Source organism: Acartia tonsa, chromosome 14 (genome assembly GCF_053477335.1).
Source record: "Acartia tonsa isolate MP-2025a chromosome 14, ASM5347733v1, whole genome shotgun sequence".
Lineage (NCBI taxonomy): Eukaryota > Metazoa > Arthropoda > Copepoda > Calanoida > Acartiidae > Acartia > Acartia tonsa.
Window position 1 is genome coordinate 37,660,891 of NC_137273.1, and position 144,179 is coordinate 37,805,069.

The 144,179-nt window shown below is 32.6% G+C and overlaps 4 protein-coding genes and 1 long non-coding RNA gene across 5 annotated transcripts; 2 read left to right on the top strand and 3 right to left on the bottom strand.

The window, feature by feature from the left end:
* The first annotated feature begins 27,261 nt into the window (after window positions 1-27,261).
* On the top strand, window positions 27,262-48,226 carry LOC145305455 (uncharacterized). The gene is made up of 29 exons (XM_080147071.1): window positions 27,262-27,283; window positions 27,625-27,672; window positions 28,103-28,188; window positions 28,889-28,946; window positions 34,597-34,873; window positions 35,019-35,129; window positions 35,371-35,478; window positions 35,689-35,768; window positions 36,105-36,147; window positions 36,410-36,443; window positions 36,900-37,005; window positions 37,399-37,443; window positions 37,584-37,788; window positions 37,994-38,044; window positions 38,464-38,614; window positions 38,912-38,974; window positions 39,691-39,751; window positions 40,830-40,891; window positions 41,197-41,289; window positions 42,606-42,699; window positions 43,214-43,294; window positions 43,623-43,691; window positions 43,895-44,024; window positions 45,271-45,337; window positions 45,421-46,221; window positions 46,398-46,533; window positions 46,728-46,813; window positions 47,326-47,394; window positions 47,915-48,226. Exons 1-29 carry the CDS (start codon window positions 27,262-27,264, stop codon window positions 47,978-47,980), a joined length of 3,303 nt encoding a protein of 1,100 aa, XP_080003197.1. The 3' UTR covers window positions 47,981-48,226.
* Window positions 48,227-48,371: 145 nt separating this feature from the next.
* LOC145306659 (uncharacterized) lies at window positions 48,372-53,184 on the bottom strand. Its single transcript, XM_080148955.1, has 8 exons — window positions 53,115-53,184; window positions 52,651-52,766; window positions 52,486-52,548; window positions 52,110-52,348; window positions 50,210-50,533; window positions 49,960-50,135; window positions 48,738-48,777; window positions 48,372-48,482 (listed from the first exon to the last, which is right to left on the bottom strand). Exons 2-7 carry the CDS (start codon window positions 52,723-52,725, stop codon window positions 48,767-48,769), a joined length of 888 nt encoding a protein of 295 aa, XP_080005081.1. The 5' UTR covers window positions 52,726-52,766; window positions 53,115-53,184; the 3' UTR covers window positions 48,372-48,482; window positions 48,738-48,766.
* A 5,834-nt stretch (window positions 53,185-59,018) lies between these two features.
* LOC145305456 (uncharacterized) lies at window positions 59,019-60,847 on the bottom strand. Its single transcript, XM_080147073.1, has 5 exons — window positions 60,698-60,847; window positions 60,099-60,305; window positions 59,937-59,974; window positions 59,223-59,373; window positions 59,019-59,057 (listed from the first exon to the last, which is right to left on the bottom strand). The coding sequence occupies exons 1-5, from the start codon at window positions 60,827-60,829 to the stop codon at window positions 59,019-59,021; spliced, it is 567 nt and encodes a 188-aa protein (XP_080003199.1). The 5' UTR covers window positions 60,830-60,847.
* A 4,277-nt stretch (window positions 60,848-65,124) lies between these two features.
* On the bottom strand, window positions 65,125-71,718 carry LOC145306660 (uncharacterized). The gene is made up of 6 exons (XR_013875107.1): window positions 71,525-71,718; window positions 70,860-70,923; window positions 67,215-68,585; window positions 66,873-66,973; window positions 66,439-66,513; window positions 65,125-65,853 (listed from the first exon to the last, which is right to left on the bottom strand). It is a non-coding gene; the product is annotated as an uncharacterized LOC145306660 (long non-coding RNA).
* An 8,839-nt stretch (window positions 71,719-80,557) lies between these two features.
* On the top strand, window positions 80,558-87,231 carry LOC145306661 (mitotic apparatus protein p62-like). Its single transcript, XM_080148956.1, has 9 exons — window positions 80,558-80,790; window positions 81,860-81,960; window positions 82,897-82,939; window positions 83,638-83,723; window positions 84,447-84,533; window positions 85,099-85,163; window positions 85,944-86,025; window positions 86,586-86,681; window positions 86,957-87,231. The coding sequence occupies exons 1-9, from the start codon at window positions 80,772-80,774 to the stop codon at window positions 87,110-87,112; spliced, it is 735 nt and encodes a 244-aa protein (XP_080005082.1). The 5' UTR covers window positions 80,558-80,771; the 3' UTR covers window positions 87,113-87,231.
* The last annotated feature ends 56,948 nt before the right edge of the window (window positions 87,232-144,179 follow it).

Consider the following 144,179-nt stretch of genomic DNA (forward strand, 5'->3'; position numbering starts at 1 on the left):
AAGAGTTCAAATATGAAGCAATCATAAAAAGTAGGCAGAACCGCCATTCCTGCCGAATAATTTCGAAAAACGTCTAAAAACATTGTTTTATTTAAATTGATAATTTGTGTAAGAAATTGAACTAAAACAGTAGCTATTAGTCTTATGAGAAGAGAAATGATGAAAAACTCTAAAAAATATACATTTTAAAGACATAAAATAGGAAAAAGTGTTTTTAATAAATATCATGGCTTAACAGACATTGTCGCCAATAAAGAGACAATTTACTTAAATAAAAAATTAAATGAAGGTAAAAAAATATGTAATATACTTATTCTCATATTCAACTTTAAAAAAAGCATACTAATAAAAAAATTAATATTGCAAAAAATAATTTGATTGTTTTTTATTAAACCAGGAATAAAGAGTAAGGCTTATCTTTAATTATTTTTCTTCAATAATTTTGTAGTATGAATTAGCTTTCCCAAATTATTGTAATTGTACATAAATAAATTTTTATACTTTCTTTCTTCATATGTTTATTCCTGGTGATTTTAATATTTTATTTCAATGTTTGTAAACAAACAGACAGAAAATTTGATGTTTTGCTTTATATCTGGTGTAAGGCTTTCATTATTTGGGGAATTAAAGGTGAAAATAAATATGCATTTGACGAGATAGCGATAGATTTTTTCTTAAAATCAATTATAGTGCTAAAATCTACAAACAATACATAACCTATTTTTACATAACGCACATTGAAAAGCGATTTAGACCTTCATTTGGGCCACACTAATATTTATTTGTGCTCTTTAAGATTTTATAAACAATAATTTAAAGGGAATGTTGATACTATTAATAGGTAGGTTTTAAACTATTTTCCCCACGTAATACATCTATAATCCTTCACTAAAAAGCAAAAATTACAAATTCACATCTATACTTTGAAAATTCATACCCATAATGCTTTAAGATTTTTTTCAAATACTTTATTTACTCCTCTACAGAAATATTAAATAATTCTACGTCCAAACATATGTAATTTCCAAAGACAATTAGTTACAGCAGTAAACAGTTTAATATCAGATTAGCCCATGCTTATCTTTTACTGTTATAACAACAGTTATAAGTCTTTGAACCCTAGTATTGGGTATTGACCACGCCCCTAGATAGGTTTGTTAGCAGCGGATAATCTATAGACAGCTATTGTGGGTGTGTATTTACTTCCACACATCTATACCATTTTCAAATCATCAAAATACAATACAGAGAGAAAAGTAATTTTCATAGATATTCAAGATAGATTTTTTTGAAGAATATATCCTATTAAATAATTATCAAGTATATAAATTACCTGGGTCGTCAGTCTTTTAGAAACACTACAACAATCATTTGATTTTTGACCAATGAGCATCAATTGGTCCATCAATCTATCCGTAATGTGCTTAAGTTGACTCAAGACAGAAAGACAGAAAGTTAAAATTTGTGTAAAGATTCAAATAACAATTTAGTATCTATACCTTACAACTTATTATGTCAGTCTGTATGTCTTTTATGCTCTTTTTTTCGCTACATTTGCTTGACTGCCCTTCGTTAAGATTTCAAGCCTAAAACCATCACGAGACTTAGATTCATTAATAAGATGTGAGGCTTCCTTAAAACTAAGAACACATTAGGTTCAGAAGTTATCAAAATCTTAAGCTATAGACAAATAGAAAAATATGTTTTAGCGGTTAAAAGGGCAACGTGGATGTGAAGACACACCGCTATAGTTACATACTTTAAAGCAGCATGTAATTGACTTAACTCAAAAGCAGTGGCGTGCACAGTGATTTGTCAGGGGGGTGTGATGGCTTATGGGGATGCAGAAAAGGGGAAGAAAGGTCTTTCCAATGTTAAGGTGGGTGCTAAGAGCTACTCTATAACTATATAGGGTATTCCATTCTTTAAAAAGCCTCCAAGTTAAAGAAAGTTTGGCATAAAAAAAACAATTTAACTTTATTATGTATTGGCCAATTTTAACAATAATAAAAAAAGCTGACAAAAACTATATAATTCTTTAAATAAAAGTAATATGATATCTAGTGTATGTTTTCGTTTTATGCAAAGGTTCTCGAAATGGTTCTATTTTACAGTGAAGCTTCTTATAGGTCCATGAAAGAATTCTTACTTCCACCCCCCCTAAAAAAACGTACCTCAGTGGGGCGTTGACAATAGGACTCAAAAAATGAGAAATCAATATAGATGCTTGCACAGATATTTTCCCTGTGGGGTAAAAAAGACCTCAATTCTTTCATGTGGAAGGTATTAACATTAGAGAGAGTAAAACGCTAGAGGGAGAAAGGGTTAAATAACTGTATCTCCCCATCGCAACCACATTGTACAACCTTTCTATTGAGTCATTGAAAATCAACCAATGGTGTCGCCTATATTAACACAGCAACAGATCTATAGTATAGATGTATATTCAGACAACTACCTCCCTTTATTTTTCAAAGACCTCTTTCGTCTGCTTCTAAATAATTTTCTGCTACTTAGCTGTGTTAATATAAGCGATACCATTGGTTGATTTTCAATGACCTAATAGGAAGGTTGCACAAGACGATTGCGATGGGGAGATACAGTTATTTAACCCTTTCTCCCTCTAGTGTTTTACTCTAATAACACAGCCAAGTAGCAAAAAATAGTTTAAAAGCAGACGAAAGAGGTCTTGAAAGGGAGGAAGGTAGTTGTCTGAAAATCCATCTATACTATAAATCTGTTGTGTTACCACCTCTTTACATCTCTCTAACGCACGCCCTTGGCTGTATATGTTTTAACTATTAAAACTTTAACTGTAGTTTTTAATTATCAGTCATTTATAATCAAATATTTTAAGTTATGTTTATAATACTCATTATAAATCAAATATACATACATTAATCTATCTATCTATTCTTTCTATCTATCTTTTTATCTATTTTCTATCTATCTATCTATCTATCTATTTATCTATCTATCTATCTATCTATCTATCTATCTATCTATCTATCTATCTATCTATCTATCTATCTATCTATCTATCTATCTATCTATCTATCTATCTATCTATCTATCTATCTATCTATCTATCTATCTATCCATCTATCTATCTATCTTTATATCTATCTATACTTCTTTCTGTCTATATCTATTTATTATATCTGTCCATTTGTAAATCTAAGCATGTTTATGGGCTGAGACAAAATTCTAAGAAAGGTCCTGTAGCAGTAGTTTGGACCTTTGGGGTGGGTTTTTAAAATAATTGAATCCTTATAATTACAGTAGAGTTACATTCTGCTATTGAACTGCTATGATATTGTTTCTAACTGACTTTAAAATAATATATATCCAAATACTTTATTATGGTCCTAAAAATATTTAAGACCTTACTGTGACAGTATACTTTAATCTAATGCTAATACTTTATCTAATTGTTACTGTAATGTTTTAGTATTATAACAAAGGGACCTTAGAAGCCGACTCTATTTAAATGTCAATGATAACCCAATAGGAGAAAAATAAGGAACAGTAAACTTTATTTATCAAGAGTCAGAAATATAATTTCGACTAAATACAATCTGGCTATAAATTGTTGTACGGTTAAAGTTAAGGCCTATTATCATAATGGGAATATTATCTTTTGACAGTCCACTACCTTAACTTTAGTTTTGAAAAGAAAAAGTAAAGAATTTTTTTTTGGAGGGGGGGGGGGAAATTGTTTTCTCTTGGGGCGATTTGTCTAGGTTGGTTGATAGTACCCTCCATAAAAATAGTCATAAACCTTCCCAGGACCTTTTACAAGCTACATTGTAAAAGAGAACCAAATCGGTTTAATAGTGTGAGACATACCCTTTAGTGTAGACAGACAGTTTCAAAGACATCCTGTTACTTTTGTAAAAGGATTAGACAAACACTTATTAAATTACACTATTTGGACTCCTAGAAAGAGTGATTGTTATCTGATAAATATAAAAACTAGCCTTTCACTTTAGCCGTGATAGTACAATATGGGTGGGTATAAAAAGTGTTTTTTTTTACCAAACAGCAAAAATTGTTTTTTTTTACGCGAAATTTTTCTATAATTAAGGGTTTGCTCATTGCTAATCAAAATATGCAATCATAATTTGGCATCTTAGATTATTCTGATTAATATATAAATATTGTTAGTTGCATTGATATCAAAACTATTTACTGTTTAATTATGATCTATATTGTCCGATTATCTGATCTTCACCTTTACGGATGTTGTCATCAATATTTAACAAGGATGACAACATCCATAAAAGCGAAGCTCTGAAACGGCAAGACAAACGAACATTAACACTTGTAGAGTGCCATAGCTGAATAAATGTATAAAATTAGAAACAAAATCTATGCAAATTTGTTGAAAAACTGAGCTAATACAGTTTAATATTTAAGTGCATACTTACATTTTATAGAGACGCTTTGCTTATAAGTTGTACTTTGTTGTCCTAGGAATCAGTATTCCAAAAATCAGATCAATCGAATAATTCAATCATATATAAAATGGCTGTTAAAAAAGTTAAAAATCAACATGTTTAAAATGAACGTACGGCCATTCTGGTAACGATTATAGAATTCTACGCTTTTTAAATTGTACCTAACTACTACAGGAATCACCATGCAAAGTTTAAAATCGATAGGACAACATGCCTAAATTAACAAAAAGAGCTAACTGTTACGGACGGACTGGCGGACGGACGGACCGACCCTAATTATAGAAAAGCTTCGCTTTAAAAAATTTTCTTATTGTTTCTTTAAGGTTGGACAAACTTTCAAAATTATTATCAGATTTTTGGCTACCAAATGTTTTTTTGCTGAAATATGCAATAACTGGTAAAAAGACTTCTATTGGTATAATGACAGTTAGTTTAAACTATACTAACCATAAGGAGAAAAGAACAACGCCTATTTTCCCCAAATAAAAAATTAGTTAGACTCTATGGTGTAATTTTATTATCATAAAAAGAGGCAATAATTGTTTTAAAGACGATACCGTCAAATAACAACAAAGTCAAAGAAATCTATTTATTGACTAGTTCGAATTTCAACTATATAGTAGCTTCGTTACTAAAAAATTCTTATAAATCAATTAGTAAAATACAGCGACGACGTCTAGCGCCTTAGGAGAAAATAATTTGGTGTTTTAATTTATATTCATAAGGATTTTGAAAACATATTTTTCTGTTTATCTATCCAGCTATCCATCTATTAATCTATATATTTAAGGTATTCTTTTCTTTTCTTTATATTTATTATTTTATGTTTATCTCTTTATTTATCTATCTATAAGATATCTTTTCATCTTTCAACAAATAAATCTACCTTTCAATCTGTCTATATATCTATCAGACTGTCTTACTTACTAAGTTTCTGTCTAAATAATTCTGTTTGTATGACTAGTTATCTATCATCTTTTTATCTATCTGTTTTTTATTTTTTTAGTCTGACTGTCTACTTCTCTATCTATCTATCTATAAATTCAAAAAATTGAGACACTATAATTAAAAATTTAGGTTTTGAATATTTATGAAATATTCGTAGTAGCGAACCTGCTCTAAAATTATTGATTCCGTTTTGTAGTCTGCTTTGACAAATCTTATTTAGACTTGAAACTATCAAATTTTTATTAAAATCTAATTTATGAGTATTAAAATAAACCTTATAACACTAAAGACTAACCGACAGACAAACAGACATTGTTTTATATAGAGTAGCTTCGCTAAAACCTAGATAACTGAATAAGGGTCATGTACTGCTTGTAAAGTACATGTTAGTACATTTTTTTCATGGCAGAAAGTACAATTATATGAAACCATTTTCAAACGGGATTTCATATAGTTTAAAATGTATCATACACAACAGTTAAACTATAAGTATGCATCAAATGAACATATTTAAGAATGACTGTTTTTTTTTCAAATGCATACCAATCTAGGGGCATGCGATAAGGGGGTGTCAACACCCCCCTAAAACTAGTTATAAGGAAGTTCTTGTCAGTTGGTTTCAACCCTTCTTGTCAGTTGGTTTCAACCCTTCTTGTCAGTTGGTTTCAACCCTTCTTGTCGTCAAGACGTCATTAATAAGCTCCTGCTTTCAAAGTGTGAGATAGAGTTTGACCGCCAGAAAACCTGTTGTGACCAGCGTGAGTTGAGTGTTTCAACAAACCAACAATATCATCAAGTTTTCTAGATAAGTTTTTTTTTATTATTATAATATATTAAACTATCTAGTTACCCTTTATATTCATTTTTAGCATTTGTCCTTGTCTCTTTTTTCAATAAGTCATGGCACAGAACACCTTTGCTGAAATTGTTAATAATGGAACATTTAGGCCTAGGGCTAATTCAAAAAGGATTAGAGAGGGAAGTGATAGTGATTTTCAACCTCCTAGTGACATTGTTGAGAGGGCTATGATAAATTGGCAAAACGTCACGTCTACCATGGAAAGTTTAGAAAAAAAAGCAGATAATATGGGGTCTGACCAAGAAACAGCTAAAAGTTTAGTCAGCAAACTGTCGCCTATTTTGAATGATACAGCAGAACTGCTTATGCTTCTAGCCAGAAAGGTTGGGGGGCTAGAAAAAGCAGCTGACTCTACTAAGGCAACCTTGACCAAAAACGTAGTATGTGGGAATTTAGTAAACTCTGTTGAAACTTCGGTTGCCTATAAAAAGTGCTGTGAAGACCTAAAGGCAACAGCCACTCAATGTAAGATTATTGATTTGGACTTTGGGGCAAACCTAAAAGAGCACGGGGAAATAGTTAAAAAGGCTAAGGAATCCTTGGAAGAAATTGCTGAATTGAAAGATATCATCGCTAGAGCACAGATCATACCACTTGCTAAACAAACAACTTTGCGCAATGGTAAAAACACCATTCCGTTTATTATTAAGACTAAAAGTAAGGAAGATAGGGCAATGGTAGTTAAAGAAGTAAGCAAAATTGGTCTAAAAACCCCTTTTCATTGGCCTAAATCAATTGTTGACGATATTACAAAAATACGCGTTCAACTATCTAACTTTAAGAATGAGAAAATTGACCTGACAGACAAACATATTCTTATTAGACCCAATACTGAAACTGGTAGATCTTTATTTATTTCCTATCGTGAAAAAGATTCTAATAAACCATGGATACATCTCCAAAATGTTAAAGTACCAGCAGATTCTAAACTTGTTTCACAATTTAAGCAACAGCCATGCTATTCTGAATACTTCAAGCTTTAAAAATACCGTTATTTCAATTGAATGTTTTTGTTTTTGCTATGGTTTGCATAGTTCTAGTTAGATTGAACAGAAGTTCTAATAAAATAAAGATTCCTGTTTTTCAAACAATTTATCCCCTCTTTTTCTCTACCCCTCTACTAATTAATATGTATTCAAACCTCTATTTTAAAACATCTTCTAACAATTATACAAGGTTTAGTCTTATCTACAACAGATTAAATTCAGTTAATTTTTATTTAGTTACTTGCTCATCTTTTATTAAGATTTATAAATTTATGTTTAATGAATAGTTTAAGTTTCGTTGAAAAGATTTATATTCAAAATGTTAATTCAACACAAGATGTTTCTTTACTTAAGGATATTAATTTTAGTTCTCTTAATTGCAATTCAATCAACATGAGCACTTACAATGTAGGTAAAGCATCATTAAACAAGTTTAAACTTAAAATTAACGCAATGTTAAAAACTAAACCTGATATACTGTTCATTCAGGATATTAGATTAAATAATAAAGAAAGTATTTTTAGTAAAGAAGCACGTTTTAATATGGCTGGCAGTTATATATCTTATTGCAATAGTTCAAAGGCAGATAGGGGTGTAGCGATTTTAATCAAACAAACACTAAAATATGAAATAATTAAAAGCTTTTGTTCCACTGATGAAAATATTTTGATTCTAGATTTAAAAATTAATGAATGTAGAATTTCATTGATATCGTGCTATGGGCCAATTCAAAATAACAACAAAAATTTCTTTAAACAATTAAGGGAGAAAATAATGAGCATTGGAAATACATTTTACATAATTGCAGGGGATTTAAATGCAATACCTACAACTATACAACCAGAACAAGGTCTCGAACACTTAGACTTGATAAATACAAATTCATTACCAAATTTTGAACATTGTAAAGAACTTTCTTTGTGGATAGAAGAAAATTTTTGTGTGGACTTATTTAGATTGCTTCATCCGACTAAATTAGAATTTAGTTATGTTCCTTTTTCAAATACTAAAACAAACAGAAGTAGAATTGATCAGGTTCTTATTAGTCCACAGCTTTCAACAATTTTTAACTCATGCAAGTATGAGCCATTTAAAGCGTCTATATTTGACCACAAGCAAGTTTTTTTCAACACATATCAAAATACTTCTAAACGTGAATGTACTATTAATTCTTCATTATTAGATATTGATGGTCTTACTGAGTGTGTCCGAATCGATGTTTACGAGCTGGTTCTACAACACTGTGATGTTCCTAACAAGCTACATCTACAAGACATCATTTCTCAGATAAGTTTAGCATTCAGATTAAAGAATGACCTAAGTTTGACAGAATTTAAAAATGATAGGCTAATATTGTTCTGGATTGAACAAAAAGATAAGGCTATTAATTATCTCTTTGATTTACTTCCTCCTTTAAATGACTTGTATGAAATGCCTTTAAATATTAGTCATGATGCTTTCCTTGAAGTTTTGTTAAATTGTGTTAAAAATTCTATAATAAGCTTTCAATCAAACTTTTTTAAGAGCAGTAGAAAAATACAAAAAGATTTGTCAAAGTCATTAAACGCATTGAAGTGTGGAAATGTCACAGATAAAACTGTACTTAATAAAATCATTGATATTGAAAACAGTCTGAGTAAAATGGAAGATGAAGAAAATTATCGTAGGTTAGAGACTTCTGGGTATTTCCACATTTTAAATGCAGAAAAGGCCTCAAAAACATTTAGTAGTCTGCTAAAAAATTCAAAAAAAGCTGACTCTATCTCACAAATTAAGAATGACTTAGGTGAATCTTTTACATGTGAGAATGAAAGGAATGAGTTTTTAACAAACCACTTTAAAAACAAATTTGGCACAGCCTTTATTTCCAATTCTTCTCTCTTTGATTTTTTGGGCAATAATGTAAATCACCCAAAAATATTAGAACATAAATTAAATAACACAGATAGAGAAAAATTAGAGGCAGACATTTCTATTAATGAATTAAAAGAGTCACTTTGTTCAGCTAATTTAAATTCTAGTGTAGGACCAGATGGTATTCCTTATAGAATGTTGGTTAAGTTTTGGGACATTTTAAGCTTACCTTTACTGAGAGGCTTTAAAGAAATGATTAATAAAAAACAGTTAAGAGGCATGCTAAGATGTGGTAAAATTAGACTTATAGCCAAAAAAAATTCTGACCTTTCAAAAATTAAATCTTGGAGAACAATTTTTTGTTTGTCTACTGTGTACAAAATTTTCTCTGGGGTTATTGACAATAGGTTAAAAAAAGTAATTGATAAAATAAATATCAGATCTCAAAAAGCCTATTCTTCTAAATACACTATTCAGGAAAATTTGATTCAAATTTATGAACTAATTTCTAAAACTTTAGCTTCCAACTCGTCTCTAGCAATTGCTTTAATTGACTTTCACTCAGCCTTTGACTGTATTGGACATGGATATTTAAGAGATGTATTGGAATTTATGAATTTTGGCCCAAATATGATAAATATGATTTTAACATGCATGAATGATAGATTTGCCCACATTCTGACCGATACTGGAATAACACCTAACTTTCCCATGAAAGTTGGTTATATGCAAGGTGATAGGCCAAGTCCTAACATTTTTAAAATTGCCCTAACCCCTTTATTACTTATTATATCAATTAACAATGAAATTGTAATACCAAGAGCTATACCTTTTAAATTGACAGACACAGATACACAGCCAGACCCTGAATCAGCATTTGCCGATGATTGTAATGTTGCATTTACTCCAACTGCCATTGCTTTACAAACTATTTTTCAAATTCTTACCTACTTTGCACAAGTTTCTAATTTAAGAACTAATGTAAACAAAACCAAAATTTGTATTATAGGAAGGAAGCCATCAAATGATTTTTTTCTGGAATTGGATTTAATTGGTATTGAATTGGTTGATGATTTTGATATTTTAGGTTTACATTTTGATTCAAAACTGTCTAATATGCAAAATAATTGGAACAAAGTTGTCGCTAAAATGTCAAAAGTTAGAAATTTTTGGGCACTTTTCTACCTTACTACACCTGGAAAAATTGCAATTATAAAGGGATTCATTTTACCTTTACTGAATTATGTAGGGGCAGTTGTCTTTCCATCTGAAGATATAATTTTGCAAATTGAAAATCTCATTATTTCCTTCTTATGTCAAAGTAGACCAATTGCAAAATCTAAAATCTTTTCAAGTGTTGAAAATGGAGGTTTAGGAATACCAAAAGTAATAGATTTTTTACGCTCTTTAGATATTTTAATGTATAAAAAATCCTTATCTATAGTAGATACTTGGGCTTTAGAAATAAAAAATACTAGATGTCAAGCAAATGATCCATTTTATTTCAATGAAAAATTAGATAAGAATATTAATCCTATTTTATCTAGAATTATTGAATCATATATAATATTTTCAAATTCATTTTGGCTAAACCATGATAACATAAAAGATATGAGAATTTTTAAAAATAATTTCTTTTGTAATAGTGAAAAACAAATTGTAAGCAGGGCAATTTTTACAGAAACAACATGGGTACGCTATGAAAATGATATTAAGTCAATTTGTTTTGGAGACCTGTTAAATATTGATAATATATGTCTAGATTATAGAAACTTTAACATCAAATCAAAGGTCAACTTCAATTACATGGAATTTTTAAGACTTCGAGGATTTGTTCAGCACAATATTGCTTTATATAGGTGTAAACTTTCAAAACCCCAAACTAAAATCAGTTCACTTTTTTTAAAGCCAAAAGTAAAGTCAAAACATTTTCGTTACTTCTTATCAAATGATGATCAGAGGATAGAAAAGTGTAAGTCTTACTTAAATAGGTATAACTGGGCGAAAATAAGAGAATTTGACATAGAGAGAGAGCGTAAATGGCAAAAAGTATGGACTTTTTCCTTCTTACCAATTAATATCCGAGAATTTGCATTTAGGTCCATAAACAATTATAACTATTTTAACGCTAATATCTCAAATTTTAGGCTAGAATCTCCAGAATGTACACTTTGTAAGCTTGACCGGAATCTACCCGCACCGAGAGAAACAACACAACACTTTTTTCTGGACTGTCCCGTCACCACAAACTTTACAACAAACTACTTCACAGAATTTCTACAGAATATGGAATTTAATTTCGACTCAAGCTGGCTGTTATTAGGAGTCCCAAAAACGCTCACCAGTAATATTATTAATGTAGTTAATATTGAAATTACACTTGTGTTATTTTTTATCTTTCAGTCAAGACTGAAAAAAAAGCTTCCATTAAATTCAAATCTACTTGAATTTATTTCCTTTCAAAGAAAATTTTTGTTTAAAAACAAAAATTATAAATTAGGATATGAAAAATTAACAACATTTCAATTTGACCCGGGATAAATGTCATGTTTTGAGTATAGAAAGAAAACTACCTGCAAATGAGGGCATTTTTAAAAAGTGTTTGTTTATTTAAATTTGTATGTAATATATATATACTATACTCTACACTTACAACAAACACACCAAATCGTTAGACACACTTAAGTATTTCACCTCAACTTCATCTCACCTGTAAAATCTACAGGTGGGTATTGATAAATAAAGTGTAGTAAAAAAAGAATGATCCCGAGGATAATTATTTCTTGTGATTCTTAACTTTAACCATATGAATTTAAGCCTGTTTTTCATATGGTGACGTTTAGACCTTCAAGAAAAATTACCTCATCCAATAGAGGGTCAGTATACAACCTTAACAATAATCTTGAGGTGGAGCTTTTTGTGATCTGCCCATTAAAGCATTCTGCAGTTTTCATTTAACAGGCCACACTTATTTATCCCTCCTTAGCAATTTTAAGTTCAGCTGTGTATCCATTATACACATTTTTATATTAAGGATTAGTACCTATTGACCTAATATTTTTATCATGAATATTATATTTTACTTCTCGATGACGATTATTTTTCTTTCTGGAACTTACTGAAGTTTTATTTTTTTTGTATAAATTGGACATATTTTGAGAAGATATTATGTTGAATTAGTATTGACCTAATTTAAATGTACACTTTTTATGTTAAACGGCAAAATTTCTTTCTTTGTATTGCTTACTTCTGCTTTACAATGAACTTACACTTTCTATAAGAGAATATCTTGGATTAGTCCTTATTTAATATTGTTATAATAACTCTTATAATTCATATGTTAACTTTTTATGTATATAGTTAAGACAAATAAAGAATCAAATAATAATAATAATAAGGAAGGACTGCAAGCTTTTGCACTTGAGACTAGGGGGGGGGGGGAGTTATCTAACTATCATTGTCCATATACCTATAGTTATATTCCGAGATTTTGTATAAAAAAATGTTATAAATAAGCTATTTATAATAATTAGCAGCTTTATAAAAACTCTAGTTGTGTAAGATTAGATTTTAAAATTTTTATTTTTAGTCAGTCGTGCTTTATTCTTATTATTTCTAAGAAGCGAAGCTACTCTTTATGCATCATATACGCTTTAGTTTGCAGATCGACAATGGATATAATTGTCCTATTTCCTTGGCGAATAGATTTATTGCCAAATAGCCTAGATGGTCAATCATGCCCTATAATCTGTTCAAGGTATAAAGAAATTTTCAGTAGACGATTATTGTAAAATAATACATTCTTATTTTAACAGCAAACTCTAACCTAAGAAATTATTCATAGCCACCTTAATTTACGTATAAAATGAATGCGTAAACTTCTAACCATGTAAAATAATACATTCTTATTTTAACAGCAAACTCTAACCTAAGAAATTATTCATAGCCACCTTAATTTACGTATAAAATGAATGCGTACAATTCTAACCAATAATATGTTCTGATTGCTTCTACACAGTTTTCCTATTTGTTGAAATGAGTGATTGATCATCTAAAACTTTTATATTTATTGCAAGGAGTGTCTTTATATAATGGTCCTAAAATCAGCATTAAGAAATGACATAGATAGGTCAGCTTAGGCTGTTTATGTATTGTAATACCAGGTTTTTAAATTCTAGAAATTTGCCCTTATATGAAGTAATCTATATTATTTTTTGTGAAGCAAAAGTACTTAATAAGAGTTCGTGGTTGTCTGTCCTTCTGTCTGTGCTTCTGTCTGTCCATCTGTCTGTCCATTTGTCTGTCCTTTTGTCTGTCCTTCTGTCTGTCCTTCTGTCTGTCCTTCTGTCTGTCCTTTTGTCTGTCCTTTTGTCTGTCCTTCTGTCTGTCCTTCTGTCTGTCCTTCTGTCTGTCCTTCTGTCTGTGCTTCTGTCTGTCCATCTGTCTGTCCATTTGTCTGTCCTTTTGTCTGTCCTTCTGTCTGTCCTTCTGTCTGTCCTTTTGTCTGTCCTTTTGTCTGTCCTTCTGTCTGTCCTTCTGTCTGTCCTTTTGTCTGTCCTTCTGTCTTGAATAGAATTAAATAGCAAATATGTACCACTTTTGCTGACGAAGCCCAATCTGTACCACTTTTGCTCCTTTTTTGATTCCTGTGACGTAATAAACATGAGGGATTGTCCATCTCTTTTTTAGGGTTTTTTCCCACTTCTCCTCTCATTTCCCTCATTTATATGACGTCACAGGAATCAAAAGGGATGCAAAAGTGGTACAGATTGGGCTTCGTCCCTAATGTCTAGTATCTACCCCCCTCTTGACGAGGTTATACAGTAGTTCAATTTATATTGGGTTGACTGTAGAAAACGTTATAAGGTGTGCTATGATTTAAAATATAATGGCTATTTATATTTTTGGATTATCCATATGATCAATCTAAAAATATAACAAGAATAACTATGTCCCTTAGAATCATAAGAATATTAAGCTAAAAAAATTTTGGCTGTTAATGATTGTTGAAATGGTGATTCGTGGGATAATTAGGCACAATACAATAAGCAAGCCATCTCTATAATCATGTATAAAAAACATACGTTTAACGATTTCAATTTTTATTTTGCAAATGTTCATTTGTTTACCTTCGCTTTATATATGTTGTCATCCTTGTTCTATCAAAATCTCAGTTATGACACCATATTAGCGAAGCTACTCTATGATTCACTTTGTATGTCCGTACGTCACATAATGGGGGAAATGTGTTTTCTAGGATAGACTACTTTCTAAAAGATAGACTTAATTTTTTTTGCTGAAGATATCCCTTAGAAAAAAACATCCAGTAAACAATTGATTTAGTCTGTCAGTCAAAACAGTTCAGCTCAATGTTTCATTTGTTTTTAAGAATAATTTTCCTAATCCAAACTTTTTACAAGACAATGAAACTTAAGAAAATTAGCGAAAACACATTTTCAAAGAGCTTGAGTGGAGATAAAGATTATTAAAATATGTAATAGTTATTTCTCGTATCGTATTATAAACGGCTTTCCGCGGATATAGAAAGTACAATTATAAGATTAAAACTAGTTTTTTTTAGCCCCGCTGTGCCGAAGGCACCGGCTAAAAAAACTGGATTAATTTTTTTTTAGACACTACAATCTGCTTCCTCAAAGATACACTTTTGTCGACTATGTGGCATTAAATAAAAGTGGTTATGACTGATATATTATCGACCTAACAATATTCTATGACTACATACTTGATATGTTGATATAATAACAACACAAAATGTGCCTATTCGAGCTTAGAACCCCCTACAACTCTTAACTGAAATAAAATAATATAAAGGGGAGGGAAGTAGTTTTTCGTTTGTTTTTTAATTATTTAAGTTAGGTAAAGTTAGGTTATATTGGTTACTAGTTAGCCCCGCATAGTTAGGGCACATCAGGTTATTTAAATACTTCAATGTTTTATGCAAATTTTAAACTGCAAAATACTTTTTCTACAGAAACCATATTCATGTCCGTGATCCTTTCTTTGAGACAAAACAAAATTAGCTTTAAAATATCATACCATACCGTTTTGTAGATATATGTTATGCTTGGTATGTATGTGTGACTTGGTTTTCCCGCATTTTCGCTAAATTTAATATTTAGCCCAATGGGTTGGGGTGCCTTTAACCCCATTTTTAGGGAAATACTATTTCAAGAGTTTCTTTCTCTAGATGTTATGTGTTGACCCCCCCTCCCCCCTACCTCTCCTTAAGAACTTTAGAAAAGCCTAAGACCAGCTGTTTAATGATATCTTCTATTCTTGAAAGATTAGAGGAAATACAATGACCTAAAAACGGTGCAACTCATTAAAATACATACAAAGAACTTCCAAACAAAGGTCTTGTAACTAAATGTACTACACTGGCTTCTTTGGTTCTTTCTCGACCTAATCTATACTATAAAATTTAATTTTTTTGCTATTTTGTGAATCAGCTGTTATTTGAAAACACATGTAGCTGTGAAAATGGCAAATTTTTGCGGTTATTCTTTAACAGCTTTTTGTTGTCTTTTTAAACATTTTCCCTTGAAATTGGATTTTAAACTTTGTCAACTTGCGACGTTCGTTTATATGGCAGGCGAACAGTTTTTTTTCCATTTGGATCATAGACGAACGATAGATTGATGACAAACAAAAAAATTTTGGATACTGGATAGTATGTACCACCAAAATAGGATTTAATAAAAGTATCTTAAGTTCTGAGCTAACAAATAAGAGATCGAGTTTAAAAACTCTGGGTACCAGTATCATGAAAAAGTCCATTGTCTTTTCCCCACCTTCTTGCTGTCGAGGAGGCAGGTAACATCAGGCTCAAAATTACACTGGTGTACCCAAAGTATTAGAGCAACGTTTTCTTATCCGTTGGCTCAAACACTTTAGGTACTTTTATTGAATTGTTATTGGATGGATCCAAATTAGTAGTGTATTTATTTTTCAACCAATTATTTTAATCTACACAAGGAGTAATTTCATTTATACATTTATCATAAGAAAAGTATATCTATTTATAGTCCATTTCCTTATTCATTACGACCCTGAAAAATAATATTCAGAGAGTAGTGGTCTTATCAAACTGTTGTGGAAGTTGAATATTTTTTCCATCTTTTATCTTTTGAAAAGATCTTCATTGCTGTAAAGGGCGTGGTTATAATTCAGCATATAACTTAAATAACTGAACAAATTTAACCAAAATCCTTTATTTCAAAAGTTGGGCACCCATACTCCCATACGGAGAGTAGAAATAAATTAAATTTTTTTTGCTTGTTCCTAGGGAATTTATCCAGGAATCTAAAGGGAAAAGACAATGGCCGATGTACAATTTTAGATTTAAAAGAAAAGCCTTTTTTGGTGGAAGGTCATTTTTTTCTATGGGAGGACTTATGAGAAGCTACACCATAAAGGAAAACTATATCAGTTCAGCGATTTGTGAGATCCTTTAGTACACACAGAGAAAGACTCAGATTCTGTTACTTTCATATTTGACTATATATAAATCTACCACCTAACTATTTATCTATCTGCCTATTTACTTATCTGTCTACTTTTTAAAAGCGAAGCTTTTCTATAATTAGGGTCGGTCCGTCCGTCCGTCCGTCCGTAGTCCGTCCGTAACGGATACTTTTTTCATTAATTTAGGAATGTTAGAATTGTCCTATCGATTTTAAATTTTGCATGGTGATTCCTTTAGTAGTTAGGTACGATTTAGAAAGCGTAGCAACTCTATAATCATTACCAAAATATCCGTACGTCCATTTTAAACATGTTGATTTTTTTACTTTTTTAAATAGATTTTTTCGTTAATTTAGGCATGTTAGAATTGTCCTATCGATTTCAAATTTTGCATGGTGATTCTTGTAATAGTTAGGTACAAGTTAGAAAGCGTAGCAACTCTATAATCATTACCAGAATGTCCGTACGTCCATTTTTAACATGTTGATTTTTTTACATTTTTAACAACAAATTTGTATGTGACCTAATTATCCTATTGGTCTGATTTTTGGTATACTGATTCCTGGGACAACAAAGTACAATATTATAAGCGAAGCAACTCTATAATCAAGTCCTAAAAATGTAAGTATGTCCATAATCATTATCCTGTATCAAGCAGTTTTTCAACACATTTACTTACAATTTTGCTTTGACTCTTATACATTTATATTCTGATTATTCAGTTCTGACATTATACAAGTGTTAATGTCCGTTTGTCCTACCGTTTCAGAGCTTCGCTTTTATGGATGTTGTCATCCTTGTTATAATGTACATAAGAATAAGAATACCAAAAAGAATTCATGTCGTTATGTTTAATAAATAAAAAGTGTGCTTACACAACAACAAGTAATATAAAGTAGAATAGACACCGTAAAAGTTCGTAATCTCAAGGAATAAGACAATGGACGATAAATTGATATACTTCCCCAATGATGACAAACAAAATTACCCCTTTTCTAAAGAATAATTGGTTTGAAATCAACAAATCAACATTCAATAAAATTTCCATTGTTTTGTAGATAAATTAAAAAAAATTTTCCTCCTGTCTAACCCATGCAGGGCTATTTGGTTCCAAATATAACCTAACCTAACTTGATCTAAATAAACAAACAAACAAAAAACAAAAGTAGTAGTAGCTGTCATATTAATAACATATATCTAGATTATGTTGATAAATTACAAAAATTTTGCCTGTTTAACCAGACTGTATGGACACCTATGTCATGACCCAAAGCTAGTAAAAGTGTTGACCTTTTCAATACACTAACGTTCATACATTCTTACAACAATCCCTTTAGCATGGCGGCTGCCCAGATTTTGTTGTAAAAAAGTCGGCTAAATTTTATTAGAAATTAACAGCCAACCTTTAGAATTTTGGTGGTATAGTACCCAAATTGATCATTGTTTGGTTATGGGTTTGGGTACAAAAAGTGTTTGTTAAGCTTAAATCTCCCCCCCCCCCTTATTCTTAAACTCAAAATAAGAGAGTAGTTTTATTACTATGTCTAAAGGGATCTCTAACCCTTCAGGACTACCCAATACACAATATAAACTAACCTAACTTAAAGTAATAAACAATTACCCCCCCCCCCCCCATTATAGTTTTTATTTAGACTAGGTTTTTTTATTAATAAGAAAATAAAAAGCTAAAAGTAATTAATGTCCAAAGTAGCGCATTTATCAAAAAATCACTTTTTATATTTAATTTACAGTTTTATATGAAGTTTTGAGTATATTAATGGATAATTTTATGGTTTCCGCATGTATGATCCCTGTTCACTTGCAAACTTTTTGTTGACATTGTTTTGTTATGGTTTATGTCGACTTATTGGTCTTGGCTGACTTATTATCGACATTCCAATATTGACTATTTTTATGTCGACAATATACAGTTTATAAAACTACTGAACCCATTGATTTCAATGGTTTATGTCGACTTATTGGTCTTGGCTGTCATATTATCGACATGCCATTATTGACTATTTTTATGTCAACAATATACAATTTAGAAAACAACTGAACCACTTGTTTTCAATGGTTTATGTCGACTTATTGGTCTTGGCTGACATATTATCGACATTCCACTATTTACTATTTTCATGTCGACTATATACAATTTAGAAAACTACTTAGCCCATTGATTTCAATGGTTTATGTCGACTTATTGGTCTTGGCTGTCATATTATCGACATGCCATTATTGACTATTTTAATGTATACAATTTAGATAACTATTGTACCAGTTAAGTTCTCCGTTATTGGGAAGATATAGGTCCCGAGAATGTTTTAGCCTATTTTACTTTTAGATTTAGGTCTTGGTAGGGTTTAGACTATTTTACTTTTACATAGCATCAAGATTCTAACGCGCAACCGCTGGTATAATATAAAGCAGCATATTTTTTTGAACCTTGTTGAAGTGTCTGACTCTGATTATGACGTAAAAAATGATTAGCCAATGAGAGACCAGTATACACTGTAGTTGACCAACGGTAAAATTTATAGTGGCCTCTCATTGGTTAGTTTTTTTGACGTCTTTATCAGAGTCAGACACTTTTACTAGGTTCTGTTTTTTTTGTCTGCAACCAAAGTTTTAATTTTTTAGGGAAGCTTTTTAAACGGATTGTGTGGTTTTAGGCTATTTAAGAGGTCAGGGTAGAAACAACCATAATGTGAGTCAAGATCTAATTTTGTATTTAATTTCAGAACTAAATGAATGTTTAAAAATGAATTGGACACCTGTCATTCTTCTGTTAGGTATTTATCTTTTTAAAATAGTGAGGCTACTCTATATTTAGGGTAAGAGTTGTGTCCATACGTTGAATTTAGTTCGGTAGCATGTTAAAAGTTAGTTTAAGGTATGCCAGAAGCGCAGCTATTCATTAATTAAGGTAAGTGTCCGTACGTTTAAGTAAATTCAGTATATTATTTAAATCATCAAGTTTATATGAGTAAGTTTGAAGCAATTATGTGAAACTACTCTTTAGTAAGTAAGTGTCCGTATGTTAAAGTTACTTAAGTATCATATACAAGTTTAAGCTATGATTTAACTTGCTTCATGTAGCGCAGCTATTCTTTATCAAGTGTCTGTAAATTAAAATCGGTTCAGTATATTGTAGAAAGTTAGTTTCTATGGGTAGGTTTTAAGCTTTTAGAAAAAACCTAGATGACCTCTAGAGGACATTATACTTTATTAGGTTTTATTTGGGATATATCTGAGCAAAGTCTTACTAATGAATTGCATGATTATGCGGTCCTACAGACAACCTACCCTTTGATTACACGACCTTTGTGTGTAAGTTACAAATGTACATTGATTGTACATAGTGAAGAGGTGCGCCTTTTTTGGGCAAAAGCATTCCTCCTACTCTAACTCTCAATTTAATACACCTGACATTTATTTTCTTTTTAAAACATTCCCATTCTATACTTTTCTACTTCAGGGGCTAAAAGACCCTAAAAGCTATCGGCGAATCCACTCGTTGAATCAAAAACCATCATTATCAAACTTATTTTCTTGAACACAGTAAAAGTGTCAGACTGATTATTACGTAAAAAAAAGTTAGCTAATGAGAGGCCACTATAAATTTTACCATTAGTCAATAACGGCCTCTCTGGCTAATTTTTTTTTACGTCATAATCAGTCCGACACTTTTACTGTGTTCTATTTTCTTTAATCATAATGACCATTCTTGTCATTTGATTACAGGGCGATAAATAAAATGTAGTTGTAATATAGCGAAACCACACCCAAAGAAACTTATTGTGAAAACTCTAAAATGGCTATTTAACAAGGCTGACAACACACATAAAATATACATACAGCGTTACCTTAACATTACATGAATTGTCATGTAATGTTGGAAATTTGGAAAACGACTTTAATATATAATCACTTTAGAGCTAGTCGTTAAAGACGAATGTTCAGACGACGAACATAGCGACAAACACCTAAATATAGAATAGTCTTGAATTTAGGAACAGGTTTATTCTTCTGTCATTTAATTGCTAACGAAATTAATCTCGCTAACTAAAGGATTACTTTCTATTTTTGCCCTATCTATCCATTTATATTTTATTTATTATGTTATCTAACTATCTATCTATCTACTTTTAGCGCTGGGTTCTTGTGGGCTTCAGATCGAACACTTCAAACTATCTATTCGTTTATCTATTTATCTATCTATCTAACTTTCTAACAATCTATAAATCCGTCTATCTATCTATTACTCTATCTATCTATCTTTTTAGTTATACCGCTGTGTTCTAGTGGGCTTCAGTTCGAACACTTCAAACTATTTCTATATATAAAATCTATCTATCTATTTGTCTATATAACTAACTATCTATCAATCTATCTATCTATTACTCTATTTATCTATCTATTTAGTTGTACCGCTGTGTTCTAGTGGGCTTCAGTTCGAACACTTCCCAATCTATTATATCTACCTATATAATTAACTATCAATCTATCTATTACTATATCTATCTATCTATTTAGTTGTACCGCTGTGTTTTAGTGGGCTCCGGTTCCAACACTTCTCAATATATTATATATATCAATTTATCTTCCTATCTAATTATTTATCTATCTATTTATCTACTTTTACCGCTGGGTTCTAGTGGGCTTCAGATCGAACACTTCATAATCTGTTATATCTATTTATCTATCGATCTAAATTTCTAACAATCTATCAACCTATTAATTTTGTTGTACCGCTATGTTACATAGCGGTACAACAAAACTATGTTCTAGTGGACTTTAGTTCGAACACTTCCCAATCTATTTTATCTATCTATCTAACTAACTATCTATCTATCTATTACTATATCTATTTAGTTGTGCCGCTGTGCTTCATTTCGAACACGTCACAATCTCTTATATCTATCTATTTATCTAACACTAACTATCTATCGATCCATCTATCTATCTATTACTCTATTTATCTATCTATTTAGTTGTACCGCTGTGTTCTAGTGGGCTTCAGTTCGAGCACTTCCCAATTTCTTCAGGAAAACATCAATTTTAACTCACTATATGAAATTAACAGAATGTTAGTCTGTCTGTCTGTGTGTACCAAAGGATCTCGCTAACCACTGAACCGATTTGGTTCTCCTTTACAATGTTGGGTTCCACAGGAAGGTTTATAGATATTCTAGGGGAGGGTACCACAACTCTACCAAGAGAAATCGCCCCTAGAAAAAAAACTCAACAATTTTTTTTACTGTTTTCTGTTTATAAGTAATATTGAAAGTGGGTGGAAGGGAACAACTCCTTCCCCACACACTCATGTGCCCCTAGAGGCCTCTAACGGCGTAGCCACTAGTATTATATAATTTGATTCAACCTAATTATTACTTTATCACCTAAACTAGCTACTGCCCCCCAGCATCTAAAGGCATTTACTTAAAGGAGTAGGGAAAGGTGAAAATAGCCTAAAACCTTCCTAGGACCCATGTAAAGCTTTCCTAAAATTGAGAACTTAATCGGTTCAGTAGTTAATGAAATCTTAACTACGGACAAAAAACCTTATTTTTTACATTATAAAAACAAAACACCGAAATGTGTATAATATGTAGTTTAATAATTTGCCGCTAGGAGTCTCAAATTATATTCAAAAAACCTGTAAAAAATTTTAATTGCTTTAAATAAGCCATTTTACTTAAAATGGATACAAAATATACAGTTATATTGTCTGTTTTGGTATAAATTGTCTTTTTAATAAAATTTTATTGGGGTCACTTTGACTAGTAATTAACTTTCTTATCGTAAGTGTAAAAGGCCTTATTTCAGTACAACACATCAATTTATCGGTCATTGTCGCCTGTTGGGACTATAGAGCCCAACAGGCCTTATAATAATGATTTTGTCTAGGGACACACTTGTGTGTCCGTTAATCCATTTATGATTTCTATCGGTGCTTTCCTAGCATTTACGTGCCTTATAAACAAATGCGAAAGCTGAAATAATGGCCTAAAACCATATCCATTCTTATTTAAAAAAAAAATAGGTTTAAAACATCTCAGGACATATATGAAGACACACTGTTAAGGCGCACCATGTCGGTTCTGCGGTTAGCGAGATCTTTTGTTACAGACAAAAAATTTATATAAAAGGATAGCTTGAGGTCTAGTTCATCGCAATGTAGCTTCTCTGTAGGGCCAGGAGAGATAGTAACTATTTTGGGAGAGGGTACCACCAACCTCCCAAGAGAAATCACCACTAAAAAATCTTAAAACAAACATCAAATTTTTTTTAGATACAAGTCTATTTCTTTGATTTTGATTATAAAAGCTCTGGAATATAAAATTAGCAGGGAATAAGAAATAGGACTGCGGACAATAAAATAATCTTCATTTCAATTGCTTCAAATTATTGTGGGGTGGGGGAGAAAGATTGATTTAAAATATATGGTTTGGTCACCCCCAGGGGCGTCCAAGCTTTTCCTGTTCATCAACCTTTGTCAACGGCAAAATTGGATAAATGGGGCAGACGATTAAATCATTCGGATCGTGGACAAAATAGCCTCGGACATAATAGCCTCACGACAAAATTGAATAAGTACAAAATAGCCATAACGGTTAATAATGAGCATAGCCGCAGCGCTCGGCCCCTTAGCAATATAACCTAACCTAACCTAAAAATAAAAAATTAATAAAAAATTGTAAAAATCTCCCAACAACTTTTTGTAAAATCCACAAAATTAGAAATTGTATAGAATAATTGCGGCTATGATCAGTATTATCAGTTGAGGCTATTTTCCTAAAGTAAATGTCCCAAGGCTATTTTGTCCTAGATGCTAATTTGTCTAATATCCAATTATTGTCAAGTAAACTATCCCTGTATCTCTGTGCATAAATAGATATTGAACAGTTAAATCAAAACCTAAATAGGAATAAAGTGTTTTTAGAATATCAACAAAAAATTAAATAGCTAAATTTTAAATTTAGGAATTGAAGTTTTACAAAGTGTCTGAAAAAATGGGTCTATTGACGTCACACGGCTCATTATTTCTGACACTTTGAAGAGCTTCATATAAAATTTAAAGAAATTGCACATTAACTGTAGATTATGTAGATATTGCATATATATGTTAATTGCGTAAAAGATAGACGAATCGACAGCCCTAGTATAATTTGTAGAGTAGTTTCGTTTGGAACAAATATATTTTTTGGGGGTAGGTGGGAGTAAGATACCCTCCCCCAATAAGGTTTTAAATCTTCCTAGGACCTATGAGAAGCTACATTCTAACCATACTTGTTTATCTGTTATACCTATTAGTTTGAAAAGTAACACAAGCACCAACTTATTTAGATTTGATAGCTGTTTTATTAATTTGGATGTTTTGAAATAATATAATATAAAAAAAAAACACAGTAGATAAATTTAAGGCATGAAAATATTGAATGGGGTTGGGTTTCTGAAGTCTCAATGTTACAGTAGAAAAACAGACTGGCTCAGGTTATAATCCTTCTGCAATACTAAGGTAATGGATGATTTAGAATACTCGTATTGAGCTTGCAATATTAAGTTAATGTATGTAAAATGTACTTTGAAATAACGCCTTGTTTTCTTTATACCTCAAGCTAGCATAGCTATAGCACCGCAGCCACATTAATTTTAGCAAGCCGAGTCCGCAGATTCCAAAAATGACGACTTAAATGCATTTGAAGGCCAAAATTTCATCGGAATTAACCTATTTTTTACCATTTGAAGGAAAAACAGCAACATCTGCGAATCTTGAAAAAAAAACTATTCTGAAAGCGAATGTTTTTTTTAACGTACCTGATGCTTTTTGCCAGTTATGGAGTAGATTTGCTACTCTAAAAGTTATGCCCAATGATGTTATTATGACAAGTCTTGATAAAGACTGTGTAGATTGGTCTGATTAAAATATCTGAATAGATTCATACGGTTTTTTTCTCATAGGGGTAGCTATTCTCTATTCTATTATTAAATATTTTATTTTACTTTTCGACATTTCAATGTTTGTTTTATTGAATCATCCTTGTTTATCGACCTATTTGAATATTCTGTATAATATCCTTTGTATTGTTATTGATAGACATGATGCTGTACGTATTGGTGCAAAAAATGGGGACAAATTTCAAATTGTTTTGGCGTGTGACGTCATACCCCCATCTCTTTTCTAGGGGGTTTCTTTCCTCTTTCCCTTTTCTTTCCCCTCTCACTTGTGACGTAAATAAACAGCCCCGTCAAATCAATTTAAAAATTGTCCCCATTTTTTGCACCAATACGTACAGCATCATAGACATATATTTTAATTAGAGACGTGCAGAACGGGGGTGAATCTACCCCTAATTATGTAAATTTTGTAGTTTTGTAGGGGGGGGGGGGGTGAACATCTATGGTTGTGTATTCGACCCTGCACCCCCTGCACCCCCTCCCCCCCGATCATATGATAACACCCCTTTTGTTGTCTGTATTACACCCCGCCTGATTTTGGTTAAAGGGGATGTAAAAATATTTAAGTGCGCCCCTTGGAAAAAAACACTAATTGGAGGAGTTGCTTTGCTCCAAAAGAAAAAGCTCTCTGCATTATCTGTAGGGTTGATTAATTTAAAATATCCATAATATTTTCACCATAAACAGAACAACAATAAAAACAAAGAAAACTAAAATTTTAGATATACATTCATATTAATAAAACAATGATGACAACATCCATAAAAGCGAAGCTCTGAAACGGTAGGACAAACGGACATTAACACTTGTATAGTGTCAGAACCGAATAATCAGAATATAAATGAATAATAGTTAAAGCAAAATTGTGAGTAAATTTGATGAAAACCTTCTTGATACAGGATAATGTTTATGGACATACATTTTTAGGACTTGATTAAAGAGTTGCTTTGCTTATAATATTGTCTTTGTTTTCCCAAGAATCAGTATACCAAAAATCAGACCAATCGGATAATTAGATCACATAATTTTTTTTGTTAAAATAGTAAAAATTCTTAAAATTCTAAACAAAGTCGGTGTAAATCTGGTAAGAAATAGTATATATTTGACAATTTTTAATCTATGACTGCCAGTAATAGATGTATATACTTCAGAATACGTACAATATTTAGAAAATTACTGTATAATTTACGTCTATACAGACAACGTCTATACAGTTGTAGAATTGACAACAAGATGGCAATAATCAGCGCCTGTTTTTTCCACATGGCATTGTCTCTGTTTATAACACAAAAGTACTATTTAACGTCTTTGTTATGACATGTTTTCAGACTAAATTTAAATCCTTCACTTAGCTGACAGATAGCGGAAGTTATCGTCTTTGATTTCTAGAATCAAGATCCATTTTGCTGAAAATTGGTGGTTATTTTTGCTAACATTTTTAAAATGCAAAAAAAGAGAAAAATCTTCACAATGTGCAATTTAGGCAAATTTTTTGTTTGCAAATTTAAAACAATCTTTTTGCAGCAAAGCTACCTTACATGTCGTTGTCTTTGTTAGTCGCCCCTAATGTCATTAAACCTTAAGGCATTTTAAAAGACTTTATTTTTATAGTTTATTCATTATTATTTATAAAGCTTATCTGAAAAGTACAGCACCACCAGACCAGCAATTTCCGAGATTTTGAGCTTCATGTGAAATATATTAAAGGATTAATCTTTGCTAATATTCATTTAAAAGACGCCATAAAAAAGTATTTAACTTCATTTTTTCTCTTATTCCCTATCATCTTCAAAAGTTATGTTCTATGGAACACAATAATTCTTGTTTTTTTTGCTGATAATAGAAAAAGTATACTACTAATTTGGGATAAATGAATATAGGGAAAGGATAAGTTAATGGAAGATAGAATAGTCTTCACTTATTTGCAGAAGATAAACAGGGGGAAGGTTTATTTGTCCTTTATTGTCTTACAATTGTTAAAGTAGTTCATGTGTTAATAAAAATGTAGGATTCTTATTTTGGACAAACTAACCTTTTAAGACGTTATTATAGAGATGGCACGCTTATAACATCTTAAAACATGAAAAATTAGTATGTTTCAAATAATAAACGAGAGTATGATTCTTACCTTCCAGGGCTAGCCGTTAGAACGGATACACCCAAAATGTACAAAAGTTCTTTATAAAAATATATTTATTACTTTGTTAAAATTAGGAATTGAAGAAATAAGCTTTTGTTATATTGTCAATTTTTAATAGCGAAAACTTCTGTGCGTCCACCAGACTACAAAGCCAAAGAGATTTTCAAGGATAAGACAATGGCCTTTATATTGATGTACAGCCCCAATGATGATACACAAAATTATCCTTTCTTTGAATTAAAATTAGTTGTTGAAACGTTTGAACACTCAACATAATGAGTCAACCAATCAAAATTCACTGAAATCCCCAAAGTTGTCAAGCCAACTAATAATAAAACGTTATTTTAAGTCTTTGGGGGCTAGTGTAATAACCAGACTATTGTCCACTTTCATTCTGACAGAGCCTCTTAATATTACTATAACTCTTATTATTATTAGTGCATTTTAAAATATTCTAAACCATTATTGGACTTTATAGACCTTACATCCATCTTTATATCTAAAATGTGAATATCTCTATCTATCTATCCATACAATTGCTATTGTTTCTGTATTCAAAAAGAAGCGATGCAATTCTGTGTAATACATGGTACATGTCATTTAAACTACAAGTATTTACATCTATATAATTTGTTGAGGGTGTCCCACCCCGCCAAGAAGATAGTGTTAAACATTCCCTGGACCTATGAGAAGCTACCCTGTAAAGGAGAACCGGTTCAGCGGTTAGCGTGATCCTTCAGTACAAAGAGATAGACAGACAGACAGACACACATCGTTCTACTTTGTATTATAGATAAAAGACGGAGTGAAGGGAGAATCAGTTTTTAAAAGTATCAAATAAAGTCCCCATTCAGTTTCTTTCATTCACAGTTTTAAAATGAAATATTACTCTTATCCTTGTATACTTAAAAACTGATGTTAAAAAAACAGGATCAACTGTTCCCCAAGTTCGACCAAGCACACATAATCGTCCTACAGGTATACAAATATTTAGATTTACACACAGACAGATATCCTGTTACTCTCGTATAAAAATAAATTTAGTCTTTAGTCTTGCTTTTTTTTTACCTCAATCTATCTATTAATTTATCTATCTCTCTTTCTTTTTATCTATCTCTCTTTCTATTTATCTATCTCTCTTTCTATTTATCTATCTCTCTTTCTATTTATCTATCTCTCTTTCTATTTATCTATCTATCCCCCTTCTGCCCATCTTTCCAATTGTCTATTTTTTTCTATCTATCCATCCATGTTTCTATCCATTTTACAATCTATCCGACTATCTATTGTATTAAATAAACAAAATAATCAGTCAATCTACTTACATATATTATATCTATATTAATGTATCTATTTACTTTTAACAATATATCGAAATAGCTATCTGCCTGTCTATCTACCTATCTAGGACGGCCAGGCCTGAATGAAGCAACTATAGACAAAGAGTCAAATTTCCAGATCCTAGCCCAACATGAAGACCCAGATACTTTTGAGGCAAATATTCAAATGCACAATATTATTTATTACAGAAGCTGTCTTTATTGCCCAAGCAAAATGGGGATATATGTCACCACGCTTGGCTTACGTGTTCTATTGGAGAAAGAGAAAGGGAAGGGGGAAAGAAACCCCCTAGAATAGAGATGGGGTATAGGGTATTTTATGACGTCTATAGAATAGGCACGTCAAAAGTAGTGACATCTATCCCTATTTTGCTAGGGCTCTATATAAAGCTACCAGATAAGGCATTACACTGATAGAGACATAAGAAAATGGTTTAAGTATAAGGATAACCTATGTTAAGTAGATTTATGCCTGTCCGTCTGTCTATCCGAAGCAAAACATGTCACTGATTATTTTTATTAACTTTACTTCCCTGCTTCAGGTCTCTAGGGGCACTTACAATTTCAGTTTTCATTGAAAAAATGGGGGAGGAGGGATTCCAGTTTTTCTTAGGGCGATTTTTCTTGCAATGGTGAATGTTTCCTTTCTCAAAATAGTTAAAAACCTTCACTATTAGAATCTTTACGGTAAATGAAAACCATATCAGTCCAAAAGTTAGCATAAAGAAAAATTATAGTGGTCCAGAAGTTATCAAGATCCTTTAATACAGACAAGAAACTTTAACTTTAGAAAATAGGATATATATTTTTCTTTAATTAATAAAAAGTAACCATCTATAAAATGAATATGAAAGGGTGTTAAGACGGCCACTAGAAGAAATGTTGAAGCTAGAGGACAAAGTAGACATCAAGGTATACAATTTTATATCTATCTATCTATCCATATATCTATCTAATTAGATATATAACTATCTATCTATCAGTCTACAACTGGAAGAAATGTTGAGGCTAGAGGACAAAGTAGACATCAAGGTATACAATTTTATATCTATCTATCTAACCAATTATTCGACTATCCATCAGTCTACATAAAGGTATACAACTTTATATCTATCTATCTAACCAATAATTCGAGTAACTATCTATCAGTCTCCATCGATGTATATAATTTTCGAGTATAGTTCCTTTCGTAACATCGCACCTTATGGGGCGAATCTTCGTTTTTTTCACAGTAGCTTTTCTCCTATTTCTAGCCACTGCGGGGGGCTCTAACCCTGCGGGGCCAATTACCTAACCCTATGGGGGCAATCTCCTAACCAAATATAACCTAACCTAACCTAACCTCAAATAACCTATAAAAAGCCATTTTTAAAATACGACACATCGCTCCTTATGGGGAGATGTTACGAAAGGGACTATTCCCCAATTTTGTATCCATCTGTCCGTATGTATGTATATCTATCTATAAATAACTATAAGAAATGTTAAGATTGGAGAACAAAGTAGACATTAATTTATCAAAATATAATTACATCTTTATTAATATGGATTATAAGGATTACCAGCTGTCTAATTCTGTCTATGTATCCTCATATATAAAACAATGTTATTTTGTATTTTTTTTCTTCTTTTTTACAACATTCTTTCTTTTGTGACAATTTTACTATTCATATTTTCATATTCTTTTGTCTATAAATTATGAACTTTTCGCGTATTCATTCGAATCCGGTGGGTAGGAACCGGTTCTCATCCATACGAAAAAACTATGTCTAGCATCGTATTATATCCAGCTAACTACGAATATAGAAATGTACAATCATAATTGTACTTTCTATATCCGCGGAAAGCCGTTTATAATACGATGCGTGAAATAACTATTATCTATTTGATTTTGAATATAGCTGATTAAATGAGGAAAAAGTTAGAATTATAAATTTTAATTTTCTAAAAGTTAAAGAAAAACAAGGACGATTTCTCCTAATAGTAGCAAACCAAGAGAAAGGGATAAATATGAAAATATCGCGCCGTAATTTAACGGTATTTGGCTCGTCCAATCCCGCTTAATAAACATTACTGGTACTTATATCGGGCCTCCGTTGATACAGTATCCCGATTGATTTTTGTCTTAATAAAAATCGAACAACCCTAGCGTTACAGTTGGACAGACATTCACTATTATAGAGGAGCTACGCTACTAAATCAGCATGACAAAAAAATTGACAGATTAAAAGAAAGTGATTTTAGACGTGACGCCGATTAAAATGAAAATTTATTTAAAGTTTGAAAGACAAGAATGAAAACAAAGCAAACTGGGTTATTTTTAGCGAAGCTATTCTAAATTAAGGGTCATCTCGTTTGTCTGTCTGTAACGGATAGTGCTTATTGCTAATTTAATAACACCTGTAAAAACTCTAGGCCAGGGTGATGTAGTAAATGAGTAGAATTGCGGGTCAGCTTGTAATGTAACATAGAATACACTCAGCTGTGCGTGAAGCTTACCAATCGAAGATTAGCCTAAGGATTCTCACCTCCAATCTCCTTGTGCATCTCAATCCTAACTTCAGGGAATCAAGGCTACGCCTACATACATACACAGGGGACAATAATTTAAGCTAAGCAACTTTATACTCAATTCTAAACAACCCATAATAACTAAACAAATTATGTTGATGAAATAACTACACAAAGCGTTGCTATAATTATTTTAGTATGTTTATTCCTTTCAGTGGGAAATCTACTTTTAACTATTTAACTTTTTCTCATTAAGAAAGTGCAATACCAATTCTTAACAATTGTATAATGACTATACAAATGATGTTGATGAAATAAGTATAAAATGCTTTCCTAATTATTTTAGAATATTTATTCCTTTCAATGTAAAATCTACTTTCAACTATTTCTCATTAAGAAAGTGCAATACCTAATTAACTAAACTAAAAACCAGTACTTAACAATTTATAAATATTCTTTCTTTAAAAAATTGAACTAGTTAAAAAGACAATTCCAATAATGAATTGCACCAAAAATATACAAATTTTATCCCCCCATTCAAAAATAAAAATATTCTAGTTTTATATTCAAAAACTACTGCAATGATTGAGTCTTCTTCTTTAAGAAAAGCTCTACATAGGTCTCATGATGGATTATGCTTTTTTTTTAGTATTATGTTTTTTTCTATTTTACTGCCCTCCGCGCAGTACAAAGAGGTACAACCGCTAGTATAACAATGTATATCCAATGTATTAGGATGAAGCAAAAGATCTCGTAAATTGCTGAATCGATTGGGCTCTGCTTTTTAGGGAATATCACTGTTGTGATCTTTAGTTTAGGCATGTTAGAATCGTCCCGTCACTCCACAAACAATCGGCATCAAATTTTTGTCAAACTTCGAAATTACAATTATCTTTTTCTTTAATTGCTATCACTCTATAATTGGTAATGTTCGTTTGTCTTACTGTTTGATCTGTTCTTATGGATATTATCATTCTTGTTTAAATAGATTATAATGAAAGTGCAATAGCTAATTAGTAACAATGAAACCAGTATTGAAAATAAATAAACTGATTGCTATACTTTCTTAATGTCAAAAACTAAAAAGGATGACCATAAGATAGACATCTGAAATTCTTGGTGAAGATTCCCCGAGCCAATAAGTATTTAGTATCGCTTTGTCAATTTCAACGTGAATATTTATTTCTATAAAGGTTTCGTGATTTTATTCTATATTTTATGGCATATTATCTCTCTTTGTTTTTCTTTTTTAGGGCAACTGAACATCAGAGGTGGATTCTTAATAAAAAAAATTTGGGTCGCTACTCGCTGGCGAGGCAAACTTGTTTTTGTGAAAAATCCTCCAAAATCACAAAAAAATCTACAAAAATGAAATAAAATCTTATGTTCTTATGTTAGTAACTCTTCTGTGATTTTATTTAATTTTTGTAGATTTTTCATGTGATTTTGGAGGATTTTTCACAAAAACAAGTTTGCCTTACTAGCGAGTAGCGACCCAATTTTTAAAAGCGAAGCTCTTCTATAATTAGGGTCGGTCCGTCCGTCCGTACGTCCGTCCGAGACAGATTCCTTTTATTCGTTAATTTAGGCATGTTAGAATTGTCCTATCGATTTCAAACTTTGCTTTGTGATTCCTGTAGTAGTTAGGTGGTACGATTTAGAAAGCGTAGCAAATCTATAATCATTACCAGAATTTTCCTACGTCCATTTTAAACATGTTGATTTTTCTACTTTTTTACCAGACTACCAACAAATTTTTATGTGATCTAATTATCCGTTTGATCTGTTTTTTTGTATATTGATTCCTGGGACAACAAATTATAGTGTTATAAGCGAAGCAACTCTATAATCAAGTCCTAAAAATGTAAGTAAGTCCAAAAACATTATCCTGTATCAAGCAGTTTTTCAACAAATTTACTTACAATTTTGCTTCGACTCTTATACTTTAATATTCTGATTATTCAGTTCTGACACTATACAAGTGTTAATGTCCGTTTGTCCTTCCGTTTCAGTGCTTCGCTTTTATGGATGTTGTCATCCTTGTTTTTTTTAAAGAATCCACCTCTGATCTTTACCTCACTTTGTCTGTTTGTTTGTCCATGATTATTTTATGCTTCGCTACATATGATGTCATCATCCTTGTTATTTTTCTATATCATGAAAGTTGTCAATTTAGAAATATAATTTTCCGCTGTTTAAGCTTTATTATATATATATTGTTTGTAAAATTGGTCAAGAAGAATATTGCCTTGAAAAAGATAAATATTAATTTTTTTACAACAAAAAGTTTGCTTTTGATATTTTTCCTTTAGTAGATAAGATTTTTTGTTGGTATTTTAAGGTTTCTTTACCTACTGAACTAATTAAGCTCGTCGTTTTTAGAGAAGCTTTACTTAAGTACAGAGATGGTCTTTAGCTCTTTAATTTCTAGCTTTAAGCATTGAGATAGTTTTAGGCTATTTTGATGCCCATTCTATACCCCTGAATACAGAGCCACTTGATTCTATGATCGCATTCACAAGTCCTAAAATATAAATTAGCAAGATTTTATTATGAAGCAAAGGTCTCAGAAACTGCTGGTCTGAATTGATTGTACTTTTCAAAGAAGCTTTGAATGTGTCTTTGGGTTGTTTTATGTTATTTTTCTGACTTTCTTCGCCCTTTCTTAAATTAGCAACTTGTATAATATAAATAGTAAGTTTTTTTTGTCTAAAGCTAAAGATATCGGAAAATACTAATCCTTATTGGTTGGGGTACCGCAGCTAGTAATAATATATTTTATTGATAATACCCTATCTTTTGACAATAAAAATATTTTTAAATATTTTTGTGTAATATTGTCACCATCCCTAAGTGATGTAATGTCACATCAAGTACAGAATTAGTGCATTTTAAAGTCACATTGTTCTGGTTCCTACTATAACATAATATCATAGTATAACAGTAGACTTCTGCATATGGAACTGTGCAGTCATACTTGGGCAATGTTAACCTTAGGAATCAGATGACTATTAGTGCATCAAATAGTCACCTTTTGTTGTGAATTCTCATTTCAATTTTTGGATACTGGTTAAAAATAATTGTTATTCATTAATCTTAAAATTTTTATTCAAGATTCAACAAGCTATATTACTACAGGGTCTTAGTATTTATTTAAGTCATATTAATAAACAAAACTCTTTAAAACATTTAAGCTAAAGGCGGGGCCATGATTGAGTAAATTAATTTGAAGTGGGTTGTGGGAAAAATTTCACTTAGAAATGTTTGTCCCTAATGACTCTTATGGGGGTAAAAAATGTTATGATTATTTCTGCTATTTAATCCTAAAACTATTTTAAAAATTAATTTGTTTGGAGGAATTGATCATGCATTTCGTTTAAAAGGTTTCGTGTTTTTAATTGAATTCCTTGGTTTTCTTTAAATCTCTTTTTATTATTTTAAATTCGATAAACACATAAATATTTCATTATATGCATTTATAAAAAAAAAACAATTATTGTTTTTAATATATATTTGTGGATTTGTTTCATGGTTTCAACTACAATAAATGGTGTTTCTTCATTTCCTTCAAAGTTTCAAAAACTACAAAAAATTACACTTAAAATGAGAGCATTTTTTAAAGACGAAATTTGCAAAAATGATATTTTTGTCGAAAAGCTAATTTTCAATGTATCTGTAATTTCAATGTGAAGTATTAAGTGCATAAACTGCATAAAAAAAAACTGAAAACCAAAGCATTTTAATTGCTCTTGCGAACAGGGAGGGGATGATTATTGTGAAAAACATATTTTGGGACATTTCGAGTTTTACTTATAACAATTGTTTTCATCAGAGGGTGGGGGGGGGGGTGTAATTTGTGCCAGCTGCCAAAGACAAAATTCCAAAATGAACATTAAGAGGTGGGGTGGAATATTTATTTCTTGTCCTTTTTTCTATCTCTGTATCTTTGTTTTATGTTTATTTTTAATAAGTATATTTCTTCCTAATAAGGAATGTAATACACAGGCTTAAAAAATAAATTTCAGTTTTCATTATTTTTAATATTTTTTAGGGAGCGTGAGACAAGAAGAACCCCCAACCCTTACAAGGGGCAGACAAGAAGAAATCTCTACTCTATCAAGAGGCAGAGAAGAAGGTAGCACTGCTTTCTCACGAAGCAGACAAGAAGAGACCCCTGCCCTCTCAAGGAGTAGAGTGGAAGATTTCCCCTCCCCTGCAAGAATAAGACAAGAAGAAATCCTCACCCCTTCAAGGGGTAGGCAAGAGAGCAACCCTGCTCCTAGAGTTAACATCCCTAATATTATCAGAGGAGCTCCGCTTCCCCAAAGGTTAATATTCTTGTTATGTAATACAGTAATTTTACACTAGTGTCCTATGTCAGTCTGATTGTCCACTGTAAAATCATATACTTTTTTTCTCATTCTCTTTTTACTATTCCAAAGTTTCTTACTGACTCTATATTTTTATATTAAGAAGAGTTGATCCTGTAGAAGAAGTAGAAAGAATACCTTTGCCATCTGCAATTAGTTCAGCAAGACAGTCAGTAGTTAACTCTAGAGTACCTTTGACTCCTGATACATCAAGGTATTTTATGAGCAACTTACATCAACTGTTAGGTCAGCAAGTGAGTCATTTGAATGGTACCTTTGTCTCCTGAGTCATCCAGGTGTTCTATTAGCCATTCATCTGTCAACCAAAGTAAACCTATCTATCTATTTACTGGCCCATCTATTTATTGCTCAAACTAATTATTGATCAATCAATCTAGTTACTACAAACTCTTCTCCTAATAATTGGTTTACATCTTTATATTATAACTGTTAAGGACACCAATTGCAGCAAGCAGATTCAGAAACAGAATACCTAACAGTTCTAATGATGATTTTGATGTTACTGATGATGAAAATAATGATATTGAAGAAGAAGATTACAGGTAATTCTTAATTCATGAGATATCCATGTGTGTATTTTACCCTTTTTAACCATGCCAATCTACATCCATTTTTGTCATAGGTCCATCTATTCATGTTTAACATTTCAATTTATCTATTATTCCATCTATTGATCTATTGATTTAAATTTCAAATGCTTTATCAATTACTCTATCTTTCAATTCATCTATTGATTCAATATATTTATTTAGTGATGATGCAGACAGCAGATCCCAGTTACCTAGCTCCAGAGTGCCTTTCAGAAGACAACGTCCATCTGGCAACCTACCAGGCAGTTCCTTTACCAATTATTTTATGAAATAAAGCTGATACTTAAAAAAAAACTTTACAAAATATGATAGTGTATTGATATGTTTCTTTCTTTGATTTAGAGAAATCTTTATAAATTTTTTAATTCATGAAAGCAAGGATGTTTCTTTTGATATCTTTTATATGCCTTTTGAGTTTAGAGTTTTAATCCATTACCTTTTTTCAATAACAAATTATTATTTAATTATAGAAAAGAGCAACAATTAATTTTTAAGGGGTTTTTCTAATTGTGTTAATCTTTATTGGGTGTGAGATTAAATTATATGAAAACATAAAATTAAAGGAGATGAGATTACAGATGAAGAAAGGAAAGCAAATACCATCAGAAAATCTATTTCAAGGTACACAATTACATTGCAAGATAAAGATAGATAGATAAATAAATACAGTGTGTTTTTTTTTATGAGAACTTTTTTGAAAGCAATTTTACCCCACTTATAGTTATCAGAATTTAATGATTAATGGCTTATGTTCTTCGTTTTTTAAGGCAATTAATAGAACAACAAAAAAATATTTCAGTTTTTTAAAAAGAAAAATAGAAGATATTTATTTTCAAATGTATGAAATAATGGTTGAAATGAATTAATTGAAACTTTATTTCAGACTTGAGAACAAATCTGAAAGAAGAGGACCATTTAGGAAACAAAACACCTGCCATATCTAATAGAATAAAATCATGGTGATTTTATACTTTGCTTGATTCATAGATACTAAATAGTATTTTTAAACATATATATGTAATTTAATTGAATCTTCTTTCTCAGAATTTTAAAATACAATCACATTTTTTTTAAAAATTATATAATTAGATTATTTAACATACCTCAAGAGGTATTCAAAGAAAAATATTAAAGAAAAATTCTTTGGTTTGAGGTTATTTTCAGGGGCAATTTCTCTTGAATAGTTGGAGATACCCTCTCCATAAAAGTTATAAACAACTCCCCTCCTTTACCCATAAAAGGAGTACCAGTAGTTGGCAAGATCTGAAGCTGCACAAAGATAACATTCCTGTTACTTTTGCATTAGGATAATGAAAAATTTAAGAGTTTAAAACTTTTTTGGTCTTTTTTTATTTTTGAAATGTTTTGTATGCAGAAAAAGATTCCGTGGTGATGGCAATACTGAGATAACTGACAATGATATTGATAATGAAGATGTGGATTTAGATGATGATAGAAAGATTAAGATCAAGTCTCCAGGTATGATTTATTGATTGATCCATAGAATAATTGATATATAGTTTGTTAGATTTATTGACAGATTAATGGATAAAATGATGGATTGATTTATGATTAGAATGAAAGATTGATTTATGCATAAAATGATGGATTGATTTATGATTAGAATGAAAGATTGATTTATGGATAGATTGATGGATTTATTTATGGATAGATTGATGGATTTATTTATGGATAGATTGATGAATTGATTCATGAATAGATTGCTTAATAGATTATTTAATAGATTAATTTTGATTATATGAAAAATAGATTAATTTATGCAAAAGAATAGATCTTATTTGTTGATAAACATCTAAATTGAAGGTGTTTGAAATTGAAATAAAATGAAATATGAACTTTTCTACTATATAGGTTTACCTAAAAGAAGAAGAATATTACCTAAACGGCCTAAACAAGGTAAAACAATAAAAATTAATCAAAGTAAATTGCAAAAAGTATTTATATTGTCTCAATAATAATCATTATGGTAGATTGTTTTTGTGGTACATTAAAAAAATGTTTTTAAATAAATCTAAAAAATCTTCTAAATACTTTAGAACCTGAACCTGTGTCAGAAACTACAGAGCCAAGAAGAGACTTTGTCTCAAGAATTAACCCCACTCCATTCATTACTGAACAAAATAATAACAATGAGGATGATGATATTAATGCTGTAGATAACATTAATTCTGTGGAAAGTGGTCAAGAAAATGATGATGCTAGATTGTCTTTGTTTCAGTCTTTCCAAGCTATTAGATCTAGGTAAAAGATGAGGATAGATAGAAAGACAGAGACTAACTAACCAACAAAAAGATAGTTAGATAAATAAATAGGTGGTTAGGTGAGTAGGGCATAGAAAGTTAGGTAGGTAGAAATTTAAGTAAATATGTAGATGAATTGGTAGATAGATTAGGGTCAAATGAAAATTAATCAATATAAAGTTATTTATACCCTCATTTTCATTAAGGGGACAAATATCAGCTGCTACACAAGACTCAAGATTACCACAGCCTATAAGGTCTTATTTTACTCAAATTTATCTAACAGAGAGGTCAGGTACCTTATTTGAAGACGATAAAATGTATGTTATAAATGCAAATTTAAAATTCTTAACAATCCTCCTTGAAGAAAATTAAAAGAAAAGAACTTAGAAACTGTCGAATATTTGTTGAGATTCAACTGATGACTTTAACCTGCATTGAACACAGTAATAGTGTCTGACTGATTATGACGTAACAAAAAAAATTAGCCAATGAGAGGCCACTATAAATTTTACCATTGGTCAATAACGGCCTCTCATTGGCTAATTTTTTTTGTTACGTCATAATCAGTCAGACACTATTACTGTGTTCCCAGCATTCAAAGTCTTTTTATTTATGTGGAAGATTTTAATGTCTTACATTTACATATGTCAGCCTAAAATCTGAAATATTTCAGTTTGGAGCCACTAGCCCCAACTCCTCGACCACGTGTTTCCCGCCCATCACAAAGAAAACTGGCGCCAAACTCTTCACGTGGTGGCAATGGAGCTGGAAACAAAAAGCTTGTTTCTAGACTGCCTATCTCACCAGTTGCTAACAATGCAGGATAGTTGAACAAATGAAACATTTGCAATTCTAGCAATGCTACTCTAAAATTTGATCCAATAGTCTGTAATGCATTTTTTAAAGGGTGGTAAAATGTACCTCTTTTGTCTAGTCTGTTGAACTAGCAAGTTCAGGGAAAACCAAATTTCTTACCATGCAGAGTTGGTAATTTTCATTCAATGAATATAAAGGATTTTTTGTCTGTTGATGGTATGTACAAGAGCTGTAAATAAATAAAAAATATTACCATTGAATTTATTAATTTGCTAAAGTAAAGTAAACATGTTTTAACTTTAGGTGTACCAGTGACGGTTGCAGTTAGGCCCACTATACCTACAACCCAGCCCATCATTGATTTTCAGGTTATACCTTTTCATTTTTTAGTTTTTCAGCTACTCTATAACGAGAGTGTATGGCAGTACCTTTGTCTGTACAAATATTTACTAAAAATGTCATATAACTGTGTGTGACTACTATTTTACAGCGAACACAGTAAAAGTGTCGGACTGATTATGACGTAAAAAAAATTAGCCAATGAGAGGCCATTATTGACAAATGGTAAAATTTATAGTGGCCTCTCATTGGCTAATCTTTTTTTTACGTCATAATCAGTCCGACACTTTTACTGTGTTCATTTTACAGCTCTTGTCCTATATATATCACTAGCTGCTACGCCCCTAGAAGCCTTTAGTGGCACTTTAAAAGTTTGTTGCGTTCAAGTTTCTACGATACCTAGCTATGTTGCTTAGAAGTCTTTTTCTATGATACATAGCTATGTTGCGTAGGAGTCTCTATACTTAATATTTTTAAAGATTTTTTGTGATTTCGCTTGGAGGGGTGGTGGTACCCTCCCCCAAATAGTTATAAACCTTCCCAGGAATTAGGAGAAGCTACCCTGTTAAGGAGAACCCGATCGGTTCAGCGGTTAGCGAGATCCTTCAGTACAAACAGACACACAGACAAACAGATACACAGACAAACAAACAAACACCCTGTTACTTTATTATAAGGATTTCCTTATTTACACTAAATTGATTAGTAAAAAAGTGTACTATAAAAAAAATAATTGTTTTTTTAGCAAACAGAAAGATTAGTTCCTACAGAACCATCAAGAATTCCACTGGAACCTCAAATTCCAGGTAAAATAAACATTAAAATACATGCTTGAGCTCATGCATGAATTTACATATGGACTATTTTAATTTTAGTTTTAAAAATAAGAAGTAACTTCAGACAACACACACACGTTCATATACATCCTATTACTTTTAAATTAGTACTAGCGGCTTCGCCCCTAGCCTCCAGGGGCTTTGCCCCAAGAGGGTTGATCAAACTAATTTTGCTTATTTTAGATTTAAAAGAAAAATGGAAAAAAATTCTTGGGGGGGATTTTTTTTTATTTGGGGGGGGGGGGGGTAGTCGACCCCACTATTTTATTTTTTTTTGGGGGGGGGTATTTTCATTTTTTGGAGGGTTGGGGGTGTCCCACCCCCAAGAAAATAGTTATAATTCTTCCCGGGACCTATGAGAAGCTACCCTGTAAAGGAGAACCCGATCGGTTCAGTGGTTAGAGAGATCCTTCGCTACAAACAAACAGACAGTCAGACAAACAAACATCGTTCTACTTTGTATTATAGATTATGGATAGAGAAACAAATTTATTAAGATCATAGGACCTACCTATCATTTGGTTATTTTGTGGAATATGTTCCATCATGTGTGGCTTATTGATAATTTTAAAGTTAGGTCATCATAATGTATAAATTTACTTATAATGAAACAAGGATGACAACATCCAAATATGATAAATAAACTTTATCTTTAAGTAAGTTAAAATCCTAGGGGGGAAATTTAGAAAATTCTATTAAGAAAGGATGACAACATTCATAAGTAGCAAAGCACAAATAATCATGGATGGAAATACATACAAAAGGATTTGAAGATTCTAAAACCTTTCACATGTAGTTTTATATTTTTGTAGCATGATCGACAGACCGACGGACCAAGCAAATCATTACCAATGTATATTGGTATAACTAATAAAATTCCAATGTCTATTTTAAATAACAACCGATAAAATCATAATTTGCCAATAACGGTCTGTATGACGGACAGACAGACAGTCAGACAAAGTGAATTAAGAAGTAGCTTTGCTCTTAAAAGTATGTTGACAGCTAGAAATATTTAAAAAAAACACCTAATAAAATATTTCTCTAGCTGAACCAGAAACAGCACGCAGACCTTTACCATCCTCTTTCCGTCGGATTCTTCCATCACAGGTAATACCAGGGAGAGAGGGGACATTTGATTATAAATTACGCTTTAAGTACTTTTAAATGTGTATTGGATGGTAAAAAACTATTAGTGTCCAAACTTTACAGAAGGGTTCTGGTTTATCATCATTGGGAATGTATATCAATTTATCGTCCATTGTATTATCACTAGTAACCCCTCATCTTTTCAACTATTAGGTAACTATTAGATTAACTGCATAAAATAAAACAAACACCAATTCTCCCTGTTCAAGAAATATTTTCCTTAGTATTATAATGTGTACTGTTTACTTACATGGATTTTGATTTAGTCTACAGATGAGCCTCGAGATCGTAGCCAAGTTGTAATTAGCCAACCAGTTTCTGGTAATGTATTTGGCAGGCAGCCACTGCCAACTGCACAGGTACGAAAATAACGGGTTAATCAGCTAGTATACCTGCATTAGCTTTAAATATTTAGAAATAAGGATGACAACAGCCATGAATAGTCAATGCATACAAAAATCCTGAACTGAAATACTGTGACAACATAATTAAAATAGCAGCTAAAAAACACGAAACCTTTCACATGCATTTTTCATAGGATTTAATATTTAAATATTGTAGCATGACTGACTGAACAAGTAAATTATATACTAGATGCTTATTGGTATAGGGAATCTACGTAAAAAATCTAAGCCGTCAATCTTAAATGACAGCCGAGTTAATTACATTTCCCCCGTAGCGTTACAGGCAAAGTCATCCTGGATCTAATCCTTCAGCAGAATAAAATTAATTATGTAATTGATGTTTTCTTCCAATCAAATATATCACGCCAGGCTACAATTGAATCAAGATAAAAGTAAGTGCTGAGCTCTAGGACCTATGTATGGTGAAATTAGACATAAAACCATAATGATGCCAGGTAAAACCAAAATATTTCAGCGGGATCTTTTTGAGAAAATTAAATTTGAAAATTTCAAGTTCAATTTTCACCCCCTAGGAGTTGCCGCATAATCATGACAAGAAAAGCAAAGATTATTTATTTAAAATTTTGAACAAGTTTGCTTTAATAAAGTTTTTCATAAAACCACTCCTGAAGGGAGTTAATTAATGACCATTTTTATCAGTTGCTTTGCTAAGGTCACGGAAATTCAGTCTTAAATAAATCATATATGGAGAGGTTTTATGAAAGATTTCATAAAAGCAAAGTTGTTCAAAATTTTAAATAAATAATCTTTGGTTTTCTTGTCATGATTATACGGCAACTCCTAGGGGGTGAAAATTGAACCTGAAATTTTCAAATCTAATTTTCTCAAAAAGATCCCGCTGAAATATTTTGGTTTTACCTGGAATCATCATGGTTTTATGTCTAATTTCACCATACATAGGTCCCAGAGCTCGGCACTTACTTTTGTCTTGATTCAATTGTAGCCTGGCGTGATATAGGTTACTGGTATTTGATTTTGAATTTTTAATCATTATGATATTATTGGTTCAAATTCTATAAAATTTCCTAGGCAAGGCTAGAAGTTAAGGTTTTCTAAGCCTTACATAGATATATAGGCATAAGTAAGACTTAATACCCTTACTCTTAGGCCAGCCTCGAAATTTTTGTAGGAACTTCCATGTTTTGTTTATTGTCATCATTCTTTCTATTTATAAAATGATTGACTCTAGCTTATAAGTTCTTAAATTAATAAGTTGTCATCAATGCCTAAATTCTCATCTAAAATTGTAGGTTACAGTAGCTGATGATTTCTTACCAACATTGAGATCAATACCAACTATTATTCCAACTACTTCTACAACTACAACCACTACAACTACAACTGAGGAATTTATCAGTTTATCATATTGAAATTTTTTTTTAAAACAATTAAATTGTAAATAAGAAAAATTCTACATAAGAAGAGTAAAAAAGTACCTATCAGATAATAACAAGGATGACAACAACCATAAGTAGCGAGTCACATAAAAATCTTAGACGACAAACTGAGTTATAGAGTAGATGACAATAATCGATTTTTAACACTATATAATCATGAAACCTCTCTAAAAGTGTGTTTTGAAGCATGACCGATAGACTGCCGGACTAAGTAAAAATTATTTTCTGTGCTCTTTGGTAAGGGCTATCATCACAAAAAATTACTAGTCCATCTTAAATATCAACAGATATAATCACAGTTCCCCTATAGCATTAGGAATAGATGAACAGACAAAGTAAATTATTGAGAGCTATTTGTGCTGCCAGGATGAATTTTATTTCATATTAGTATTAGTTTTGCATATTTTTGCAATACTCATTTTACATATTACATTTGTACAATGATAAACCTATGGAATATTAGAGAACCACAACAACTACTACAACAACAACTACCACTACAACAACCACAACAACTCAGCCACCAGTTGTTCAACAACAAGGTTTTTAATTATAAATTTATTGCATAGAATATGGCCAGTTGTTTCCTTGGGAGAATGAGGAGGGGTGGGGGTGCTAACCCTTTAGGACCTCTACCTGCTATGCCCTAACCCTGCAGGGATAGGGCTACTATTTTGTGTGTTCTGTGCTCCACTTGGCACTTTTGGGAAACCGCCAAAAAATCTTTTCGTGTTCTTTCATTGTTTTCAAAATCGAGGTTCATTCAAGAAAGAATGATTTAAATATGAATTAATTTTCATTTAAAAGATACATTCTTTAATGTTTGCTTATTAGCAATAATGACAGTATTATATAAATGAATATATTTAGATTTGTTTCCAGCTATAGAGAAAGATCCTTTGACTGCTATCAATGATGATAATGATGACTTCTCTGGTCCAGGAAAATAAAATACTTTAAAAATGAAAAAAATTGGATGAATATTAATTAATTTCATTAATATTAATTAATCATTTCACTTTTGTAAATAAGGAACTTTTTTTGGACAAAACAACAATAATAAATAACAAGAACAATCTGTTAGAAATTATTTTATTTAATCAAATTTTAAAAAAATGCAGAGAAAGAGTATTTTTTTGTGACAGGATCAAGTTTGTCTGGAGACCCTTTCCTGACCAACCTGCCCACAGGATTGAGAGAGGATCCATTCATGGCTTGGCAACAGTTTGCCCTTAGTCAGGCACAGACCACCTGGGATCAGGATCCGTTCAGGTTGTAACTTAGATAAGTAATTAGAATTGGTGGTGAATCATAAACAGGTGGGTCGATTTTGGACATTTTTTTTCTGAGGCCAAAGCGGGGATCTGCACTCAATTTATATAGATATAATACACCTCTGGATGATTTAAAATTTATCCTAAGTCTTAAAACCGCTGACGACCAGACATTCAATTGTATAGCTATTTGTAAATGGGAGTCAAAAATTTATTGAATCAGAACTATGGCTTCATGGTGCTCCCTGGAAATGCCTTGAGGAGCTGAGTCAGGAACTTTTGTCCGTTTCAAAAAATCTCGTTCCTAGCCTGAGAAAATCTCAAAAACCTCTACAAATTGGACAATTCGCAATAAACCTTAAAAATTTTCGTTTTTTTAGTGATTTCTAAGGCTAGGAACGAGATATTTTGAAACGGACAAAAGTTCCTGATTCAGCTCCTCAAGGCCTTTCCAGGGAGCACCATGAAGCCATAGTTCTGATTCAATTTTTTTTTGAATGTCGTCTTTGCATACTAATAAGTAATGAATTATATTTTTAAGTGGTCGTGTTCTAAAACTCAATTTTTTAAAATTCTTTTTCGTTCAGAAATGTTTTTAAGGTTACTTTTATCTGTTGCATATCCCCGCTTTGTCTAATTCCGATATGAACCCACCCTAGTAGACAAGAGTGCTCTACATAGAGTATTCTATGGAGCCCATTAAAAATCCTCTAAAACATTTGTAAAAATCCACGTATTTATTTTTAATGAAAAAATAGTATCTTTCTGATGACTGCAGAAGCATTAAACTCTGAGTAAAAGCAAATAAAAATTTAAGATAAAATGTTGTTTTACTTTTAAGTAATTTATATAGTCAGTATCTGTTAGATTTTGTCAATTACATTAATTGGTTAATGGATTATAAAGTTACATATAAATATCTACCAGCAACCTAAAGCCTGGAATGAGAGGATCTCAGATCAATGAGAATAAGAGCATATTTAGTTTTTGTGTGGAGAAATTGTTTTTGATCTTTTAATGAATTGGTAAATTCAAATGATATATTGACCAATAAATGAAGACATTGGATAATAAGAGAATTGCTTAGAGAGTTTAGTGTGAATGATATAGATCAAAACAGGGATTAACAAATAGAGAGATAGATAGATAGATTTGTAAATCAAATCTTTGGTACATGATGAACATATATAATTGTTGGTTTCACCTTGATATAATGAAGTTTGTTGTTTAATATTTACTTTTAGGAAAGTGATATCTGCCACAGGAAGACCAACATTTGATATTGACTTCTCCAGAAATTCAAATGCAGAGGTGAAATATTCTTTAGAAGATATCTTTTTTATTTGATTATAAAAGAAAAACACAATTCATATACACATTATCTTGTATTATAGACATCAACAGTAGTTCCTTCAATTACCACCCCATTCTCAGTTTTTAGCTTGGATACTCCAAGCATCAGACGCCAATCATTAGACAGAACTGTTCACCAGGTGCAGTCATTAGAATCTAGTGCTGTTCCTCAACCAGTTGCACCACCCGTAGTTCCCTCTCTGAATAAAGTTGATCAAACTGCCAGACAAAGAGTCAGAGGTTCCAACCTACCACCTCAACCAGTTGCAACTCCTATTGTACCTGCATCTGTACCAGCTCTAACCTCCTTACCATCTTCAAAGGCCTCACAGCCATTTTCTGAGACTGAAACTACAACTGATACCTCATCTTCCAATAGAGAAAGAGGATTTGTGCCATTTACGAGAAGTAGCCAAGCATCAAGATCTAATAATGTGGTTTCTACTCCTGATAATAATTCAAAAGAGGTTATTAATGAGGAAGAAAATAGTTTCAGATCCAGAAATCCTGCAAGAGGAAGACAAACTGTAGGATCATCAAGACCGGAAGAGCCAAGATCATTGCCTTTAGTCTCTAGTAACAGAAATGTGAACCTGCCAACCAGAAATGTTGAAAATTCTTCTGATGAGAACACTGATGACAGAGCTATTCTTCCAACACTAAGAGGGAGAGAAAGAAATGTTCAAAATCTGCCAATCAGGGGAAGCAAACCTTCCAACATTCAACCAATCAGGTCATCAATAAGCCAACAAGATTCTGTAGCTACAACAGAAGATGCAATCAGTAGTGATGTTATCAAAACTGGGTTAGATACTGTCACTTGGACACCTGCAATTTTAAAGGTGAAATATTTGTATATATTTGTTAGGCTATAAAGTACAACAGAACACTTAAGTACCTTCATAAAAAATACCTAGACTCAACTTATCTTTAATTATTTTGGCAATATAAAACTAAAATCTTAATTTACTAATTTATGATTCATGCTCATACTCATTACACAAAATCAATTATTTAGGGTCGAGTTGGATCAAATGTTGCAGATACAACCACACCACAACCAGCACCACTGCAACAACAGTCTAGATTCCCTCCTCAACAACGGAATAACAACCCATTCAATTTTTCATTAGATAATCCAGCTATTCGTCCAGGTAACTGTTTAACAATAAAAAATTGGTTTAATCAAGATAAATTTTTTTGATTTAAAATTTTCTTATACCTAACAAACTTAAAAATCTTAAGCACTAAGATTTAGTTTAATTCTGAGGGAAAAAATGACATTTTTACCAAAGTTCTTAATTATGACATATATTTTTAGAATTGATAAAATTAATCAATTTTGTAGGTTTAGGAAGACAAACAACAGATTTAGCCACTGCCAGTCAAAATCAAAGACAAGCATTCACTCAGTTTTCATTCACTGGACAACAGGTCAATAAAAATGTTTTGATTTTAGTATATTGAATGAGTTATTTACTGAAACAAGATTTAGCATTCATGAATATTTAAATTTCAAGCCTTCAAGTTATTAAATATTTGAGTGATACCAAGTTGGTCTTACAGTGTGTCTAAAATAGATAAGACCTATAAAATGGTAAAGGTTTGACCTAAGTAGAACATTTCTTTATATTAAAGCATATTTTTTTCTGACATTTTTTCCTATGCTCAAACATATTTTCCCACATGAATTAAATGTTTTCAAGGGTCAAAAATAATAAATCAGATGGTCATTTCAATTGCAAGGTTTCCAAAAAAATTTCTATAGCTAAATAAATGAATTAGATATCGCATTTTTTGTAATGGAATATATATTAATACAAATCAGTTTATAAAGTTTAAAGTTATTTAAAAGCAGAAGTTTTAATTTGAATATAATTCACCTAAAATATGTAAATTGGCCAAAATCTTCATTGAAAAGAGAATAAATTATAATTTATTTGCAGGATTTTTTCAATGATTTTGTGCCAGCTCAATCAGAAAGATTTGCCAAAAATGTAGCCCCAGAAAACAAGGTAAAATTTGTTTTCTTTAAATAATTTAGATTAGATTTCTTAAAGGGATAGTTGCATGAAATGCCTTTCAGAAAAATAATTGCAAGCATAAGTTACAACTTACAAGAATACGGTCTAACATATGTACTTTTGCATTTTAACATATATTAAATAATTAGGAATACTGTTTTAATTTTGAAAATAAGACATATAAGTTGCATATATCATAAAAATATGATTTTCAAGTTTTGATATTTTTAAAACTACATTGTAAAAATTGAAATTCCTTCAAATATATGCCCTATAGATGTAGTTTAAACCATTGAACAGGAAAAAATATGTAGTTCGCTAAATTCAAGTTTAAATGCATTTTGTGCAACTACTCATTTTTTTGTAAAAAATGTATGTGAAATTAGAAGCTTAAAAGAAAAACAATTACACAAAATGTTTAGTTTTAAGGAGAAAAGCTTTAAATATATTTCATAACATTGAATGAAACTATTTTGTGGTTTAATTTAATTACAATAATATTCTATTTTAGGGAACCAGTTTTGTTAACTTTGTGAAACAGTCAGGACCAGCATTCTCTTTCTCATCCCAATTGTGATATTAGTTACATTTTTATTCAACAGAGGGCTTTTTCCTCATGATTTTTGACTGACATTTTTAAAAAGATTTTAAGAGTATTTTGGAAACACAAATACATAATATGAAATACAGATAATTTTTTACAATTGTCTTAATTAGTTCAAAAATTTTAAATAGAAAAAACAATTTAACAACTATGGAATTGTGTAAAAAGTGTAAATATTTGTATTATTTCTGTAAATAATTTGTAAATGTTAACTGTAAATAAAGTACTTTAACTGAATACATTTTTAGTTATTTTTTAATTCATACAGTAATAGAAACATGCTAAAGAGTAGAAGACAGATTTTGATTAAAGCAGAATAGTTATTTAGTTTAGAATTTTAAGTTATAAGAAAGATCAAATATTATTATCATTTTCTTATTTATTCTTATTTAAAACAAGAAGTGAACATTTAAACTACACGAGTTCTCATAACAATTTTACAAATATCCATCATATACGCATCATATGGTCTTTCCTAAATATAAATATTGTATAGTTAGATGAAAATATAAATAAATTATCACAGACACAGAACAAACAGAAATAAAAATATCAAAGATGATTATACATTTTAAACAGCATAAGCACTAGCTATTATAAAAAAATTCTTTGGTTTCTGGTAAGATTTTTTTCACTAATTTACTAAGATTCTTTTTAGGTACCTCTAACTCTAAGGTATCATACTTCTAAAAAATCACATTAAGGCCAACAATATTTTGATAATCTTTACCTAAAGTTTTAACAACAATTCTTTTTCCATCAAGATATATCTATAAAAAAAGACAAGGGAAAAATAGATTTTTTTGTATATTATTTTGAATGAACAATTACTGTATATTCTTTCAAATATAAGGGTTAACTTTTCAAAAAGAAATGATTACAGATTAATTTCATTTTTGATCCTATGGGCAATTCTTTTGTCTGTAATAAGATTAAATATGCTTAGAATTTTTATTATTATACATTTTATATTGGGATTTTTGTGTTCTAAAATCTTTAAAAATATATTTATAGATTTTTAAAAAAGACTGGAACATAACATTTGTTAACCCTTTATACAGATCGGGCCCCAAATCCCACCTTAATAGATCGGGGGGGGGGGGGGGGGGGCTCCAAGAGCCCCCCCTCTATCTCGGCTCCTGGTACAGATAAAGACGTAAAATATTTTTCTGGTGGTTCATGTGTATTTTTAGAGAAAATTACTTTTTGTAGTCATAGCGGTCAGACCGCTCTTTAGCCGCTTTTTAGCGGCCAGCCGCTAAATTGTAAAACAGCTGTAGAGCGGCCAATTTTGCAGCTATGATGACCAAATTTTAGGACGAACTTTTATTTTTCATAACAAAAAAATTACTTTTTCTGATCATCGCCGAAAAACGGCAAATAACGGAAACCGCCATTTTCGGCGGTTACGGCGGTAAAACGGCGGTTGGCGGCGCAAATTAATATTTTTATCTGTTTATTATTGCTCAAGGATTTACCAAAAAAATTATAGGTCTCTAGCTGTAATAGAAGCCACGATATTCATGATATATGTCTGTAGTAAAAGCCGGACAAAAATCGGTCATAAAGTCGGTCAGGGAGCGGTCAAACGGTCATAACACCACTTTTCTCAGAAGGTCATTGATATCTAAGTATTCACCAAAAAAATTTTAGGTTTCTACCTTATACACAAAAGTCATAATGTAGAAATTAAGATTTATTTAGATTTTTTTCTAATTTTCTTTGCAACCCAACCGACTTTGACCGGACACCACAACCGACACAGACCAGATATCCTAATAAAATCAACTCTTACCGACGTATAATTACTAAACTTAAAAAGTCATGAAGTTACAGCTCTCCATCTTACCTACAAAAAAAATGAGATTAAAAAAAACTAGAGGGGGGGGGGGGGCTCTTGGAGCCCCCCCCCCGGTCTGTTAGGGTTAAAAAATATTGTTAATTAATGTTACCTTCATTTATGTTGTCGCCAATTGATTCCTGCAAATATAAAAAATCCACCCAGGATGTTGAATATTCCCAAAATTGTATTAGTTCCACTGAAGAAATGACCAAACATATAAATGTTATTAGCCATAAAATCGACAGAAGTGTTGGATTATTTCTTGGTGACAGAAAACATTCCCTCCTCAAATAATACAAAAATTATTATTTTTCAAAGAAGGTGTCTTAACTCTAATAATAATTTTTAGACATATTTACCTTAAATAAGTTGGAGATAAAGGAGAAATGTATCTGAACGGTATAAACTCAACTGTCAGAATTATTACAATCATGGTAGAAGCAACAACTTTATTTATTATTCTTGATTTTACTTTTTCTCTTGAATGTAGATTATGAAATGGAGAAACAGGCAGGAATATAGTAGATCTGACAGCAAGTAAACAATGGTTATTTGTTATTGAATTATATAACATAGCTAGTGAGGGAATTATTAAGATACAGAAGCATATGATTGAAGTGGACACTAGGATGCCAAACGACCAACTAAGGCTTATGATCATGATGCTCATCAGTGCAGTCAATCTAAATAGATATAAATAGTGTGTGATTAAAGTTTTGTCACTTTGTGAACTCTGATTAATAGGCTTGGTGATCCTGGGTTTTTAAAGATAAATTCTTGGCCTCCAGGTTCTTGTTAGGGTTGGGCCAGATATTTTTTTGGCCGGATACCGTATATCCGGCTGATTTCAAATGCCGGATATCCGGCAAATATCCGGTTATCCGGCCAAATTACCGGATATCCGGCCAAATTACCGGATATCCGGCCGGATAACCGACCAAATTACTACATATTAAAGTTTCAAAAAAGAACATAGTCCCTTTTGTGGCAACGAACCTTAAGGGGCGATTCATTGTATTTTTAAAATTGCTTTTAATAGGTTATTTTAGGTTAGGTTACATTATATTTGGTTAGGTGATTGCCCCGCAGGGTTAGGCAATTGGCCCCACAAGGTTAGAGTCCCCCGCAAGGGGCTAGAAATAGGAGGAAAGCTACTGTGAAAATACTTTGTATAATAGGATAAAATTAAGATTAAAACTTAAAAATTAAATAAGTATTAAATGATCTTTCTTCTTAGCAAATAAATCTAATGAACTATTACTTCCCTCAATCTGTAATATCAACCCCTAACGGTTGGAGGATGGGCGGGGATATGGCGTTTAATGCCTACCCCATCCCCCCTCTGTTTTTTTCTATCCCATTTTCTGTGTATAAAGGGTAGATGTCTACTACTAAGTGACTTTCGAAATATGGGTATAACACATAACTGAGAGTTGAAATTTTTTTAATACCTCCTTCCTGGCGGGCACAAGATGCCAGCAAATCTGGTAAGGTCATTCAGGTAAAAAGTAAAAATATTTTTTTTACCTAAACAAAGCATTTCATGTTATCTAATACTAAAATATCCTATAGTCGTACATCCTCATATGTAATATAGGTGTTCAAGTTGATTTCAGGTTCCAGGTATAATCCTGCAAGTCCTGAACCTCCAGGTCTCCAGAAATCTTTAAACGGTTCCTGTGACCGCAAATTTTTACTTGAAGATTTCAAATTTTAAACTTAGGCTTTTTTATATATCTTCATGACATATTACAATTTCATAAAATCCGTTGCCGTTTACCTGCAAACCGTCGGTTTGCGGCTGGCAGCTGCCAAGTACTGCTGCCACCGCCAAAATTTATGTTTTGAGATTTCTAATATACAATTTACATAAAGATAAACATATTCAGAAAAAATTGTTCTTCTATCTTCAATAATAAGAAAATTACAGCCATTTAAGATTTAAAAAAAACAGAGATTTTTGTTGTAAAATATAAAAGATTATATTGCCAGATATTCGGCCGGATAGTTTCAATATCCGGTATCCGGCTGGATATTGAAAATGGCCGGATATCCGGCCACACCGGATATCCGGCCCAACCCTAGTTCTTGTAGCAAAAAGAAAGAAGGAACATGGTAATTGAAGGAAAGGGAATTTTAAGAGAAGTAATTCAAGTACTGAAAAGTAAAACATCTGAACTTTTAGTAAAAATTTGTTAGGTTTAAATTTAAAAAAAGCTTTGCTACTAAAATCCAGTTAAAGTTTTGAAAATTTTTTACCTGGCAATTATATCAGGTGAATTTCTGACCATAAGTATTATTTTGTCATTTATTTTTGGTTCTTTTTGAATCAAATTTATCTTAAAACTGCACAGACCATACAGGATTGACACAAAAGAAATTGTGATGCTCATGATTTCAATTATATAATTCCGATTTCTCCAGCAATCAGAACTTGATAGCAAGATTCCAACCTGCAGGATTATCTGTAGGGTTGATTCTATTGTTATTTCATAAACCTGCAAAACAATAATTGCACATCAATATCTATTCATGAAAAAAATTCTTTAAGATTTAAATTTTTAAATAAAAAATAGAATTAAACTGGATCAAAATTTAGCTTTACTTACAGTATGATGAGAATTATAAGTTTTACTTTTTCAGTCTGGTATATTTTTCTTGTTTGTAAATCCTCTGGATTAATAAAGCATTTCAATCCCTTCAAAAATAAAATCAATATTATTTATAATTTCATTTTGATTTAAGTTTTTTCATGTCTTGTCTTCTTAAAAAAATTCTGCAAATATAAAAATATTTTTACCTTTAATACCATAGCTGGTTGATAAGCAAAAGCCATTGAAAACTTTATAAGATTAGTTTGTTTTTTCATAACCATATCCAGAATTAGAGAAACGCTTGGCAAGACCAAAATTATAACTAAAATAAAGAAATTAACCAATATTTAATACAATCTAAAAACATAGGTGTCCACTTGAGGGAGGGAGGCCTGGGGTATTTCAGGAAAATTTCCCAATAGCGGGTGGGGGTGATTAATCCCTTACTAACTTGCTAACTTTGTAAGTAACTGTGTAGTAACTGCTTGTTTTATGTTGTGAATAGTTAATTCCGAAATGTTTAGAATTTGATAGCGTATTACATCTTAAATTAAAAAATGTTTTCTTTAACATTAATTAACAACTACACCCCTCAGTTGCCTTAAATCGTGAATTAGTTGTTGTTTTTTTAAATCAATCTAGTAAACACAAAAAATATCAAAAAAGTAACCTGATACAATAAAGCCAAGTGAATATGATAATCCTACTTCATCAACAAAATTTCCATCCTCATCTACAAAAAGACTAAGATATTTGAGAAAAAAATTGAAGAAAGCTTCTTGACCTTTCATTTATAGACATACAAAAGTCCCGCTAAACTGTTTTTTAACCTATTTTTGAGAGTATATAAAAAATTTACTCTGACTCATACTGCAGAGCTAAAAATACAAATAGGCCCCCAAAATAACTTTTTTGGGGGGAAGTTTATTTTTTTTTACTAAATATTGAGATTATTTTGCCACATACTAATGTGTCTTTCCTTTTAAAGGGCGAATATAGGTTTGATGTGATATGAGCTTTTTAGCCCTTTACAAGACTTTTTTTTGACTATTTTGCTTAAGTTTGATTGACTATTACAATGGCACGCATCTTAAATGAGTTATTTAAGCAAACAAAATTTAGCATAAATGGATATTTAAATCCCAAGGTGGGATTTAAATATCCATTTATGCTAAATTTTGTTTGCTTAAATAACATTCTATTGCAACAAAAAGGTGATGTTAGCAAATAATTTCTTGATTAAAATCATAAAACGTTTTTTCATTTAATTTTCATTTTTTTCACTGTTGTGTTTTTATTTGACATTAAAAATAAAAATCATATAAAATCTTCCAAATCAAAGAAAAAAAATCTTTGAATTATTGGTCAATTTAAGTTCAAAGATTTTTTTATTGTAAAAAGTTAATTTTTAAAAAATATTTTAGAAAAAAAATCTTCTAACAAAAAAAAATTATCATAATCCAAGATGGCGTCAATACATGTAAAATAATATTTTCAAAACAAAAAATTAAAACTTGAATATCTTTTTTCACAGATTGAATTTCAAAAATCGGTCTGACAGTTTTTCCAAAGTCAGTATGATCTATTGAATGAAAAAGGTTTGAAACTGATAGAACATTTCTTTATACTAAAACATATTTTTTCTCTTGTTTTTTCCCACACTTCCAAAAAATGAAATTCAATGAAAATTAAATGGTTCTCACGTTAAAAAATTTTCTCACGGGTCCAAAAAATGAATTTAAATGAAAATCATATGTACCATTTAAATCAAAATAAATGGTTCCCACATTCTAAAAATTTTCCCACGCTTGACATTCTTGAAAAATGCTAAATAAATGGACATTTAAACAAACCAAAGATCGCGTTTTTTGCAATGGAATGATAATTTAAATGTTTATTATTTTAGATTATATACTCTTTAATTCAATTTTTAAAAAGAAGCATAAAAATAATTTGCGTATAAGTGCGCCATTAGTTTTGACTAGGGTAAATAATACGTCTTATGTTTATTTTCTGTACAAAGATCATTGGTTAATTCTGGAAAATATAAAAACCCTGAAGTATGCAATTTTAACACACACACACACAATCCTTAAAAAAACAGGGATTTGAAATCATTCTTCCTCCAAGAAAATTTTATCAATTATATTTTTTTACTTTTTACATTATTTGATGTTTTTTTTAAACTTTTAAATATTTTTTATATATAATTTGTATGAAGGTAGAAGATGGGTATATTTACCCCTGATTAATTGGTTTCCACGTTATTATGACTACCCTTCGAAAGCTTTTTAATTCAACCTTGCTACGAAGCCTTGTGTGATGCTAGGGTGTTTGAGTTCTTAGGGAACCAACCTAATTACATAATATTATCTTGAGTTAGACAGGTTTTAAGCTATAAACAGACTTATACAATTAGATATGTCAATATCTTTAAGTTGTTTATAATCTATATAATGGCATCTTTGAAATAAGCTCATATTATATCAAACCTATATTCGCCCTTTAAACTGTTTTTAAACTAATTTTGAAAGGTATATCAAAAATATACTTTGACACCTGTAGAATCATTCTGCAAAGCCAAAAATGAGAACAATTGCCCACAACAATTTTTATTAGGATTTTAAAGTTTATTTTTTACTATGGATTAAATAATTTTTACTGAATCGTGATGTTTCTACCCTTTGTAGGTAAAATACTCAGCTTTTAGAGTGTCTTGCTTTGTAAATATTGTATGCAAGTAAGTATACAGTAAAGTTAGGTCTTCTGATTTTATCTATCAATACTAATTATAAATTAATTCTTTACAATACACGGTGTTTAAAAAAAAACTGCGTTTTCCGGTTTTGAGAAACAACCAGAAGGAATATGAAAAAAAGGATAATAGGTCCATATTCTATGTAAAAATGTACATCAGATTTACTTAAGGTGCTTAAAAGCTTAAATCAATGTCCCCATATGAATTTTTTTTTTTACATATTTTCTTTTTTGGCTCCATGCAAAGACCTTTTTAGGTTCTTCAGAATTTAGTTTTTTCTATTTCTCTATGACAAAGTCATTTTTAGAAAAAAATCTCTATTAATACTGTATGCATTGACAAATAAAACAAGTCACTTTTTATTTCATTTCAATATCTTTAAAAATAAGCAAGTTATCATGGTTTGAAATTGTTCGTAAAAAGTGCGTTTTCATTAATTACTCATGTTTTATAAGATGATGTCTTATAATCTGTCAATCAAATTAAGAGATTAAGAGATTAAGGGGGGAGGGGCGAGGAACGAATATGAACAATTTTAATACTAAGAATTAAAATCCAAGCAAAAAGAATATTGATTTTTTATTTAAAAAAAGGCATTTTAAATTAAGTTTTAAATGTAATTATTAGATTATTTTGAAGTTTATGTTATAATGTTGTTTTCAAGTAAAAAAAAGGATTAAATTCAACGTTATAGCATAAAATTATTAAGAATACAATAACACACACACATTTCAAATTCTTTGGGCTCTAAAATGCGCTGTTGTTTTAAGAGATATTAAAAAACGCCTGTAACAAATTCGATGCATATTTTTATAGAGAATATGGACATATAATTATTTTTTTTTGTACTCCTAATGGTTGTTTCCCAAATCTGGAAAACGCAGTTTTTTTTAAACGCCCTGTATATCAATGAATTAACATAAAAATGTTTCATGTCTATTATACATTAAAACACATAAAAATTGGCTGTAAAGGGTTAAATAAATTAAGATGGCAACAAATGTTTATGCAATGTTTATACAACAAACTTTTTTTTGTTACATATACAAATATGATAAAAAATAAGATTATTCAAACATATTTTTGATTTTTTTTTTAAAAGTATGTATCTTTTATGAGTAGGGTTTTCATTCTTTTTATTTTTATTAAATTAAATTATTATCTACGTTTGAAATAAGTAACTTTGTGAAAACACTCTTTCGGAAATTATAAAGAATTGAAATGGAAGAATTCTGATTGGTTTAAATTCAGCATTATGTTTTTTATAGTATTATGTCAGATTTTCAATGAAATTTATTGTTTTAGAAAAAAAAAATATTTTCATTGAACAGAGTAATGTTTTTTTTATTGTATCAGTATAAAGTGAATTATATAAAATTGTTCACTAAGATACAATATTACACGAAGTAAAAAAAGACCTTTTGATCTGGTCAAGATGACCAGAGCAACAGTAAAAATTAATTTTTAAATCCATCAAAAAAAGTTTATTGGGGACTTAATTCAAATTTGGGCTCTGCAGTCTGATTCTATAGGTGTCCTAGTATATTTTTGACCCCCCATTCAAAAATAGTTTAAAACAGTTTAAGGTAAAATTCTCAGCTTTTTAGAGTGTTTTGCTTCATAAATATTGTACTCTAATATAGAGTAAAATTAGGTCTATTGATTTATCTATCAACACTCATTTAAGAATAATTCTTTACAATATTTCAATTAATTAACATAAACGTGTAGAATATCTATTAGCCATTTAAAAAACATAAATTCGGCTGTAGAGTAGAGTAGGCGGTAAAATATGTAAAATGTGAATAAATGTATTATGCAATACAACAAATTTATTTTTATCATGTATACAAATATGATATGAAATAAGATTATTCAAACTTATTTTTTAAAAAATATTTCAAAAAGTATGTATCTTTTATGTGTATAGTTTTCATTCTTTTCATTAATAATAAAATAAAAATAATTAATAATATCAAAATTAAGTCACTTTGTGAAAACACTCTTTTAAAAAAAGACACATCACGATTCAGCAAAATTTACTTAATCTATTGTAAAAATTAAACTTTAAAATCCTAATAAAAATTGATGTGGGCTATTATTCTCATTTTTAGCTCTGCAGTAAAATTCTACAGGTGTCAGAGTATATCTTTGATATACCTTCTAAAAATAGGTTGAAAACAGTTTTAATACAACAAATAATTAATATTTAAAACATAAAAAAATTTAATGCAGCCAACTGGCTGTTAAAAAGCACTTTGACCACTTGGATGATGTATATTTAACTAGTAACTATACCCCTAGCTCCTAGTCCCAGTGGTAATGGGAAGTCCCCATCCCAAATAAAATATTTAAACTGTTTTTAACTTATTTTTTGAAAGGCATATCAAAAATATACTCTGACACTCTGTCATCCCCCATCAAAATAGCCTAAATACCACCACAGGACCAGTAGTTATATTCCCTGTAGAGTAAAGCTATTTGTTTAGCAGTTACATCGATATAAAGTTTTGGCTGTCTTTTTGAAATAGGAGGTGAGAAAATCATGTTTACCCCATTCCATTTCTAACGTACAGACAGACAGACGGGTGGATATTCTAAATTCTAGAGTAGCTATGAAACTAAAAAATAACCTGAAGAATTTTTGTCATACTTTGTTGTCACCAAACCACTATATAAACCTTAAAGGGACTGTGAACGTAAATTTTTCTCATCTTAATATCAAATCTTAACATTATCTCATTCATAATATCTCACAGATAGAGCAAAACGCGCTTTTGTTTGCTTAAAAAATGGCTTTTTTCCGACGATTTTTATAAGGTAAAGGGAAAGGAAGAAATTTTCCGTATTATATAAAATGTGCATTAAATTGCTTTTTTCTCCCATTATAGCTAAAATTAAACTTTTTCACATAGTTCTTGAATTTTCCTAATGGTTAAGCTGACTTTTAACATAATTCTTGCTTTAGACCAATGTATAGTTACTTAGAAATTGATAAAATAAGCAATATTTTTTATGGAAAACCAAATACAATAACAAATCTAGAAACAGGTTTTTTATTAGTATCAAATTAACTTTAGATGGCCCATCTCTCGCCCACCTTTAATTACAAATTTGTAAATAATAAAGGCGCAATATTTCTTTATAAACAGTCTGATAAAAGTGTAAACTAATTCTCCAAAGTGGGTTATTTATTGTCCAAAACAATAAAAAAGGATATTATTATTTTAAATAACCTATGAGATTCAACCCTTTGTAGACAGTGAGGTATTTTTTTGTCAATAATACGAATTTAAAATAGGTCTTTATTACCTAAATACTACGTTATAAAAAAACTAATTGGCAATTTTATATCATAAAATAAATCCTTAACAGTAAGTAAATTGTTTCAACTATATATGACAAGTTAAATATCCCTACAAACATTATAAGAAACATAAACGTTCAGATTTTCCCTGTTTTTTCCTTTTTCCCTCCCAAAATACCATAAAATCAAGGCATTATTCCTGGATATTTTTGTTAATAGGACGTTTTTGGTTGATCAGTGTAGTGAAATGTGCTTAGAAAATGTTAAGATTTGATAACCAGATTAGAAATTATTACGTTCACACTCCCTTTAATTAAAACTTTTTGAGTGGGTTTACTAACCTCAATTGAATTTCTATACATATTTGAAGTATTTTGGAATTTACAACACTTCCTCAATTCACCACTATGTGAGGAATTTTAAAAATGTTGTTCATTTCACACCAATTACTCTTATTGTTTTAGAATATCTATTCTAAATTCTAATTTAAAAATTTTAAAAAACAAAGTTTATTTACTTGCATTTATATGTGTACCATCATCATACATCTAAAACAAACTTTAGCAATTAAAATGCAGTAAATCATTCAATCAAATAATCATTTATAAACTATTTTTTATTTGTTAAAAAATAGATCAATATTGAAAAATTTAACTTTTTCATAGATTTTGATATTTTGCATTATATACATTGTTAGCAAAATAATGTCTTACCCATTCAAAACTTTGAGGCCAGTATACAAAAATTATTACTCTCAAGTCACTGATGAAATCCCAGGCTGGCAAACAGACATCAAGAAGAAAAAACAATAAATTCCTTGGAGCTAACACTTGTGACAGTTTTGGTCTTTTTCTTTCATCTAATCTTTAAATAAAAAAAAATTATTGAAGCAATTTAATAAGATAAAACCAGGAACAGGCTGCTGCAGCCACAGCTTCAATCTGCCACGAAGCTTAGAGAAGCCTCAAAAATCAGCTGCGCGACTTTCACAATCACCCAATAACCCATAGCTTAAATCGCAGCCGCGCGGTTAAAGCCACTTGAAGCATCTGCCGCATTCACCCTCATTTACATCATTCAGCCAAATTGAGCCGCATTCAGCATCTCCAAGCCTTAGCCACCCAAAATCCTCAGCCACACTAAGCCTCAGCCACCCTCAGCCTCAGGCGCATTCAGCAATATTTGATGAATAAGAACTGGTTCTGAGCAATACAGAAAATAGTGTATTGTAGACACTTTTCTACAAATGATAATGATATAATTTTACTATCTTTAGAAAGCTGTCTATAATACAATTCAAAAAATAACCATTACAAATTTGAACTAAATTATTCAAACAAACAAAAAACTCTGTGGTTAAAATCATTCATACAGAAAAAAACTTTTAAATGTACGCTATAGTTAGATTTAAATTAAAAATAATTTACTTTCGCTCAGTATCTAGGTTTCCTTTTTCTTTTTCATCCTGAAAGATTAAAATTATATAAAAAAATTATTAGTATATTTATTTACATAAATGATTTGAATTTATTTATATTAATTTAAGTATTTTACTTTGAACTATTAAAAATTAAGTAGATTATATTTACCTCCTTACTCATTTCATCATTTTCTTCAATTGTATTATTTGTTTCATTGTTTCTCTCATTATTTTTCTCATCAGATATTTTTAAGATTTGTTCAGATGTATTATTGAAAAGATTGTTTTCAACTGAGATTAAGTTTACTATATTACTTTGAATTTCACTGTCTTTCTGTTGAAGTTTACTTTTGTCCAAAATATGCATATGGTTTACCTATGAAAGTACAATTAGTATGTTATATATAGTGCTTACTTGAAAAGTTTTCAAAATATACTCAAAGTTAGCTGGATGAAAGTTTGTCCACATCTCACTTAAAAACAACTGAACTGATGTGCTTACAGGTATCACAGAAAATGCCTATATTTATTTGTTCTGGACATTTTAAAAGTAGAGTATGTAAATTTCTCAAGATGGACTACCCCCTTCTCAACCTACCAACTACAAATCTTTCACTGGTAATCATGAAATGCAAAAATGTATCTGTATATAAAATCAAAACTCAACTGATTCATGAAATGTTACTTGATCATAGAAATACATTTTTATAAATATTACACATTTTTTACTTTAAAAAAAGCATATTTTGCAATAATATGTTATCAAACCTCTGGTATTTCTTTGACAAACGTAACTGGATCTTTGGAAAGTTTATCAAAAACAGCTGTCTGATCTGTGAAACCAATCACAATAGAGTTTTCATTTGATTGAACCTCAAGATTAATTTTTGTTTCAGACATTTTTTATAACATTTTCATTCACCTTAAAAAAATATGGTTTACAAAATTAACTGTATTTATGAAAAAGTTGATAGTTACAAAAACTAAGTTTTCCAAAATATATCATAATCAAAAAAAACTAGTATTTATTCGTAAATTGCATTTCTGTGTGCAATTTCGTGGAATCATAATAGTATAATATTATTTTTGTTCTTTACAAGAATGCCAAAGCTTTTTTGTATTTCTTTAGTGGGGAGGGGGGGGGGAATTTACATTTATGGTTACACAGAGGTAGCTATTCTAACAATCAATTTTACAAAAAATCACGAAACCTTTATAAGTATGGTGGGGGTATATATATTTTTTTCTTCATGTAACTAAAGAGGGGTTGGTAAGAAGGGGGAGGAAACCCACTAGTTTAGGTTATTTTTTTTTGTTTTTTTGGGGGGGAGGTGTAAATTTTTACCTCTAAAAATTTGGGGATGAATTGACTAGGCAACCTCCCATTTATTTAGGTGGAGAGTTCGGGGGGTAAGGCGGGGAGGTCGTGGGCACCCCTTTTAAAGTGCTTTAAATTGCATATCAGGTCTTGGCCTACAATATCTACAAATCAAGCACCACGATTTTTTGAAATCTTACCGAGTAAACATGAAGAATAAAACATAATTTTTGTGACATGAAGATGCAATGGTTTCATGATGCGTATCACAATTAATTAATCATATAAGTTGATAAAAACTAAGAATGTGTTCTCCATTTTATTCTCACAAAATAAAAATCACAACACTATCTCTACATGTTTACATTTCACAAGTTGTAAAGGAACTAAATAGCATAGGCTGTGTAAATTTTAGTAATTTACTATGCATTTATTTTGAGCGCGGTAGGTCTGCTGCAAAGAAAATTATATGGAAAGAAAGTTTTTATAAAATCCCACTCATATCTTAGTGGACCTGCACTGCACCCCTCTCCAACTCTTCAACAATGTAATTTCACATTAGAATTGTTTCAAAGATATTAAATATAAAAGGGGGGATTATAACAACTCAATTAAAAAAAAACATTTGGTGTTTCTATTTTTATGTCATAAGCTGTAGCACTTTTATTCCTTCAACAGGCCAAAGCTTTTGTTATATTAGTAAAGATAACAAAGATGCCGCTTGATGCCCAACCTCTAACTTGACCGATAAATGTCCGGAAGTGGTCCTGACTGTTAAAGTTCAGGGTTGAATTTTGTGATTTTTGCCACCTATGTTCTAGGGAGGGGTATTTTCCACCAAAATAGGTATCTTAAAAATTGCGGATATTGCAAGGGTCATTACAACTTCCCTTTTCTCTCCCTCACTTATATAAGGGGTACGGCGAAGAAATCACCATGGATAACGGGATGGCAAAATGGTTTTAAAATAAATGTTTTGACTTTAAGTAACTGAACCACAACTATTTTTATTTCATTTGGGAACTAACATTTAGAATGCTGTTCAAAAGTTATTCTCCAAGCAGACAAATTTTTTTTCTCCTTATTAGTAAGAGTGGAATAGAACAATTATGACACTTTTGTAATTGACTATTCTAATAAGCCCCTTGTTCTTTATGTAGTCAAACCCAGGGATCTAAAGAGATAAGACAATAGCTAATAAATTGATGTCATCCCTAATAATAATAAACAAAATTGCCCCTCCTGTAGAATACAATTAGTTGGTAAAACAATTGGTCAATTAACTTAATTAATCTACCAATCAAAATAAATGACTAAAATAAACAAGTCTCCAAACTTGTAAGCCAACAAATAAGTAAACATTATTAAAAACTTTGGGACTAGTGTAATAAACAGCCAATGTCCCCTTCCTGCATAAATCAAACTACTTTTTTTAAATATTATTAGAAAAAAATTGTCTATTTCAAAAGTTATACCTTTTATTTTATGAACAACTAGCGGCTTCGCCCCTAGCCTCTAGGGGCTTTGCTCAAAGAGGTAATTAAAATTTTTTTTTTATGGTGCTGCCAATTTTATGTGAAGTAGTTTTTCCAGAAAACTATTTTTAAAAGCGTAGCTTTTCTATAATTAGGGTCGGTCCGTCCGTCCGTACGTCTGTAACGGATAGCTTTTTTCGTTAATTTAGGCATGTTAGAATTGTCCTATCGATTTCAAACTTTGCATTGTGATATTTTGTACGATTTATAAAGCGTAGCAACTCTATAATCATTACAAAAATGACCGTACGTCTATTTTAAACATGTTGATTTTTTTACTTTTTTAACAACAAATTTTTATGTAATCTAATCATCCGATTAATCTGAATTTTAGTATATTGATTCCTGGGACAATAAAGTATAATGTTATAAGCGAAGCAACTCTATAATCAAGTCCTAAAAATGTAAGTATGTCCATAAATATTATCCTGTATCACGCAGTTTTTCAACAAATTTACTTACAATTTTTCTTTGACTCTTATACATTTATATTCTGATTATTCAGTTCTGACACTATACAAGTGTTTATGTCCGTTTGTCCTACCGTTTCAGTGCTTCGCTTTTATGAATGTTGTCATCCTTGTTTATATACCCTGATGAGAAGAATCTAATCGGTTCAGTGGTTACCAAGATCTTAAGCTTTAGATGGACAGACAGACATCAAGCTACTTTGTATTATAGATTACAGAATTTTTACATAAAAGTAAGACAGTGAAACCTAATGTTAAATATTTTTTATTGGACCCTTACTTATATCTGAATTTCCAAATATGAAGTTTGGTTCAAATAAATAGTTTAGGATTTATCAGTTGGAACTCGTTGATTTAATGAACTGCCCATTGTCTTTTTCCTATATCCCTGTTTAACTCAAAAAGCACCTTTCAGGGCAAAATTTTACTGAAAAAAAAGAAAATTATATTAATTAAAATCAAATAGAACAATTATTTAATTGGTTGTGCTTTGATTTAAGTTAGACAAAGACATTTTTTTAGTGAGAATATTTTCATACTAAATTTTCTTGGGCTTGTTCAATGCCATATTATTCTTTACATATACCATACACGACTGAAGAGCGGACATGAAGCAGCAAATAATTCTACACTAAATTTTACCCCAGTTATAGGAATCTACATAAAAAATAGTCGCCTTGTAGAAATTGATAAGTTAAACATTAAAATTGTCTGTCTTTTTTTTCACTTTATTGCAAAATTGTTAACATTTTAGTTCTCATTTTCGTCAAGCCGAAGAAGTATTCACTTAAATTCTATCATAAGTTTTCTCTAAAAACAGTTGTGGAATAAAAATTGACTGCTAAGAAGTGTACTCGATTTTCTGTTGGTTTGACTAAATACCATAACCTAGGCAGAAAAAAACTACCGATCAGTGGTCACTAAAAACGATGATGGGTAAGAAAATGCCGTTTCTCAAAGCCGTACGCATTCATACGCAGTATTGCAAAGGTGACGCAAATTTCGTATCACCGTTTTCGCAGTTTGAGAAAAATACATCTTTATATCTTAGCGAATTAAAAAATCTTGCATGTATCGCTTTTATCTTATAGAGAAATTAAATTATTTTATACCATGAAAATTGATTTATGAAATTTTTGGCACCCTTCATATATTGCGTATGACCGCGTACGATTTTAAGAAAGGGCATTTTCTCACCCGCTATCCTAAAAACGAGTTCTTTTAATTTCCTGCGCAGGACCAAAAAATCCTCTCTTCCAAAAAGCACCAAAATAATGATTGCATGGCTTCGAAACCAATTAATATCCGAAGGATTAGAACGAGTTCTCAGCCACACTGAAAAATCATGTTTTGTAGCATCGTTTCACAGACAATTTTACATACAAACAGTAAAATAAAGATCATAAAAATATTACCAGTTTTGTTTGATAGGGCCCCAAACCTAAACACAGGATGCTAAATGTGGATATACTTGATTATATAGATTTTTGTTCAGCATTATACCTAATAGTCTTAATATCAATATTCCAAAATCTGAATCCTAATTTAAATGGACGTACGGACTTTCTAGTAACAATTAGAAAGTTACTTCGCTTCCAAAGTCGTACCTAACTCTTACAGGAATTATCATGTAAAATTTAAAATCGATATGACAAGTACAACAAGTTTAAATTAACCCTTATTATTGAATAGCTTCGCTTTTAAAAATCTGTAGATTTTATTTTTTCAATCTACTCGTCAATATACTAAACTGATTATATTTTTATTATATTTGTATATTTTTACCATACACTTAATTTTTAAAAATATTTGCTACAAAAATCTTAAGAATTTACAATTTTAACAATAAGAGAAATATAAATAGAAAAAAAATTTAATGTTTTTACTTGCAAGATATATTTTCAATAAAACAAATAACGTTTATTAAAGAAACTAGATATTATAATCATAATTTTTTTTGTATTATTTTTTGTCATATTTTTGTGCATAGATAATAATAGTTTACTTGTCCATAATCAGTATTGGAAGACTTCATAATCCTTCATTCAGGATTTTAAAGGGCTGAACGCCTTCTTCTAAATTCAATAGATTGCACAGTGGTTGCTCCAGGATCCTCAGTTTCTGTTTCAGTTTCAACTGTTGCCTCAGTAGTAGCTTGCTCTTCTTCGCTTGATTCCTCGCTTGATTCTTCACTTGATTCTTCGCTGGAATCTTTAGACTTATTCTTCATTCTTTTATTCTTATTATTCTTCTTTCTCAGTCTACGATTGCCTTTGCCTTCTCCTGATTCTTCAGATGAGTTTTTACCAGGAGATCTCCTTTTTCTATTTGCTGCTACAAGTCTTTCACTTCCATTTGGTTGAACGGTGGTTGCTCCAGGATCTTCAGTTTCGGTTTCAGTTGTTGCCTCAGTAGTAGCTTGCTCTTCTTCGCTTGATTCCTCGCTTGATTCTTCACTTGACTCCTCACTTGATTCTTCACTGGAATCTTTGGATTTATTCTTCAATCTTTTATTCTTATTCCCCTTTCTAAATCTTCTATTTCCTTTTTCTTCAGATGAATCCCTACCAGGAGATCTTTTTCCTCTCAGGTTTCCATTACCTTAAGAATTTAGGAATCATTAGATAATGAAATTGATTTAAGATGAAAAAAGCAAGAAAGAAATAAAAATTAAAATTTTTATATGTCTAGAATAGCAGAATTTAGCAGGGAGGGAGGGGACATTGGTCTGGTAATTACAAAAGTCCCCAAAGTTTTATAATAACGTGTTCTTATTTGTTGACTTAACAACTTTAGGAACTTTTTTGAATTTTGATTCGTTGGTTCTTGAAGTTTAGTGTCCAAACGATTAAATCACTAATTATAATCTACAGAAGGGGTAATTTTGTGTATCATCATTGGGGATGTATATCAATTTACCGGCCATTGTCTTGTCTCTTTAGATTTTTGTGAATTTATTTTCATATTTGTAAATTATTTTTTTTAAAATAACAGAATGCTGAAGGTATTAAAGTCTTTGTAATGGGACAAAGTGTCTCAACAATCAGCTATGTGACGTCATAAAAATGAGTGATTATCCATCTCTTTTTGAGACACTCTGTCCTGCTACAAGTCTTTTTCAGGGGTCAGATCCAAACTTTGTACAAAGTATTTTAATGTGAATAAACTATGACGCAGACTCTCTACCTGCATTTCCAGAAGCTGCTTCACTTTCCTCTGAACTGTCATCTCCACTTCCTTCCTCTGATGATTCGGATGACTCTTTGATAAAAAAAAACTTATTCATGATGTGTGAAAAATGTGTTTTTACTGATGCTATGTAAGATGAATGATATTGTTTATGAGAAAAAACAAACTAGTTGTTTATATCTAACATTTAGCATTTAGGGAATCGTTCATCCTCCAAGATATTGAAGGAAGTTTCATTTAGTCACTTGAACCTGCATTTTATGAGGTTAATCATAGAAAATTTAAAGAATTGTCGAAAATAAACTAAAAGTATATTACGGAGTTTATTGAAAAAGGCATTCTTATGGTTTCATTATAAGTTTGACAAACAAACAGATCCTTATCAGAAAGGTTTGTATTATGTTGAACATGGAAAATAAGTTATCCTCTACCAGACTCTTGTTGGGGGGATCTTTTTCTTCTGCCCTGTTCCTCAGAGCTTACTCCAGTACTTTCCTCTGAAGATGAAGTTGTTTGGGGGGACCTTTTCTTCCTGAAAAATATTTTGGATTAATTTTATGTATGGAATGGAATTTGATAGAAATAAGCAAACTTTAATGTAAATTTATTTGAAAATTTGGTACTTCTTAACATTACTTTTACAATTAACTTTATTGAAAATGTTTAGAAAATATATCAAGTTGTTAAGACTAATATTTGTCATTCGATTTACAAGATAAAATTTATAGGTCAAAAAAATGAAGAAAAAAAATAAACTAATTTAAACTATGTACCTGTCAAAGCTGACATCAATTTCATCATCTAAAAAATTTAAATAAAAAAAGATTAATTATCACAAAATTTTTTATAATATATTACAAATCTATTAACTCTAATGTTTTACCTTTGATTTAATTAAATTTATGATTTAAATTTCATACTTACAGCTGTTTCTTTAAAATGTTAAAACTCACCAATATTCTAAAATAAATCAAAATAAAACTCTTTTTTTTTCAGTTTGTTTAAACATAGAACATGATACCGATTTCAAATACTTGATACCTAATTTGAATTTAAATACCAGAAAAGCTCAGACATTTCACAGGGAGGGAGGAGACATTGGACTGTAAACTATACAGGTACCCAAAGTTTAATAACCGAGTTATCTTTATTCTTGCTCAAAAACATTGAATACTTTTGTTGAATACTAGCGGCTACGCCCCTAGAGGTCTCTAGGGGCACTTGAGGAGGGGATTTTATTTTGTAGAGGGTGTTTTTTTTCTACGGGCGATTTCTCTTTAGAGGGTGGTGGTACCCTCCCTTAAAATAAAGACCGATGAGAAGCTACCCTGTTAAGGAGAACCCGATCGGTTCAACGGTTAGCGAGATCCTTTGTTATTACAAACACACAGACACACAAATACACAAACACACAGACAGACATCCTGTTACTTTAGTAAAACTATAAGGATTGAGTGAATAGTTCCAAACAAGAAGTGTCCAAACTTTTCAACCAATAATTTAAATCTTCAGAAGGATTTTGTGGAAACTTTCATGAATGCCAAAATATTTAAGAAATTTTATGATTTTTGATTCATTTAAAAAATAACATTTTTCCATGATAAAAAATGAAATTACAATTATCATGATGATGATAAAAATACTAAATTAAATGATTTTGTGGATTTTTTTTATATGTTGCTATAGTACATTTATTTAGTGTACCATTTATTATTCTATTATACAAAGTAGTAAGTTTTTTTTGTCTGTAGTAAAAGATCTTGCTAACCAATAAACCGATATGGTCCACTTTTGTAGTGAAGCTTATTATAGGTTCAAGGGTGGTTTTAGGCTGTTTTATTTTTATAAAAAGCCTAGGGATGGTTTTAGTCTATTTTTCTGCCCTTTCCATTTCCCTACTAATATAGAGGCCCTAGATATAGAGGCTGTCTATGTGTCTATGTGTCTGTCTGTTATCGCTCTACAGTGAAGCTTCATATAGCCCAGGGAAATTTTCTTTTATGACCACTGAACATCTTCTCTATAGCTCACTTTGTCCATCCATGATTTATTATGCTTCGCTACTTATGGATGTTGTCCTAAATGTTTGACTGTACCTTAAAAAGTGTGATGGATCTCTTTGCTCTCATCATCCCATCGTTTGACTAAAACATAAAGAAAAACATTAGGATCATGGAAAGAAAACGAAGTAGCGGGTTACGTAGCTTTTCACTTATTTTTAGCCGCTGCGGGGGGCTCTAACCCTGCGGGGCCAATTTCTTAACACTGCGAGGCAATCATTAACATTTATTTAACCTAACCTAAATTAACCCATCAAAAGCTAGTTTGAAAATACAACGAAACCCACTACTTCGTTTTCTTTCCATGAACCAAAATTTATTTAATAAAATAACAATGACAACCAACCCTTTGATTACACGACCTTTGTTTCTACCGTATTGAGACCAATTATTTCCCACGTAGACAGGTGTTTTTTTTGTAGCGAAAGATCTTGCTATCCACTGAACCGATACGGTTCTCTTTATCAGTGTAGCTTCTCATTGTAGGTCCTGGAAAAGTTTAAAGCTATTTTGAAGGTGGGTTCAATCATCCCCCATGAAACAAAAATTAACAACCTTTTTTTACCTTTTTGAAATTAGAATAAAAAATTGTCAAATTCAAACCCACTTCACCTCTATAGGCCTCTAGGGGCACTTTACTTTTCTGTAAACAACTAGCGGCTGCAAACATAGCATTTAGTGGCTATGAATACTAAAAAGGTTAAAGTGTACAGAAAATAACCTAAAACCATCCAACAAAGGTTAACTTCAAAAACAAAGAGCCTAAAACTATTCAATTACCCCCAAGTGACTTCCATAAAATAGATAAATCAATCGGTTCATTGGTTATTGACAACAAATAAAAAACAAATTAAAACCTTACTACTTTAGTTAATTAGAGGGTATATATTATCTCATATAAAAATTTTAAAACGTAAAAATAGAATGTTTTCTCCTTATATAAAAAGTAACAGTTTATCTATATATCTATCTTGCTGAATGCTGAACCGATATGGTTCTCTTTTACAGTACAACGTATTATAGGTACTGGGAAGGTTTATAACCATTTTGGGGGAGTTTGCCACCACCCTCCAAAGAGAAATAAACCCTAAAGATACCCCTATTCAATGAAATTATTTTTTACTTTTTCTTCTTAACAAGGATGACAATATCCATAAAAGTGAAGCTATGAAACGTTAGGACAAACGAACATTAACAGTGACAAAACTGAATAATCAGAATATAATACATGTATAAAAGTCGAATGAAACAAAATTGTAAATAAATCTGCTAAAAAACTGCTTAAATACAGGTTTTTGTTTAAGGACATACTTACATTTTTATGACTTGATTATAGAGATGCTTCGCTTATAATAATGTACTTTGTTGTCCTAGGAATCAGCATTCCAAAAAACAGAACAATCGGATAATTTTATCACATACAAATTTGATGTTAAAAAAGTTAAAAAGCAACATTTTTAAAATGGAGGCACGGACTTTCTGGTAACTCTTATAGAGTTTCTTCGCTTTCTTACTCGTACCTAACTTCTATAGGAATCATCATGCAAAGTTAAACCGATAGGACAATACTAACATGCCTAAATTAACGAAAATAGCTATCAGTTATGTACGTACGGACGGACGGACCTGCCCTAATTTTAGAAAAGCTTTTAAAAATAATATTGAAAGTAAGGGGGGGGGGGCGCCTCAAGTACCCATAGAGGTCTCTAGGGGCGTAACCGCTATATACATATATATATATAAACAGGAAGTGATATGTGAAAATTTAGATGTACAACATTAATTTATCATTCAAAAATAGAACTTTGAAAAAGAGAATGAAAAAACTTTTACATTTGTAATCTCATAATCTAATGAGTGTATCATTTACAGCACAAAAATGTAACCATATACTTAATCCCCGCGGGGGACCCTAACCCTTCGGGGCCTACACCTGCTGGAATATTCAGTACACAATGTAACCTAACCTAACCTGACCTAAAGTAGTAAAAACACCCGATAAACTAACTCCTCTCCCACCTATATTTTCAATTTATTTTAAAATGAGGCGGAGGGGGGGGAGGGTGGAGTGTGTTATCAGTGCGCAAGAGAGTGTCAGAACTTTAAAATCAGAAGAATATAAATGTATAAAAGTCGAAACAAAATTGTAAGTAAATTTGTTGAATAACTGTTTGATTATTATCGTACCTAACTACTACAGGAATCACCAGAAATCGATAGGACAATTCTAACAGGCCCAAATAAAAGAAAAAAGCTACCCATTGCAGACGTAAGGACGGAACGACCCTATTTAAAGAAAATCTTTGCTTTTAAAAATTTGATGAAGAAAGAATTTAGATAACAGTTTGACAAACTTACCGGATATGCCTGGCTTAGAGTGACACAGAGACAAGCCACCAACACTAGCTGAACTAACCCCATCCTGTAAATAGTCAAAACCTATTAATACAACATTATTACCTTCCCTTTTAATTGTTACATTACAAAAATAAATTCCCTTTAGAAATAAACGATTAGTGCTTCGCCTCTAGCAAGTATGGGGCTGTTTTTTTTCATTATGATTTAAAAAACATCACAGGGCGTTTGTGAAACTTCCTTAAAATGAATAAGTCGATTGTTACAGTGCCAATTGAGATTTTAGAGGAAAAACAAGCAAAAAAAAACTAACTACTTCATCAAAATACTAGCGGCTACGCCCCTAGAGGCCTGTTACGGGCCTTTGTAGTATGGGGAAGGGGGGGGGGGGGTTATATTGACTCTTTTAATATTTAAAAAAATTTAAAATTAGCCTCTTATAAATAGTTTGCTAGATTTAAGTCTTTAACAACCAGGTACAAAATATAACCATTGACTAGCGGACTTGGTAACGAATAGATAATTATGTCCATAAGTAGCGCAGCAATAGTAAAATAAATAATTTGTAGCAATAGTAAAATAAATAATTTGTGGTTAACAATGTTGTGTCGTTAAACGAACTAACGAACCATAAGTTTTACAGAACACCTTTTGCGCATTTAAAAAACCTGCTAAAAATGTCTTAGCCGTCTTTTCTAATTCGTACTTTTTCTCAATAACAAAATAGCCAAACTAGACATAAAATAATATGTATAACTCTTATATACTATCAGAACAGTTCTAAGAAACTAAATTTATGATAGTATAACAGTATGATTATAGAATGTACTATCCATCTACTCTATTATCACATTATAACCGTAGAAACTATATTAAGTTGAAAGTCATTTTTTCCAAGCGTCCCCAAAACCCAACAGATTTTTTAGCCAGAAATTTTTTAGATTTAATCAGTAGATGCAGAGATCTTAAGGGACAAATGATTATAATTGATCTACATCTCGTTTCCCAATGATGATAAACAATATTATTCCTTCATTAAAGCAAAGTTATTGGTTGAAAAGTATCGACAATTGTAATACTTGAACCAACCAATCAAAATATGATATGGGTACCCAAAGTTTGGAAGTTTTTATAAAACTTTGGGTACTATTAGAATTATTGGATCAAAAGTTTCGACAATTGTAATACTTGAACCAACCAATCAAAATTTAATAAGAGTACCAAAGTTTGGAAGATAATCAAGAGGATAATTTTGTTTATAAAACTTTGGATACCATTGTAATTTACTGCTTAATGGGTGTATAAATTTTCGATGTGCTTCTCATACAATCGTGATTTCCCTAGAAGTGCCTAGCAAGCATAGAAAACCTGTTTCCCTCTTATTTAAAAAAAAAAACAAATGAATTTTTCTATAACTTTTCGGGAGTGAAACCCTGCGGGAACTGAACATGCTGTAACCTAACCCTTTAGGGCGACCCTGTACCCAATAAAAACTATCCTACTAGACCTTAAATAAACACAATTCATAATTGGAAAGAATATTTAGATTTTAAAAGGTTAGGTTATCTTAAATGTTTATCTTTAATAGCGAAATTTGGTTATTTTTTATACTAACATAATGGATATATGTACTAGCTAGAAAATCCCAGGGAGTAAGGGAGGGGACAATGGATCGAATATTAAATTTTTAGGAGTCTCAGACTTTGGGTACTGGCCATAAGGGAATGTGCAAGAATTTAGCAGGTTCTGACTGACTTTTGGTACTAGCGCATCAAATGGCGCTAACTCGCTTGCTATTTTTGAATATAGCAGACGAGTATCAATAAACTTGATTTTTTATGAGATGGCTGGTTTTAACAATTTATTTCTTTCTAGAAAATATCATTTCATAGATAAAAACTTTATTGTGATATTTGTTTAACAAAGAACCCTAATCTAATAACCTCAATTTAGGGTTATGGGGCTATAGGTTGAACGGGTTGCAGGGAGATTTTTCTCATAATTAATTACAGAATGGTCATGTCAGTCTGATGTGCTGGTAATCTAATTTTCAAATGAATGCTTTTTTTCTTGAGAACTTTTTTCTTATTTTATAGTTTTTTAAATTCTATTAACACACCCTTTAAAATCTTCTTAACATTTTCTGGATAAATCTGGATTTCATGGTCTTTCAGCGAAAACTCTTAAATTGAATTAATTGCCAATTGTCCCCTCCCTTACTCCCTGAAAATCCCAATTAGAAGCACGAAACCAGGCATTAAAAACTTTATATCATTTTTTTTGGGTATAATTAATCTGCCCATATTCATATTTAAGAAAATTATAAATCTAATGTATTTTAGAAAAGCAACTTTTATGATTTTATTTGTCTTAGTGTCCGTCAACCAATAGTCATGCTGTGGAGTAAATGTGATTTTCTCGGCTGCTATTTAGAATAGAATACTAATTTTTTTGTGAAGATAGCATGGTTTTAGCCTATTGGTTATGCTTCAAAAGGTATTCAATTATTGTTATGTAACAATTATGATAACATCCTTGTTTTACCCAGGGATAAGGGATGGGAAACATAAGAAATTATTATTCCAGGCCTATTTTCCAACTAGGCCTAAAAAACTAGTTTCGGGATGACGCAGTAGTTAGATTTGAAAACTATGAACAATGATGAAATAGCTATTATATGAATGCAAAGAAAAAAAGTATAGAATAGAATTCAGGTAGTTGATTTCACCTATCATAAAATATAAAAAAAACTTTTAAAAGAACCAATATGTTAGTGGCTTTAAACTGTTTTTAACCTATTTTTGAATGGGGGGTCAAAAATATACTAGGACACCTATAGAATCAGACTGCAGAGCCCAAATTTGAATTAAGTCCCCAGTAAACTTTTTTTGGGGGATTTAAAAATTAATTTTTAGTGTTGCTGTAATCATTTTGACCGAAGCAAAAGCTTTTTTTTTTACTTCGGGTAATATTGTGGCTTACAGAACATTTTTATATAATTCACTTTATATTGATACAATAAAAAAACATTACTCTGTTCATTGGAAATAATTTTTTTTTCCAAAACAATTAATTTCATTGAAAAATCTAACATTTACAATAAAACAAATAATTCTGAAATCTAACCAATAAAAAGTCTTGTTTTATATAATTCTTTACAATTCAAAAAAAGAGTGTTTTCACAAAGTGACTTATTTCCAATGTAGTTAAATATTTTTTATTTAATTAAAATGAAAAGAATGAAAACCGTACACATAAAAGATACATACTTTTTAAAATTATTTTAAAAGATAAGTTTGAATAATCTTATTTTATAACACATTTGTATATGTGACAAAAATAAATTTGTTGTATTGCATAAACATTTGTTGTCATTTAACCCTTTACAGCCATTTTTTATGTTTTTAAAATAAGTGAGAGAACACAAACATGTTAATGTTAATTCGTTGATATATTATAAAGAATTAACTTTTTAGTGAATTTTTATAGTTAAATCATAAGGCCTAATTTTACTCTATACCAGAATACAATATTTATGAAGCAAAACACTCTAAAAAGCTACGAATTTTACCCAAATAAAAAAAGACCTTTTGCTCGGATCAAAATGATCACGGCAACAGTAAAAATTAATATTTAAATCCCCCCAAAAAAGTTTATTGGGGACTTAATTAAAATTTAGGCTCTGCAGTCTCATTCTACTGGTGTCATAGTATATTTTTTATATACGTTTTAAAAATAGGTTAAAAACAGTTTAAGTAGAATCCCATTATTACTTCGCCACCCCCCCCCCCCCATTTAAAAAAAAGTTTTTTTTGAGATGGTTAAATCTGATTTATTTTCAAACATTTTAAGGGGGGATCTACTTCACCCCAAAAAACACCGCTTTAGCTCCCCAGCTTTAATAAATAAATTAAGTAGAATTGAATAACTACATGGGTAACATTCTATCAACTAATTGTTCCATAGCAAACATATAAATTAAGAATTTAAAAAAAAAATTTATTTTACGTTAAATATTAACAGAAAAGTTCAATTAAGTGTGCAATAATTTTTACCAAAATTAATGAAATTTTTTTTTAAACAAAACACAGTACACTTTTATTTACATATTGAACTAGTTTTGTATTTGTGATCATTTAGATGGGTTATCAATTCCACATGAAATGTAACTTTTAAATTGTCTAAAACATGAGTTTTCACATTGTTCTAAAGTATAAAATGTTGAATCCTACTCAGTCTTCAAAAAACGATCTCTCAATTTATGTTTTGCTATATGGACATTTATTAATGTGTAAATTTAATAATAAGTTGATGCGATTGAACGTCATATATATTGTTGTCATTCTAATAGCAGAAAGTTTCCATTGTTGTCTTTCTAATAGCAGAAATTTATGTTTGGTTGAATTAATTTAGCCAATAATGAACTGGGGGACGCGTTTGTTATTAATTAATTGGTTAATGCTAAAAGCAAGTTTCAGGCTATTGGATATTGGCCTACAGCCAATGAGGAACTGGGGGAAATGAGTTGATTTTATAGGCAAAAAAGAAAAGTTGCCCCATCACTTTTAAAAGGAGGCTGAGACCTAATTTTCGGTCAGGTTTCCCATCACTTATCCCTGGTTTTACCTAATATCATTGTTTTATCATTTATAATACAAAGTAACTTGATGTCTGTCTGTCCGTCTGTCCGTCGTCTGTCCCTTAAGATCTCGCTAACCACTGAACCGATTGGATTCTACTCTTCAGGGAATATACCTACTGGTCCTGTGGTGGTTGTAGGCTATTTTCTTGGGGGGTGGGACACCCCCAACCCCTTCAAAAAAACAAAAAGCACCATTTATTTTTTAAAGAATTTTTTACATATATTTTGCGAATTCGCCATTTTTCGCGAAACTTTGCGACCCATTTGCAATTTTTTCGGCTCGGTAGGTAATAGAAGTAATTTGCAAAGCCGGTAGTTTCCTTTTTTTCTCAGCTTCTAATTTGGTTTAGGGTTCCCCAATGATTCATATTTATAAAATCTGAACAAAACAAGGATGAAAACATCAATAATGTAAATTTAGGAGAGGGTGGTAATTAGGATTCAGAGAGAAAATGTCCAGTTTAAAGTATAAAGGGTAAAAATGCAGTAGTCAAAAAGAAAAAAAAACAAAGGATCAAGTGCAGTTCGCGGTAACATTTTCCTGTATCTCAAAAACCTATCCATTTTAAAGACTGCTAGCTGCCCAACGGCTGAATGTACATATCATGCCCGCACAACGTTAAGTAGCATAAGAAGGCCTACAAATAACCTGGGAAAGCCAAGATCCAACGATTCACAGGGAAAGCTTCATTGAAGAAAAAACGCGTAAAACATGTCTTTTTTGCACATTTACCGTGATCTGCACTTGACCCAAAATAAATGTCTGTAATCAAAAAATTTTTACAAACAGACACGGAAACTCCATAGAGTAGCTACGCCCCTAAAACGAGGGTTGGAGTGTACACATTATAATGATTTATTATAAAAAGATTTTAAAGATTGAAAATGATGATACCAAGCTTGTTTTTTTAACGTAAATACTTTAAAGCATAATATTCAATTTTATGCTTCAAAATACATATAGAGCAATGTACAGCATGACCCTCGAAAAAGTATTTTTAAGCATCTGCAGCCCTTATTTCTCATTGAATTATAAAAAAATGCATATGTCCTTGTTCTCCATAGTATTCCACATAAGTAGATATAAAAATATTTTTTTTACCTCCATTAACACCGGAGATTTTTAGAGCTAAAGTTTTGAAAAAGTGACTGAGAAAAAGAATTTTTTTTGTTTCTCTTATTTTTTTGATGGTTATATTATGTTTTTCTGGCAACTGAATAATGAGACACAAAGAAAAACAAGTTAACTAATTATTTCTTTTTTATTCCACCAAAAATATAAATTTTTAATAGCAAAAAATACTACTGAATGAATTGATTATTTGCAAATTTTAGGTTATTTATTAACCCTTATTTGAGAAAAGGATTAATTATGACAGTTGCTCCGCCTACTTTTCTGACATCTCAATAATTTAATAGGGGGTTAATTAAGCTTTTTAGACAAAAAAATCATTATGTTTTAATTTTATTTTCTTCATAACTTTTTTGTTATTAAAGCTAGGATTGTGAAACAAAAACAATTTTCCTGCTATATTCATAAAGATTTATTTGGTTTTTTAATCTTAAAAAATTTTGCCTAATAAGTAAGTTTTTCAAAATATCATTAAACTAAAAAGACTCAAAAAATATGTGTAAAAAAATGCTTTTTACTCAAAAACAAAATTTTTTATTTCATTTTTGTATAAAGTTTCTGCTAGTAACAAAAATAAAAGGATTTCTACCTTAATTTTGCTAAAAAAGTCGTTTCATGTTAAAAGTTACTTTTTCCTCAGTCACTTTTTCAAAACTTTAGCTCTAAAAATCTCCGGTGTTAATGGAGGTAAAAAAAATATTTTTATATCTACTTATGTGGAATACTATGGAGAACAAGGACATATGCATTTTTTTATAATTCAATGAGAAATAAGGGCTGCAGATGCTTAAAAATACTTTTTCGAGGGTCATGCTGTACTTTTTAAATATCAAAACAATGCAATGTGACAATTTTTACTACAATTCCAATAACCAGCAATCCAAAAAGAATATATTAATCCCTATTTTTCGAGAAACTACTAATTAAAACATTAAATGGACATATATATGTACCTTTTTGTACTTTATTATTGGGTATCTTTGCTTCATGAATATGTGGAAAAAAATGATACATAAAATTGAAGTTAAGTTTTAAAACGATCAGACAATTTTAACTCATGTCATTTGAAAAATTAGTTTGATTACGAAAACACACACAAAAAAACATCATGTGAATGGCTTTCCATATTTAAATAAGGTGTTCCCGCGTTTAGGCTGTCAATCTTTTGATTTGAGTAGCAAAGCTACTTTAAAAAGTCTTGGGTGTTGGTATTGGCATTGCCATGACTTGCGGAGCGGCCCCTAGAGGCCTCTAGTAGCACTAGAAGCAGGAGTGGGGGGGTGTTTAAGTCGTCAACCCCTACACACAATTTAAATTTTAGTTCTCAAAAGAAAATGTAATTTTTTAAAAGGTCCTTTTTACTATATATGTGTTTCAATTTTTCATTTTGATAGAATCATCGCACAAAGAGTGACAGTTGGCATTGTGCATTGGACATACGGACTACAGGGGCGTCCAAGCTTTTTATTTTGGGGGGGGTAAAAATTTTTTAAGGGGGGGGTAATTTGGTTTTGGGGGGGGTAAAATGGCGCGCGAAGCGCGCCGCAAATTTTTTTTACCCCCCCCAAAATTTTTACCCCGGGGGTAAAATTTGCTTGGGGGGGGTAATTACCCCCCCTGAAATCTGTTGGCAGGGGTAAAATTTGTTTACCCCCCCCAAAATTTACCCCCGGGGTAAAATTTTTTTGGGGGGTAATTTAAATTTTATAAAAAATTTAGTATTAAAAATGCGCGCGAAGCGCGCAAAAATTTTTTTTGTTAAAGATTTTCTATTTTGGGGGGAGTATTTACCCCCCCAAAATGGTTTGGGGGGGGTAAATACCCCCCTAAAATCGTTGGGGGTGCCTACGGCACCCCCAAGGTAGGGGTAATTTTTTTTGGGGGGGCGTATTGTTCACAAAATTTTGGGGGTGCCAAATGGCCCATTACCCCCCCCTTGGACGCCTATGTACGGACAGACGTACATACTGTGGTAATATAGAGTTGCATTACTTCGATTCTTCTCGGTTTTGATGATTCAGCGTAAACGCATCAACGCCTAAAGTTTCCGCACCGCAATGCACATAAGAGAAATCTTTTTTTGGCTGATTTCAAAAATTGTTTAATTCCCTACAATTACAGCAGCGTTTAGGATTCATCTAGCCTTATAATGTGATGTCATAATACTAAAAAATATTTGATTTAGAAACATATATTTATCCGAAGTCAAAAAATATAGTAAATACGTTTTGGTTCCAAACGAAGTACTTTAATGAATCGAGGCCTAAATTGTGTTTTAGGGTTTTAGATTCATTCATTTGTAGTTAAAACATTGACGATACCTCCAATAGTAGCTAGCTTAATAGCTCATTGAAACAAGGATGACAACATCCATAAAAACAAAGCTCTAAAATATGAAAGAAGGACAACAGAACAATACCTCTTGTAGAGTGTCAGAGCACAATTAGCAGAACATATATTTAAAAGTCTAAACGAAATTGAACATAAATTTGTTACAAAATTGTGTAAATATAGGCTATAGTAAACTTTTATTTTTAGAATTTGATTATAGAGTTGCCTCGCTTATAATACTTTACCTTGTTGTCCTAAAAATCAGATGAATAAGAAAATCATATTAACCCCAAAAATGCTGTTAAAATGTTAAAAAGTCTGCTTTTTCAAAATGAACGTACAGACTTTCTGGCAAGGATTATAGAGTTGCTATGCTTTTAAGATCATACCTAACAATTGAGGGAATCATCATGCAAAGTTTGAAAACGATAGGATAATTGTAACATGTCTATTATAAAAATCATATCATATAATAAATGTTGTCAAAAAAGGGTTAAAAATCAGCATGTTTTAAATGGACGTTAGTTCTTTCTGGTAACGATTATAGAATTGCTACGCTTTCTATTACGTAGCTAACTGACGCAAAGTTTGAAATTGATAGGACAAATCTGACATGCCTAAATTAACGAAAAGAGGTAACCGTTACGTTCGGATATACGGACAGCCGATCCGACTCTATTTATAGAAAAGTACCTTTTTTAAAAATCATGAATATAATCCAAATAAGATTGTAAATGTCAGTCTGTCTGTGTCAAAGCTTTTAATAGATCGAGGAAAGGTTTATAACTATTTTGTGGATCTTCTTTCTACCCACCCATCTCAATTTTTTTTTCGTAATTCGTATTTGGGGGGGGGGGGGGGGGAAATATCGCGCGATGCGCGCCGAATTTTTTTTTACCCTCCCCAAAATTTTTTCCCCGGGGGTAATATTTGCTTGGGGGGGGGGGGGGTAATTACTCCCCCTGAAATCTGTTGGCAGGGGTAAATTTAGTCAACCCCCCCGAAATTTACCCCCTGGGATTTTATTAAAGATTTTTTATTTTAGGGGGGTAAATACCCCCTCGGCACTCCCAAAATCGTTTGAGGGGGGGTAATCGCCCTATTACGCCCCCCCCCCCCTTGGACGTCTATGATTTGGGTCAGTCCTTCAGGAACGGTTTGTTTTTTTCCGTTAATTTAGGCATGTTAGAATTGTCATATCGATTTAAAACTTTTCATGGTTATGTAACATAATTATCGATTGATCTGGTTTTTGGAATAATGAATCCTGTTACAATTTGGTACAATGTTATAAGCGAAGCATCTCTATAATCAAGTACTAAAAATGTAAGTTTGTCCCTAAACTTTATCCTGTAATTAAGTAGTTTCTCTACAAATTTACAAACTATTTTTTTCGAATTTCATACATGTTTTGATACTCTACAAGTGTTGATGTTTGTTTGTCCAACCGATTCAGAGCTTCGCTTTTATGGATGTTGCCATCCTTTTTAAAACTAATTCTTAGAAATGAATTGAAGTTTTTTTCTAACCTTTTCGCCCCCCTTTAAAAACAGAGCATTAAAACATCGCAAGAGCAACTCGGTCATAAAGGGTTACAATAAAATTTTTCAAAAAATAAATAAAAATGAAAATTTAGATTGATTTTAGATAATCAATTTTAACAACATAATTTATCATCGTAAAATTGTTTTTTATTTTAGTAGTTAAAAAACCGGTTTTGCATGTACTTTAAACCATTAGTTTATTTTAAGGGTTAGTCGTGTGTGGTTCGTTCAGCTGTGTGTACGTCTCGTAATTTCTCTTAATCAAAATGGCCGCTGCTCTTTCAGGTTAGTTTATTTTAATTTAGTTAACTGAATTTTCTGATATTTTGTTTTATATTAATGTTTGTTTTACGTTGTAATGGATTAGTTTCTTTCCCATCATTTCGTAAGGTCATTATTTCCTTTTTTAGAAGGAATTGTTTTTTTAACAGGGATGGAAATCTGCAATCCTTCAAGTTTCTAGACCATTTTTTAAACAAAGAATCTGTATACGTTATTAAAATTTCGGATTCAGATTGTTTATTTATGTTTTTATTAATGTACTATGTGGTAGACATAAACCAGCAACTTTTCAGGCTTATTTTTTGTTTGAAGTATTAGAAAGTGGCTGCCATAGGGGTAAAGTTTTTGTTAATACAAACACCTTTAAAATTATTGTTTGATTCTGAAAGCTTTCTAAAAACAAAAATATTGAATTCGTGGATTAATCCACTTTTAATTTAGGCGGATTATTATTGTTATCCGAATCCGTTAGACTATTTGGCAGACTGCTAACCCTAGTTTTTAATGCAAAGGTTTTCTTTTAATGCATTGTAATGTTTACCTAATTTGCCTGTGTGTACATATTAACTTTTTTTACTGTATAAGTGTACATTGGCAGACAGTTAGTTTCTTCAATTTCTGGCGGTATCCGTTAAGAATTTTGTTTTAATTTTGAAAATTTTGTTACCCTCTCCCCTCCCGACAGAATTTAGACTTTGGTTGAGAGCGGTAATTTTTGTATCAAAGCTACTCTAAAAATTGAAATATCAGCCTGTTTGTTTGTCTGATTTTCTCGGCTCTTATATTTAAAAGATATTAAGCTGAAACTTTGGGATAGGTTTAGGCTAATTTTCTTAACTTTGTTTAGAGCCCTCTGTTGCTAGGGGCGCAACTGCTAGTATACTACAATGTCTTATTTATATAATGTTTTCTTTAAATAATACAATGTCTTCTTTGTATTACGGTCCCAATATTGGGGAGTATAGGTGGAGCATCACCTTGGTTATAATGTCGTCTTTGTATTAAGGTCCCAACATTGAGGAGGAGTATATGTGGAGCATCACCCTGGATATAATGTCGTCTTTGTATTAAGGTCCCAACATTGAGGAGGAGTATATGTGGAGCATCACCCTGGATGCCAACACAAAGGAGTATGAGTGGTGTCCAAAGGATCCTTCTGATGAAGATTCTGAGGTAATTTAAATCAGTAATTACAACGCCTATTAAGGGGCGTTTTTTTCGTATTTTTAAAATTGCAGTTCTTCTATTTCTAGCCCTTGCGGTGTTTCCAAACCTGCGGGACAATCACCTAACCTAACTTAAAATAATCAAAAGCTATTGTGAGAAATGCGACGAAACGCCCCTTAAGAAGCGTGGTCATGAAAGGGACAAAACTTAATTATTTTGTTTAAGATTGTCTAATTTTATTTATAGAATTTTCCTTTTTATTAACACTCAAGGGACAAAATAATTAAATATGCTTTTAAATTAAGGGTTTCGTGATTCTTCTTCAAAAAATACATTTATTAAGTTATTTAAATTACTTACGGAGCTTGAATCTGATTTAATATGATATCGCATGATAAAAAGATTCTCTACCTTCAATTGGATTAAAAGTTTGATTAGCTAATAAACAAGGGGGAAGGGGGGGGGGGGTTAATGCAACCATCTCATAACCAGTGAGCATATGGCACTTAGAATTCGAATTTCGATCTAAAATTTTTCATGAGTAATCCTTGGTAGGTCTATTTTCCCTAAATCGAACATCATTAATCACGTAGGAATTAACTTTTTAAAATATATTTTTGGTTTAATTCATGTTAAATGATAGCAATAACCATTTTTTAAATTTCTAGTACCAACAGCTACCGGCTAGAACAGTTTGATAAGGTTTTTGAGCGACAAAAAGAATAATGTAGAGATAGGTTTTGTGATTAATTTTCTCGTAAGAGAAACTGCTGAGCTTTTTCAACTTTTTGTTCGATATAGGGAAAATAGACCTACCAAGGATTATTCAATGATTCGTGCCAAATTTCAGATCCAAATTCGAATTTTAAGTGCCATTTAATCATTGGTTACGAGATGGTTGCATAACCCCCCCCCCCCCATTAAATAAATATTTTCTCATAGGATGAAGAGGACCCCAGCTGCAAACCTAACCACAGACTCCTTAGTAAGTATTTACTATCATAGTAATAGCTAAAAACCTGCCTTTTGCCAATGTTAACCTAATAAAGGATGTTAACCTCAATAATAGCTAGCACAATAAAAAAATTGTTTGTCAAATCTAAGTTCAGCAGATATTTATTTATTAGATTGAAAGGTAAACAAAAAAGAAAGAAATTCTATGCATGTGGGCAATCTTCTTCTGATTTAGTAAACTAATTAACTAGTTTTATTAGGGGCATATTCTCATAGAACGGTGTCGGTACCCTCCCTCAAAATTTATGATACTTCCCTTTAACTATGATAAGCTTATCGGTAAAGGAGAACCATATCAGTTCAGTGTAAAGCCAGATCCTTCGGTACACACTATTTATAATAATCTTGTGTTGCCTAGTATTTTAAGATAGAATCCAGTTAAGATCAAATATTTGTAGTAGGGAGTAGGGACGAAACAGGATTTTTGATTAGTCTGAATATCGTCTTCGTTCTTAGAAATAATTAACTTAAATTTTAACAGATCATGTCCGATAAAAGAGAAAAAAACCCAATATTTTTTAGGGTTTGAGTAAAGGGGGGATATTCTATTTTTTTTATAGAAATATTTAACCTCTAATGGTTAATCTTAAGGTTTCATGAAATTGAAGAATGAACTAAGATAGATTTGTTTTTTTCTAATACATTAACTTAACTTAAATTATTTTTTAGTCAAGACTGCCATTCTGCACCCTGAAGCCGCCAAGGATGAGGTTACCATGCTCCAGATTGAGACAAAGGGCTACAAGGACGCAAAGGTAAGCGGGACATACAGTGTAACTTGTAGAGTAGTTTCGTTGTCAGACCAAAGAAATAGTCTTTAGCTGACATTTGTTTCACTTTCCAAGACTACGACTAATGATAATTATTAATTTATAATTTAACTGTTAATTTTGGTTGCCTTCGCTTTTTTGTAAAGCTAATATGAAAAGTGGATAAGGGGGGGGGGGAGTTCTGACACATTTGCGTAAACGGTGAGTATATGCTTTATCTTTGGACTAAGAAGATGGGTTATTAGGGATAAAATCATTCTTATATGATGAATTTCCCCCAGATTTAAGATTTTTTGGATAGGCCTCCAGGTTCCGGAGCTCTAGGCCTCCAGGTGGTCTCTGTACAGGTAAAAATTAAAAGTAAGATTTTTTTTTGAAGAGTTAGAGGTTAACTTATAAAACAAAATATGCTTCTTTTTAATTTTTATTCACATATTTGAAGAATAAACATACATATTTTGTCTCATAAGCTGACATCTCACTCTTAATTTTTTTTTTAATATTTACCTGTACAGAGACCACCTGGAGGCCTGGAGCTCGTCATATAAGAATGATTTTATCCCTAATAACCTATCTTCTCAGTCCAAAGATAAAGCCTATACTCACTGTTTACGCAAATGTGTCAGAACTCCGCCCCCCCCCCCCCCCCTCCTACCTAAATTGTTCCTAGAGTTCTATCGATTATCAAATATTTTGAATTGATTGTAGGTGCTGACACCCTTCCTGGCGATGAAATCTGGCACCAACCTCCAGCAGTACGTTGATCTTCTGGTACCTGATATGGCTAAAATAAAGGTGACAAAATTATTAATACCATGATATGCTTTTAAATAAACAATCTAAAATTTTGAGTCATGAAGAGAAAACTAAGGAGCTGGTTTTGTCTTTTTTCAGGAGATTTTTCATATTTCTAGCCCCCTATGCTGCTTATTTTCTAACCCTGCAGACCATTATCAACCTAACCTGAAATAACCTATCGAAAGCTAATGTGAAAATACGACGAAACCCGTTTCTTCGTTATTTATTATTTAAAATTAGCTTTTGATAATTTGTAATAAGTCTAAGCTTACTGATATTGGTTGAATTGACTTTTCATATTCTTACTCAATGTTACTTACTTGTTATTCGACGAGAAGCAACTCTACATTTCACCTTGTCCATCAGTCGGTAAAGCTACGGGGGAAATGTGATTTTCTCTACTGCTTTTATAAAGCATGATTCCTCAAATTTTATAATAAACAATACATGTAAGGTTTCGTGTTTTTTTTCCCCAATAAAGTTTTAAACATTTGCTTTTTATCACCTTTTCTATCCATTATTTTTTTGTGCTAATTATGGATGTTATCCTTTTTTTGTTCAGGTGGTTGCAGGTTCAGGACCCATCACACTTCTTGGTTCTCATTGCGTTGACTTCTATGATTACAGGTAATATTGAATATTAAAGAATATTATGGATCTGTGAAGAAATGGCGGCGAAACTGCCACACCCGCCAAAAACCGCTGTTTCCCGCCGAATTTTTTTTGTCTTTCTCGCCATAATAGACAATTTTCAATCATTTGAGATAAATTTTCTTTTTAATATTGACATGTTTAAAAATATTACAATCGTAACGTGAAAATATGAGGGAAGTTTTTATGAGAAAAAAAGTTTCTCAGATGAATGAGAACTGTCTAATTTGGAAAATCAAGGCAAAAAAATTAATTCGGAGGGAAACTGTGGTATTTGGCTGGAGCGGCGGTTTGCCTCCATTTCTTCAGTTCCATATTGTTCTCCACAAAAGCAACTGCTGTGCCGAATTTTAGAGCTGTAACTCTTTTATGGGCCAAGATCATGCACGTTTTACTTTTGGTTTAAAAAAGTGTTACTTTCGCCCCCCCCCCCCTTTTAACTTAACAAGAACATATCTAAATATTAATTTAGTCTGTAAATTCAAATTAAATTATTTGAATTTTTTATCTTCTATATTATTTGTTGTCTGTTTAAAAGAATAGATATTAAAGAATAAGACAGGACTTAAAATTATTATACATCCACATAGATGAGAAACAAATTGTCCTGAATAAGCATTGGGTACTAGTGTAGTAAACAGTCCAATTTCTTTCCCTGACTCTTTAGTCAATTATTTTAATTGAACTTAGGATTCTTACTCTTGTACTTTATCGACCGATAAAAAATTGGTATGTTTTATCAGCAAAACTATTTAGAAACTATGGTCATGATGAAACTCTTGATGATGAGGAAGATGCTGAATCATCCGAGGATGATGAAATGGACGAGGAGGAGCAGGTAATCTACATATTAGTAGCTCATTCCGATGTTTGATAACTAGCGGCTTCGCCCCAAGATTTTTGATCAACCTAATTTTTTGGGGGGTAATTTTGGTGTTAGTCGACCCCTCTATTTTAATTTTAGTTTTAAAAAGAAAAAAAAAATATTTTTTGAGGGGTATTTTTAATATTTTGGTGGGTTAGGGGTGTCGCACCCCCTAGAATATATCCTAAAACCACCACAAGACCAGTAGGTATATTCCCTGAAGAGTAGAATCCAACTGTTTCAGTGGTTAGAGATCTTGACAGACAGACATCATTCTACTTTAAGGATAATTTAGAGCCTTCAAAAGATAAATAAATTTATGAAACTGGTAACCTTAATAAGAATTAAAGATGTAACTAGACATCGGCTAATAGAAGAGGGGAGTAAAAATTTGAAGTGAGACTCTATATAGTTATAATTAAATGATATCAGGTCGAATTTTAGGAGTAATCAACTTTTTGGCTAAAATAACCTATAATTTACTTTTGTGAAGGGGGGCGTGGTTGTATCTCATTCTCATGAATGTTATTCAGGAAACCGCTGTGAAGGAAGACAAAGAATCTGACAAGGAGGCCGCCAAGGGGGACAAGAAGAAGAAAACACCCAAGAAGGAAGCTAAAGAAGCAAAGGTGAGAAATGAAAATTGAAAGGGAAATTTTTTTTGAGGGAGTGTTCTCTTTGTTACCTAAAATAGTATTAAACCATACCAGGTTTTGATTTTGATAATTCTTTATGAAACCTTTTTTTTATTCCATTATACATACAAAGATTTAGTAATTTTTTCTGTTAGTTTGACTTTTAAGTTTTCTGAGCTTCGCCTTTAAGGACGATATAATCCTTGTTTTGCATAACTGTATGTTAGCTACGCTAAATATCAACATAATTGTGTTTGTCCTTGTCCTAGGAGGAAGAGAAAAAGGAGTCTCCTAAAGAGGCTAAGGAGACCCAGACCAAGAAGACCCCCGACGCGAAGAGCAAAACACCAGACTCCAAAAAGCGCAAGCCCAGCGCAGAAGAGGAGGGCGCCGAAAAGAAGCGCAAAAAGTCCGGCGGAAAGTAGTTTTCAAGATGGCTGCTTATTTTTGGCGCCAAATAATTCGCGCGCAATTATAAATCTGTGATTTGCGGAATATTTAGGAAATATGTATTTTTATATTTAATAAAGGTCGTTTAAATAAACAATTTTTTTGTGTTTAATGTGTTAAGCTGTTCTGTAACTTGTGTTAATGTCTTAACAAAAATAATTTCCATCCTTTAACTGTAAGACTAGTTTCAAATCTTGCTAGTTCCATCGCTTTTTTAGCTTGTTGAAATCTTATTTATCTTTAAAAAGGATACTTATCATTTTTGTACCGTTATCGCCCTAAAAAGTTCTTTACTCTTGCTACGTTATTTAAAATATGTCTAAGCTGTATTATTAAAAGCGAAGCTTAACTATAATTAGGGGCCGTCCAAAACGGATAGCATTTTTCGTAAGTTTAACAATTTCTTATCGATTTCAAACTTTGCATGGTGATTCCTGTAGTAGTTAAGTACGATTCAGAAAGCGTAGTAACTATAATCATTACCACAATGTCTGTACGTCTATTTTAAACAATACTATTTTTAACTGTTTTTAAAAAGTTTTTATATGATATAATTGTCTGATTTTTGAAATAATGATTCCTTAAACAACAAAAGTACAATCTTATAAGTGAATGATCTCGATAAAAAAAGTCCTAAAAATGTAAGTATGTCCTTAAACATTATTCTATATTTTTTAGTTTTTAACAAATTTAGTTAAAATTTTGTTTCTAATTTTGTATATTTCCATATGATTATTTAGTTCTGACAGAAGTGTTGCAATGTTCGTTTGTCCTACAGTTTCAGAGCTTCACATTTATAGATGTTGTCATCCTTTTTCAATTAATTTTTATATTAGTGTATTTCTTTCTATCTGTACCGTAGATCTCTACCCTCTGAACTAATAGCTCTCCTTTACAGTGTAATTTCTCATAGGTCCTGATTCATAATTGGTGGGGTGGGGGTTAAAATAAGTTACTGTAAAGAAGAATCTTATAAGTTCAGCGGTTAGCGAATTTCTTCTCTACAGACAATTACTTTTACAATTACTTTCCAGGAATCTAAAAAGATAAGACAGTTGCCGATAAATGATAAAAAAAATTACCCCTTCTGTAAATTAAAATTGGTGGTTGAAATTCTTTAATAACCAAACAATCCTAATTCAGTCCCCAAAATTGTTAAACCAACTAATAAGAATACGTTATTATAAAGTTTTGGGACCAAGTGTAATGAACAACCCAATCTATCTCTCTCTGGTTACTCTCAAATAAAGATTATTCTAATATTTTTAACATACTTCTCTCTTACTAAATAAATGTCGGTAACTTTTTAGCTCTCTCTATGAACTTGATAAATAGTAAAGAAATGCAAAATTATTACCGAGGACTGTATTGTTTATAACTCCAAAGATGTTGTGGTATTCGGCAACCGTGAGCCATGCCTATGGCACCCCTGACCGGGGTTCGGGGAAGGGCCAAAGGCCCTCCCCCGAGTCCTGGGGAAGGGGTCTGCCGACCCCCTCCCTATGCCTAAAATTAATGATTGAATCTGACAGCCTTATTATGGTTAAGCTGTATTGTTAATTCCCCCCACCCTTCCCAGGGATGGGGGATCATTATTGCCCAAACTGACTATTGTATATGTATTATATTGCTTTTATTTATGATTATTTATTCCTATCTGTGTAGCTATTGTTTGTTGTATATAACTTTAGTAATCCTTAGACCTTCAATAAAGGAACAACTGAATAGATGCTGTTTATTATTTAGTGATTGCTAGAGAAGCGTAGCTTCTCTATAGTATAGGTGTCCACGTCTGCTCACACTGCCGTAGTCATTTTGAACTCTGGTGTCTGCCATTCATCCTAGGCGGATACCACAACTTTTGGTGACAGCTGTGTGAGATTACGGCAAACCACAAGTGTAGAGCAGACGCGCAGCTGAGGCTAAGGTACTCCCAGCAGTGAAACTGGCAAAACTGACACAAGCAACCTGAATTACCCACCCTGGATAGCAAGGTCTAACTCTGCATCCGGCAGTTGTGGAAGCGAGACAGCGAAACTTGACGGAGAACCGCGAGAAGCGCCGACATCTAACGGAGAATTGAGCGCTCAAGGGCTGAAACAGGCCTGCGGACAGGCTGAAACAGGCCAACTAAGTGTAAACGGCTGAAAATAGGCCAACATTTACTGCAAGAGATAGCAGGATTCGAACCAGCGGCGCTGCAGGACGGGACATTCCCTGCCGCCACCAGCTGGATTCGGATACACGGCGCTGCAGGACAGGACATTCCCTGCCGCCGACAGACTGAAACAAGCCAAGGATTCGAACCAGCGGCGCCGCAGGACGGGACATTCCCTGCCGCCAACAGCCGGATTCGGATATACGGCGCTGCAGGACGGGACATTCCCTGCCGCCGACAGGCTGAAACACGCCAAATAGCTGCGAGCTGCGAGCCAACACACGAGTGTAGTGTACCAAGCAGAGGAAACTACATCAACTCCAAGTATCCTGAGAGGCTACAGCGCAGCCACCCATCTAGAAAAGCAGATATTATATCACATTGTAGGGATTACCACCCTAGTGTGATGGCTGAACAATAGATTTATGAGCAAGGATTGGCAAACAATTTGTTGTGTATTGTGATAAAACTAAAAATAGAACAGGCTTGGTAAGCAAATCTGTTATGTATTGTGAGGCCAAAACTAGAATCTAGATGTAATATAACAATGCATTGATAAACAATCTAACCACCCAAGCCTCCAGCACAACAAATACACCCCTTATTCCAGAGGAAAGGGAGGGGCCCACCATCCATTGAAGAAAATACAATCAAGGTGACATAACAATAAGCCCAGGATTAAGGAGAAAGGGCACCATTACCTCACCACACAGTTACCTCAAACCCACAGCACTCCCCCTTCCCCGCAGGGGGAACGGACGGTTTTACCCCGTCCCTTAACGCGCTTCCCCCCTCCTACCCACACTTGACTAAGTCCGCCCACGGTGTGGAGGTAGCGATCGGGAGAACAGAGCGCCATTTACGGGTCGCGCAGCAGAGTTCGGGACATATCACAAAATTCAACGGACAAAGCGGACCAATGAGAGAGCGAGTTGAGGGATAAGTGCGCGTTTTACCTGTGTGCGCGGATTTGACGGTGCGTAAGCGCGCTGCAAGGAAAGGATATTTCACGCACACACACACACACACACAGGAGCGGAGCTACTCCATAGCATCTAACAGAGATATTTTTAGAAAACAAGAATTACAAGCTTCTCCCTTCTATCTATAGTGTGATAAAGGAAAACCCAATCAGTTCCTGACAGCAGTTCAGACCCTCAACAGCTATCTACCCCTACCAGCCTACTCTACAAACCCAGAGAAAAAAAAACTAGTGACAAGTACATCTAAGTTATATCTTTGTAGTTAAACTACCAACCTAGTGATAAACAGTGTTGGCTGCTAGGCTAGAAAGCCTCAAGTGTAAACCATTTATAATATTGACTTATAACTTTGTGTCCCGCCGCTGAACCGTTGACCCGATGGAGCAGCCGCAAGCGCCAGGAGGCGACCAAGCCCAAGGATGGCTCCAGGATGACCCCCAGCCGGCTCCAGCCGAGTACCGCAAGCTGATGCTGAGTAACCTGCCGGAGTATAGAGGACCGCCCAAGCAATCCTGGAGTTCCCACATCTGCAGACTCGAGATGTCATGGGCGGCTTACCGCGTGCCGCCCCATGACACCCTCAACCGCCGCAACGCCCTTTTACTGTCACTGGTGGGGCAAGCGGCGGAAATGGCTTCTCATCTGTTTGGCGAGGCAGGCCAAGCCTTGACATACGAACAAGTCAAGGCCGAGTGTGAAATGTTATTTCGTCCAGCCTTTGAATCCCAGACTTTGAAGCAAGCCTTCAGGGATTACAGGCAACACTCGACAGAACCTATACAAGCATACATATCCACAAAGTGTGCCTTGTATAGGGAGGCCTACAGCTATGAGGATCTCGAGTTATTAATCGATGAATTAAATCGTGGCATTCGTAACGCTAATGTGAAACGTGAAATGATGAGTCATGAGATCGCCTCTGTACCTGAGTACACGAGGCGAGCCATGTTCACCGTCACAATGATTACCAAGCAGCTGAAGGAGGGTGTGTGCCTAGTGGACGCCACCGACGGGCTCACGGGGTCAGCCAGCGTCCAGTTGCCCAACTACGACGAGTCGGAGCCAATGGAGATTGGCGCCTTGGCTCCGGGTCTCCACCAGATGGGGAAGGTCGCCCCAGATGACAAGACTTCAGGCCGCTGTTACCCCTGCCAAGGGAAAGGCCACCGAGCCCGAGACTGTCCGACGCCTATGGAAGTCAGCCTAGAGGAGAGACGCACCCAGCCACGCCGTGACCGTCCTGCCAAGTGCGAGCGTTGCCACTATGCTGGCCATACGGCGGCCGAGTGCAGAGCCGACTGGGACCAGGTAGCCGGCCGGAGGTGCACTGCAGACAAGGGCGCTCCCCCAGGAAAGCCCAGCAGAGTAGCCAACATGGAAGGGAGCGCGCCCCCAGCACCACCGCAGCAAGCAGCCGCCCCCAACGCAGCGGGCCGAGCCGACGGAATGCCGCAGTTTGGAACCGTCCCAGCTAGAATCAACGTACTGGGAGGCGCGGCTGAACCCAACCGGGTTGGCCTGGGCTTCAGCCTCAACCACCTGGGGCCGGAGTTTGTGCAGCCCAACAACATTGCCGAGCCAGAAGTTCTGAGGCCCCAGCCCTTTAGCCTAAACATGATGGGGCCTGCCTGACCGAGCCTACCCAGCAAGAGTGGAGGGGCGCTACCCAGCGTCACTGAGACGGTGTACGGGGAGGCCCTGGCGGCCGTTGAACGAGAGAGGCAGGAGGCACTAGCCAGCGCATCAGAGTCGATGTATGGGGCGCCACCCGGCGCCGCCACCTGCGATGACTGGGGGGTGCTATCCAGCGCCTCCACCCTGGTGCCTGGGGCGACAACCGTCGCCGCCACCGAGATACCTGGATCCTGGAACGAGCCAGCAGTCCCAGAGGAAGGGGTGACACCTGTCACCCCCAGTCAGCCAGCGCCACCAGCCTGTAGGGAGAGCCCAGCCATACACCATCCAGCGCCCCCGGCCAGCCGAGGGAACCCAGCTGCCCAGCACTTCCAGTCGAGCCAGGATAAGTTAAATTTAACAAATGTATTGTATCCAAATTATTGTAAACCCCCAACCTTGCCTGTGCCTCCTGCACCAGAGGCTGGGGAGATTGAAATTTGGGGATATAAGGACTTGCCTGTGCCACATGCACCTGAGTTCCTAGGGCAGGGGAGGGACGTGAGTCAGGGCGAGCCTGTGCCACACGCACTTCAGCCCCATGCCACTGGGCATGCCATGGACAAGGGAAGGGACCCCTTGGGGCTAGGGGAGCCGACACCCAGGCAGGCGCCAGTCGCCTGTCAGTCTGTCATTGGGGAGGGTATCGGGGTGCCCCGGACACACAAAGATAACGCTCAATGGAAATTTGTATCTAGCCAGGAGCAGCCCAGCCGTGTCCAGCCCCAAGAAGCAGCCGTGACCCGAGCCGAAGATCCCCAGCCGCGTGCGCGAGGTAGATGGCTGTCTGGTAGCTTCTCACACTGGTGGATGGTTCTGTGGGGACTACTGCTGGCAGCCGTGTGGCCTACAACTAGCTACGTCCTGGTAGGGTGGGACTGCGCCAACCCCACCCACGTCACAGCCTACAATAAGGAGAAGATGTGTAGCACGGAACCGCTACACCAGGAGGTGCCCCTGGGCCATGAAGTACATGTCCTGCAGCAAGTCAAGATTAGGGAAACAACAGGATACAGTTGTCAGCTCACCGTGTCCCAGTGGACATTCAGGTGTGGGGTATGGGGTCACCTCAAGGTGACCTCGGTCCCCACCCTCATGAGGCCAACCAAGATTGATCCAGAAACGTGCCGAGACCTGGCCAGGAACCGAGTCTACACGCTGCCAGGCAAGACCCAGCCACTGACGTTCCAGCTGAACCATCCCCTGTTCTTCACCCTCGACATGGTGGGCGCCTTGGTCAACAGCCCCGAGGGGGTGGGTTGTGAAGGGGAGGACGTCCACTTTGAGGGCCAGCTGTACCGCAATGAATTAGTGCTCCAGGAACGACTGCTGGTCAAGGAAGAGACCTACGTAGTAGAGGATGGACGGGTGGAGTCCCAATCTGACCACCTGACCCTAGAATGTCCCCATTCTGAGCTGTCTTGCATCACTGGGGAAGCAACCTACGTGTGGGACCACCTGGGGAGAGATTGCCCCTTGAGGCTGATCCGCAGCCTCCAGCCTAGCCTGGTGATGGATGCGTTCCTGGTTGACCATCAAGCCCAGTTCTTCATCAACATGACCACCCCCACCTCAATAGTGAACTGCGACTTTGAGGCCCATGCCACCAACCACCCAGCCTTATTCGTGGCAGCTGACCCGGCCGCGGCAGCGCTGCCCAGAGTATCGGCCAGGGATGTGGATGTCCCCCTGCAGGCCCAGATACATGCAGGCTACATTGGATTTACCCTGGAGACACGCATGAAAAGCACAGCGGCAGAAGAAGTAGCGGCCAATTGCTGGAAGCTCCAGCAACTAGACCCGGCCCACCCGGTGCGTGTCCAGGGGAGCACGTTCTCTGTGCTGAGGGGAGATGTCCTGCTCCAGCTTACCTGTCAACGCAACAAATATGTTGTCCGTGAAAGCAGTGAATGTTGGGACAAAGTACCAGTGGAACCCACAGGATTTGTAGACGCCGTGACACAGGTGTATAGCGGCCACGCCACCAAGATTCCCTGCTCCTCCACCTACCCCCTGACTGTGCACGCGGAGGAAGGCTGGATAGAGCTAACCCCCGCACCTAAGAAGAGGCCACCCCCGCTGGATACGCCCAAGCAGCTGCTGACAGAACCCTTGGATGACTTTAGTTCGGGAGGCTTGTATTCGCAGGCTGAGCTGAACGACTGGCAGCAGCTGCTAGCGTTCCCAGCGTATAAAGCCGCCATGCTGACCGGCCTGTCCTATGGCTCATGCGTTCAGCAAGGTAGCTGTTCGGCCACCGGAGACCATGGGATCGTGTCCTACAATATTGACCGACTGGCGGAGGAAGGAGAGGCCGCCCTGGATGTCTGGGCTGGGTTCAGACAAGCTATTCACGAGTGGGGAGATGGCGCAGCCATACTGTGTTTGCTGTTGTTGATCCTCAAACTGCTGGGGGATCTGACCATCATTTCCCTGGCAGCCGCACAAGGAGGTGTACGGGCCGCCATGAATGCGATGTCACAAGTGTTCCTGTACCATCCAACCTCGTACAGGAAGGCCTTGGCCAGAGCCCGGCTCACCCATGCCAAGTCCCAGGACTTTTCAGTAGACTGGGATGCCATTCCCATCGGCCGGGAAGCCGCCGAGGAAATGGTGTCCATGCAATCAGCCGATAGCGGGCATGACCGCCCAGGCAGGCCTGGACCGCCCTCTGGAAGACCCCGTGGCCCCTCGGGAGGCCAGGCTGCCGCTCAGACGGTCAACTTGGCAGCCAGTGCCCCAGCCGCTGCCAACAACAACCAGAATGCCCCGCTGCTGACCGGCCCCGCAGCAGCTGTGCCCCACGCCAACCTGACACCTGCCGGTGCCTAGCTACGTGTCCAACCAAAGCCAGCCTCTACTTTCTATCCCACGTTGGGAGCCCATCAGCCCTGAAAATCACCACTAGGATTCCATTGAATCATTATCATTTGTATATATCTTAGCCCTAAGGAGCAGGCCGAAGGCCTCAACCACTGTCGGAAGTCTGGCAGGGAGACCCCCCTCCCAGCCTTCCGAGGGGAGAGTTGTGGTATTAGGCAACCGTGAGCCATGCCTATGGCACCCCTGACCGGGGTTCGGGGAAGGGCCAAAGGCCCTCCCCCGAGTCCTGGGGAAGGGGTCTGCCGACCCCCTCCCTATGCCTAAAATTAATGATTGAATCTGACAGCCTTATTATGGTTAAGCTGTATTGTTAATTCCCCCCACCCTTCCCAGGGATGGGGGATCATTATTGCCCAAACTGACTATTGTATATGTATTATATTGCTTTTATTTATGATTATTTATTCCTATCTGTGAAGTTATTGTTTGTTGTATATAACTTTAGTAATCCTTAGACCTTCAATAAAGGAACAACTGAATAGATGCTGTTTATTATTTAGTGATTGCTAGAGAAGCGTAGCTACTCTATAGTATAGGTGTCCACGTCTGTTCACACTGCCGTAGTCATTTTGAACTCTGGTGTCTGCCATTCATCCTAGGCGGATACCACAATGTTTTGAGTTGTAGGTATTCTAGAAATGGATTTTGAAAGAGGGCAAAAATTATCTATTTAATTTTCTAACAAAATTTGTTGATTGGTGAGTTCGTTCATCCATTAGGGGATGGGATGGAAAGGGGGGAATAATTTTCTTAACCCGCTACAAAAATAAAATTTAAATTAATGCAATATGAATGATAAAACAAACAATTTATGTTATATCGCATCGTATTATAAACAGCTTTCCGCGAATATAGAATGTACAATTAAAACCTTTTTTTATAGCTCAAGGAGCCGCAGGCACGGCCAAAAAAATGATTTAAATCTTATGATTGTACATGTTTATCTTCACAGAAAATTAGATATAATACGATGCTAATAGTTATTTCTCGCATTGTATTATAAACAGCTTTCCGCGGATATAGAATGTACAATTACAAGATATAAATTAATGTTCTACTTATTAAGTTCTGACACTCTACAAGAGTTATTGTTCGTTTGTCCTTCCTTCTGATTTTATAGCTTTGCTTTTATTGATGCTGTCATACTTGTTAATAGCACAGCTACTCTGCAACTAAAATTAGGTTATGTGGTTGACTTTGTTCGAGTGTGGACCACACTGCGTTAAGCGTTAACAAGGATGACAACATCTATAAGTAGCAAAGCATAAAAATCATAGATGATATACGGACAAAGGATTTAAAGGGCGTTTGGTAAACTTAAGATTATTGAATAAAAAATCACAAAAACTTTTTTATATATTATCTCTATTTAAAAAAATTTTTTTACCATAAATGATGACTTACAGAGTGATGGTCAAAGTAAATTACATTATGAATGCTTAGAACAAGAAACACAATTTTGATCCTTTCATCCAGAAAAACTTTGAAAATCGGATCAAAAACACTTAAGATATGAGAAAATATGTAAAAAATCAAAAATAGCTACCTGTCCTTTCATCTCTGGAACTCAGAAAGGAAATTAAATTTTGATACTGTTATCCAAAAAAGAACCAAATTTTAAATTGAACCAAAAACACCTAAGTTATGGGGAAATATTTGAAAAATATAAAAATAGCCCTAAACCTGAATAAAAGCAGTCTGACTACCCTGCTCCATATCATGCTTAATATTGATGAGAATGTTAACAAAATGTTTCAGCCGTCCATCTTTTATAGGAGCCGAGATATTCATGTTTCACTCTAAACATTAAAAAATATAAAAATAGCTAAAAAGCTGCCTAAAATCTGTCCGACTGACTTGGATGTGTTATACTTAGTTATGCTCCATAATCATGGGAATGTTGACAAGAAATTTCAGCCTTCTAACTTTTATAGGAGCCGAAAAATCACGTTTCCTCTTTTTGTCTCTGACAGAAGGACGGACGGACATTTTGAATTATAGAGTAGTTTCGCTACTAAAAATGTTACTTATTGCTGCAATGTCAGTCTCGTGATATCAATTTTTAGTGATGAGGGAGTGCATTGGTCAGAAAAAAAATACATCTCAATAACCATGCACAGTTAGTATTACTATTTACATAAAAGGTCGTGCAATCAAAAGGTTGGTTGTCTGTTGGGTAATAGTTTATCGAATACCATGGGTCTTTTATTGCTGCTCTACTTATGGACTAAATTGTCCTTTATTTCGCTTGCGTTTGATCAAGATAAAAAAAAAAAAAAGTTGAACAAAAAAAGTGTCCCAAAAAAGTGGCAACGCGTGAGGTTTGTCATTAAGACATTCTTTTTAGCCGCGTTAATTAAATACTGGACTAGAGATCTAACCTTTTCCTTTTAGATTATTATAACCGTTTATTCAACCCCCATTTAAAAACCCGCAACTATGGCGTTACACGTAGCGCATCCGCTTGTTGTCGTGAAAGTGAAAGGTTCGAATCTTGACCCAACTCCGCTTCCTTAATTCATATAAATGGTTTCAACTGCCACTATGTCAGGTGCGCGACATAAATAGTTAGAGTTGAATGAATGCCTTGGCCCAAAACAGGCGCAGCTCATTACAATGCACAGTTAGGTCTTCCAGGCAATGGTTGTGCAATCAAAGGGGCGTTTGACCTTATAATCATGCACTGAATTAAGCAAAATTAGGCTTAGAGATACTCAAAAATAAGTTATCTTTTTTATGTATCCCGTCCTCATAGGCCATCAGAGGCTAACCCACTTTTAAAAGACTCTGTAAAACTTGAACACTTTTAGTGGACGTCATCGTGATAATAAATTGACAAAATCATGGACGGAAAGTTGGACAAAGTGAGTTATAAAGCAGATGCTCAGTGGTCATGCAACATACAACACAATCTTCTAGAGCATTACGGGCAAACCGACAATCAAAGTGAGATTAGATTTGTGATGCGACTCTTCTTAAAATCAAATCATTTATCTTATTTAACAGCTGAGAAAAAAATTTATCTTATTAAAGTTTCGTGTTCAAGGATACAGATAGCTCGATGGACCAAAATAGCCATAAGGATTATGCCCATGTATCTGCAAAATCACCAAAAACTAAATTATTTATTTTTTGTTAATCTAATCTAATTTAAAACAAAATGACGTCCAGCAAACAAACAGGTAGCATACGGACATATAGCATGGCAGAGTAGTTTTGATACAAAAGGGGGGGGGGGATATGACAATGTTTTCAATAGAAAATGTGGGGAAAATGAAGATTTTTTATCTTAACTGACATTTTTGTTTCTTTTTATGGTGAAAGCGTTTTCAGCTGTCAACCATTCTAGATTAAAGGATCAAAATATTATAATACTTTATACAAAACTATAATTAAAGGCAGCGCTAATAGGCTTTAGATAGATGAATAAAATAGATATTTAATTAGAATAACAAGAATGACTACATTCACAAGTAGCAAAGCATAAAAATTGATGCATTTACCTAACGAAAATTTTTTCTTGAAAATGTTTAGTAGTCACAAAAAAAGAGAGAAATAAAAAGATAGAGAGAGAATAAAATAAATATAAAATCACGAAATCTATCTGTCTGTCCGTCTGTCCTTCTGAAGCCTAAAATATAGGTAATCGATGAACTGATTGGGCTCTACTCTGCAGGTAATATATATACTGGTACTGTGGTGGTCTGAGTTTATTTTGGGGGGATGTGACATCCCAATCTTTCCAAAAAAAGATATAATCCCTGAATATATTTTTGAAAAAAACTATTTTAACAAAAGATATGGTGCAACATTCCTTGATTTCTCTTCCAATTATTTTATTTATACTTTATTTGGTTTCTTTGTTTTGTGCATGTTTTGATAGTGCTGTTATTAGGATTCATGTAGTTGACTTATGCATAGATCATAGACATACTCATATTTGGCTTACACAAAAATTTACAACAATTACAAAATTGCAGTTCAATGTGGTTTGTAAAATCAGGATAGTTAAGTTGCTGATTTATACAATTTTTATACTCATTTTTAGCTGATATATTAATTTACATAATACACTAATGAGATTTATAAATTGATGCTTTTGAGTACAACTACTTACTCCTTCTACTTTTAAAAGAGCCAAAAAAACTAGGAGTTTGATTATATTTCATTTATAATAAGTATATAGATGTGTACCATTGTTAGGAGCGCGCGCCACAAAAATAGCTCTTTTTGTGAGTTTGACTACTACAGGTACTGAAAGCCTATGTATCATTGTCGTATGAGGGTCCATCTATCATGCATCCACTTTTGATAAAAGAAGCTTCATTTATTTATGAGATATTTTTTAAGGGTTGCCAATAGAAATAGCGCTTTTTGTGAGTTTAACTATTGCAGTTGCCAAAAGTTATATTATTGTTGAATGAGGGTCCATCTATCATGCATCCACTTTTGATAAAAAGCTTTTTTTATTTATGCAATATTTTTCAAGGGTTGCCGATAGAAATAGCGCTCTTTATGAGTTCGACTACTATAGGTGCCAAAAGCTTATGTATGATTGTTGAATGAGAGTTCATCTATCATGCATCCTGTCATACTTTGTCTTTCAAAATTACCCTCTCACTCCCTCTACAAAAAGGGTGAGATTTGGGTGTACAAATTAATGCAAAGCTTTTTATAAAGATAATTGGTCCGTCTGTACGTCCGTTCGTAACGGTTAGCTCTTTCGTTAATTTAGACATTAAATCAGAAAATCTTATAATAAAACGTTGGGGACTTTTGCAATAAACAGCTAAATTTCTTCTACCTCCCTGTCTGTAAAATCTTAAATTTTTAAATCGTCCCATCAGTTAAAACCTTTTATTGAGATATCTTCAGTTTTAAAGTTAAATAAATCTAATAATCATGAACTGAACGTCAGTGCGTTCATTTATTTTGCTACTGTCCTATTTGGTGAGCTTCGTAATTATGTACGTTGTCATTCTTGTTTTATGTTTGTCTTTCAGAGATACCATGAAAAATGTACTTTAAATGGAAGATGAAATCATGATAAAAAATGGGCAAGTTTAGTTTCTTTGTAGCATTCGTATTTCACAATCTTAGGAAGGTTCTAAGCTGTTTTGTAGAAGAATAGCTCTATTTTTCCCCCAGGTTTTAGGCTAGTTTATGTCCCCTAATAAAATAGCACCTAGATGCTAGGGGTGCTGCCACAAGTTTTAAATAACTTTGTTGTTTGACATACAGTTCTTTTTATAGAAAAGCTGCGCTTATAACATTTAGAAAAAAAACCAAAAAACGGCAGAACTGTTGAAAAGTGGAAACAATTAATCAAAGCTTATCATTCAGCGGTTTTTTTAGCTAAACATTTTTAAAATAAAGGTGTAAAAAAGTTATTTAAGATAATATATTATATGAAATATATTTCATTATATTTGCTTCGCCCATATCCTGTAACGATTTATTATAAAAATAAATACTTCTATATTATTTTATTGCAAATTTTATCTTAAAAGTAAGTAAGTCAAGACTACAGTATTAGGATGATTATCTGTCTGCTTGGAAAGATCTCCATAACGGCTGAATCTATCGTTCCCCAATTTACTGGGAAGTTTTACATTGGTCCAGGGAAAGTTTCGGGGTATTTGAAGAGGGTTGAGACTTTTTTTTTTTTGGGGGGGGGGAGATTACTTATAACTATTTTCTATAGCTTAAAATAAGTTTAGATTCTTTCTTTGATAACAAATTAACATAAAAACGCAACTTTTATGTTTTGAATTAGATTATTAATTAATCAAACTAAATTTTGATCCAAAATAATTTAATTCAAATGTCGATTAAATATTTCATTTTTTCTTTTTGAAATTTTCTTTTTATTTGTAAAGTCTTCTTATAAATATTTCAAGAAAATAATTTTTTTTGACAATATTCATCATATATCATTTTTTTTTGTGAATTTTTATATTATTATTAGATTTTTAATGGTTGTTTCCGAAATTGCAGTGTCCAAACTTTTTAACCAATAATTGCATCTACTTAGGAGCATGAGGAAGGGGTTGTATACCATTTTATTGTCTATTGTCTTATTCCTTAAGATTCCATGGTTAACAAGGGATAAGACAATGGCCGATAAATTGATGTACATCCCCAATGATGATACACAAAATTCCCAAACTGTAGCAAAAAATTACTAGATGAAACATTGGAACACTCAACTTAATAAACCAACCAATTAAAAGTCCCCAATGTTGTTGAGCAAAAGAAAAAGAATTTTTTATTATAAAACTTTGGGGACTAGTGTAATAAACAGCCAATGTCCCCTTCTTCTAGCCTTATTTGTTATTTAAACCTTAAATTTTAGAGCTATAACAACGAATATATATTTCTAAAATTTAATGCTAAACATATTCAAGAAAGAAGTGTTTATTCATTTCTGCTCATGTTTTGAATTATTAAAACAGCACAAATGGCAAATTCTACTATGCTTAACGTTCATTAATCCTTCTATAAAGTTACAGGATGTCCATTTGCTTGTGTTTGTGTCTTTAGACTAAGATCTAAGAACTGCTGGACTAACATGGTTTAATAACTATCTTTTTGGTGGGTGGAGGTTGTACTTCCACCATCCCAAGACAAATTTCTATGAGAAAAAAACTTTCAAATCAAACAAAATTAACTTATCTTTTCTTTTGAAAGCTTAAATAGAAAGGGGAGGGTCGAGGTTTGTCATTGTGTCTTTTTACGATTATGATTTTACGATATGTGTGTGTACTTTTACTGCGGAAATAAATAAACACCTGTTCATGTATAACAAGATAGAGTTGGTAAATAAATATATACAGGACACAATATGGATAAAGTAATCCTTATATAAAAGAGAGGAAAAGTTATGTATCGCATCGTATTATAATAAGCTTTCCGAGGATATAAAATACATTTTATATTCGTAGTAAACTTGATAAACTACATAAGCAATACATAATTTTTCAGTATGGCTGAGAACCAGTTATAATCCAGCTAATATTAATCGGTTTCGAAGCCATATTGGAAATAAATATATACAGGACACAACATGGCTTACGTATTATTTCCTTATATAAAAGTGATTGGATCTCTAATTGTATGTTTGACGCTTGTACCTAAGGATCTCGCAAACCTTCGGACCTATGCGAATCTCCTTTACAGTTTAGCTTCTCACTAATAGATCCTGGGAAGGTGAATAGCTATTTTTATTTAGGGGGGGGGGGGGGGTGTTCCAAGTACTGAGTACAGTACATATAATATCAGGGTGGGAGAAGAAATTGGGCTTTTTATTACACTAGTCCCCAGAGTTTTATAATAGCGTTTTCTTATTCGTTGGATTAACAACTTTGGGGACTTTTATTGAATATTGATTGGTAGTTTCATTCATTTGAGTGTTTAAACGTTTCAACCACTAATCTTAGGGGTAATTTTCATTAGGGATGTACATAAATTTATCGGCAATTGTCTTGTCCCCTTACATCCCTAAATATATTCTACTGTCCAATGTCCTATCCCTCCTTGGCACAATGTATATTTTCATCAGTACATCCCTAATGATAATAAACAAAACTACTCCTTCTGCAGATAATATTAGTGCTTGGAACACTCAATTAATTAGTCAACCAATTAAAATTCCTAGTCCCTAAAGTTGTAAGCCAACGAATAAGAAAACGTTATTATAAAACTTTGGGGACTAGTGTAATAAACAACCCATTGTCCCCTCTTTCTCTGCATTTATACAGCAAGAGATATATTCATACAACCCTTGAGCAATACCATACAAATATATGGTGTGGCTTCAACTCTGCATAGCAACCTAGATATGGTGTGGCTTAAATTCCACAAGGCAACAATGAAGCATATAGTGTCTCTACTGGACAAATATGTAAACTATCCCGATCGATGTCGTATTAGAAGGGAAATTGACGTCAATCGTCATAGTTTGCCCAAACTTTGTCACATTTGTCCACTTCTTTTGGAGACACTATAAGCTGGTTCAAAGGCTTCCATTCCGAATAGCAACTCAAATAAAGTGTGCCTTTATGCCGCAAAAGATGAGTAATATGATTAACTATTTATATTATTATAAATTATATTGATATGTTGTGCAGTTTTGATGACTAGATAAAGTGCGGAATTAATGGCTCACCCACAACTATACACGGATTCAGGGAATAAACAATGGAAGATTACCTCATAGGGAAAATTGATATTGAAAGACATGTCTTCACATTTTCATCCTCTCAAAGCTTAAAACCCCCGATGTATCACTGTGCACGCCAGTGCAACCAACCATTTAATTATATGCGGTTTCAATGGTTTATATCAGCAATGAGGCTTTAAGAAAAAGTGTTTATGTCCAAATTTTTATAATCCCCAAATCTCTGTCCAAATGTGACTGTTTGGGTGTGTTACAGTTTTAACTATTCATACAATATACAAATATACTTTATGCAATATACATAGTAAGGGCAATAACATAATTATCTATATAATAGAGTGTTTTATATTTTTAACTTAATAACAGTCTATATAATAGAGTGTGGTATAGTTTTAACTATTCATACAATATACAAATATACTTTAGACAATATACAGAGTATGGACAATAACAGTATTATCTATATAATAGAGTGTGATATAGTTTTTAATATTCATACAATATAAAAATATACTTTAGACAATATACAATACATAGTTGCAAAAAATATTTACTTTATTATTTCTGTTACAGTCACAAGTTTAGCATTGTCCATACTGATACATATGCATATGGATTTGTGTATAATAGTTAACACAATAGATAACTTTGAAATAGAAGAATAATAAAAAAAATAAAACTTCACCCCCTTCCCAAAAGATAAGGGGCTATTTTCTAAGGGAGGGTGGAGGTATTCTACCAAAAAATAGTTAAAAACATTCACTGAACCTGGAAAAAGGTTCACTGTAAAGGAGAGTCATATCGGTTCAGGGATTCGCTAGATTTCTTTCTATATAAACAAGCTCTAATGTGGGTTTTAGTTATTCTTAACACAAGCAATTAAGATATGGTTATATTAGGTTCATATATGTATGTATATTATAATACTAAAGGTGTTCCGATAATGTAGTTTAGACATTCTTAACATTAGCAATTAATATATGGTTCTACCATAAGATACGCCAGTAGATACCTCTAGTAACCCTTGAGAGGGGAGGAGGGTTATTCTTAAGAGGATGGTGTATCCTCTCCCAAGATAGTTATAAACCTTCCCGGGAACTAAATAAAAGAAGCTAAACTTTTAAGGAGAACCCGTTCAGTTTAGCGGTTAGCGAGATCCTTCAGTACAAACAAAAACAGACAGACAAAGATCCTGTTACTTTTATAAAAGGATAAGGTACATATATATAAGTATACGGATAGCCATTTGAACAACTGTTCTGTTTAAATTTTATCCTAAAATTGATTGAATATGGGATGTTTTTAAGACTTAATGAAAGAGATGATTTGCATTAAACGCATAAAAATAAATATTCAATAAATCATCGTGTTCAATATGGGCATATGGACATTCTGATCTTTATTATAGAGTTGCTCTGCTTTATAAATTGTACAGTTCTGATATAAGAGTAATCATGCCAAGTTTGGAATTGATTGGATAATTCTTACATGAAGGCAAACCGATACGGTCAGAGGAACGGACAAACCGACTGTAATTTAGAAAAGCTTTGCTTTAATGAATTTTATTTTTTTTTGAATAGCATTTTTAGCAACAATTATAAAGTCTTGATTAAATTTTATAAATACTGGATGAACACTCCTGAAAGTATATATTATTATTGCTTATGTGGTGTATTGGGTATTGGTAAACGCCTTTATTAACATTCACAAGCGAAGCTACTCTATAAATGTGCTATTTGTCTGTTTGTCCATACGAAAATTATTTTGTATTGGGTATTTAATTAGGGCATCACAAAAAACTCCTATCTCAAAGAAGCAAATCTCAAAGAAGCCTAAATTATAAAAGCCTATATTTAATTATCCATATTTTAAAACAAGACTGCTCTATAAATGTGTTATTTCGTATGTTTGTTTGTATGATATTGTATTGAGTATTGGTAAAAAGCAATTATAAACATTCCTAAGCGAAGGTACTCTACAAATAAATATGAATTTTAGTCCGTCTGTCCGTTTGTAGGTCAGCCAATAGAGTAAAACACTAGAGGAAGAAGTGGTTAAATAACTTTATTTCCCAATCCCAAGGACCTTGTGCCGACTCTCAATTGGGTCTTTGAAAATCAACTAATAGTGTCGGATATATTATTAACACAGCCAAGTAGCAGAAAACAATTTGCTAGCAGACGAAAAAGGTTCTTGGAAAAGGGGGTAGTTATTTATCTGTATATACTATAGATCTGTTGGTCAGTCAATTCAAATTTATTGTATTCTTAAACTATTCTACATTTATAGATTGTTTGCGTCTGTGCATCGTTTTAATTTTATTCTTTCACACCAAGAACAAGGATAACACTTTTAGAAGTAGACAGACATACAAAATAAATCATATGACAAACCCCAAACTGTCCAGTTTTAAGCAAGACGATTCCAGTGACGTCATATACGTTTCGGGAAAGAAAAAGGGAAGGGGGGAAGAAAATCTCTTCAAAAGAGATGGGAGAAACGGGAAGATATTTTCTTCTCCCTTCCCTTTTTATATGACGTCACAGGAATCGTCTTGCTTAAAACTGGACAGTTTGGGGTTTGTCAAATTATATATAAGTAGTATCATATATCAAATTTGTCCCCAGAAAGAAATAAGTTGTCTATATCTAATAGCAGCTGAGAGGCATGTCAAACTCATAGACCAAGAGAATTTTAATTGATAAGAATCTTTAAAAAAAAATAAAATCCTTTGCAACTAAAAGTAGTTTACTGATCTATATTTTATGGATTTTAATATTCTTGTATTATTCTAAATCTTAACTTTACATGAATTTCAGACGTGAATACATTTCCGCATATTATCACATCATCATATTTTTAATTTTTGCGAAAAATTACAGAATTTTATTTAAAACTAGCGGCTGCTCCTCTAGCTTCTAAGGGGCAAAGAGGGGCAAAGAGGGGCTAGCTTAAAACCATCTAAAGACTTAAATTTGAACAAAATATAGCCAAAACCATCTTTGCGAAGCTTATCTAAAATAGAGCTATCTATCGGTTCTGTAGTTGATGAGATCTTGAGACAAAACATGCTTACTACTTTATAATACTAGCGACTTTGCCCCTACCTAGCCTCTAGGAGCTGTGCCCCAAGAGTTAATTTCAAAAAATTAAAGATGCAATTAACAAAAGCAATGACTCTGGGGGCATTGGTAGTTGTTAAATAAGACGAATTGTTTAATAATGTAAGTAAAGTAAAGCAATTGGGAAATGCTATTTTGGTAATTTATTAATATGATAAATATGCGGAAGTGAATACACACCAAATATGAATGACTGGAACAGTTATTATTATTATAGAAACATATATTTTAATCATGAAATACATGAACATTTGCATATTATTTAACATTTTTATACATATAACGCAAAAATACATTAGTAACCAAATTCAAGGTCTTAACTTAATTTAACTTTTGACAGTCAACAGGTTTTTTAATCTCATGTGATGATTTTTATATCCCCCCTTTAAACAACAATTCATGGGGGTGTAATCTGGATTTTAAAAGCATAGTTTGTATTCAACCCTTATTTTTCTAAGAGGGGGTTGACCACACCCAAAGCGAGTGTGATACATATAATTTGGATATTTTATTGTTGTTGTTAAGACAAATTCGTCTTTTGATTTCTTTAGAAAATCACGCAACCTACCACCTTTGCAAAAAAAATCTTCTGAAATGTCATTCAGGGGTCGAACTTACGAGTTGATACGATCGACAATTAATTGATATTCAACCCTAATAATGATAAACTTCTGTAGATTAAATTATTGGTTGAAAAGTTTGGACACGTAATTTAAAGAACTAATCAATATTTTTTTTAAAAGAACCTCAATTTTTAAGCCAACAAACAAGAAACGATATTCTCGCATTCATTAGAAATCGGTGGATTAGAACCGGTTCTCATTCATACGAAAAAACTATGTCTAGCATCTCGGGGCTAACAAAACTGGTTTTAATCTTATAATTGTACATTCTATATCCGCGGAAAGCTGTTCATAATACGATGCGAGAAATAACTATTATGAATCTCTGGGTACCAGTGTAATTAACAGTCTATTGTCCCATACTTCTCTAACACTAAAATTAGCCAATACAATGCTTTCCTGAAAAGCGATTCAGCTGTTTTAAGAGATATCTTTGAACTAAAATCAAATAATATTTTCTAAAGACAATCTAACTTAAGAGGCTTGAACTCGACGACCATTCCTTGAAATAGATGAAAACCTGCCGTTGGCTTATGAGGAGAACCCTTATTATATATGATTTTTAAGTTAATCACCAAACCTCTACCTATAAATTTTTAAAAAAATAAAGTTTTAGGAAAACTAAAATTGAGCCTTAATTAAAGTTTAATATTTATTACCCATTAGATGAACATATTTAAAACACGTTAGAAAAAAACCTTTTTGTGTAAAATTGCTCATTTTTTATAAATTAAAATCATCATGTAAGTTAACTTTTTAGCCTGTAATTAACTATAAAAGGGTTTTTATAGGGAGGGGTGGGACAATAGAGTGTAAATTACACTTTTATCCAAAGTTTTATCTCCACCTTATCTTCGTCGTTGACTCAAAAACATTGAACACATTTATTGAATTTAGATTGGTTTATCTAAAACTATTAGTGTACAAACTTTTCAACCCATAATTTTAATCTACATTACGAATAATATAATGCAGTATTTAACTAACCCTGTGCCTTAAAGAAATACCGATTTTCCAAATTGTTGTGATTTCACTTCCGCATATGTACCTTATAATCAAATCATCAGAACTGCATATTACTGTAACTGCATAAAATTAGATCTTCCATTCTTTCATATGAGATCTTAAGGGATTAGACTATGGTCAATAAATTGCCAAATTGTTATATGTTAAACAGTCCCCTTTGAGGATTAAAATTATTGGTTGAAAATTGTGGACACTGCAAACTTTTGTACTGACTAATCAAGATTCAATAAAAGTACCCAAATTTTTTAACGAAACCAATATGAGGAGTTTTTTTATAAAACCGTTGGAACCAGTGTAATTTACAATCCAATGTCCCCTTCCTCCTTGGATTTCATATTATTTTCGCGGATTTGATGATATGCGCGAAAGTGAATATACAGATGTTCAAATTGACCTATTAGAAACTTATTGTGGTAAAAAATCCATGAAATTAAAATATCCAAAACGATGTTAAGTCCCCATTAAAGCGAAGCTTTTCAGCAATTGTGATCCGTACGTTTAGGCTTTTTAAAGTCTGTTTTATTGTAGCAGAGATACTCTATTAATATTTTCAATAGGTATAACATTTTAATAGGTGTCGTTACTAGAGACGTAACTGTACCTACGGTTCATATGTATAAGTCACGCACGTGCCATCAATTGTAAGGTTAGGTTGCATGCCTTCTTGGCTCTTAAACAGGCACAAATTATTACCATGTACAGTTAGGACTTCTAGACAATGGTCGTGAAATAAAAGTGAAATTGGTTCTCTGTTGGGGATATTTAGAATTAAAATGAGACCTTGGTTTACCTAATCAAACCTTGGAACTATTTCTGCGAAAGAATTGTAAATTATGGCAATTGTCCTCTCCCTCACTCACTTTAACAGTATACCAGGGATCTAAAGGGATAAGACAATGGACAAAAAAAATATAAACATCCTAGTGAATATTAAACAAAATTACATCTTCTGTAGATTAATATTAATGGTTGAAATGATTCTATATTGCCCATAAAATTAAATTTAAAACTACCCGACGAAACAAGATAATGAATTTAAAAACTTTGGGTACTAGTGTAATGTCCCCTCCCTGGATGAAACAATTATTTGTTTGTTATTAATCTTGTTTCCCTAACACTTGTATAAGAATTAGAAATAAAGATTGAAATTACTATTTCAATGAAATAAGAATGGTCAGTTTCTACAATTGATATACACAGATAGAGTGCTTGTCTTCATGAAAAGTGAAACAATCTAATGCCCTCTAATTACACTGGCGAAATTTCGGGTGCTTTCCCACAAATGACCATTTGTGGAGTAATACCCTCCCCCCTCATATCTTTATAAATGAGGTGGGATAGCTTTTTTCCCACGGGGGGCTTAATCCTCCCAAGAAAATATACCCCTCTCCAATTTTTTAAAGAATTTTTCTTTCTAAAAATGAGAGTTGTCGACTTCCTCCTCCCTCCCTCCTCAATTGCACCTAGAGGCCTTTAGGGGCGTAACCTCTTTAATATAAAATTGTAAGGTATTTTTTAAGATCTCGTAAAATGGTGGTATGGAATGGTTTTCTTTTTCAAGGAAGCTTTTTAAAAGTCCCAGCTTGGTTAAAGGCTATTTTACAAATTTTGCAGGCCCACCCATAGATGCTAAGCGCGTAGCAACTAGAGTATTTACTTATTTTAGCTTTTGAAGCAAGTACTCTATACTATATTCCTCTAATTTTTCTATTTATTTTGAATTATAAAATTCATGAATTTAGAATTCCTATGCTAATTTGATTGCTTTTATGCAGCCTAGTATAATTGCAATCAGAGAGGGTGGAATTATACTGTAAATCATATTGGTTCCCAAAGTTTTATAACTAAATCATCTTATTTGTTAGCTGAAAACATTGGGTACTTGATTGTATTGTGCAAACCATTGGTGTCCAAATTTTTCAATGAATAATCTAGAGCTGTGCTAAGTTTGTTAATCATCATTAGAGCTGTATATCAATTTATAGTCCAAATGTGATTTTTATTGAAATGATGGTGTTAAAATCCTCTAAAATAGTTAAAAACCAACCGTAGTACTTCAGAAGCAGCTTCACTGTAAAGGATAACCAACCATATCAGCTTAACGGTTAGCGGTGGGCTACTAAAGAAAACTTGTAAGCCTTGTAAACGAGGGAGAGACGTTCAGAGTTAGTTGTATAGAAGCTTTAGTTACTCTAAAACTATAGTATATAGATGCAAGTAATTTTGTGCCTTCTTATGACTTTATCGTGTAACCTTTAATTTTTTTTTTACAAAATATGACAAACTGTTTTGCAGTATTGCGATTATTGTTTTATAAACCTTCTAATATTATTTTTAAAGAAACAGGATGTTTGATTGTTTTTTATCTGTACCGCAAAAACGCTAACCACCGGACCAATAAGGTCAATCTTTTACAGCGAAGCTTATTTTTTTGGGAAGGGGTAACGTCAAGCATCTAAAAGAATCAGCCAAAGGACCCCCCCCTAAAAAATACAGTTTTCAAACCAATACGAATAAGATAATTGTTTGGTTCTAAACTAATGGCGTCCAAACTTTTCTACCAATAATTCTAACCTAAGGAAAAGGTAATTTAGATACTCATATTTGGGATGTACATTAGTTTATCATTTATTGTCTTTCCCTTGAGATCCCTGTAACGATTTCTCCAAATACCATATAATAAAATTTTGTATGATTAACAAATTATTGTTCAAATAAGAATGAATGATTTGCAATAACATTTATTTGCTTGGCAATGATATATAGCAAAATAATTACATCATTCTAGGGGAGGAAGGGGACAATGGAGTTACAGAAAGACGTTTAATTCAAGGGTTAAAAACTAAGGGTACCTTTAAAAAGTCTTTATTGGTTGGGATCAACTCGCATTCTTTAAACGTTTCAACCAATAATTATAATCTATAAAAGAGGTAATTTACTTCATTGGGGATTTACAATAATTTATCACTCATTGTCTTATCCCAGAATATCATCTCCCCAAATTAAGTTTGAACATTCCTGGACCTATAAGAAGCTTTGCTATAAAGAATAACCATATAGGTCCAGTGGTTTGCGATACCCTTAGCTACTGACACACAGACTGACATCATGTTATTTCTTTAAAGATAATTATTTTCTTCACAAAAAAAAACATTTGAACCAATCGCTTTATTTTCGTAATACTGTGTTATACTATATGCAGATAAAACTAGCTTGTAAATATGCACAAAGTAGGTTGTCATAAAATTTGGTACAATCCACTTTTTTTGTTTCTCTCGGCAGTTTCCCTCAAAGTGCCTAGTAGAGCACAAAAAATACCCCCCCCCCCCTCCACATTATTTTCTTATGAAATGAATAAAAAATAAAGGTTGGTATTTTTCGGTCGTTTGTGCTTTACTTTAGAATAAGTTAGTGAACTACCCCGTTTTATCTTTAATTTTTTTCTCCAAATAATATAGGGGAGGGGGGATATGTGATTACCAGGCATTTTGGAGAAAATCTTTTTTCCTTCAGAAATTTAGGTTTTGACTTCTCTATTTGCTGATGTTAGTAGTTTCAAATCATTCAGATAATTTTGGAAAGTAAACAATATCTTTTATCAATCTATTAAGCTTATGATCCCTTACACCACAGGGATCTAAAGGATGTACATCCACAATGCTGACACACAAAATTACTCCTTCTGCAGATTAAAATTAGTGGTTGAAACAGTTGATCAATCAACTTAATGAATTAACCAATCAAATTCACTAAAGTTATATAATATAGTTTATAGTTTGTAATAAATCATGTCAATTGAGTACCCCAAACTAAGATAACTATTCTAATTTATATACACTTTCCTAGGGTACCACCCCTACTCTAGTTTATATTATAGTTTGTAATAAGTCATGTCTATTTGAGTACCCCAAACTAAGACAACTATCCTAATATATTTACACCTTCCTAAGTTACCACCCCTACCCTAGTTAGTTTATATTATAGTTTGTAATAAATCATGTCTATTTTAGTACCCCAAACTAAGACAACTATCCTAATATATATACACTATCCTAAGTTACCACCCCTACCCTAGTTTATATTATCTTTTGTAATAAATCATGTCTATTTGAGTACCCAAAATTAGTCAACTATCCTAATATATACACTATCCTAAGTTACTAACACTACCCTAGTTTATATTATAGTTTGTAATTAATCGTGTCTATTTGAGTACCCAAAATTAGTCAACTGCGGTCTTGGAATTACTCTCCCAAAGGCAGGGAGGGAGGGAGTGGACATTGGACTGATAATTTTATTGGTACCCATCAACATTCTTTAAAATTCGTTGTCTTAAAACTTTTTGTACTTTTTTAAACCTCGATTGGTTGTACAAATAAGCGATGTCAAACATTTTTCGCCAATAATTTCATCGTCTTATCATTTAAAATCCTTGCTCACAGGAAAATAGGTTTTGTCGAATAGAAATTTTTCTTTAAACTTTTTTCTGTTGATATTTTTTGGACAAATTATGAAAAATGCTTTCAATTTACATAAATAAAAATACTATGAAAAATATGAATTAAAAACCATAAAACAATTTTTACATTTTAATAAATTAATGCGTCTAAAATTATAATACTTTCTTTAGTGATTTAAAAAAAATAATTTAAAACAAGGACAATAAGTCAACAAATTGCTTTTACAAAAAAAACCAAACGTATTGTAATCATAATTAAATTGTGATACAATGTATTTTGAACAAATAATGATATCATAGAAAATTGGCATTGCCCCCCTCAGTTTTCTTGCGATCTTTTGCTCAAACAGACAAACGGACAGATTTCAATGAAATTTTAGATTAGCCTCGAGATGGTAAAGGCACAGACTTACAAAATTGCTTTTAATATTATGATAGAAAAAGTTATATAATAGGATACGATACATGATTTTCATAATGGCTTAGAACCGGTTCTAATACAGCGGATGTTAGTCGGTTTCGAAGCAATACTGAAAAATAACTACTCTGAAATTAATACACATAACTTGTATTACTCTCTTTATATCAGAGAACTTAACCCTTACAGATCGGGCCCCTATCTCCACCTTAATAGATCGGGGGGGGGGGGGGGTCATATTGACCCCCCCCTCTATCTCGGCTTCTGTTACAGATAAAGACGTAAAATTTTTTTCTGGTGGTTCATGTGTATTTTTAGAGAAAATTACTTTTTCTAGTCATAGCAGTCAGGCCGCTCCTTAGCCGCTTTTTAGCGGCCAGCCGCTAAATTTTAAAACAGCTGTAGAGCGGCCAATTTTGCAGCTAGGATGACCAAATTTTAGGACGAACTTTTATTTTTCATAACAAAAAAATTACTTTTTCTGATCATGGCTAAAAAACGGAAAATAACGGAAACCGCCATTTTCGGCGGTTACGGCGGTAAAACGGCGGTTGGCGGCGCCAATTAATATTTATATCTGTTTATTATTGCTCAAGGATTTACCAAAAAAATTTATATGTCTCTAGCTGTAATAGAAGCCACGATATTCATGATATATGTCTGTAGTAAAAGCCGGACAAAAAATCGGTCATAAAGTCGGTCAGGGTGCGGTCAAACGGTCATATTACCACTTTTCTCATAAGGTCATTGATATTCACCAAAAAAAATTTAGGTTTTTACCTTATATACAAAGTCATAATGTAGAAATTAAGATTTATTTAGAATTTTTTTTAATTTTAGTGCTACCCAACCGACTTTGACTGGACACCACGACCGACACAGACCAGATATCCTAATAAAATCAACTCTTGCCGACGTGTAATTACTAAACTTAAAAAGTCATGAAGTCACAACTCTCTATCTTACCTACAAAAAAAATGACGTTGAAAAAATAGAGGGGGGGGTCAATATGACCCCCCCCCCCCGATCTGTAAGGGTTAAAGGATAAGACAATTAAAGATGAATTTATGTACATTCCAAATTATAATAAACAAAACCTATCTGTAGATTAAATTAATTGGTGGAAATGTTTAGACATAATATTTTGTTATAGATCTCAATCCAGCCCAATCAAGATTTAATTAGGACCTAACGAATGAGGGATCGTGTTTAAGAATTTAGGGGACCAGTATAGTTTACAGTCCAATGTCCCCTCCCTCCCTTCTTGCTCAGTATAAAATTAAAGTACCCTCCAAACACTTAATAACAAACACATAAAAAGCATCAGATAAAAGGGGTTTTTACAAAACATTACAATAAAAGCGAACAAGTGTAATTATCCTTAATAAAAATAAAAGTATGCATTGAAGGGTAATTTTGTACTTCATCATTTTGGGATATAAATCTATTTATCAGCTATTGTCTTATCCCTTTAGATCCCTAAACAGTATATCTGTCTGTGTGTACCGAAAGATCTTGTTAACCGCTATTCTTCGCTATTTGATTCTAATTAATTATCAAGAACGTGTGGACACCCAAAAGTAAGGGTGTATCCCTTTCTTTGGCTAAATTGATTCTCAGTCAGAAACCGTTTAAAACTAATGTTTCAATAAAATACAACAGATATACAAAATCTCTGCCCTGTTAAGCCTTGTTGCTGGTGTTATGTCGACAAAATCAAAGTGGTCATTACTGACATATTATCAATATAACTATGTTCTAATGACATTATTACTACATACAATTGTCGATATGCAATTTCAATAGTTTTTGTCCTTTTTGTTTTGTTCTTTGTCTTTTAAGATCTTGCTCACCACTATACCGATTAAGTTCTCCATTTTAAGGAAGCTATACATGGTCCCAAAATGTGTTCTGGGTTTTTTAATGTTAGATTATAAACCTTTGAATGGGTTTAGACTATTTTAATGTCCCTTTTCTTTCTTTGATTGAGGGATGCAGCCTAAAACATAGTATCTACTTAAGATTATTACATTAATGAAATAATAGTTATTTCTCGCATCGTTTATAAACAGCTTTCCGCGGATATAGAATGTATAATTATAAGATAAAAACCATTTTTTTAGCCCCGAGATGCCGAAGGCACGGGGTAAAAAAACTGGTTTTAATCTTATGATTGTACATTTCTATATCCGTAGAAAACTGGATATAATACGATGCTAGACATAGTTTTTTCGTATGGATGATAACCGGTTCATATCCAACGGATTCGAATAAATACGAGAATAGTTATTTCTCGCATCGTATTATAGACGGCTTTCCGCGGATATAGAATGTACAATTATAAGATTAAAACCAGTTTTTTAGCCCCTAGGTGCCGTAGGCATGGGCTAAAAAAACTGGTTTTAATCTTTTGATTGTACATTTCTATATTCGTAGAAAACTGGATATATTACGATGCTAGACATAGTTTTTTCGTATGGATGAGAACCGGTTCCTGTCCACCGGATTCGAATGAATACGAGAAAAATAATTATATTTGCAATTACTGACCATTCCTTTAATATTAATGGACTTACTGACAGATTTAAAATTATATTATGAGAATTCCATTTAGAATTGACTAATATGTTATTCTAAATTAAATAATACAAAATATCTCTCATTCAAAATCATAATTTTCAGAAATTTAAGGATAGAAATCTTTAAAAGTTGTGTATCTATTTATGTCTATTTGTACAGTAAGCTCTCATAAATGGCAAGATAAATTTGGGACAGCTGTTTGACGGGGAAACCTTTGGAAAAAAGTTTCCCCCCCCCCTCCCCAAATTTTTTTTTGTATGTCCCAAAGAATCTCGTAAACGGCTTTACCAATCATAATATTTCCAGGTGGTCATTTAGGGAATATTTTAGGCTTTTGGGCATGGAGGATGGTGACATATATCCTCACAAGAAAAAATACAAAACCCACAAATGTCTAAATGCTCTGTCTTCTTTTACAAAGAAATATTAGTATAATAAAAGTGGTATAAAGTTAAAAAAAAACAATCAAAAAAGCACTTCCTGATAGTTTTGTCAATAAATCATAGTTAATGGCTTTTTTTAAGTGTGAGATTTGTAAGGAGAAAGCGTAAAGTGGCACAAAAAATTACGTCATACGATAAAATAACCAATGAGAGGCCAGTATAAATTTTATAAAATACAGTGTATACTGGCCTCTCGTTGGTCAACTTTATCGCACGACGTCATTTTTTTCGTGCCACTTTAAGCTTTTTCATTTGTAGGCATTTTATGAATTCTAAATTCTATAAATACACCACTAAACAAGGATGATACATTCCTATATTCCTGTAAAGTATATGTTTATATAAATATATGAAGATAAGAATTCCACTTGTAATTGTTTCAAATTCCTGCAGACTCTCATTCAATAAGTGTTCATTTGTTACAACTAATTTGTTTAATAGCGAAACTACGTAATAAATAAAGTATGTTGGTCTTACTTATTGTTCGAGTTTAATACAGCTTTATGTAAAATGACATATTTTTTTTGTTTTAAAAAAGATCAGTTTATGTCTAAAATTATGTTTCTTAAAAAAAATTGATTAAACTTTTTGGCCAATATTTTTAGCTTTTTAAAAAATGACGTCATACTGGCCTACCATTGTTCACTTAAAATGTATACTGTTTTGCCATTTGTAAGTTAGTGTGTATTGGACTATCATTGGTCATTTGTATTGTATGTCGTTATTTTTCAAGAGGCACTATAAAGATCGTTCATGTAATTATAGTGCTAGCAGACTAACAGACTGATTATATATTGGAGTAGAGAATTACATATAGACCACTAAACCGACCAAATAAAAAGTAGAAAAGCTTCGCTACAAAATGCATTTATTTTGTTGATTCGCTGGAGAACCTTCTAATTTGAATCTGATTGACTTGACTAGGGCCAAAGTCAAATAGTTATTTATCTCAGCGTATTATAGACAGTTTTCCGCGGATAGTTAAATAATAGATTATAAGATTAATTTCAGTTTTGTTGACCCCTATAGTCTGAAGTCCCCAGTTATTTTCAATTTATTATTTGTTAAAATTTAAATACGATACATGAGTTTTATAGTATTCAAAACCAGTTCTAATCCAGCAGATACTTACCGGTTTGGAAGTCCCAGTGGAAAAGTTCATATACATCATCATGTGTATAAGATGATTCGGATACAAAATTGCCTACGAAAAAAGTGAAATGTGAGAATCCCTAACGGATATTTAGATATTTTTTTTGTGGGTTGGAGGAGTAGAGAAAATTGTAAAAGTGGGGATAACTTAGTTTTTAGAAGGGCTAAATTCTAATTTTTTTTACATAAAACCCCTAATTGGCAATAAAAATGAAAATTTACCTGATTTGTAAAAACTTGATGCTTTTAATCATGGCACCAGTAATGTTTTTATTTGGTTTCATAGGTTACTAAGTGGCATCATATGGTTAGGTAAACGCAGGTAAAGGCCCTGCAGGGTAATGACCTCTCACGTAGAATGGGCATAGGGAAAAGATCAACACATCTCCTTTATTTTCATCTTTTAAACATAGGGGTTATCAGTGTTCAACAGGCACTTTGAGTGAAAGTACCCAAAAACTATACAGATAATTTCATAGCCCCACTTCTCATCCCCAAAATTGGCAGAACTATGAATTTGTTGAAAGGAGACGAGCGCAGAGGTCCAAAATTAGGTATTCCAGCAATCCAGCAAGTTTAGCGTATGGAATAATGTATTGAATTTCTAATATAAAAATAATATGATATATCAGCGTTGACATTATCCTTCCTGTCATATATATAGCAGTAAGGTTTTTTTTTATTTGTTTGTTAAGATTTAACTACTAATATGATTAATTCTCTATTACAGGAATAGTATTAGGTTATTTTTTTTATCAAGTTTAAGTATTTCTAAAGCATGATTATTGTGAACATACATCCAACATATAACGCTTTTCTAGTAATGTCATTATTAGTAGAGGAAATGCCCTGGAATATAAACAGGTGGACTGTTATACCATACAACGAAGGAACATTCAATCAAATGTTGTGAAATCTATCGGTTTATTAAATGCGTCAAGCCGTTTTTGGGATCATAATTAACATTTAAATATTTGTTGTATTGTATGGTGAAGAAGTTAGTAAGGGCTTGTTGTAAGACAACGATGATTGAATGGGATAATTGAACAAATATGTTTACCACATTTTTTCATTGCTTGGATTAGAGTCAGCTTTATTTAAATACTGTTAAACCCCTTCCCAAATCGATATACATTTGTATTATTAGGTTATACAAGGTTTTCAAGTACTCTGATAATGTTTTACTCGCAGCTTACCAAGATCACGATACCCCCTATCACCCCTTTACCCCATCCCTTCCTGCCTACTGATGAACGAATTGACCAATAATGAGGTCCAAATTAGCAAGCTAAATTGACGACAATTTTCCCCTGTCAATAAATCTCTGTATATCCTATATGATTATATTCTTTCCTTCCCCTTAGTTTTGAAAATAAGGGAGGGGTGTTTTTTTCCTATGAATAAGGCTTGAGAGGAATCATAGCCCTGCGGGGCAACTATCTGCGTTGCTCTACCCTGTACCTAATATAACCTGACCTAAAGTAGTTTCCAATGCCAAAGATTAATGTCCCAAACCTCGGAGTGGACAAACGCAGGAGTGGACACTAACCTAACCTATTTTACACCATCTTATAGTTTTTTTGAATGCCTAACCCCTGCGGGGGGCTTATTTGTACATTCATATCTTAACCTAACCTAATCTGTATAGAAGTACTTGATTAAATTAATATTTTAACACTCCTGTGTTTGTCGTCTCCGACGTTTGTGACTCCTCGATAATTATCACATTACTTATACCGACTAAAGATCATTTAGAAAGTTGTTCATTACTGACATTTTATTGGCGGCGACAGTGACACAGTCATTGCATTCAGAAAAAAAACTTTGTTAGGAAATCAGAGGGCTTGTTGTCTGAAGGTGGGGGGGCTGGGGCAATAGCAGTTAAATTATCTACACCATTTCTTCTTCCGATACTTTTATTTGAAGCTGTCTGTAGAAATTTAAAGAAAAAATTGCGGAATTTTGATGAAACACTCTTGCTGCATGAATGAACCCTTGGGCAATACCAATTATCAAGCCTATCAGAAGTCCGATACTTAAATACAATATCTTAGTTGTATAGTTCACAATGACTACAATACCAATTGTTAAGCCTATCAGTAGTCCAATACTTAGTTGTATTGTTAACAAATAACTCTTCCTTCAATGCTTATTGTCCAGAGTATAAGTCAGATACTTTAATGTATCAAATTATAAAATTGTCAAGCCTAATACGTCCAATATATAAATTTAGTATTTTTGTTTTACTTTTGACAAAGAACAGATTTTTATCTTAGAATTTTGTAGCATACACATTATTTACATTAGCCTTAGCCTTTTTGAATTAAATCTGTTAACAATATTTTAATATGCACATTTTTAAGTATCAAACCTTGGCCTTGTTTTAACTGTGAACAACATGGGTAATCGGCCTAATCACAAATATTATTTAATTTCCAGACAAATAATTAACTTTATTATAAAAAGGATGGATAGCTTTGTTTGTTTTACAATAATTAAATCATTTATTACAGATATTTCAATTTCATTAGTAAAGAATTATAGAAAAAATGCTAAATGCTAGAGGCACAGCTTATTTGTTAGTCCATTTTTAAGTTCTCAATTTAAGGATAGCATCAAAAGAGTCTCAGGTTGGTTTAATGCTGTTTTATTATTAGATGTGATGTTTTGAATGATTTTTGGCTATTTTTCGGTCCCCTTCGAATTAGAAGCTCCTAAAAGATAGGATGACTTTTGGTAATTATTTGTAAATTGTATTTAGTTTCTTTCATTAGCCCGTTCAGATCTCTCTTAACACTGATTCGTTTTAATTTGTTTTAATTAAGCTTTTCAGGAAGGTTTTAAACTATTTTCTATCCACTTCCTTTACCCTCTAAAGGAACGTACACAAAGGGCCGTCCCTTATTTTTAAAATAATTTGAAACCCAATATAAGCGAACCTAACCTATATGGTAGATCACAAATACAATAAAAACTACTCCCCCAACCAATATTTTTAATTTATCCTTATAATAAAGTAACAGGATGTGTGTTTGTCTATCTGTTTGTTTGTATCGAAGGATCTCGCTAACCACTGAACCGATCGGGTTCTCATAGGTCCCGGGAAGGTTTATAATTATTTTGGGGGAGGGTACCACCACCACCTTCCCTAGAGAAACGCCCCTAGAAAAAAATTCCTCCCCCAAGAAAAAAAAACTTAAAAGAATTTTTAACTAAAATTCAAAATGGTGGGGGCATCCCCCCCAAAAAAAGAAAAAAAATTTATTTCCGCCCACCCCTCCCCTTGCCCCCAAATTTTTTAACTTTTTCTTTTGATATGTAAAAAATAGATTGGGTTATCAAATTCGACTCTCCCCTCCTCAAGTACCCCTAGAGGCCTCTAGGGGCGTAGCCGATAGTTTAAAATATTGGAATGAGGAGAAGTGTTTCTTTGGTCACTTGGCAATTTAAGTGAAACCGACCAACACTCTTTAAATAAAAACAGTTCATTTGGGTGAAAAAAATATCAAGCATCAATCAGCGAGATAAAATATTTATTTCACGCTGGCTTTCTAGATGTTTATCGGCGACCAATCGTTCACGATATTCATCTTGACTTTGGGGACTTCATGCGGTGTGAGAAATAAGATCACATATGCAGAATTAAGTAAACAAGGATGGCAACATCCATAAAAGCGAAGCTCTAAATCAGATTGAAGGACAAACGAACAATAATTATTAATCAGAACATTGATTTATGAGTTTAAACGAAATTGTACATACATTTGTTGCAAAATTGCGTAAAAATAGGAAACAGCAAAAGGACATACTTCCATTTTAGGATTTGATTATAGTGTTGCCTTGCTTATGATACTTTACCTTGTTGTCCTAAGAATCATTATTCCAAAATTTAGATGAATAGGAAAATCATATCATACAAAAAATATTGTCAAAATGTTAAAGAATCAAAATAATTAATTGCGCAAAAATAAAAAGTGATAAAATTTAATTATTTAAAAATCTGCAGACTAAAGTTTTGAGTTTTTATCAAAACATAGCTGGACTAGTTGTTTCATCCCCTGATGGGTGGAAAGGGTTGAGTCAGAAAATAGCTTTAAACCAACCCAAAACATATACAAAGCTTACCTGAAGAGTACAACTAATTTAGACAAGCAATTTTTTAGATCTTTAAATCAAAGGATGAATACTAGATAGATAATAATATAGACGGAATGAAAAATGTAATATAGATAGATATAGGGGATAGATATATAAATATATGCATCGTTATAGATAGATGGATAAATCAACGAAACTAGTGTGAATTATTTGAAATATTTTGTAAAAGAATATTAAAGTTTGTTATTATAATTCCTCTTACATTATTTTTTGAATTTTTAATATGGGAACGTGAACTTCAAAGTAAGTTAAATAAAGTATTTAAATAAGAAAGGATGATAAAAAGAAAAAGAGAGAGGGGGTAGAAAGGGAGGGAGAATGAGAGAGAGAGAGAGAGAGAGATAGATAGCTAGAGAGAGAGAAAGAGAGAGAGAGAGAGAGAGAGAGAGAGAGAGAAAGAGAGATAGATAAATAGATAGAGAGAGAGAGAGAGAGAGAGAAAGAAAGAGAGAGAGAGAGAGAGAGAGAGAGAAAGAGAGAGAGTGGTATATTTAGAGTAAGAGGATTAGAGAGAGAAGATGAGAGAGAAAAATAAAGGGATATAAAAAGAATGAGAAATAGAGAGAGAATGAGATAGATAGAAAGAGAGATAGAGAAAGGTATATAAATAGAGAGAGAGAAAAAGAGTAAAATGAATAAAGAGAGAGAGAGAAAGAGAGGAATAGATAATGATACATTGAGAGAAAAAGAGAGACAGAGAGAAAGACAAACATAAAGAGAAAATTACAGAGAGTAATAAAGAGAGAGAGAAAGAGTGACAGATAGACAGATAGAGAGTGAGATAGAAAATAAAGAGATAGAAAAGAAAGAGATACATGGAGAGAGAGAATTTGAGAAAAAGAGAAGAGCGAGAGAGGTACAAAGTCACTGAAGAAGAAAAAATTTAAAAACAATGTTACTTTCTCAAGAGTAATTTGCTCTGCAAACGTCTTTTGTTGATATAATAGCAGCATCACCATAATGTAATTTTCTACTTCTCAATTTATACTTTGGTTCATATGCAAATAAACCAAGTCTCCATCTTTTATATATTATGACATACTTTAAATATGAAAGGTATGATGGTATGTATTTACATGCGACACAGCCCTTATTTTTTAACAAAGGGCATACTCAAAAATTGCAAAAAAAATTTTTGCTACATTAAATAAACTGAAAGTTTTTCTTAAATTTGATTAAATATAAAATAATAACTCAATATTAATATTAAATATAATTCAATAGATATAAATATTCTTATAGTGACCCATAAAAAGTTACCAAATTTTGAGTTTAATAGTGTTGCTGTCTTGTGTGACATGGGACGGCAAAAATGGCAATGACCAGTTTAATAAATAAATATAAGTATGCTGCATAAAAAAGGATTGCTTATTTTTAGTGTAACTGTGTTGGTATCTTATGTGACATGGGACTGCAAATATGGTAATGAACAGTTTAATTCAATAAAAAATTACGCTGCATAAAAAAAGGATTGCAAATTTTGAGTTTACCTTTTGCTATCTGATGTTACGTGGGACCTAAAATATGGTAATTTAGCATAATAATTCAATAGATATAAATATGCTTCATCTTTATAGTGAGCCATAAGAAAATAAGCAAATTTTGAGTGTACCAATTCAATAGATATAAATATGATTCAACTTTATTGTGAGCCATAAAAAAGTTTTGCAAATTTTGAGTATATCTGTGCTGCTATCTGATGTGACGTGGGACCACAAATATGGTAATGAGCATTCTAAACTCACTAGGTGTCGCAGGTCCATTGTTTCTTAAAGAAAGCGTCCAAACAAAACAACAATAAATAATTTCTTTAGACGATTAATTTTTTTTTTGCAAATCCACTCTATAACATAATCATTTCCGACATTTTTAATCATAATAAGAATCCAATAGAAAATGTCCAAATCTGTGATGTATTAACAAAAGCGGCCAAAAATACTAAATTAAGTATATGTTTATTGTAAAGTATGAAATTTTAATTGTACAACTTTAGTCTTTAAAATATTTAAATTTAATTTTGTTAGCTTGTTATGAATGACAAATACTCGTATGCGTCAAAAATAATACTGTATTTTTTATTTAGTAAATGCTGCTAATCTATAGCTAGAATCTATCCGTTTGTGTGTTTGTATGAACACTATTTCAACTCCCCTCTCAGCACACGCCGGGACTTATGACATACCTGTACAATTATGACAGTCGCGGATTTTACAGTCCTAAAATAATGAGTAGTCACTGTCAATTTTAAACCTGATTAAAATAAAACGCCATTGTGATTTACATCAATAATATTTCTTTATGAGTAGCTTAAAGCAGGAGATTTCTTTTCAAATAATTACGAAGCCGAAATACACATCTTGAAAGTTTTTATGCGTTTTTTTGCTGAGTATGTTTAAAAGCGAAGCTTTTCTATAATTCGGGTCGGTTTGTCCGTACGGAACGGATAGCTTTTTTTCGTTAATTTAGGCATGTTAGAATTGTCCTATCGATTTTAAATTTTGCATGGTGATTTCTATAGTAGTCAGGTACGATTTAGAAAGCCTAGCAACTCTATAATAACTACCAAAATGTCCATACGTTCATTTTAAACATGTTATTTTTTTATTCTTTAAAAACAAATTTTTATTATATATAATTATCCAATCTGATTGTTGAAATACTGATTCCTGGGACAACAAAAAAATATTTTATAAGCGAAGCAACTCTATAATCAAGTCCTAAAAATGTAAGTGTGCAAGTGAGAGTACACTATAATGTTCTGATGATTTGATAATATGATACATATGTGCAAGTGAAGGTACACCATAATGTTCTGATGGTTTGATAATATGATGCCTATGCGCAAGTGAAGGCACACCATAATGTTCTGATGATTTAATGATATGATACATGTGCGCAAGTGAAGGTGCACCATAATGTTCTGATGATTTGATAATGTGATACATGTGCACAAGTGAAGGCACACCATAATGTTCTGATGATTTAATGATATAATACATGTGCGCAAGTGAATGTAATGTTCTGATGATTTGATAATATGATACATGGCGCAAGTGAAGACACACCATAATGTTCTGATGATTTGATAATATGATACATGTGCGCAAGTGAAGGTACACCATAATGTTCTGATGATTTGATAATATGATACACATGCGCAAGTGAAGGCTCACCATAATATTCTGATTCTTTGGTAGTATGATATATGTTCGCAAGTGAAGGTACACCATAATATTCTGATGATTTGATAATATGATGCCTATGCGCAAGTGAAGACACACAATAATGTTCTGATGATTTGATAATATGATACATGTGCGCAAGTAAAGACACACCATAATATTCTGATGATTTGATAATATGATACATATGTGCGCAAGTGAAGGTACACCATAATGTTCTGATGATTTGATAATAGGATACATGTGCGCAAGTGAAGGCACACCATAATGTTCTGATGATTTGATAATATGATACATATGCGCAAGTAAAGACACACCATAATATTCTGATGATTTGATAATGTAATATATGTTCGCATGTGAAGGCACACCATAATGTTCTGATGATTTGATAATGTGAAACATGTGCGCAAGTGAAGACACACCATAATGTTCGTGTGTTGAACAATAAGGAAATGAAAATAGCCAATCTCATCAGGAATTGAGGGGACATTTTATTCATATTTTATGCGATATTGTAGAGTGTTAGGTAGATTTTAGCTATATTTAAGGAGAACATGACTTAATTATATTCTAAACTGGTTAATTTCTCAAGAAAATTATGCCATCCATCTTTAATAGCAGCCAAGCAAATCACCCTTTTCCCTTTAGTGTTTAGTTTACAGAGAGAAAATTAAGAATTACAGAGAAAATTAAGCACTAAAACATGGTAGCAAATATGTAGAAATCAATAAAAAGGAAAAAGCTGCTTTGAAGCAGTCGGACAGCTACGGAAATGATAAAAAAGAACAAACGAAGGTTAGCTTTAACAGAAGGTCAATAAATTCTATTACCACCATTGCCTTACCGACGGACGACCAGACATATTGAATTCAAAATATACATAGTTTTTCATTAGGGCTTATTTTGATTTGAAAAAAAATGAAATACCTTTTTTCTTGATTTTTTTCCCCGCTTGTGGGTACATTTTGTGTGTGTATTTCTTTATAATGTGAGTGACTTTATATTTTCTAGTATTTGGGTTTTATATGAGTGAGTGTGTCTGTGTGTGTGTGTGTGTGTGTGTGTGTGTGTGTGTATGTGTGTGAAAAGCAATTATTTCCCAATTTCCCCTGTAAGTGTCACACACATGACACAGGGGTATGACAACAACAGACAATTTACTACTTGAAACTCCTAAATTCAGTAGATAGAAGCTGGCAATTTTAGAGGGAATGAGATTTTGTAAATTAAATAAACTTTATACTATAAAATAGATTTACTAATAAATATATTAAATAGTTAGTAACATCAACGATACGTAAAAAGATAGCGCTGTTTTTTCGACTGTTCAGATCTCGCTAACCAACGAACCGTTTAGATCTCCATTCTTATAAAAGCTAAGCTTCAAAAAGGTCCTGGGATTGTTTTAGACTACTATAAATCTAAGTATTAAGATAGATATTGGATATTTAACTGGCTCTTCCCTCTCCCTTCCCTAGGAGTTACGGGCGCTGACGCTAGTCTCAATAAAAGTAGAACGATGTATATCTATTAGCCCATCCATTATACTGTATCAGGGCAATTTTAAACTTAAATATTAATAACTGATTATTAATATTAATGTATTAATGTTCGTTTGTTCTACCGATCTTAGACCCTCGCTTTTATTGATGTCATCATCTTAGTTTTTATAAACAAAACAAAGTATATGACGAGTTTTAGTGAGAGAGAGACAAATTTAATGTTCTATATGTGTTGTATTATTCTTGATTTATCATACAGATTAGCAAATATATTTCAATTAGCTAATCTACTACATGATTACTTTTAATATTATGAAACCTCAGTGGACCTAAAAGAATATGCACTGAAAAGAAGATCCATATCAGTCTAGTTGTTAGCCATAACACTAATTACAGTTACAAAACACAATCGGACAGACAGACATACAACCTGTTACTTTTACATAAGGACACTGAACAGGGTTTCGAGGGGAGGGGGAGTAGTGGATTATTTCAGAGCTAATAACAATTTAACGAATAAATCCACTGGAATATTATAAACTTCTGAAAAAAATGTAGCTGTTATACGATAATTTACAGTACTATATAAACGTTAACCGTCATAAAATAGACATTACAACGTAACAATTTAAAACAATTCAGGACTTTTCAGGGTTAACGAGGATTTGGAGTTAGATTAAAAAAAGATTATCAAATATTTTTTTTCTGAAAATATAGGAAAAATGACAATACAAAATAATGAATAGTCTGTTTAACCTAAAGATCTTGATAACCACTGGACTAATTGGTTCTACATTTTTATAAAGCTTTACAAGGTTAAGAATTCTTAAAATTCTACCTCCCTTCCTTTTTCAAAGTCCACTTTCGTCTGCTTCTAAATTATTTTCTGCTACTTGGCTGTGTTAATATGAGCGACACCATATTGATTGATTTTTGATGACCCAATAGAAAGGTTGCACAAGGTGGGTGCGATGGGAAGATACAGTTAATTAACCCTTTCTCCCTCTAGTGTTTTACTCTATTGGATAGATTAACCCCCTCCTAGAAAAATAAACCTTAAAAATTATAGTGTATCTAAACACTAAAACTAATTTCTAGTGTGTGTGTGGGATGGGAGGGGGGGGGGGAGGGTTGGTTTTAAGATACATACTGTTAATAAATCACTGATTATGATATTTTCTTTAATAACGATTACAGACGGACTGACAAACTGACATACCATAATGATAAAGCAGCGAAAGGGGGAAATATTTTTTATCTTCCAATTGTACATCCCTGCAATCTAGAAAGAGTGACAGAAAAAAAACTTTTGTATTGTCTTTACTAGTTCAAGGATAAACAAGGATGACAAAATACATAACAGCATTGCTCAACTAATCTTCTACAGGGTGGGCCACATAAATCCGGACTTTTTCTTACTTTTAAACAAATGAACATAAAATCGTCAATTTTAAAGATTTTATTGAATTTTAAAAACTGGGAAGCAAACTAGGTATGTGACTATTAGATTATTCAATAAAATCGCCGCAAGCCTCAATCACCGCCTCTACCCGCCCCCTGAAACGCCCCCAGACCCTGGTCACCATGTCCCTGTCCAAGCTGGCGAAGTTCTCCTTGATAGTGGCAATGAGGGAGGTCTTTGTGGTATGGGCACGTCTATTGGTTCGTGCTTTAAAGGCGCTACAGGCCCAAAAGTCAATTGAATGAAGATCGGGGCTGCTGGGAGGCCATATCTCCTTAGGGACGTGAGTAACCAGGATCAAAATTCACCCATCTTTCAAGATACCCTTCTTCACGGCGGCTCTCATTTGGGCCACAATTAAGCTAGAACAACGTTTTATACCTTTTTGGAAATGGCATGAAGATTAAGCTAGGGTTATCATCGCAACATATATTCTAAAACGAGTTTTAAGGTTCCAAATGGGTTCATGTAGTCGAGAACCGAGAATTTTTCAAGATTTTTGACGTTTTTGACATCTTAAAATCTGCCACGTTTCACTTTGCCGGAGTACTACGGCCAAGCCAGATGGGGTAGAGAGCTCTAGTCTTTACTAGTGTCTTCATGAAGTATCTAGCAGTATCTCCAGCAAGTTTCATTGGTCTATCTCAGCTACAGATGGGCTGAGATCAGATTTAGTGGGCACAAGTCGAGAATTCAGGGTAAACTATCAGCGCATTTCGAATCTGCCATGTTGAACATAAGCGCTGCCAGCTCGGAGTACACGTCCTTCATCGTCCAAAAATTTTTATGGGCAAAAGGGTAATTACCTAAGCTTTTTATAGTGTGGTCAAACGTCCTGATTGATCAAGTAGTTTTGATGCTATGGCCGTTTGAAAAAAGTCCGGATTTATGTGGCACACCCTGTAGATAGACACACAAATATTACATGTAAAGAGTGACAACGATTATAATATGAACTTACTTACATACTGTTTAAAATATGAGTATAGACTTTCTAGCATCAATTATAGAGTTGCTATGTTGTCAGATTGTACCTAACTGTTAAGTAATCATAATCCTTGTTTAATATGTTGGGTTTAAAGCGATATGACGATTTGAGCATGACTAATAAACAAACATGTTGTACTTATTATAGAAAACATTCTCTGTTAAAACAAATAAAAGGTACTGTATTTACAGGGGATTTTTTGTTTATAGAGACGCAACTCAATTAAAACACTGAATAAATTGGTGTAATGGTGTGTTTGTGTGTGAATTTTTCCTTCAAATTGACGTTTAGATGTCTTCACGACTTTTTTCAAAATATATATCCTCACATATAAATAAGAAGTATATCTATCTGTGTGTATCGAAGGATATCGCTATCCGCTGAAAGACTATGGTCCTGTAGCTTCTCTTAGGTCTTGGAAAGGTTTATATCTCCTTGGGGTTGAGTATCACCACTCTTCAAAGAGAAATCACCCCTGGAAAAAATAACAAATTCCGGGCTGTTCTTAGCTTAACCTATGCAATTTTGTCTTACACCCCAATTCCTTTCATTTGCTTTGCTGTATGCTTATTTACATTCAAGACCTTTGCTACTTAAGGATATTGCCATCCTTGTTTCGAAAATTTTTATGGTGTACATATTAGTAGATTTATTCTTATTAATTCTAGTACAATATGTGTTTTAAAATAAAGTTAATCTGGGGTAGGTGTGTGGAAAATGATTTAATCATCGTCTAAAATTATAAAAATGCCATTACTTTTAATGAGTAGATTGATTTTTTTGTGTGGGACATTTTTGAACACAAATACTGCAGATGCCATTTTTTATGGAATTATCTTCCATTGCCATATCTTTATATTCCTGGTGAAATGACAAGGCTATATAATGAGGGTAAATTCAGGGTGGGAGGGAGCAATAGAAAATAAATGAATCTTCTCCTTACCCCATTCGAGCGAGGCTGCTGTCCATAACAATCTCATCTCATCAAATGTATCCTTTTCCGTCCAAACAATTATTAGGTTAAGTAACACCCATCAGACAACCAATTCTTTAATTGCACGACCTTTGCCTGGAAGTCCTAACTGGGGATGGTAATGAGTAGCGCCTGTCTAGGGCCAAGACACTCCCCCCCCCCCACACTATTCATTAATGTAGGGCACCTGACATAGCAGCAATAAGAACCATTTTTAACGTTTTTAGTTATGTTGTTAAGCCAAGATTTAAACCTATAACCTCCCCGATGACGAGCGGTTGCACTACGTGTCTTGTTCTTATTTGTTCATAGGAGTTCTACATGAAGCTTTGGTATATTCCAAAGTTTTAATTCATCGTCCATTGTTCCATCCCTATATTTCTGGGGTAATTTACTTGTTTTAAAATTACATCGATGTTTTATTACCACATACATAGTAACTTACACAAATAAAGGAATAGGAAAGTTACTTATTGAATTGTATTAAAGACAGATTTCCGTGGATAATAAAATGTATGTACTAAATCTCAGTTTTAATAGCCCTTTTGAAATGGTATCAGTTTTATTTCATTGTCTTAAGAAAATAGTCTTAAAAACAATACGATACATGATTTTCTAGTATTGGTCATAATAAGCAGATATTTATCAGTTTCTAAGCCAAACTGGAAAATATCTAACTAAGCTTTGTTTAACAAGGATGACAACATCCATAAAGGCGAAGTTCTGAAACGTTAGGACAAAAGGGCATTAACACTAGTAGAGTGTCAGAACTGAATAATCAATATACGAGTCGAAGCAAAATTGTAAGTAAATTTGTTGAAATATTGCTTGATGCAAGATTATGTTTAAGAACATACTTACATTTTTAGAACGGAAGGACGTACGGTCGTACGGACTGACCTTAATTATAGAAAAGCTTCGCTTTTAGAAGCTTAACGACTCTAATAAAAAATACCCCTTCTGTAGCTAAAGAGTTTTTAATTTAAAATCTTGAAAACTGCTGGTTTGTACTGAAATTAACATCCATTTAGGTTAAATTAAAAGCCATACAATTAAATAATTAGTTTCAAATTGATAGGACAATTCTAACATGTCTAAATTAACGTTAAGCGCTATTCGCTCAGGACCCAGAATGTATATAAGCTGTACCAGAAACCAGTCGTACGAAATTTTTATACGTTTACAAATTTAATATTATTATGAACAATATGGCTATTCCTTTGTTTCTGAGATCTTACAGAGCACAATGTAAGAATTGCTTCATTGTTTAAAGAAAAAAGGAAACAAAGGTTTTAAATAATACGTTTTATTTGACCCTAGGGGAATTCGAACCAGAGGTATACGTGTTGTATTGGGATGCCTTGTGTTTGCAAACGATTTTTACGGTTTAAGTCGACTATATTGAATTGAATAAAAGTGGTCATTGTTGACTTGTTACTGACATACTTTTACTAGAGCTCTTAGTGTTGTAGCAGTTTTGCTGTTTTATGTTGATATGATAACAACATAGAATTCTTTTCTCTCACTCTCTATTTAATTTTTAATTTATCTCTTAAGTTTTTATGATTTCTTTCTTTTTAATTGACATTTTTACAATGTCTTTATTTTATGTTTTCACTCTCTCTATCTATCAATCTTTCTATCCCTTTATCTCCTCCTGCCTCTTTCTCTATTTCTCTTTATTTATGTCCTTCTCTGTCTATTTCTGTCTCTCTTTCTCTCTCTCTGTCTGTCTCTCTATCTCTGTATCTTTTTATCTTTTTCTCTCTTTCTCCTTCTCTCTCTTTCTCTCTCTTTCTCTTTCTCTCTCTCTCCCTCTCCCCCTCTCTCTCTCTCTCTCTCTATCTCTCTCTATCTCTCTCTATCTCTATCTGTCTATCACTCTATTTCTCTCTGTCTTTTATTTTGCTAGAAGATTCAAAATCACACTCTTTTATTAGTTAGCCTAAAACCTTGGGTACTTTAATTGCAACTGGTTGGTTCAAACTAACTGTGTCCAAAACAAAAATCTAACAATCAAAAGGGGTACTTTTGTTTATTATCATTTTGTATGTACATCAATTCATCTTAAATTGTCCTTAGCTGAAATCACTGTAATAACCTGTGTTTTTAAAAGCTGTTCCCCTAATAAATAACTTATATAATTACTGTAGATTTTAGCCCTTAACCTTTCTGTGATAGTACCATAAATGTATTTAGAACCCGCTTTTAATGTTTGTATATATTTGAAGTTATAGTTCTAATGGTTAGTCTACAATTCCGCACATTTATTAAAATAGCTAATTTCTAGAAAATTATCATTATTACAAACTATTGTATCCTAGTTAGCTTCACTCTTATTAAAAATCAAGGGGCACATGAGGGAAGGGAGGTGGATGGGGGTAAGTGAGCCCCAACTATTTATTTTAGTTTTAAAAAGGACCAATGCAATACCCCCCCCCCCTAAACAAAAAGAAATTTATACACCTTCCCTACCCAAATAAGAAAACTCCCCAAATAAGAAAACTCATTGCAATGGAGAACCATGTCAGTCCAGAAATTATCGAAAACTTAATCTACAGACGCATAGGCAGAAAGACATCTTGATACCTTTATAATCAATGTGATACACTTGCGTTTGTATTGATATGCGGAGTTGAAAACCAACCCTATATAGTTCGAATCCCTGCTGTGCGCGCGTAATTGTAATTGAATAACTAGAGCTTTGGAATTTTTAAAGATTTGTTAAAAACATGCATTTACACCTAGTGTAGTTAAATATACACGTTTCTAATTCTTTTGATTTTTATTTGGTGTATATAAGGTAGACCTAAGAGAAGCTTCCTTAAAAGGAAGATATCAATTGGTTTAGTGGTTAGTGTAGTCTTTAGATATTTTAAAGTTAGTATATTTTTCAACCTATTTTTAAAAAAATACACTATATTAAGATCTTTAGAAAAATACTAATATGAATTTATTTTGTTTACGATAGTGTTTCAGCTTTCGTTAAAGTCACATACAGCTTTAAAATCTTGCCGTATATAATTATGATAAAATAAGGACAATTTTGTCCATAATAAGTGTAGCTTTGAATATTATTTGACAGGTATTATCTATAAATCCGTAAATATATCGTTTTTAGAAAAGTTTCCTCCAAAAAAGTATTAATGATACAAATAGTAGCTTCACTTGTAAAAGACTTATACAATATGCATAGTCAAAACTTAAGATACATTAACAGATCTATAGTATAGATATATATACAGATAACTACCTCCCTCCCTTTTTCAATGGCCTTATTCGTCTGCTAGCAAATTGTTTTCTGCTACTTAGCTTTGTTAATACACACCACACCTGTGGATGATTTTCAATGACCCAATTAAGAGTTGGCACATGGACAGTGCGATGGGGATATACAGCCATTTAACCATTTCCCCCTCAAGTGTTTTACTCTAATGATACATTACTAAACATGCATGTTATTATATTTTACTTTTCTTCAAAACTTCAGTTCGATTCAATATTGCTAGAGAAAATTTTACATATTTTGTTAAATTGAGAAAAACACGATAGTCACAGAAATATTAAATGTAGGAGGATTATGTTATGTTTTCTTCTTTATTTCTTTCTTTACAAATTTCTTTCTTTCTTTCTCTCTCTCTTTCTCTCTGTCTCTCTATCCCTCTTTTTCTCTTTCTCTCTCTCTATATCTCTCTCTCTCTCTCTCTCTCTCTCTCTCTCTCTCTCTCTCTCTCTCTCTCTCTCTCTCTATCTCTCTTAGTCTGTCTCTCTCTGTCTCTCTCTAAAAATATCTATTTTCTTAAAAAATTGTATCTTAACCCTCTCTAATTTGAAATATAGTGGTTAACCCCGCTGTTAAATGGTCAAGAAAGTAAAGAGCGTAATGTTCAAACCTAACCTTTATTTGTTCAATAATATAATGGATTTATTATTACTTGGATCTTACACCAGATTTTCCAGTTCTATAATAAAGTGGACACTTTAGCGGGCTAAAATAACGATCTCCACCAACCCCCTCCTTTACCCCATCCTCTTACCTCCTAATGGATAATCGGCCCGACCAATAAATGCGAGGGGATATTGCAACCTAAATTGTCGAAAATTTTTCTCCTGTCATAATATCCACGTATATTCTACATCCATTATAAATATTAATGTATTTGTTTTTAATATTTTTCTTGTAGTACCAATACAGAAATCTAAAGGGATAAGACAATGGCCGATAAATTAATGTACATCCCGAATGATGATACACAAAATTACCACTATTACAATTAGTAATTGACACATTTGGACACTCAAATTATTGAACAATGTCTTTATTTTTAAAAAATATAATATTTTGCCAAAAATATGGAGGCAAACCAGATTTTCTTCAGTGGACTTATCTTCAGCCCTTAAACATTAATTGTTTTTGTGATATAATTCCATTTTTTTTGTAAGGGGGGGGAAAAAATGTTTGTTTATTTGTTTGTGACTTGCGCCAAAATATGAATATATTACATACTTTAGTGTTTTCTTGAAAACAACAAAATTTTTGAAGATAAAATATTTCCTAACATAAAAGTTCAATAAAATTAAAAAGGAAATATATAAAATATATTTTTAGTTAGTCCGATAAAATCATGATAACTACTTAACCGATTGAGTTCTCCTCTTTAGGGAAGCTTCATTTAGGTCTTGGCTATTGTATGTTTAGATTAAAGTCTTGAGATGGTTTAAAGCTATTTTTCAACCCCCTTTAAAGGCAAAACCTCTAGATAAAGGCTACAAGAAGAAAAAAAAGAAAAAAATATAAAAGAAGAAATAAAAGAAAGAAAAGAGAGAAAAGGAGAGAAAAGGAGAGAAAAGGAGAGAAAAGGAGATAATCATTAAAGACAAGAGAAATAAAGAGAGAGTTAGATAGATAGAGAGAGAGGCAGAAAGAAAGAGAGATAGATGGAGAGAGAGAGAGAGAGGTAACATAAAGTAAAAAGAAAAACCTTGAAACCTAAGACAAAAAAGGTAAAACTCAAAATCTAATAATTTGACAAAAAATGTATCCCTGCGGTTTCGTATGCACAACAGTTTGAACCTGGAGTTTATGAGAAAATATCTTAGATGATATTTAAGATATCCTCAAAATTAATTCAACTGCGTTTGTTATGAAGGTGTACTTTCACTTGCACCAAATTGTTACAAAAGTTTATTCCACCATTTATAAAAAAAAAATAGGGAGAGGAAATTGAGCTATAAATTATACTGGTACCCAAAGTCTACGAAACAAATTATGTTCTTAGTTTGCTCAAAATCTTTGGGTACTTTTATTGAATTTTGATTAGTTGGTTATATACAAAAAAGTAGTGTACAATCTTTTTATTTAATGATTTAGTTTAGTCTACAGAAGGGGTAATTTTTTTCATCATTTGGCATGTATATCATATAACAATTTATCGTCCATTGTCTTATCCCATAAGATCGCCAATCAAAAGATATTATGATTATAACATTTATAGTGTTATAATCACAATTTGGCGTATTTTATAAGTTACGCAGAAATGATAACACCCCAACCAAGTTATGAAATGACATGTCACTAATTTATGTCGGAAAATTTTACCCATAGTTTTAATATTTGTTTCTCAGGCTTTTCTTTAAGGGATCTGAAGGAATAAGACAATCAACGGTAAATTGTTTTACATAAGTTCAGTAGTAATCAGAGAGGGAGGGGACATTAGCTTTAAAATTATACTGGTACTAAAAGCTTTATTTACATGTTATCTTATTAGTTGAATCTAGAAACTTTTATTAGATATTTTTTGATTGGTTCACGCTAGAACTGTACACACTTTTTAACCAATAACATTAATCTACATTAGCCTTTCGACCCTGTGGGAATCACAAACATAGCGGTATCAACTAACCTAAATTTAGATAGCCTTTTATTTGTTTTATTTGTCTTGACGAAGATCAAAATACATAACTTTTGCACCACTTTTAACGTCATATTCTCCATCTCTTTTTTAAGGGTTTTCTTTCCCACTACTCCTCTCATCTTCCTCATTATATAATGTCACAGGAATCAAAAGTGACACAAAAGTTATGTATTTTGGTCTTCGTCATTTGTCTTCGCTATTAATGTTATGAACAAAAATTTGATAATGAATCCTTTTTAAAATTTTCAAAGTATAATTTTTCATTAGTTAACATTTGCATAATAGTGCTTTACTTTTTAAAAGTTGGACGTACAGACCTTTCATAGTAGTAGTATAATTACATATTAGCTTCGCTTTCAGGAATCTAAAGGGAAAAGGCAATGGCTGATAAATTGACGTACATCCCCAAAGATTATACACAAAATTAGCCTTTCTTTAAATTACAACTAGTGGTTGAAACGTTTTGACACTCAACTAAATGAACCAACCAATCAAAATAAAATAAATGTCCCCAAAGTCGTTGAGTTAATGAATAAGAAAACGTTATCATAAAACTTTGGGGACTAATAGAATAATCAGTCCAACGTCACCTCCCTCTCCGTTCTTTGCTTTGCTGCTGCATACGTAAAAGACTAAATGCCCTTGGATTTTGAATTGGGGACATTATATCCAATAAAGCCCATATATATATAACCAAACCATGGATTCATGGAAAGTCAAATAGGCCAAAAAATGTACCCTTTTTGAGTGGCATACATGTTTTCGTGGCCAATTTTTTTTATTTTAAAGAATATGCTGTTAGTTACTGAAAGGGTAATTTATTATTATCATCCTATTTTTTTTTGTGTCTAAAGCTTAATGTTCCGATAAAACTAAACTGTGTAACTTCGCATTTTTAGAGATGTTTAAAATAGATTCCGGGATGGTTCTACGCTATTTTTCCGCCCAAATTCTCACCTCCCTAGATGCTAGGGGTGCAGTTGTAGTCCGATAAAATAAAGTAGTAAAGTTTATTTGTCTGAAGCTTAAGTTCTTGAAAATTGCTGGTCCGTATATGTTATGCTTTTCATGGTAGATTCGTAAATGTATTGGGGTGGTTTTAGGCAATTTTTCTGACCTCCCCTGCCCTTCCCTTAAGGCGCTGGGCAAAGCACTATCCATACAATCCTGATACAGATATTGGTTGTCAAAGTCTTGTAAAGATAAACTAAAGATAAAAATTAATTGGGGCAGTGTGTATTCACTTCCGCCTATTATCATAATTGCAAAATTAAATAAAAAGGAGTGTTTACAGTAATATTTGTATTATCTCACTCATTTGATGACGTCACATGGCTGATTTTGAGACACTTTGTCCAGCTACTCTAAATCATCCAATGGAATAACAGAATAAGAACAATCTAGCCATGTTATTGGTTGAAATTTGTACCAGAAAGGGCATATTTTTTTTCATTTCGTTTGCAAAGAATTCTATCCTCGTATAATGTGAATTAAATGACAAAACTTATAATGAAGAGTTGAATTACTGAGGATAAAGTTGGCTATCTAGATAATTATGCTAATTTGATAATGTGTGGAAATGAATGCACACCTCGTGAGATAGTTTTAGTGGCCCTTGGTGTCAGTTTTCTCACTATCTAGGCCACGGAACTTTTTAATCTTTAGTTCTCCTACTATATCAACATCAACTTGGTAAAAGTACTATGATTAAAATATCATAATATCATAATTTAGTCGATATAATACTTGGATCATAGAAAGAAAACGAAGTAGCCGGTGGTTTCGTCGTATTTTCACAGTATCTTTTCTCCTATTTCTAGTCTAGCTAATGAGGGGCAAATTTCCTGACCCTGCGGGGCAATCATTAGCATTTACTTAACCTAAAATAACCTATCAAAGGCTGCTGTGAAAATACAACGAAATCCGCTACTTTGTTTTCTTTCCATAATCCTAATATTTTTTGAAAAATATAAAGCTTCGTTTGAAATTATGACTGTTTTAGATATCAAATGCAAAATTGAAAACTTATATGAACAAGTTGCTTCGCCCCTAGAGGTAATGAGAGGGTTATTCCCCCTACATTTTATTTATTTTTGGTTTTGAAACAAAAACTATCATATCATGGAAAGAAAACGAAGTAGCGGGTTTCGTCGTATTTTTACAGTAGATTTTGATAAGTTATTTTAGGTTAGGTTTGGTAAATGTTAATGATTGCCACGCAGGGTTAGGACAAATGCCCCGCAAGAAAAATAGGAGAAAAACTGCTGTGAAAATACGACGAAACCTGCTACTTCGTTTTCTTTCCATGATCTAATCTATCTCATATATAGATAGACACCTTGTTGCTCATATTTACTGAATAAGTCTTTTATCTAAGTTATTACTGTACTATAATCTACTATTCTTTTTAAATCTAAAACATCTTTCTTTCTGTTCTAGCAACGTGTGGATATGAAAAGAGAATAGTTATTTATCGCATCGTTTTATAGATATTTTCCACGGATATTAAAAAGAAAAATTATAAGTTTAAAACCTGTTTTGTTAACCATTAGTGACAAAAGGCCCGTACTAGCAAAACTGGAATTAATTTTAATATTTTAATATTCTATTTTAATATTCATGGAAAATTATCTGTAATACGATGCTATGTATGATTTTTAAGTACAGCTGAGAGCTGGTTCTAATCCAGCGGATAATAATCGGTTTCGAGGCCATACTGGAATTATATTTTGGAAAGTGTAAGCATTATAGAAAGAAAATTTATTACCCATATAATTGAGAAACAATACCTAAAAGCGAAGCTTTCCTACATTTTAAATTGATCTGTACGTCTGCTTGTTTAGAAAACTTGACATGTATAATTGTTCTATTGATTTAAAACATTCCTTAATAAACTGTTCTTATGCAAATAGGTATAATCTGGAATGAGTAAAGAAAGTCGCTAAAAAAAATTCTGACGTCAAAAAAATGAGGGATGAGGAGAGGAAGAGTGGAAAAGAAAACCCCTAAAAAAGAGAGGGATAATCCCTCATTTTTATGACGTCACAAGCTGAATTTTTCACTCCCAATCTGGAAAGCGTAGCAACTCTTAAAATATTGTTTTGAAAAACGTTAATTTGAACGTATAAATATTTGAAATGGTGATTCCTGTTACAAATATGCGTAATATTTGAAGCATAGCATCTCTATTTTTAAATTTACAATGAAGCATGGATTTTGTTGTCCTTGTTAAACGTGTAGTATTATTGGCTTTGATGTAGCCTTTTTTTGCTTTTTCGCCGATTTTAAGATAAAAATAGATAAATTAATAGGTTTCTAGTCTTTTCTTTTTCCCTCTCCTTCTCTCTCTATCTTTATTTCTCTTTTTTTTTTGGCTTTTCTTATATCTTCCTTTAAATCCTTATCTTTTGTTCTCTCTCTCTCAATATAACTATCTTTCTCGGGCTATCTCTCTCTTTCTCTTTCTCTTTCTCTTTCTCTTTCTCTTTCTCTCTCTCTCTCTCTCTCTCTCTCTCTCTCTTTCTCTTTCTCTTTCGCTTTCTCTTTCTCTTTCTCTTTCTCTTTCTCTCTCTCTCTCTCTATTTCTCTCTCTCTCTCTCTCTCTATATATATATATATATATATATATATATATATATATATATATATATATATTTATATATATCTATCTCTCTCTCTCTCTTTCTCTCTCTCTCTCTCTCTTTCTCTTTCTCTTTCGCTTTCTCTTTCTCTTTCTCTTTCTCTTTCTCTCTCTCTCTCTCTCTCTCTCTCTCTCTATATATATATATATATATATATATATTTATATATATCTATCTCTCTCTCTCTCTCTCTCTCTCTCTCTCTCTCTCTATCTCTCTCTCTCTCTCTCTCTCTCTCTCTCTGAAGCTGAAAGCGAAATAATAAGACATGTAACCTTAAGTAAGTCCTAAAAGCAGGGCTTACAGGAGAAGTAGCTAAAGCTGAACTAAAATTTTGTAGCTGAGGCTTTAAGCTGTGTGGCTGCGACTAAGGGTGAAGCTTATTAGGTGGCTGAGAATTCCGCGCGGCTGCCGAGTTCTGCTAAAAAAATGTCAATATCAATCAACATCCATAAAAGCGAAGCTCTAAAACCAGAAGTAAGGAGAAACGAATAATAACCCTTGTAGAGTGTTATAACTTAATAAGCAAGTGTAGACTAAATTAATGAATATATACTATATATAAAAGTTAAAAATCAGCATGCTTCAAATGAAAACGAGTTTTAAGAGAATCGTACCTTAGTAGTATGGGAATCAGCCTGAGGGGGCAATGCCGTCCGTATTACATAGATAAAACGCTAAATGTACTCATCTGCGCTGACAAAATACAATTCGACTATAAAATTATGTCTTTGTCAGTTAGGTAACATCTCCTTTATATAAATAATACTGGAACTTAAATATGTTTATGACCAAACAATTATACAACAAAACTTAACAAAAAAAAAACTAAAAAAACCTGTGTTATAATGAAAATTTTAATAATTTAATTCTAAAATAATCTTTAAGTTCAGATTTTGTGTCAGTTTTGTTTTTATTATTTAAAAATGAGACTCCTAGCGGCAAAAATCACAACTACATATAATACAAATTTCGATATTTTTTTTGCATTTTTCTAGTTAAATTGCAGATTAGAAAGGAATTAGTCCAGATATTTGATCCATCTATCTATCTACATAACTATCTGTCTATTTATTATCTATTTATCTATTTTAGAATGTACATATATATATATAACAAAATGTTTGAAGTTAAAATTAGAAGCCACACCGTGAAACCAGAAGTAATAGTTATATTAATTCAGACCAAGAATCAAAACAAATAATTTGACAATGTATTACCTCTTCAATTAAGTACTTGCAGTTGCGTTCCTTGATTCTAGGGTCTTACTTTCAAAGGCAAAGGCAGATACACAAATATAGCCTAAAACCACCGTTTGACTTAGATCTAATAATAACAATCGTATAAATAATTCTGGAACCTCTATGTTATTCTGCCCTACAAATGGAGATATCTATGGGTTCAGTGGTTCAAAAGATCTCAAAATGTAAAAACATCTGCTGGCTATAACTCTTAGGTAGCTAGTAAACTGACGGACAGACTATGAAATTACAAAGAAATGCTATGCTATACGAAATCATCCATCATACAGATTAGAATACAGTAATAGTTATTTATCACATCTCAACATTTCTTTTCCTATCTTACTCTCTTGCGCAGATTATTTATCTTTATTTCTCTATCTCTTTAAATATCTCTTTCCTTCTCTCTCTAAGTTGTTTGTTATTAAGCAGAGTAATAAATGCGCATAAAAGCAGTAATTTTAAACAATTTTGAAACTTTTTTTTCTTTTGCAATGTATAAGAATTTTATCGTTGAAGTTGCAGCTGCGCTTTAGTATCTATGACTCTGTTTTCTGTGACACAATAATGCAGCGATCTAAAGAGATAAGACAATGACCGATAAATTGTTGTAAATTACTAATTATGACACATCTTCTGAAGATTAAAAGTTTGTAACGTTTAAACACTTAACTTCATAAACCAACCAATCAAAATTCATTAAAAGTCCCCAACGAATATGAAAACGATGTTGTAAAATTTTGGGGACTAGTGTAAAAAAACAGCCCATTGAGCCCTCTCTCTCTCTCTGCCATTAATGACAAAAACTATAATATTAAAGCTTATAAATTGATGACTTTAAGCATTTTTCCTTAGGTGTCCTATCTCTTGTCCTCTGGTTAATTATGTATGGACGTTTTAAGGCCATATGCGTCATGTTCTAAACTAGATGAAAATTTTTGGTGTGTATTCAATGCCACTTGTGTAGCAAAACATAAAACAACACAATTTAAAAATAATTCACCTGCGAGGGAGAGACTTAGTTACTTGCACAGGTGCTCAACGTTTCATAAACAATCTCCTTAACTTTAAGTACGGACTGACCTTAATTATAGAAAAGCTTCGCTTTTAGAAGCTTAACGACTCTAATAAAAAATACCCCTTCTGTAGCTAAAGAGTTTTTAATTTAAAATCTTGAAAACTGCTGGTTTGTACTGAAATTAACATCCATTTAGGTTAAATTAAAAGCCATACAATTAAATAATTAGTTTCAAATTGATAGGACAATTCTAACATGTCTAAATTAACGTTAAGCGCTATTCGCTCAGGACCCAGAATGTATATAAGCTGTACCAGAAACCAGTCGTACGAAATTTTTATACGTTTACAAATTTAATATTATTATGAACAATATGGCTATTCCTTTGTTTCTGAGATCTTACAGAGCACAATGTAAGAATTGCTTCATTGTTTAAAGAAAAAAGGAAACAAAGGTTTTAAATAATACGTTTTATTTGACCCTAGGGGAATTCGAACCAGAGGTATACGTGTTGTATTGGGATGCCTTGTGTTTGCAAACGATTTTTACGGTTTAAGTCGACTATATTGAATTGAATAAAAGTGGTCATTGTTGACTTGTTACTGACATACTTTTACTAGAGCTCTTAGTGTTGTAGCAGTTTTGCTGTTTTATGTTGATATGATAACAACATAGAATTCTTTTCTCTCACTCTCTATTTAATTTTTAATTTATCTCTTAAGTTTTTATGATTTCTTTCTTTTTAATTGACATTTTTACAATGTCTTTATTTTATGTTTTCACTCTCTCTATCTATCAATCTTTCTATCCCTTTATCTCCTCCTGCCTCTTTCTCTATTTCTCTTTATTTATGTCCTTCTCTGTCTATTTCTGTCTCTCTTTCTCTCTCTCTGTCTGTCTCTCTATCTCTGTATCTTTTTATCTTTTTCTCTCTTTCTCCTTCTCTCTCTTTCTCTCTCTTTCTCTTTCTCTCTCTCTCCCTCTCCCCCTCTCTCTCTCTCTCTCTCTATCTCTCTCTATCTCTCTCTATCTCTATCTGTCTATCACTCTATTTCTCTCTGTCTTTTATTTTGCTAGAAGATTCAAAATCACACTCTTTTATTAGTTAGCCTAAAACCTTGGGTACTTTAATTGCAACTGGTTGGTTCAAACTAACTGTGTCCAAAACAAAAATCTAACAATCAAAAGGGGTACTTTTGTTTATTATCATTTTGTATGTACATCAATTCATCTTAAATTGTCCTTAGCTGAAATCACTGTAATAACCTGTGTTTTTAAAAGCTGTTCCCCTAATAAATAACTTATATAATTACTGTAGATTTTAGCCCTTAACCTTTCTGTGATAGTACCATAAATGTATTTAGAACCCGCTTTTAATGTTTGTATATATTTGAAGTTATAGTTCTAATGGTTAGTCTACAATTCCGCACATTTATTAAAATAGCTAATTTCTAGAAAATTATCATTATTACAAACTATTGTATCCTAGTTAGCTTCACTCTTATTAAAAATCAAGGGGCACATGAGGGAAGGGAGGTGGATGGGGGTAAGTGAGCCCCAACTATTTATTTTAGTTTTAAAAAGGACCAATGCAATACCCCCCCCCCCTAAACAAAAAGAAATTTATACACCTTCCCTACCCAAATAAGAAAACTCCCCAAATAAGAAAACTCATTGCAATGGAGAACCATGTCAGTCCAGAAATTATCGAAAACTTAATCTACAGACGCATAGGCAGAAAGACATCTTGATACCTTTATAATCAATGTGATACACTTGCGTTTGTATTGATATGCGGAGTTGAAAACCAACCCTATATAGTTCGAATCCCTGCTGTGCGCGCGTAATTGTAATTGAATAACTAGAGCTTTGGAATTTTTAAAGATTTGTTAAAAACATGCATTTACACCTAGTGTAGTTAAATATACACGTTTCTAATTCTTTTGATTTTTATTTGGTGTATATAAGGTAGACCTAAGAGAAGCTTCCTTAAAAGGAAGATATCAATTGGTTTAGTGGTTAGTGTAGTCTTTAGATATTTTAAAGTTAGTATATTTTTCAACCTATTTTTAAAAAAATACACTATATTAAGATCTTTAGAAAAATACTAATATGAATTTATTTTGTTTACGATAGTGTTTCAGCTTTCGTTAAAGTCACATACAGCTTTAAAATCTTGCCGTATATAATTATGATAAAATAAGGACAATTTTGTCCATAATAAGTGTAGCTTTGAATATTATTTGACAGGTATTATCTATAAATCCGTAAATATATCGTTTTTAGAAAAGTTTCCTCCAAAAAAGTATTAATGATACAAATAGTAGCTTCACTTGTAAAAGACTTATACAATATGCATAGTCAAAACTTAAGATACATTAACAGATCTATAGTATAGATATATATACAGATAACTACCTCCCTCCCTTTTTCAATGGCCTTATTCGTCTGCTAGCAAATTGTTTTCTGCTACTTAGCTTTGTTAATACACACCACACCTGTGGATGATTTTCAATGACCCAATTAAGAGTTGGCACATGGACAGTGCGATGGGGATATACAGCCATTTAACCATTTCCCCCTCAAGTGTTTTACTCTAATGATACATTACTAAACATGCATGTTATTATATTTTACTTTTCTTCAAAACTTCAGTTCGATTCAATATTGCTAGAGAAAATTTTACATATTTTGTTAAATTGAGAAAAACACGATAGTCACAGAAATATTAAATGTAGGAGGATTATGTTATGTTTTCTTCTTTATTTCTTTCTTTACAAATTTCTTTCTTTCTTTCTCTCTCTCTTTCTCTCTGTCTCTCTATCCCTCTTTTTCTCTTTCTCTCTCTCTATATCTCTCTCTCTCTCTCTCTCTCTCTCTCTCTCTCTCTCTCTCTCTCTCTCTCTCTCTCTCTATCTCTCTTAGTCTGTCTCTCTCTGTCTCTCTCTAAAAATATCTATTTTCTTAAAAAATTGTATCTTAACCCTCTCTAATTTGAAATATAGTGGTTAACCCCGCTGTTAAATGGTCAAGAAAGTAAAGAGCGTAATGTTCAAACCTAACCTTTATTTGTTCAATAATATAATGGATTTATTATTACTTGGATCTTACACCAGATTTTCCAGTTCTATAATAAAGTGGACACTTTAGCGGGCTAAAATAACGATCTCCACCAACCCCCTCCTTTACCCCATCCTCTTACCTCCTAATGGATAATCGGCCCGACCAATAAATGCGAGGGGATATTGCAACCTAAATT

Coding starts and splice junctions, on each gene's coding strand:
- LOC145305455 (XM_080147071.1), top strand. CDS start 27,262: ATGCAATTCTGTGTAATACATG. Junction 36,148..36,409: donor ATCAGAAAATCTATTTCAAG/GTACACAATTAC, acceptor ACTTTATTTCAG/ACTTGAGAACAAATCTGAAA. Junction 40,892..41,196: donor GTCGGATTCTTCCATCACAG/GTAATACCAGGG, acceptor ATTTTGATTTAG/TCTACAGATGAGCCTCGAGA.
- LOC145306661 (XM_080148956.1), top strand. Junction 81,961..82,896: donor CTTCTGATGAAGATTCTGAG/GTAATTTAAATC, acceptor ATTTTCTCATAG/GATGAAGAGGACCCCAGCTG. Junction 83,724..84,446: donor AGGGCTACAAGGACGCAAAG/GTAAGCGGGACA, acceptor AATTGATTGTAG/GTGCTGACACCCTTCCTGGC.
- LOC145305456 (XM_080147073.1), bottom strand. CDS start 60,829: ATGTCTGAAACAAAAATTAATCTTGAGGTTCAATCAAATGAAAACTCT. Junction 59,374..59,936: donor AACCTAGATACTGAGCGAAA/GTAAATTATTTT, acceptor TTTTATTTAAAG/ATTAGATGAAAGAAAAAGAC. Junction 59,058..59,222: donor GGCCTCAAAGTTTTGAATGG/GTAAGACATTAT, acceptor AGTTTGTTTTAG/ATGTATGATGATGGTACACA.
- LOC145306659 (XM_080148955.1), bottom strand. CDS start 52,725: ATGGTTATGAAAAAACAAACTAATCTTATAAAGTTTTCAATGGCTTTT. Junction 52,549..52,650: donor AACCAGCTATGGTATTAAAG/GTAAAAATATTT, acceptor TTATTTTTGAAG/GGATTGAAATGCTTTATTAA. Junction 52,349..52,485: donor AAATATACCAGACTGAAAAA/GTAAAACTTATA, acceptor ATTGTTTTGCAG/GTTTATGAAATAACAATAGA.